At 42.2% G+C, this 144,179-nt stretch overlaps 3 protein-coding genes and 1 non-coding gene across 12 annotated transcripts in view; 3 read left to right on the top strand and 1 right to left on the bottom strand.

The window, feature by feature from the left end:
* TRIM9 (tripartite motif containing 9) overlaps positions 1-35,550 on the top strand; it is a 116,219-nt gene extending 80,669 nt beyond the window's left edge. The window contains exons 6-13 of one of the 9 annotated variants that reach the window (XM_043471656.1): positions 8,370-8,515; positions 10,079-10,217; positions 23,624-23,812; positions 26,333-26,374; positions 26,796-26,819; positions 27,629-27,932; positions 31,058-31,220; positions 33,490-35,550. In XM_043471656.1, coding sequence (XP_043327591.1) covers positions 8,370-8,515; positions 10,079-10,217; positions 23,624-23,812; positions 26,333-26,374; positions 26,796-26,819; positions 27,629-27,932; positions 31,058-31,220; positions 33,490-33,552 — 1,070 coding nt within the window. In that variant the 3' untranslated portion in view covers positions 33,553-35,550. Of the gene's footprint in view, positions 1-8,357; positions 8,516-10,078; positions 10,288-10,375; positions 12,139-23,623; positions 23,813-26,332; positions 26,375-26,795; positions 26,820-27,628; positions 27,933-31,057; positions 31,221-33,489 lie in introns of those variants that run through there. The other 8 variants (XM_043471658.1, XM_043471655.1, XM_043471657.1 and 5 more) reach the window with 8 other exon arrangements.
* Positions 35,551-61,510: 25,960 nt separating this feature from the next.
* PYGL (glycogen phosphorylase L) lies at positions 61,511-112,895 on the top strand. The gene is made up of 21 exons (XM_043471652.1): positions 61,511-62,012; positions 66,886-66,987; positions 70,162-70,240; positions 71,899-72,002; positions 79,615-79,746; positions 83,105-83,216; positions 83,738-83,820; positions 87,141-87,284; positions 87,845-87,937; positions 88,628-88,774; positions 89,119-89,282; positions 89,750-89,864; positions 90,657-90,758; positions 90,904-91,051; positions 91,156-91,214; positions 91,317-91,458; positions 94,122-94,329; positions 95,277-95,411; positions 95,851-95,917; positions 98,629-98,801; positions 111,361-112,895. Exons 1-21 carry the CDS (start codon positions 61,770-61,772, stop codon positions 111,362-111,364), a joined length of 2,556 nt encoding a protein of 851 aa, XP_043327587.1. The 5' UTR covers positions 61,511-61,769; the 3' UTR covers positions 111,365-112,895.
* On the bottom strand, positions 98,801-121,776 carry ABHD12B (abhydrolase domain containing 12B). The gene is made up of 13 exons (XM_043471653.1): positions 121,330-121,776; positions 116,138-116,265; positions 114,945-115,047; positions 113,153-113,272; positions 111,221-111,251; positions 107,776-107,821; positions 107,543-107,672; positions 107,091-107,128; positions 105,501-105,580; positions 101,468-101,550; positions 100,323-100,401; positions 99,604-99,722; positions 98,801-99,503 (listed from the first exon to the last, which is right to left on the bottom strand). The coding sequence occupies exons 1-13, from the start codon at positions 121,389-121,391 to the stop codon at positions 99,476-99,478; spliced, it is 1,047 nt and encodes a 348-aa protein (XP_043327588.1). The 5' UTR covers positions 121,392-121,776; the 3' UTR covers positions 98,801-99,475.
* Positions 121,777-124,581: 2,805 nt separating this feature from the next.
* Positions 124,582-124,688, top strand: LOC122444380. The gene has a single exon (XR_006270223.1). It is a non-coding gene; the product is annotated as a U6 spliceosomal RNA (small nuclear RNA).
* The last annotated feature ends 19,491 nt before the right edge of the window (positions 124,689-144,179 follow it).

Here is a 144,179-nt window from a genome sequence, read left to right as displayed (position 1 = left end):
CCCATCTTATTGTGTAACGGAAATGTGTATCCTTGTAGCTGGAATGTCAGATAAATCAGATGGACTCAATACTCGCCTTTTTGAGAGACTTAAGAGATTTCACATGCTCAGCATTAGAAGAAGAAAGAGAAAGAACATCACTGTACATAAATAACGTCTTGTTACAGATGGTAACCCCGATATATTGATATAAATCAAAGCAGTTCAGCATTGAAACTGCTTCTACAGGGATAGAGATAATGGCAGACAGTTGATTGTGGATTAGCAGGAATTTGAGAGGATCAGAATTGGCTTGCCTATACTGGTCAGGAAAATGAGAGCCTGGGTACAGAAGGAAAATGAAAGTATGTAATAAAAACTTTAACATTTTAAATTTTTTGGTCTCTGAAATTAAGGGGTGTGGCAAGATCTCTGAGATTTGTAGTATCTGCTGAGGGGACATACAAGTACTTAAAATTATCTTAAGGAATATAACTCTTTGGAGAAAAGGTAAAAACTCAAGCCAACCATGCAATAATATTTTTATGGCAGTGTAAGTAATATCCCATTTGAAAAATATTTCTGATTTTTGAAAACCTTTTTATGGTGAAATGACATACATTCACAGTAAGTTGCAAAAATAGTAAGGAGAGGTCCCCTATACCCTTCATCCAGTTTCCATTCATGGCTGCATCTGACATAACTGTCACACAACATCACAATTGACATCAGTACAGTGTGTGTATGTGTAGTTCCGTGCCGTCGCATCACATGTGTAACCACCTCTGCAGTCCAGATACAGAACTACTCCATCAAAGCTTTCCCTCATCTGCCCGGTTTAGTCCCCCATCCCCACTGATCTGGCTTCCATCTCCATAACTTTGTCATTTTCTGATCTTTTTTAAAACTAAAGTAATTGATTTGCTCTTTGCTTCTCCCAGTTTAGGAGAAGGAAATGGCAACCCACTCTAGGATTCTTGCCTGGAGAATCCCATGGACAGAGGAGCCTGGTGGGCTACAGTCCACGGGCTCACAAAGAGTCACACACAACTGATCGACTTCACTTTCACTTTTCACTTTCTCCCAGTTTAAGCATCCATGGAATAAATAACTTAGAATCCAATGCTTTAGAATTTTTGTGTCTTAAGAAAAATCTGCATATGTCCTTTTATTAGACAGAACCATATAACCCTGCAGGTGTCAGGGGTCTATACTACATCATGCAGTTACACACATTCCTGTCCCGGGTAATGTACAGTACTTCTCTCATCCTCTTAATGAGTTTTTGTCCTCTTTTATCTTCAGTTTCCTCACCTTTTTGTTTAATATGTATTGCTTTGGGATAATGCCTTTATTAATTTTCAAAGTAACTAGTGTATAGATTGTAAATAAAAATGCTTTGTTGTAGTAACAAAAACATTTAGCTTTTACTGGCTGTCTACCAAATCAGACATACTCTTTCCATGGATTACAAAATGCTTTCTATGGATTAACTCATTTTATTCTCCCAATCCTAGTAGGCAGCTGAGGACACTGAGGTGCAGGAAGACTGAGTCACTGGCCTGGGCTCACCCAGCTAGTGACTGGCAGGGCCAGAATTTAAACCCATGGAGCATGGTTCCAGAACCCACAACCACAACTTCCAGTTTGTGCTGTAAAGTTAGTGCCTTACTAAGCCACTTCTTCAAGAAGTAACTGAATTCATCTCTTAAACTTGAGAAATTTAAAATTTTTTTGTTGCAGCAATGCTTTCAGGCTTTAAAAAAATTTTAACACCTACATGGTAGCCTGTGGTGTGTCACCATCCGAATAATATGCAGAGCCCCCTTGATCAGCCTCTTCCTGTCCCCAGTTCCTTCAACAAGGTAGAATCATTGAAAGATTAGGTCACAAGTAGCCAGAGGAGAAAATGTGTCACAAAAGGGCAATGTAAGGGCTTTTGGTGAAACAGAGGGAAAAAAAAAGGAGTCAATCCAATTAGTTTTGGTGTTGGGGCAGGAGGAGGGGCAGGTAGAGCACAGAGGCCGAAGGGCTTTCAGATGCTTTAATCAGCTGAAAGCCCTCTCCTCCCCCATCCATTCTGAGTGATGTCCATCTGCCATGGTGGAGTCCAGGCCAGCTGACACAGTGGTAACAATTGTATTGGAGTGAAGGGGCCCTTCCTGGGAGGTAGCAATTACAGGTTCATGTGTTGTGCATCACAGATCACACTCCTAAAGCATTATCACGTGGCCACTTAGGGCTGCACACAGGCATAACTGTGGACATGACTGTACACACAGCAGAGAATGCCATGCACGTGAAAGGCCAAAGTGCAGAATACTCTTATAGCAAAAACTCACCTAGAACACAAAATTATCCAAAACAGTTATTTATGAAGTTAATATAGTAGGCCACTTGGTATGAGACTAGATTATTTCATTTTCCATTTCTTTTTAATACTTCATGTTATTTACTTCGGATAAGTATCCCTCTGAGGAGTTAATTCATATGTTTATGTGTGTGTGTGTTGTGTTCACTAAACTTAATTAATTCAGTAAGAGCCCAGTCCTCCTTAAAATCTGGATAATTTTTATCTGTCACACTTTCAAAGGAGAGAAAAAGCCGAAATGTCATGACCCAGAACTCAGTTACCTGCAGTTAAGACTTCTCTTGCTTGCCTCTTTGATGTCTGTTAGCATATACACAACTGTGCCTAGTGCGCTGTTGGTCTTTTTATTTTCTTAGGATATTCATAGTCAGTTTAGCAAACTGAGCTTCACAGTCAGGAAAAATATCTCAAGAAATTGCACCCTCATATCCATGTAGTAATAGCCAAATTTAAGTAGCACTTGAAATGGTGTTAATCTGACCATTGTAAGATTAACAATATGTTGGTTTCAATATATAATTTCTAATTATGCTAAGTGGATTAGTAGGAAGTTTAAAATATTTCCAAAGTTACTTGAAATAGGCATTTAAGTCTGTGACTCAAACTTACAACTAAAATATCTGTCTACTTCCTGACTCAAAATTTGAGAATCTCTCTGGTTTTGAAATTTTATCTCAGATGCCTTTTTTTTAACATCAGAGAAGATAGGTCTTTTGCTAAGTTTAAAATATTCTCACAGCATCTGCTACTCAACTAAAATGCATTGTCTAAAATTATTCTCTTATTAGCTAAGGATTTAACTGATCTGCTCTTTTGGATTCCATATCACCCTCAAGTAATTGAGATCTGAGTGAAGAATGTTGGTACCCTCTTTGTTCAAACATCACAAAATGTAAGGACATTTTTCCAGTTGCATTTTGATTAGAAAATCATCTTACCCTCTTTCCAGACTACTGGGAGTAGTGTTTGATCTCTCAGGCTTTTCTTTTGTAGAAAACAACCAATTAAACTTTGTTTTCTGTTTTTATTATAGAGTAATAGAAACATTTTTCCTTAATCCTAAATTGCTATTTTCAACTTTTACCTGGTCATGGGAAGGAAATTTTAATCTTTTTTGCCAGTCTATCAAGGGCTCTGTTGCTTGGCTCAGAATAGATTCCAGATACATACTCTCTCCCAGGAAAATATTATTACCCCAGAATTGTTTAAGGACACAAAGTATCCCAAGGTTCATGAGTTAGTGCTGAAATAAAACACCAGATGTCAGGGTGTTCATTCTGACCCAGGGTGAAACATTGACCTCACAGTTCATCAAGCCTTTTTAACCCATAGACCAACAGATATTAATCTCTTGAGTGCCTCTACTCACCTAAGGACACAGTAATCTCCATTAACTCATGTTGAATGTTAAAAAGCCCTGAATATGCACCAAGGTCATGGGCAAGGACAATGTGATCTAAACAGATTCTCCTATAGATCATGGAAAAAGAACACCCAGAGGTTTGGCAGAGATGGGGATGAGCATACATGGGGTGGTGGTGGTGGTTTAGTCGCTAAATCGTGTCCAACTCTTGCAATCCCATGGATTGTGACCTACTAGGCTCCTCTGTCCATGGGATTTCCCAGGCAAGAATACTGGAGTGGGTAGCCATTCCCTTCTCCAGGGGATCTTCCCAACTCAGGGACTGAACCTGCATCTCCTGAATTGCAGGCAGATTCTTTGCCACTGAACCACCAGGGAAGCCCCCATGTGTGGGAACTTGCATGAAATCTGTTCATGCTCTGGGAGCCTAGAATTCATGTCCTCCAAGCCTGTGTGCAAGTTTATGCTCAGCAAAGTACTAATGCCAGCTTTGCAGAAACAGCCTGGCCTTCTGCTAAAGTCTAAACTTTCCTCAGATGCTATTTGTATTGTTCAACCATCATAAAAAGGAATGACGGTCCACAGAGGAACCTTCAGAGATGATGACAGTAAAGTTGCTCTCCCAGCCACTACAGCTCTTAAGGTGAACTATTATAATCTATACCAGCAATTCTTGAGAAGCTTTGTCGTTCACATTATAGGAACTAAGAAGAAACATTGCTCCTGGAATTAGGCCTGCACTCTCCCTCTAATTCACTATTACTGAGCCCCAGACTGGAGAGGTAGTGGTGTAAACATCCAGCCCGGGGAGCCAACCTGCTGGGCGTCAAAACCCAGCTCTGCCACTGCCTCGCCCTGAATCCTTCCTGTGTTTCCGTTCCCTTGTCTACAAATAGAGATAACAGCAGTACCTACCTTGTGGGCTGGTGTTGAAAATTAAATGAGTGGACGCGTGTAAGCTCCTCCCCAGAGCCTGGCCCTCAGCAGTGTTCCCACCTCACAGGCCTCGCTGCTCCCTCACAGCTCCCTGTTCTCCCTTGTCCTCACCGCACCCTTGTGAACCCTCACAGAGGAATTCTGGATGGTGTGAGGGCTGTCAATCTGAAGGATGAGAGAGAAAAGTAAGTAAATGTGAAAATCATGAGAGATAATTTGAACTAGAATGACCTTAAAAAGGTAAGACTTTTGAAAACCTTGGTATAACAGGCCACAGTGGCAGAATTTAATTTTGAGATGAGGCTCCACCAGACCCCAAGGAAGTCAGTAAGAACAGCTACCATTCTGTGTCTAAGAGAATTTTTAGCTGGAAGCTTGATTTTACAGGCTAAGAGGATACTGAGTACTAGAATTCTCATCAGGTCAGAGGAAACTAGTTATCTAGGAAAAATAAAGATGTCCAGGAATGATCATGAATGTGTTAAGACAGTTATTATAGCTCCAATTATAGGAATTTCAATAAAACAAAACCTTTTCTCTCAGAGTTCAGCTCAGGAACTGTAATACTGTCCATTTCCAAAGCATAAGAGATAAATCCATTTGAAAATACTCTGGATTCTTGTAGACCATTTATTTTATACCTAATAAATTGAAAAGGGGTCATAAAGATACAACACCCAAAATAAAATCTGTTATTCTGAAATGCCAGCCTTAGTCTTTGTTAACAAGAGTGTAATTTTGTCACATTTCCTTTTATATTCAATGTCACTTTGGGGTAAATAAGGAAAAAGAAAAAATAATTCTCAGCACATTGAGAAATAGATTTAGACACATGCAAATGTTCCCAGGTTCCTTCCTTCTCTCTCTTCCTCTCTCTTTCTAATTTGCTTTTTTGTTGTTGTTCATTTGTTTAAATTTGGAATAGTGTTAAGATCTGAAGATTAGAGACTGGTTAGACTTTTTTCTAACTCCTTGGCCTTTTAAAGTATATCCCACTGAGTACTTACAAATGCAGTTCACATGTTTTAATTACACATGACACTATATATTTCAGTGAATCTTTTAATTATACCTATGTCTATATGGGAAATGTGAATTTCTTATCAGAGACATTGAAAGCATTTGTGTGATTCAAGTTGAAACCATTTTCAGAATCTTACTTGTTGACTTTAAAACTGGTGAAATGTAGACTTGCCTGAAACATGAAAAAAGGGAAAATGAAGACTGATAAGGCAGAAAATGAAATAAAGTCCAAGGAGTTGTTATTTTATGGAAGTCCCTAACCAATACCAACAGTTAAGAGAAATATTTCCCAGGGAGACTCACTGCCTGTCTCTAGAAGCCCTCTGAAGAACAGCTTGCTTAAACTCGTCAAATTTTGTTGTTGTTACTGTTCAGTTGCAAAGTTGTGTCTGACTCTTCATGACCCCATGGACTGCAGCATGCCGTGCTTCCCTGTCCCTCACCATCTCCCAGCATTTGCCCAAGTTCATGTCCATTGAATCAGTGATGCCATCTAACCATCTCATCCTCTCTCACCCTGTTCTTCTGCCTTCAATTTTTCCCAGGATCAGGTCTTTTCCACTGAGTCAGCTCTTCACATCAGGTGGTCAAAGGATGGGAGCTTCAGCTTCAGCATCAGTCCTTCCAAAGGGTATTCAGGGTCAGATTTTACTCCACTGTTAATATGTTAAGAGGTATTCTTTTACTATAGAAATAATTTAAATGACAAAGTAAGTTTCTAACTAAAATAGTGACCTTAAATTAACCTCCAGTTAAGTAACAGGTTCCTGTGATGTGCTTAGTCGCTCAGTCGTGTCCGACTCTTTGAGACCCATGGCCTGCAGCCCACCAGGCTCCTCTGTCCATGGGGATTCTCCAGGCAAGAATACCAGAGTAGGTCTCCATGCCCTCCTCCAGGGGAACAGGTTCCTAGATGATATCTATTATGCATAGAAAGTCATTAGAATCATTCAAAGGAGTTCTGTCTCCTGCCTCCTCTTTCTAGCCAGTCCTGTAGTCTATTTAGTGAATGAAAGTGAAAGTGTTAGTCAGTAGTGTCCAACTCTTTGCCACCGCATAACTGTAGCCTACCAGGCTCCTCTGTCCATGGAATTCTTCAGGCAAGAATACTGGAATGGGTAGCCATTCCCTTCTCCAGGGGATCTTCCCGACTCAGGGATTGAACCCAGGTGTCCTGTATTGCTGCAGGCAGATTCTTCACCGTCTGAGCCACCAGGGAAGCCTAAAGCAGTGCAGTTCCTCCATATCTAGATGTTCTGGGACTTCTGAGGCTGCAAAGCTATTGTTCTCTGATAAGATTCCATTTTTTGTGCCATTGAAACTCGAAACAGGATTTCCTTTCATAAACTGATGACCTCCAATTCACTGGTCATAATTTTGATATAATTATGTTTGATGTGTTAAGTTAGACATGGTTTTCTTGTAATGTATCAGCCTTCTTAAGTATAATAGACCTGCTTCGCCTTTACATCTCTTATATTCTAGTCCCTGCTTTTGTTTTCTAGGTTATCCACCACAAAACCTTTTTTCTAAGCCACTGTTAAAGTAACTCTCTTCTTAGTTTGGGTGACTGGCAAGGAGCAGATTTAATTTAGGGCATGACACTCTGAGTTCAGTTTTGGTACAGCATACCAGGCGTTCCACAATTAACATTTGTTCATCTGAACGTCCCTGGACGTGGTCCAAACCATTCTCTCCCATGTTAAAAGTGCTACAAAAATAAAATCATGTTTTGGTGCTGAAAACAATTTTTAAGCAGTTAGTAAAAACACTGCTCCCAGATTCATCAATTGAGTTCATACCTTAGAAACGAGGATTATTCATTCCCTGATATTTGTATGTCTGTATGATTGAAGGCTCTGTTAATCTGCAGTTTTCACACAAGACTCAGCACAGAAGTGGGAGAGGGTATTGTGTCTAGTAACACTGTGACAGATTTTCACAAGGTCAGGAGGACACTCTGACCCTCCCTGCCAGCCCCCATAGTATTCTCCGGCTCACAGTTGACTGCTAAACACCAGCACAAAAACAGACTTGGGCTAGTACCATTTTCAAGACATAGTTACCTGGAAAGAAGGCTGTCAAATTCCTCAGAAGTTTCAAAACTGAGAAATCACTTTTGTATCCCTTGGTACCAAATTTTCAAAAATCCACAGCTGTAGCTACTTACGTGCACAAAATCTTGAGTGGAATCACTAATAAAAAAATGAAAGAACTTTAGACAGGGTACGTAGTGGTTTCAGAGTTATTTCTCGGCATAGACAGTCCCCATTTTATTAAATGCAGTTTAAGGCTCAGAATAGCTTTACAATACATGTATCAACGATGTTATGGATGAACTAGGCTTTAGTGGGCAAGATGGGAAATCCGGACGCCACGGAAAACATTTCCCTGAGGGGTGAGGCCTTCCATGCTGAAGGGGATGAGAATACAGGAGTCGTCTTCCCTCTAGTTAGGTAGGAAGCAACACTGTGAACTTGGAAAGACACCAGTGAAGGAAAGGCACCAGAGAAGAAACGATTGCCATGCCTGGAGATTCTGTGAGGCAGATCCTATTCAGGTCCCCCCGCTCCCCAGGCTAGGAACTTAGTCCAGCCACTTGTTTACAAGTGGGTGTTGAGCATTCCGAGATGCTGAAGTGTTGACAGCTCCACAGAAGTCAGGGTTACACTAATTTCTGTTTAGCTTCCCCTCCAGTCCCAGCGACTCCCATCCTGCAGCTGGAGGACTGCTGCACCCACAACAACAGCGCCACGCTGTCTTGGAAACAGCCGCCTCTGTCCACGGTGCCCGCGGAAGGATACATTCTGGAGCTGGATGACGGCAATGGCGGTCAGTTCCGGGTAAGTGGAGAACCTACTGGTTGATGGTTTAATCGCAAAGTCCAACTCTTTGCCACCCCGTGGACTGCAGCCCACCAGGCTCCTCTGTCCATGGCATTTTCCAGGCAAGAATACTGGAGTGGGTTGCCAAACCTACTTCTTCTTAACCAAACTGGTAATGACCACAGAGGACCCACCTCAGAGCCTCAGACCCAACCCAGCAGGACCTGCACGCCCTTCATCTGAGGCCTTCATCCTTGTCCCATCGAAGAAGGATGAAGGAGTCCCGGAATAGAAATTGCCCCTCCCTTCTGAAGAAAAAGTACCTACAGTCCTGCAAGCTCTGAAGTCGGGCTGCCTGCCTTCCAGTCCCAACCGAGACCCTAAAGCTGTGGGACTGTGCCCATTTCTCACCTCTTTGAGCCTTCAGGTCCTCATTTGTAAAAAGGAGATGATAATGATAACATGTGCCTCATGCATTGTTGTTAAGAGCCACTTGAATCATTCGTGTAAAATTCTTAGCATACTGAAGACCCAGCCACCAGTCTTCCTAGCATCCCTCTAAGGAGTTGTCATTTTGAGGCTGCGCTTTGGACTCAAATTATGTTTACTCATTACATCAGCGTAATGTTGCAACATGTACAGCTAAAGAGGGAGGTAAATACCTAACCTCTGCTAACGATGCATTATGCTAGGATTTATTTTAAGCTTTTGAAATACCACTCTTCCTCCCTTCCCTGTTTCCTCCCTCTTCCCTCTGTACTATGAGGAAAAATCTGAAAAGTCATGATTTCCCTTCCTGCACTTAGAAACTCTTATGCTTTGAATGTCATCTTTGTGACAGTTCCTGAAGCTGTCAGTGGATTATAAACATACCAGAGAGACCACATTCATGTTTTCAAACCTATTTTTTAAATATAAATCATACTGGTGAATAAAGAGCTCAGTAGGTATAATATACTGAATAAATGCCAGCTTAATAAGGATAATGCTATCTATGGTAGTGGTGGTTTAGTCGCTCAGTCTTGTCTGACTGCTATGACCCCAAATACCCAGTTTTAATCTCTGAAGCTTCATCTGCTAATAACTAGCATTCAGTGAGGTGACAGACCCACGCTAAATACAAGACACTACACTAGTCAGTTTGCACATGACCTTGTATAATCTACACACCAACCTCATAAGATAGGTATTTTTGTCCCAGTTTTACAGAGAAGGAAACTGAAGCTAAAAGAGGTCAGCTCAGAGCCCAGTATCTCACAGGATGAGTCAGATCAGGCGGACCCCAAAGTACCTTCTCTTATCCATCCTGCAACACTTGCCTCCTGAGCAACTGAGAACAAAGTATTGTATTAGTCGCTCAGTCATGTCTGACTCTTTGTGACCCCATGGACTGTGGCCTGCTAGGCTCCTCTGTCCACAGAATTCTCCAGGCAAGAATACTGAAGTGGGTTGCCATTTCCTTCTCCAGGGAATCTTCCCAAACCCAGGATTGAACCCAGGTCTCCTGCATTGCAGGCAGATTCTTTACTATCTGAGCCAAGTTCAGAGTTAAATGGTGGCCCATTCTTTTCTGACCCTCAGGAAGTATATGTTGGAAAGGAGACCATGTGCACCGTGGATGGTCTTCACTTCAACAGCACGTACAATGCTCGCATCAAGGCCTTCAACAAAACGGGAGTCAGCCAGTACAGCAAGACGCTGGTCCTGCAGACGTCTGAGGGTAAGGCCCTTCAGCAGTATCCCTCAGAGCGAGAACTGCGAGGCATCTAGAATGGCTGGCAAGCCCGGAGGTAACCCCACCACTGCCCACATTCGCAAGTGTTTCCATGACTTGCCCTGCATTCTGGCACAGAGCCGCTGTTTCTCTCCTGCATTTAGAGAGCTCATGGTATGTGGACGGGATCAGACCAAAGCGTCCACAGCAGCAGTTCCAATGGCCTGGGCCGGCGGCTTCCTTTGATAACACTCTTAAATAAGCTACAGTGGAAGAAGCTGACAAGTGAATGCCTGAATGTGCCGCGGTGTGTGAGGCAAATGTTACCCAGGCTCTAGGGCGGGCTCCCATTCCCCACGACACACTAACTTTGCCCTGAGGATTCTAAATTGCTTTGTAGCACTTGCTTGTGTCTGAGGGTGGGGCCAAGGTCCTTTCCAGCTGTGGATTTATCCAACTGAATGTGTTTCCAAGGGGTATGGGGCCCAGAGTTGTGCCAAGAGGGCCTGTTGGCCACTCCTGGTTAACCTTCACGCACCAGGACAGGCTCCCTGTGGGCATCAGACGGGAAGAGACCAGCACCTCGGCATTACCTGGCCATTCTCACCTCTGCCAGTCCCTCTAGGCTTGGTTAGGCTGCCTGGGCCCTCTGCACAGGTCCATCTCTAGAGAACTTTTGCTTCTTGGCTATACTGTAAATATCTTGGTCATCAGAGGCAAGCCACCCATCTCAGGAGAGGGGCTTGGATTTGATGGCCAGGTATAACCTCTGAGCCACTTCACATTTTCACTCTAAAAGCAATTGTCATACATGAAATTAAACCTATGGTGAGGAATTTGTGGTTGGTGCCAAAGCATTTTCAGACCTTCTGGGTGTCATTTTAATCACAGGAGCCACCCCCGTCCCATGGCATTCTCCATAACCTCCCTCTGCAGAGCTAATTATGTTGATTTTGTTCACATTCAAAATGTTAGCTAAAAGAACTGTGGTGGCATTTTCTCCCACTTCCCACAAACCTCAGCATGTGCCGGTCACCCTCTAAAATGGTTCACATGGTTAAAAACAAGCACAACTTAAATCCCACAGCAAGGTTGCAAGGCCCTTAGCTGTGAAAACCACACTTAGGGAGCACTTGCGTGTCTGAGTGATGCTACTCAAAGAGAAGAATTCAATGAAAGGGACAAGCCCACGTGACCTACCCTGAATTGGGTTATAGGGGTGTGGTAGCTAAGCCTCCTCTGGGACTCTCATTTTGGCAGCTTCTCTCTGGGAAGAGAATTACCAGTTTGAGAGCAGTTGCCTTCCCAAAGCACCATGCTAAGTGCTAAAGCCCTCCAGGAGCCTTCCTAGGTGCCATGCAGAAGGGCCTCAAGGGGGATGGCCTGGTTTCCCATGTGTGTATACAGCAGTTTGATTAAAGAGTGAAGTGCATGCCATCAGAGCAGGCAGACAATTTGTAGCAATGTTGTTAATCTTTGTTTACCAGACCTACGGGAAAACTATTTCTATTCATAATGCATCATGGAAATCATACTATTCTGCTAAAATCAGTTATAGCATAGCAGCCTGAGCACTTACGTCTCTCTTTTCATCCTGCAGGAGGATGTAGTTTCTAAGTTTCGATTAATGTTCATAAGATTATGGTGTCTAATAAATTACAGGATTGGAACTGCGATCCTTGGTACCACAGTCACAGAACTGGGGGTCATTTTCTAAAAGAAACTAACGGAACAAGCCCTCTTCCAACAAAGAAACTGTACTGTAGAAATTAATTTTCTCCATGAATTTTATATATTGTGTACAAATATAAGGTATGTATCTAAATACAAAGAACACCCTATCATCGTGTAGATGTCAGTATTCTCTGTTACTGCACAGAAGTGATTTTCTCATGATGAAATAAAGTTCACACACATACTTTCTCCATAACTTTGGTTTGTTCTATTTGTTTCTCCCTCATTCTAATTCATTCCAACAGTAAGACAAGATTTAGAAAGCAAGAAAAAACATAGGAAATAGCTTGTTTAAAAAACAAGAGAGAGATTTGATCAGTGTGTAACCATTGAGAAAAATATAGACCTAAAGAATTATACCTCTTTTTTGTTTTTTAGAAATCAATGAGAAAATACTGTTAACAGAGCTTTGATACATTAACTGAATTTATACTTTATTAATCCTATTTCCTACCATTCCTGAAAAGGTTCACTTTGGAGATTTTTTTTCTTTGCTGCTATTGTGGGTGATGGGATGGTTGGTTTGCTTTCTACTTTAACAAAATCTTTTATGTTCTTTTTAGCAAGAGTTAACCCCTTTCCAAGGTTCAAAATAAAAAGTCTGTATCACAGAAGGGTACAATTTCATATGTGATAGCAAGTCTAACTTGTATTTTCATGCATTTAGTCCAAGGTTGAAATCACTTGTCACTTTACCCTTTGAACTATCACAAAACCTTCTGCTGACCTAAAGGTAAAACACATTGTTTGTTGTGAATTCTGACCTTTTCTTTTTCAAAAGCAAATATATTTGTTTATTTGTTGGGCATTATTTGATAAGTGTCTGCTGTATGCTATGATATGGGTATACAGTGTTGAGCAGAGGTCACCCCAGATGTCACGGGGTTCACAGTCTAGGAAGAGAGACAGGCCTTACAGAAATAGGCACACAAATATTGCATATTTACAAATTATGATAAACACTGTGAGAAAGGGAAAGGGGACCATAAGGAAGACATGATTTGTGTAAGGGAATCAGGAAAACAATGAAAAATAATTTAATGCAATGGAGATTATAAAGAATGTGTTACCAAAAGAGATAAGGAAAGGAAAACACTTAATGACATGAATTCAGCTTTGGTTAGTTCCCTGAAAGCAAAGCTCTTGAGAATGGACTTAAAACTGCCATGAGAATAAGGCCAGCTGAAGATCTAAACCAAAGTACCCTGACTCAAGAAGAAGCGTAACTGTAGGCAGTAAAGAATATTAGTGAAATTTTAAAATAAGACCCATAGCCTGGTTATATATATATTTCTAAATGATTCATTTAATATCCATGATGGCTGTGTCACAGTCTCTGAAACCATCTGCAGAAGAGTATTTGTTTAAAATATTATATAACAAGGCTCCGTTAATAAAGTCCTCAGGCTTATTCTGTGTCTTGAAGTCTGTTCTCCTGCCAAAAAAAATTTAGACATGGGTGAGAACAGGACAGAAAATTTTCGTTTATTTCCCCCTACTTTTCTCCTACCTATCTAAATACACTGTACTTTTTTCCCCTTTGTTTCAAATCTGGAGAAAAAAATAGATAGACCAAAGATAATATTCCTGGCACTCAAATAATTCACTGATGCTATTATCTGGCTGGTAAAAGATCTTTCCCTGACTCCGCTCAGCTCTCAGAGCCAGGGAACCACTTCATGCAGCCTTCTCAGCAGAAAAGAAGCTGCAGCTCACCAATCCTTCAGGAAATTAAAGCACAGAGAGTTGCACCTTCTGTGTAAAAAATAGAAACCTTTGCCTAAAAAGATCATTTTCCTTGGACACATTCTAAGAATTACTAAAGAATATGAACATTTTAAAGACTCTTGATCTATGTTTGCAAATTGCTTCCAGATTTTACACGAGAAACGTATGAGCCATTCCATTTTTAATATCACCTTAATACTAGTATTTAGAGTTCAATTTCAACTAACAAGCAGCCTCTTCTAAAAGTAAAAATGTTTCTAACAGAAGGTTTTTAATTCATATTTTCATAGAAAATATGATTGTCTTACATCTAATAGTGACATGAAATACAACATCCTGAAGGGAAAATGGATATGATATAAAGGGAAGGAAAGACTTCTCAGAAAGAGAGAGAGAAATCTAAACAGAAGGAATAACTGTACATAAAGCAAAGACTTCAAAATATGCCTTGAGCTGACTTTGCAAAGGAATCCTTATTCACTCAAAAACATTAACTGAGCATGTGGATTTCATGATCACAGAGATGCACATAGCATATCCCTGCCCTAGAGCTTATGGGCTTTATTCTTTCTCCTCCATGAATCTCATGGCACCTGGCTAAGAGTGGCGAAAAACTGCAGCACCCCCACATCTCTCCAGAACTAAGATATCCACCCTACAACATGGGTAGTCATCTTAGAATCAAGATGTAAGTAACAATGACCTATGATTGGCACACACACAAAAAAAAAGATACAGAAGCTTTTGTGATGTTCTCACAGTAGAGCCCTTGGTGTCACTTGGCTCTCCCTTACTCTTAGTTTACCCACAACTCCATTGAGTTCACTGACCCATTTTCAAAGAGCACAACAGATTGGAGGCATCACATTAGAAGAGAGAAGAAGAATTTGGTATAGAAGTGAATTGAGGCTGTTGGAAGCCTTGACCAAAGAAAGTAACTGGAAAAACTGAAAAATTCAAAAAATCAAGAGAATGTTCTTAGAGCATATGCTCAGATTAAGAAAGTCAGAAAGTATGTAATGTATTTTAGAATGATTTCCACATAATACATTTAAAAGTCAGTATATATTCTGGAACTCTTGGTTCAGTTCAGTTCAGTTCAGTCGCTCAGTCATGTCCGACTCTTTGTGACCCCATGAACCACAGCACTCCAGGCCTCCCTGTCCATCACCAACTCCCAGGGTCCACCCAAACCCATGTCCATCGAGTCGATGATGCCATCCAACCATCTCATCCTCTGTTGTCCCCTTCTCTTCCCGCCCTCAATCTTTCCCAGCATCAGGGTCTTTTCCATTGAGTCAGCTCTTCGCATCAGGTGGCCAAAGTATTGAAGTTTCAGCTTTAACATCAGTCCTTCCAATGAACACCCAGGACTGATTTCCCTTAGGATGGACTGGTTGGATCTCCTTGCAGTCCAAGGGACTCTCAAGAGTCTTCTCCAACACCACAGTTCAAAAGCATCAATTCTTCAGCCCTCAGCTTTCTTTATAGTCCCAACTCTCACATCCATACATGACCACTGGAAAAACCATAGCCTTGACTAGACAGACCTTTGTTGGCAAAGTAATGTCTCTGCTTTTTAATATGCTATCCAGGTTGGTCATAACTTTCCTTCCAAGGAGTAAGCGTCTTTTAATTTCATTGCTGCAATCACCATCTGCAGTGATTTTTGGAGCCCAGCCACTGTTTCCACTGTTTTCCCATCTATTTGCCATGAAGTGATGGGACCAGATGCCATGATCTTAGTTTTCTGAATGTTGAGCTTTAAGCCAACTTCTTCACTCTCCTCTTTCACTTTCATCAAGAGGCTCTTTAGTTCTTCTTTACTTTCTGCCATAAGGGTGGTGTCGTCTGCATATCTGAGGTTATTGATATTTCTCCTGGCAATCTTGATTCCAGCTTGTGCTTCCTCCAGCCCAGCATTTCTCATGATGTACTCTGCATATAAGTTAAATCAGCAGGGTGACAATATACAGCCTTGACGTACTCCATTTCCTATTTGGAACCAGTCTGTTGGTCCATGTCCAGTTCTAACTGTTGCTTCCTGACCAGCGTACAGGTTGCTCAAGAGGCAGGTCAGGTGGTCTGGTATTCCCATCTCTTTCAGAATTTTCCAGTTTATTGTGATCCACACAGTCAAAGGCTTTGGCATAGTCAATAAAGCAGAAATAGATGTCTTTCTGGAACTCTCTTGCTTTTTCGATGATCCAGCAGATGTTGGCAATTTGATCTCTGGTTCCTCTGCCTTTTCTAAAACCGGCTTGAACGTCTGGAAGTTCACGTATTGCTGAAGCCTGGCTTGGAGAATTTTAAGCATCACTTTACTAGCGTGTGAGATGAGTGCAATTGTGCGGTAGTTTGAGCATTCTTTGGCATTTCCTTTCTTTGGGATTGGGATGAAAACTGACCTTTTCCAGTCCTGTGGCCATTGCTGAGTTTTCCATGTTTGCTGGCACATTGAGTGCAGCACTTTCACAGCATCATCTTTCAGGATTTGAAATAGCTCAGCTGGAATTCCATCACCTCCACTAGCTTTGTTCATAGTGATGCTTCACAGGGTATTAAGTATATCTCAGAAGGCTTTATGGAATCACAATGTAAGTACTTCCCCCTCCCCTCACCAAATACTATGATAATAAGCCCTACTTCATTTTATGTAGAGCTTCTAAGAACTTTCTTCATTATCCTTTAAAAGATTCTGTAAAAATGATAGCAACGTGAAAGTCAGCAAATATTTTTAGGATACTGAAATTCAATGGAGGAATTGTATAAAAGCTATCCATTTTCTGTAAGGGCCTAAGGAAAACATAAGGATTCTTCTCCATTTATTCTAAGACCACTATATAGACTTTGTACCTCTGTACCCATCACTAGTGTCTAAACCTCTCTTCTGTTCTCTTGCTGTAGCATTCCAGATTTACTCTATGTTTTATTTTCTCATTGCTGCTTTAACAAATTACAACAAGGTTAGTAGCTTAAAACAACACAAATTTTTCACCTTACAATTCTAGAGGTCAGAATCTTAAATTAATTAGGTTTCACTGGGCTAGAAGTGAAGCATCAGCAGGACTGCATTCCTTGGAAGCAGTTCTAGGGAAGAATCTGTTCTGTTTCTTTTTCCAACTCCTAGAAACCACCTATATTCCTTGACTCATGGCCCCTTCCTCCATCTTCAAAGCCAGTAGCATAGCATCTTCCAGTCTCTTTCTGACTCTGATCCTCCCGTTTTCCTTTTATAAGAGATCCTTGTGATTAAATACCTTGGGCCCACCTTGGTAGTCCAGGATAATCTCCCATCTCAAGGTTCTTAATTTATTCAGATCTGTAAAGTTACCTTTGCTATATCAGGTGACATAGTCACAGATTCTTGGGGTTATGACATGGAAATTTTTTTGGCAAGTCATTATTCTTGCCTACCACACTCTGTGAGAAAAATATTATTCTTGTTATCCCACTTTACATATGGCAGAATGGAGCCCAGGAGAGGATAAATGATGTGTCAGGCCTGAGCCTTTCAGCTTCAATGCCCAGCACTGTGCATTTTGATGCTGACATGAGAACAGTGCTATTTGCACTCAACCAAAAGGAGGGAAAGAGAGAAAACTATCCTAAGTCTATTTGCTAGACGTCTGAAAACAGCTTGTAGAAGCAGTACTGTGTAGCTGCTTCACATATTCATCCAGAAACCCCAGGCAGAAATATGATTTTTAACACTTTCAAAGAGTCACATTAGAGTTTAATTCTAAAGAATAATATTCCTGCTTTAAGAAAAAGATGTGGGAATGGCTGTCATTCCTTAACACACACACACACATACACACACCTGCCCAAGCTGATATTTCTGCTTTAAGAAGGAGGCGTGGGAATGGCTGTCATTCCTTAATGCATACACACACACACACACACACACACACACTCTGAGGTTCTCCCCAGTGTAGACATTTTTCAGCTAGCAGTGACCAGTCGCTGCCTGAGAAGGAAAAGGATGTCAGAGCTGCATCTCTGAGGTCCTGGAAGGACCCCACCAAGTGAGATCTGGAACTGGGATACCTGCTCAGGTTGAAACCGAAAAGTTACTTATTCACAGAAGCTCTCAGCCCTCCAGATCTCGACTGTGCGGCCAAGTGGGAAGAATAATCAGTGATCGTGAGAGAATCAGGTTGTAGATAAGGCTGTAAATTCCAGCACTGCCCACACACAGGAGCTCAGAGCACAGAGAAAATGTGCTCTCAAGCATCCTCTTTCTTGAACATCCACAGGAGCCACCTGCCCAACACTTTCCAGGATTGTTTTATCTAATGACAGCTAAAGGGTTGGGATTCTTGAAATGATGTCTTAGAAATTGCTTTCTAAACGGGGGACATAGAAGAGGTTATTCATAAAGATTAAAATGCCCTTTTCTCCCCATTAGACTCTCAGCATCACAGTTCCCTTTCAAGTGTGATAGCACCTTCTCCCACACACCGTAGGAAATAACCCAGAGAATATTCAGTGATGCAGGCAGAATGTAGGCAGAGTGTAGGCCCAGCATGACCCCAGATGCCTTTGTTCACAATCTCTTTGCAGATATTTTATAGTAATTGGGGGCCGGGGTAGCTACTGCACTCTTAAACCTTGCTGCGCTAAGACATCCCCCATCCCACAGGAGAAGATGTAACCTTGTGGGAGAAAAAGAACCTCACCTGGTCTCAGCCCACCCATCCCATGTGGCCAGAATCCCAAAGGGTAGGGTGATGTGTTTGCCTTTCAATCTGTATCCACCACAGTCCCCAGAACTACTCTATATATAGATAAGAAAGATTCATCCTCAATATAATGCAGGGTTTGGAGAATGATAATTAGATCATCTACACAAAGCTGGGTCACCCCTGAGACCACCAATACATGCCCCATGGCCTATAGCATCAACCTTACATTTTATACATTTCCAAGGCACAAAACAGAGCAATGACCTTACCACCCCCAAAATTGTATCCACCAGGAATTGATCTGCCTGTGTCCTTATCCAGTCACATCACAGCTGGTAGTGTGACTTAAATGAGTTCCTTAATCTTTCTGGACTTCAGGGTTTTGTTTTTGTTTTGGGGGGCAGGGGGTTGGTTTTGTCTCCAACACTTTAAACTTAGATGATCCCTAAATTCTTTATAATGAATACACCCTGGTGTTCTTCAAAATTACTGCTGAAAGCTGTTAATTATTTCAGCAAATGCTATGAACAAGTGTAGCCACCTCCTGTATCCTCCAGGGGTGTAGTGGTTCTCAGAGGCTGCCTGTGATACTGAAAATGCAACACTAATAGGAATAGTTAATAAAGGATCAAATAAAGAACAGTGTATGGTCCACCGGAGATATTTCCTGTCTGCCTGTGCTTTACTCTTTCTGACTCTGAGCATCAGCCCACCACCTCCCCCCAAAATTGTGTTTATTTAGAAGAATATGCATTTCCAGGACAAATTCTTCAAGGTAGGTAAATCATACCTGAGCAAATTCGGGTAGAGTTTACAAAATCCAAAGTGAGAGGCATAATGATAGCTTTCAAAGCCCAGAGGAAAAAGAGATTTTGTTCCTTTTAATTTTGACAATATGTATGACATCCCAGGGAATTTCCTGATTTTTCATAGGACTGAATTGGATCCAAACCCTATTTTTGCTTCTGGGGAAAGCACTTTGTATCTGACCCTCTGGGGAGCAGTTTAGTCCTTCGGTATCTTTTGCATCCAATATTTTGTATTAATAGTTTCCTTGTAAATAATGACCTGATGTTCTAAACTGGAATGGAGGACTTGGTGACAGAGTGTGCAACTGTCCCAGGGTGGAAAGAGGGTGTTTCATTTCTTCTTTTAAAAGGAGCTTGTCAAAACAGATTTGCTTCTCACTTCTCAACTGCGATTAATGCTACACTTAAGAAAGATTAAAATACCACCTTTCATTATAAATTATGTACCAGTGGGACATAATTGTGACTTGGGGTGCTTATTAGATCATTTAAGGAAACTTCGCCTTCTTCATTCATTTCTTGGTCTCTTTAAAGTCCTCCCAACAAAAGCAAATTATTTTATAGCTTGTTTATAATTGAACTGGAACTCATCTTTAATGCCTCTTGTGCAACTCATAGTGACATATTTTGCCTTATTTTGCTCTGAAATACAACCATTTTGTTGAACTAGTGTCCAAAGGCTGCTTAAGTTATGAAGCTTTCCATACCAGACAGGACGATAACCAAGAATTCTACAAGAGCATAAAGGAAGCTGGGTTAATGTACATTGTCATAAGGAACCCCTGTCAATTTGCTTTTCCTCTTTGAATTCCAAAATTAACACCTCAAAGACTACACATTTCCAAAGAGTCTACAACAGCCATAGAAATCTCTAGTGCACTGTACATGTTGAAATCTGTCAAGAAATTCTGTCTTCAAAAGTGTAAAAATCAATAGTATAAGACAGATTTTCTCTAAATGTTTCCCATTTAGTTACTCAGTTCTAATACAGTGTCTGCTAATGAAAAAATAAAATAAATATTCAGTAAGTCAAAAAGAGGTACACCACTTAAATATCCTTTTTTTGCCTCATACCCAAAAGTCAGTAAATAATAAGTTTGGTCCCCAGTCAGTCTTTGCTTTGATAATCCTTGATTGTTTTTTTCAAGCAGAGGCCCCAACTCCAGAATCAACCAGTTCCAGGTGGAAAGGGAAAGTGGTCCAGGCAAAGACCAGAGGAGAATGACGGTCACTGACCGAGCTGAGGGAAAGCGTGTCCTGACACATTCCCATTATAAACATAGTCCCTCTCCCAGAGTTACTGATATGCCCAAAATTGCTACACCAGTATTCAGCTGGCATTGTTTTCCCTTGTTCTTTTGGCTAAACTGCTTTTGCTTACCAAAGCTCTTCAGCAGACAGGATCACTACATGTGATGAAACATAAGAAATTTAAAATATTTAAGGAGATATTTGTCTTTCTCTAGTGACCAATGTGTTAAAAATTAATAATAATTATCCTGAATATTAGCTATGACCTAAAACATAGCTTTATATCATGTATTCTGAAAAAAACTCTAACCCAATTCCTCTTTGTCATGACTAATAGAATTTTAATGGCTGAAAAGCCTTCTCCAGATCTCAGTAGTTATGCTTTGAGGGAAGGTAAGCAAGTGGGTTTACATCCTTTCTGCACCCCAGGGTATAAAACAGAATACACACCATAGCTGTGTGTGTACTCAGTGTGAGTTGTGTGATTTGGCTGAACATGGGTGTAGCATTACTGTTCCCAGTATTGTCTTATTGCCTTTGGTTCGTGTCTTTGAACATGTCCAGAGGGGCACGATGAGGAGAGTAAAGATTTGAGATCCATACCTTAGAATAAAGATTGGAAATCAATTCTATTTACCCCAGAAAAGTGATTATTTTTAAAGGAAACCGTGACTGCTCTTGAATATGGCCTCAGATAGTAATGCTACTCTTGAGAAGTAGGGCTCCCAAAGTGGTATATCCAGAACAGTGTAAGCAATAACTACAACAGAAGGGGGCTGCCCAGAGGCGATGAGATCCCTAACCTAGGGGACTTCAAGGGGAAGCTTATTATTGCTGCTCAGATGATATCAAGATAAGTGTCTTCCCTCTAAGACTCCTGCAACCTAAGGTATCATCAAGTGGTGTATATGACCTATAGGCGACTGACCTAACATTTGCACCCTGTGCCGAGGGAGAAAGGCACAGAGCATCTTGCTGGGATCAAGTGCTCTCTCTCTCTCATGCTCCATTTGGACAGTTTTCATAAAGCAGTAGGACATTTTTTTAAAAACTTCTTAGAGAAGATGGGGTAGGAGTACAAGGTAAGAGCCCAGCTGGTAGGGTATGGGAGACCACAGGAAAGAAAAACTCAGAGCAGAGATGGAATGATTGGGTAACATGGATATTAAGTAAGTTTGCCTGAATAGAGAACATGACTGAGAGAACTCAAGAAAACTGGGTCATCAGTAATGGTTCACATAAAAGGGTAGAAAAACTAACCATTTTAGTGTTCAGTTACTAACCCCATGAATGACCATAGCTGCCCTCAGCACCCATCCTGCAGAGTGGTCCCATCACCAACTCTAGGTGCTTCTTCCTGGTGCTGAGAATAGAAGAGGTGAGTATGATGGGGTTGGATTTGCTCCCCAAGTCTGGATATAGTACATGTCTCTTCACTGGTTTTCAGATGATTACTCAAGGGTTCAGTATATTCCAGAATTCATTTTATTATATATGTCCTTTTCCTTAATTATTGGAGCAACAAGCATTTTAAATATAATGAATTAATTGTTATCACCTGGTGAAAAATACATTTCTAAGAAAATTCTTGTTAAAAATATTTTACTGAGATAAATACAGTTGTAAACTCTCCCCCTAAAAGATGCCCATATTAGTTTGTGGTGTTGTGCAATTGTCTTTCAACTTTTTCTATTAAACTAAAAGACTAATTCTCTTTTGAGATAATTATAACTTAAATCATATCTTAACAAGAAATGGTCACACATACACATGCCAATTTACTCCAACCCTATGAAGTCTAGGTAGAAGAAAATTGGAATGTATTATTGGGAACACAATGCCTCAACTCCATAAACAGCAGTTCCTTTTCTCTGAAAAACTCATTTGTACTTATTAAGAAAAGAAAAAAAGATTCCCCAAAGCTAAAAAAAAGTAGCCTGAAAAGCTCATTTTAATGTTATAAGTTCAAAAATGAAAATGAGGCTGGGTTGGCAGTATTAAACTGAAACCTGCTAGTGCCCTGCTCTGAGCTTCTCAAATAGGATCCCATTCTGCACGCATATGCTACATTGAGCATGCATGGAATAGCATTTTGATAGAATAAGGATGTGTTCAATACAGAGGAACATGCTAATAAACTCAAACCAGAAAAATATTCCCAGGAACACTTTAGCCACCAAAACAAAATTATTGTTTCAGTGAGAAGAAATTTCCTTGGTGGTTTTGGAACTAGAATACTACCATCATGCTATCTGTATTTCCTGAGTTGTTACTATCAAATTGAGTTCTGAGAAGTCCCCAGTTGGTAAAACATGTGTGTCTGACCGGATCATTCTACAGCCTACAGCCACCTATTGTTTAACAAACGAGAAAGGAATGATTTCAGTAATTTAGAGGTGAGAAACTACCTCTAAATTACTTTAAATTCTAAAACTAGTTGAAGCAATTGATATGTCCTTACTAATATATATATATATATATATAGTATAATAGCCATCTTCATTCCAGACCTGACTATCTGAAAATAAAGACATTTTTGTCAATAAAGACCAATGTACCTCACCACTGCCCGTGATCGTTTATTCTTAGAGAACCAGAGATATTAAAGGGCACCCCTAAGAGCTGATCTTAATTCAGAAACAAAGATAAGGCTCCTTTCCTGGTTGCTTGTTCAGCCCACTGTCCTTCTCTGATTTAAAGAGCAAATCTTGAGTATGCTGCTATAGAAAAACCATCTTGTCCATTTAGAAACAGAAATTTATATATTTAGAGAGAAAAGGGAGCATATGGAACAGCATAGAGTTAGTAAAAACCGTCACCACCTAAATAGAAACCTTTTCAGAGACCACTGTTGTACAGATAGTAATACCCAATAGACGTGAAGAGGGTAAAGTGTTGATCTCTTGGTCATCAATGGGTAAATTTAAGGTTTCTAAGTTCAACTCTAAAAATATTTAATTAAAAGGAAACTTCCAATACTTTCTGTACCCATGAAAATCGAGGGAAAATGAAGACAATCGTTTGTTATGTTTGAAGTATCCTTTGGTTTGAGTTCTGTCCTGCCAAGAATTCCCTAAACCACATTGGCCTCTATGGGGTGGATGAGGCTTTGTGAAAATGCATTCGTGAGGCAGGTCTTGGGGAAGCGTGCACGGCAGGTGGCAGATTTCTGATCTCTAGTTTGCATTGATCTTACATTTAGACACAGACTCAGAAGAACAGACAGTCCCTTTTCCAGTGCCTTCGGAAAGATTGCCGCTCCGTAGAATGAGTCCTTTCTCCTCTACCCTTAATCTACAACCCAGCTTCCCCAGGAGAGCCTACTTTGATTTCCGATCCTCACCCCACCAGCTGAGCTTGCATTCCTCTTTACAGTCTCTCAATGCACCGGGTGAGCCGAGCTCGTCTGACCTTTCCTCTTGATCTCTGTGCCTTGAAGGCATCTCGGAAATACCTGTTTTGTTCTTGCTGTTCATGTGCGTGCGGAGGGCAGAGAGCTAATCTCTATGTCTGTGGCCTGCTTCCGGTATGAGGAGCATTTGGATGATGGGAGATTTGTGGCATTCTTGTTTGTGTGGCGTGAGGATTAACATCAAGCTGTGGTCAGTGTATATAATGGCATTGAAAAGTGATGAGTGAAGTTGTTCTTTTTGCACAAGCTGGTACCACCACCGTGGGAACCCTGCTCTGTCATCACATGCCATGGCGTAGCTCGCGCAGGTGCTGGCTGAGGGGAGGCTATGGCCTTAGTTTGGAGGTTTGCAACCCTGCTGTATCCAGGAAACCAGCTGTGTCTGGGAGACTGGATCAGTGCATCCAGCCTGGAGTGGTCTGATTAAACATAGACTCAAGAGATCTTTACTGGAAAAAGTAAAAAACTTGCCAACAGCAGAATGCATCATGCAAAGCAGGCAAACCAGAGAGTAGAAAGTGAAAGTCTTTTCTGCAAAAGCCTTGCTCACTGGTCAGACAGTCGTACTCAAGGCTGATTTTTTCTAAGCAGAGGGAAGGAACAATCACCAGCTAAATCAGAAAGCCGTAACTAGCCTCAGGCCCAAAGATGGGAGTCACGGAGAAGTCAGGCCTCCCGAAGTTTCCCACGGCAGAGAGGGTTGTGACAGGGTTTCAGGTTTCAAGTTGGACTAGTGATACTATTCCGTGAACTCTGTCTAGAAAATAGAATCTTAAAACGTCTAAGACGCAGACCCATTTGATCTCTTCAGGACTATATTGTAATCAGGGCTACACATGATGCACATTTTACATTTCCAGAGGCTTCTTTTGTTTGTTATTTTATTCTGTTTGCTCATCCCACATCCTGGAATGAAGAAGGCCACAGCATGACAGTGCAAAAAGGATGCAGGGACTTCAAGCTCTCTTAAAATGACTGTTTTTCTTTGTGCTTTTATGTTTCTTCTTGTTTCTCTGTGCACTATTGGCTTTTAAACATGCTTTGTTATGGAACTCTTCACTTGTGTCTAATGTACTGAAATATTGTTATAGTCTTTGTAGTGTATATTGTCTGAAAAATAAAATGAAATGTGGGTTTGGGGATATTTGATGGCTGTATTTGACACCATTGTTGTATCGTTGAACCTTAAATGTACGATGGTGTATTTAAAGTAGTGTAAAAAGATTTCAGAAAACTTGTTTTGAAAATGATTTGCACAAGGCATGATTCATTTAAAAAATTTAAAAGCCCTATTCACATTCTGCAGATTTATTTCCAGAGCTGGATGAGATACAGTTTTAAAATTCCATGTGTTCCATACTCACTAAGTTCTCACCTGTGAGTAGGAATTGAGATAATTGATAGAAACTAAACGACTTAGCAGTAGCAGTGGCAGCAAACATAAGTAATCAGCCATTTTTGCATAGGAATTCATCTCAGAGAAAAATAAAGTAACCAAAAGTAAAGTCATAGTCTTTACATTTTGTTTTTAATTCAATCATTAGTCCCTTCTAAGGTGTTTTCTTAATTCTTTTAAAATTCTTTCAATTCAGTGGATTATCCTTAATTTAGCACATACAGGCCTTACTGAGTTGAAAAAAAAATTAAATGATCCTTTCTAGGAGATGTCCTGGTGCTCATCAAAAACACATTTCAGCCACTAGCACCACTTTAAATTGTAGTTCACACGCCTTTGAACATTTAAGACTAGAATGCTTCATTCACCCTGATGAAGCCTCTCATGGAAGAGGTAAGAATATCCAAATATTAAGGAAGGGGGAGGTGGGTGCAAGAGTTCCACAGGTGATTCTAATGTATCTCTGAGGTCACTCCACCCCTGTCAGCCCCCATGCCGGCTCCCCTCCCTTAGGTGAAAAGGATGATGTAGTAAAACAATCTAAGAAAGAGAGGAGGTCATTTTTGTCTTTATTACATTTATTTCATGTCATTATTAATAATTACCAGATGTCTTTATTAACATATGGATTGCACCACATATTTAATTCTATAATTATCATTTGACTCGGGCCCAAGTCACAATAAAGGCCTTTTTGCACAACCAGAGTTAGAAGAACATGGAATAGTGATGTAGAATGGAGCTTTATCAAGATTCAGTGATTTCTCCACTTCAATTGGATGAATTTTTCTCATTTTCTTCTGAATATGAAAACTTTAATGGAAAAGGTTAAACTTAGAAGACAATAAAAATTTAAGCTCTACAGTTTAGAAACAATTGGAGGAGACTTTATTAAATTAAAAAAAAAAAAGATCTACTATTCATTTTGAAAGAGCAGAGAAGCAGTTTTTACTCCAGCAAGTAAACTAATATAAAAAGGGCTTTGGTTTTTCATGAATCAGGCCTCTGGTGACTATTCAGCCGGTGCTTTTTATGTGTATACAAATAATCTTTATTGACTTGGTTGTTGTTTCATAGCTTTGATGTGTAGTATCTCTTTATAGGATGCAATTTTGAGACACAATCTGCATCTTACTCTCAATTAGGCAAGTATACCTATTGTAATTGTTATCTTTTACTTATGTGCTTGGTATGCTCCATTCCCTTCACAAAATAAATGGTAGCACCTTATTCTATGTCAATAAAAATTGTTGAATTGTCATTCAAATCCCACTATAGCAATTTCTCTCATACTTAGAAAAAATTGAAAAGATGCCTGTATTTTTAAATTTTGTACCTCAAAGAAGATTACTTCCCCCCAGATTTCTTGTACAACAATGCAAGCACTCATTATAAGCAGAAAACTTGTGGGCAAAAGGTACTAATCAGACCAATGGTTATAGTGTATGCAGTTTTAAACTTAGCCCTTTTTTGGTGTTAGTCTATCAAAAGAGACGTGTATTCTTATCAGTGTCAATTTTGCCTCCTATTTCTCTCTCCCATGCCTTTCACTTGGAATGACAACAGTTGACATTAAAAAGCTGTTGGCAGGTATGGAATAACCTTATTCTGTTACCAATAGCAAAGACCAAAATGCATGTGAGGTGGTTCACAAGTTTGATAAATCAGCAATTCTGTCTGTCCGGAGGAGGTTCTTGGTAGGTGGCATTTAAAACCCAGGCACAGCACTGTATACAAAGACATCATTCCATCTGCACCTAATCACCGATACTTTTTACATGTTTTAGGAGTAACACGCACACTGTATTTGTGATGAAAGAAGCAACCAGGCTTACATCCAAGTCTCAATCACTCGTGAGAATTAGTTTCTGTTGCTGATAGCTCCAAAGTTTCTGAGTTTTCATTAACACTGAGGAAATTTTCAAAACAACTAAATTGAGCACTTCTGTGGAAGGAGTATTTCCGTATTTCACTGAGTGTGTTTTATCCCTCCTCCATCTAGGACTCTAGTTACTAGCCTTCCCGTCTCAGGGTTACACAGGCCTCTTAGTGCATCCCTCTTCCCTTATGTCTCTGGTGTACTGTTCTGCCAGTCACTGGGTGAAGGGACTTGATGCCACTTCACTCCCGGATCACCTGGTTGGGAGTGCAGTCTGAGCCAGGTAACCCCTGCTGAATCGGTCGTGTGTCATCCATCTGTTTCTGGGTGCAGAGAGCCCCAGCCCAGGACGTGCCCCCTGTCTGCTCACTCATGGCCCCTTCTGGCTCTGGACACTTCCTTCCCGCATGGAAGCATGAAAATGGGACAAAACACTCCTCTCCTGCCCAGGAGTAATTGACGGTGTGAACTCGTTGGGTCCATCTTAGTAACCAACCACCCTCCCCTCTGTTGTCCCCAGTGGCCTGGTTTGCTTTCGACCCTGGCTCGGCACACTCTGACATCATCTTCTCCAATGACAACCTGACTGTGACCTGCAGTAGCTACGATGACCGCGTGGTGCTGGGGAAGACCGGTTTCTCCAAGGGCGTCCACTACTGGGAGCTGACAGTGGATCGCTACGACAACCACCCCGACCCTGCCTTTGGCGTGGCTCGCATCGATGTGATGAAGGATGTGATGTTAGGAAAGGACGACAAAGCTTGGGCAATGTATGTGGACAATAACCGGAGCTGGTTCATGCACAACAACTCGCACACCAACAGGTACCCTGCAGCCCCTGCAAGCAAGCCTTCTTCAGGTTGGCTTCTGGTCCAGAACGATAGCCCAAGTTCAGAGACCTATTAAGTAGACAACATGAAGGAAGTCGGGCAGACCATCTTGATTAAGTAGACCTTCTACTGCTCTTAGCCAAGTCCATCCTGGTGTTTTGCTTTTTGCATAATGACAGGGACATGAGCACTTTCTTAGACCCCTCATTGCTGTATTCCACTTAGGGCTGCAAACTAAGAATCCTCATGAATATCCATTATAGAAAAACATTCCAGGATTCTAAAACACAGTCTTACAACTTACCAGAAAAGCACTTGCGTACAAGATACTCAGTTTTCTGAACATCAGCTTCCAAATCCACCAATTAGGAAAATCATATTTTTCCATGCAGAAATGCTCCCATGATTAAATGAGACATGCAAAAATGCTTCCCATCAAAGGCATCTGAAAATAGAAGCCACTGTCTTATCATTATTATCAGTACCACTGTTCAGTGGTATTGAGCACTTTAATTTAAACTAAATCTTATGGGTTTATTTAAATTTATGATATATTTAAATCTTATGGATGCCAGTTTGGATAGTTGAAGAACCCTCTTATTAATATATGGATTCAGAGCAGCCAGTTTGCTGGGGAAAGAGAACACAGGAATTGTTTTAGGTTTTCCTTTACCACCAAAATCTAGGCAAGTATAATTTAACTCATACTATAATATTTTCTCTAGACTTCCTTTTTCATTTAGTTTGTGTTTTCTTCCTCAAATGTATTTTTCACAAATTTCATAGGTAGAAAAGTGTCTTTTAGGAACCTGGTCCACCTTATTCTCAAATACATCCCCAGGCTACATTCTTATTGGTGTCTGGAATGGGGATGTGGGAGACTACAGCTGTATTCAGTCAGAAGGAAAGTGAGTCGGGCGGAGGTAGGCAGTGGGCTCCACTGTCTCAGCTTTCTCTCTGTGCTGGTCACTGCCTCTCTTCTAGCCTCCTAGGGCCTCCACTTCCTCTTCCCTTGGATGGTGCCTCTACATCTGCATTCAGTCATGCTTCGTTCACTGTCCCTTGACATGAGCTCTTGTTGCTGGCCAAAATCGTGGCCTTCTCTGCCCACCAAAGCCGGATGAAAAATACGGAGACAGAGTTTGGAGGAAATAGAAAGGTGGCTTCAAATTCTCAGCCACTGGAAAGGGGAACACAGTAGGCTCACGCCTCCCCCACCATAGGGAGTCTAGGGGCTTCTATACGATGAGGAACAAAGGTATTAGGATCTTGATTCTTCCTCTTGCATTGTTTCAAAGACAGTCATTCTGGCTGGTGTCAGTAACCCAGTAACTGAGTCTGGCAGTCCCATGGCTCTGTGGCCTTCTTTCTGATGTGTAACTACAACGGGAAGGGTGTTATAAGGGTAAACACCAGATAGGGGATGTATGCAGCACAGAGTCAAAGGAAAATAGGTGTGAAGTGTAGCTCCTGCAGAGTTAGGGGGCAAAAGAAGCAAACTTACAGACCTACAGAGTTAGGAGCAGTTGAAGTGAAAAAAAAAACTAGGACTGTTCAGGCCTGCTCACTGTTCTCTTTATCTTCCTGGTTCTCAGGAACAGGAAAGAAAAAGACTCACTCCTCATTTTTACCCTTTTCACTGCAACACACACATGCCATTCCAGCCTAGTCTCAAATCCTACTATGCGTAGATAAGCTGTTACCTTCAGCGATTCACATTTGAGGGACCCTCTGTCGCCAGATCCCTGATGCCATCACCTGTGTACCCCACTTACTTTTCCCTTTCAACTTCTTTATTTTGGAATGAAGGGGTAATAACGCAAGTGCCGTACTATGCAGAGAAATAGTTTTTTAAAGCAGAACATGTCTCCTTGCATGTAAACTGCATGTCACCAGGGCCGTCATTACTGAAACTGAGAAATTGCCAAGACGCAATTGATATTGTGTTTTTAACATATTTAATATATATTGTGTTTTTAAAAACTGTGCGCAGTCTGTGTTCTGCATCCCAAGGGGAAAAGAAAAACAATCTCACATGTCTGTGAAGCTAAAGTTCAGTACTGCTAGATCTCAGTGAGGAGGAAAAGGACAAATCTGATTATCCAGGCTTAACAGCTTTTATGAAACCATCAGTTAAAGCATAAGACACAATTTGTTTCCAATGACAATCACTCCAGCTCCTACAGTATAATTATTTCACCTTACAGAGAGGAGATTCCTCTTCTTCAATGTTGGCATTTTACAGAGAGCTTCTAGCTTCTCAATTAAATTTCAGTATGCCCCAAATTCCTATCTTTCTGGAATGAGTTTTTCTGGTTAATGGATAGCATGAGCCCCCAGATCCAATTTTTCAGGCCTGTGTTCTAGGTTCAGCTTAAGTGCCTCTTTACTTTGACTTTCAAATTAAGTCATTTTGGATTGAATGATGCTTAATTCACAACTTGAGACACAGCTCTAGGCAAAGTTCTGATAGCCTAAAGGCTACTTTTTGTTCCTGGCGCTTGATGCTTGTGACTCCATGTGGACACTGTGTGTGAAGGGGTTCACTCTTAGCAACAGCAGAGCAGCGCAGTGAACCTGTGCATTCTCAACGGAGGCGTGAGAATTGGTTCAGGGAGCAAGCAGATCTTACTTTTTTATATACATGGGCTTCCCAAGTGGCGTGAGTGTTAAAGAATCCGCCTGCCAGTGCAGGAGACTTTTCTATATAAAGCAGGAGACATAAGAGACGTGGGTTTGATCCTTGGGTGGGAAGATTCCCTGAAGGAGGGCCTGGCAACCAACTCCATTATTCTTGCCTGGAGAATCCCAGAATCCCATGGACCGAGGAGCCTGAAGGGCTGTGATCCATAGGGTCACAAAGAGTCAGACATGACTAAAGCGACCGAGGACAGCACAACACAGCTATACATACAGCACATGAGAAGATAAACAGTATATCTGTGGCATTAAAATTGTATGTGAGGCAGGGTCACTAAGAGGAAAAAATGTGTTAAAAGGTTCCGGGGGTAGGGAATGATAATTTTAAACAGGTTAAGAAATACTGGTTTAACCATGCAAACAGGGCGCTTCTAGAAGGAGGATGGGCAAGTGAAACCCCGTGTTTTCTTTTTCCACAGAACTGAGGGAGGGATCACAAAGGGGGCCACGATTGGGGTCCTCCTCGACTTCAATAGAAAAACCTTGACGTTTTTTATCAACGACGAACAGCAAGGTCCCATCGCGTTTGAGAACGTGGAGGGCCTGTTCTTCCCGGCCGTCAGCCTCAACAGGAACGTGCAGGTGAGCGGCTGCTCCATTTGTGAGGCTGCCCACGGGTCGGTGAGCTTAGGCCCCACCTTGGAGAGCCCAGACCAAGACGCGGAGGAGAGGGGGGTGCGGGGCAGGACGGACGTGACAAGGGAGATAATTCCAGACCAGCAGAAGCCTCTTCATTATATTTAGACACAGTTTGGTGAACAGCAGAGGGGGAAACTGGGATTCTCTGGTGGCAGGCTAATGACTGTCCTCCTGAGCCCTAGATTCCTCTCTGGTGGAAAGGAAACTCTTGAACCCGCTGGCCTGAAAGCAAATGAAATGACTGTCGCAAAGCCCCAGGAGTGCCTGAGAAGTGAAGGTGTGAGCCTGAAGTGCTAACAGGATGCTTAGAAATCTGGGGCATCTCCACTGCAGTCTTATCGCTTTTGTTAGGGAGAGAAAACATAGTCCCTGCCTGCAAGTTAGTAATGATTTTTTGTAAATAGAAACAACAGGGTTTTCTGATTTGCTCATTCAATAAATATCTACTGAGTACCTTTGATATGTCAGGCACTATTGAAGTATTTTAAGTATTGTTGCTTATCAGTGAAAACACAAAAATGAAAATCTTGCCCTCTTAGAGCTTGCATTCTAGTTACAAGAGACAGTAAATAATAAGCACAGTTATAAGCTGTGTTAATTATATAATATATTAGAAGGCAGTATTGGAAAAGACCCTGATGCAGGGAATGATTGAGGGCAAGAAGAGAAGGGGGTGACAGAGGATGAGATGGTTGGATGGCATCACTGACTCAATGGACATGAGTTCGAGCAAACTCAGGGAGATAGTGAAGGACAGGGAAGCCTGGCGTGCTGCAGTGCATGGGGTCGTAAAGAGGCAGACACGACTTAGCAAATAAACAACAGCAACAACAAGGCAATATGCAGTGGAGAGAAGACAAGGAAAGGCTAGGGGACCAACAGTGCCAGGGGAGGGAGGGCAGTGGCAGTCTTAAACAGGGTGGTCAGCATAGGTGGGCCTTATTGCAGTCACTGGTGAGCTGAGCCTTGAAGGAAGTGAGGGAGTGAGCTGGGTAAGGCTTTCCGGGCAGAGGGAACAGCCAGGACAAAGTTTCTAAGATGTGAAGGGCTTCACACAGGCAAAGAGGGGCCAGGAAACCACAGCTGGGGCAGATGGGGGGCGGTTGGAGAACAGATCAGGGCATGCGAGAGGAGGTGCCCTACCAGCCACTGCTGAGATGGGAGCGCTCACTTCCATCTTGAGCTGGAACTCGACACTGGCTGTGAACTTCACTCAGCAAATGGCTGCCAAAAGATAGGGCTTAAGCATCAACACAGTGCTCGTTATTTTTGTTGCATACAGAATTACCATCCTGGGAGCTATTTTAAAAAATGATTGTTATTTATCAGTATGTTCAGTAGAAGTGACTGCAACCCAGTGACTGCCCTTCTCTCTTGCTGCAACTTGATGGGTTTTTCTGGAAGGCTGAAATCTAATCCATCAAGAGTTTGGCTCTACATTAGACCAAAGAAAGCCACAGATTTCCCTAGAAGTGTGTTTTGGAAAACACTCATTCAAAGTTTTCCGCTTTTCTAGCTGTTTCCCTTGCAAAGACTATTATATTCAATGCTCTTTAGAGGTTTCTGGGATGTTCTGAGTATCTTCAGAGAAAGACTCTTAGACTGGGGAAGACAGGGACAAGGTAGAGAGAGATGACAGACAGCACTGCCTGAAATGGTTCTAGCCTGATTGGTACAGCCGTCCACTGAGGTCTGAGGTTAGACAGAAATCAGTGAAATAGTTTAAGTGCCCATGTCTCCTCATTCTTGGCAGTCATCTAGGCCATCCGAAAGTGAAAGGCTTATCCTAACTGAAATAACTAGGGGACAAATAATAGGGGAAGGGTTGTCTGCTCATCTGTTCTCTATCCATGGATATGGCAGTGACCATTGCAATGTGGCCAGCAGGCTTTGCTACCTGCAAATCAATGCCTCTGTCTTCAGTCATGAGGAACACAATCTCCCCAGAATTCTTTGAAGAGGCAGGTGAATTCAAATCATATTATCAAGTGTCTCCAGGATCAGGGAGCCCAGCATGGTGGCCAGGTTCTTAGTACAGGCTGAATTCTACTGGAGTTCTCTGTGATGTCTACTAGAATAGATGTTACAGGAAAGTGAACAGATCCCTTGCTGAGTTAGGAACAAGCCCACTGTGCCCTGGGGAGGGGGTGCAGTTGTGGAGGTGGGGGGGTGCTCCTAAAGTGCCTCCAGGACTCACAGTCTCTTCCCCTAGGTCACGCTTCACACGGGGCTCCAAGTCCCCGACTTCTACTCCAGCAGAGCATCAATAGCCTAAGAATGTGCCATGGAGGCGCCAGCTGCCTGTTCTTACCTCCCGCCTGAGAGTGACCGCAAGGAGCTCAGCCAGACCTGGAGGGAGAGAGAAGGAGAAACGCTGGTCCTCATACCCACAACGCCCCCACACACACCCTTCCCCTCCAGCCTCTCTACTGCTGTAAAGCCTGCTTTCTCTTCCATAGTCAGCAGTTCTAACCAACAGAGGACCTAGACAGCCCACCGTGTCACTTTGTTTCCAAACCCAGATTTTGCTTTTATTTACATTACTTTTTTGTGTAGGTGAGTTATCTTTTGTTTTTCTTCCGATCGTGTCATTGGTGACTTACAAACTGGCACTGCCAAGAGAAAATTCTCCTAATAACTTTTTTCTTAAGCTCTCTGTCAAAGAGGTAGGTGGTAGGGAGAGGTAGGGAAGAATGAGCTGAACTTGGAGCTTGCCATTTACAATGTTCTTGAGTGTTCTTGCCCTGTGACCTCTCATGCAGCGTTACCTCTGCATAGCTAGTCTTTTCAGCAATGAAAACTTTTACTATCCATTGAAGCACAAAAATGATAGCTACACAACTGCATAGAGGTTCATAGCAGTGTAGGCTCAAAGGACATCTGGGTCATTAGGACGGGTCAGAAACCCTGGTCACTGATTGAAACTGGAAAGTCTCTAAACATAGGCAGGCCAGGGGACTTCATGATTTGGTTCATTTATTTATCACAAGTTTTTAATTGAGAACCTATTATGGACCAGACACTGTTCTAGATGCTGGAGACACAATAGTGAGTACACAGGTGTGGTCTCTGCCCTCCTGGAGCTTATATTGTCCCAGGAGAACAAACCAAAAATAAAATTATTGCAAACTGTTGCTAGTACTAGAAAGGAAGTAAAAAGGGCCAAAGATGCTCATTGGCAAGATCTTTCAGATCCCCCAGAATGATGCTAAAAATCCATACAGTCTGGCCATAGCACCAGAAACATACCAACTCAATGCCTTTCTAACTGTGCTATTTTAATTATGGTACCTGCTGCCATTCATCACAAAGCCCTTCTTTAGTATGATGTCAGCATTCTTATTTGTTAATGCTGCAGTGATACTAAGCCTTAAAAACTTAATGTGAAAAAAAAAAGTAACAACCAGAAGGAGGAGCTCTCATTCTCTGTAATGGGGGATCTTAAATTGCAGCTCACAGCATTCCATTCTCAGGATTAATGCGCTTGTCTCCATTTAGACTCACTTTCTGTGCCTGTCACAGGTGAACTGTCCATCCGCTCAGCTGCCATCACAACCCACCTTTCTGGACTAGTTCAATTAATGTTTGGAAGGAAAATGAAATTGTAGGTCACTGCTCTGCTCTTAACAGAGATAATAGCAAAATAGCAGAATAATAAACTTATTACTTCCATGTAGAGATAGACCTATATAAGTAAGCTTCCTTTCAGACTCTTTTGTTTGACATGAAGTTTTAGAAAATGTTGGACCTTGAAAGAAGTTCTGGTTAGTTGTCTAAATATTTGCCAGGGAGTCAAGAAATTCACCAAGAAAAAAAGAAAAAAGTAACAAAAGAAAAGCAGTAGGATTGGAAAGCTAGCAAATTAAAGTTTGGGCAAAAAGTAATATGTGTAAATAGCTAATAGTTTACTTTTGTGCTTTATTTAGATTATTTCTATCTGCTATGGTGTTTTTCTAATTAAGTGTACCTAATTTATTGAATGGGTGCTATCCTGTTTGTGTCCACCTTGGTTTTTCTTGGCTACAGAACCACTCTGTTGCAGGCCAACACTCATTTGATATTTGATTTACTCTCCAATGAGACTTGATGGCTGGGCCGCTGTAGACTCATAGTTACTCTTGTTCTTTATTAAATTCATCCTGCTAATTAGATTTCTAGTGACTGGTAACACGTAGTTTACACAGAATTGCAATTATAGATACATAGAGCTCCTGTACTAGAAAAAAAAATGGATATTTCTGGTGTACCAATAAATGATTTTTATGAGAGAACATTTTATGTCTCTTTAGAATATCATAGTTTTTTTTGCCTATTTGGGATGACAGTTCGCCTTTGTCAGAGCAATATTTCTTCAGCAAAGTGTCATTGGAAGGTCCCCCAGGACTGGGGAAAGCACATGTACTTCATCCCATCTCCTCAGGAACCTGGCATTGTCTCCTGGTGGTACTGACCTCCTCAGTCTTAACTTCATATAAAATATTAATAGTTGATGCCGTTAAGGTTATGCCTCCAAACACTGGGGACTTACTTTAACAAACTTGCTCCTAGAAGAGCCACAAACTTGTCCTGCAAGATAGTGTCACTAACTTTTTCAAACTTGGTTCCTTCACCGTGTCTTAGAGTGGCTAAGCAATACGATTGTTTTTAAATAATTACAACATTGCTCATCTCCCTTGTTTTTTAGCCTTTTAAAATGAACTGCCTTGGGTTTATATTAAAAGAAAAACATCATCTAAAAAGATGTTGAAAGCATGGCTTAAATCCATTTCACCTGCCTTCACTAATCTAGATTGTTCGAAGACTTGCAAATCTTCCAAGCAGTAAGCAGCCTAAACTGCAAGATGTTTGTGGCAGTTGTTTTCCAGGAACTTGGCATCAGCTATGTCAAGTTGGAACTGAGCTTATTAACACCGGATGGGACCACCGACCGACCCCTCAACTGGGCATGTGCAGGCAGCTGTCCCCTTGGTGACCTTTTGACAACAGAGGGCTGTAATTAGTTACACCTGGGCAGAATGACTGTTATCACACCTTTTGGCAATCACCTTCCCCCCACACACCCCTCCATGTGCCCCATACCCCCCACATGCCCGTCCCCATGCCCTTCAAGCCCTATGCCTCAGTCCAAACTTCTTCCTTATCCCCTAAATACCCCAAGCCCCTTGCCTTTGGTTGGGAGATGGGTTTAAGATTTGTTCCCCTGTTTGCTTTGCTGGAAACCTCAGCATTTTGGTTCACTGTGCTTCAGGCAAGATGAACCTGGTTCCATAACAATTCGGTCCATCCAGATTCTAATCTCTGAATGTAACCTCTGACAGCAGGAGCTTCTGCTCTGTATCCATCTGGGTTTCTGCTCTCTTCTTTCCTCACTCTCTACCCTGTTACTTTGTTCTTGTTCCTCTATTGGCCCTATCTTCTGGTTTTCTGCCTTTCTCTCCTCTAACTACTAGGATGCTTTAGCCATGTTTTAATTTTTCCCTGGTGCTAAGGTTAATAGAACTTCTGATCCCCTGCCTATTTCCTCATAGGAGTGATTAAGTGATTTTCAAGAAATCACCCTATTTTCTGGAAATGAGATCCTCTTTTTATGCCTCTACTGTGTGCACTTATCTTTTGCCCATCTACTTAACTCACTGACAAGAAAGAAGGGCTTTCTACTGAGTCGGAATTTCTGATTATGAATCAAAGAAACTATAGTAATTAAAGAAGTGCTTGGGTCACACTACCTTATAATTTATATGAACATGCTGAAGATATCTGCATATATTCTTCAAATATATAAGCCAGCTACTTCCACTGAGACTGGTGTTTAGGGAACCTCGGTTCTGACATGATATATCACACATAATTGAGGCTACCTAAATCATGTCTTTCTGAAGAATCAGCTTTTTGGATACACACAGAATTTGGAGTATCAAAACAGAGTGAACACTGGAAGTTCCTAATTACACAAGCAGAAAACATCAGCCTGGTCCTTTGAACTAGTAGCTCCGTTCTGCTGCAGATGTGCTAAAAAAAAAAGCTGCAGGTACAGAATCAGATATCACAGAATTAGATAGTGGTGATGGTTGCATAGCCTTATAAACATATTAAAAATCACTGAGTTGTACACTCTAGAGGGGCGAGAGACCACGTTGGACATGACCGGGACTCTCCTTATAGCCTCCCTCATTACCTAACGGTCTGGGTTCCTATCTCCCCAAACCTGTCCTCTGAAATAAAGCCCAAGGCAGAAGCGGAGGGCCATTGAGGACTGAGAAACCAAACTCCTGGCCTGACTTTTTCTTCCTCTTCCCATATTCCCTTCCCCTTGCTATGTGGTGAAGATTGCCTGTACCTGTTGTTCTTGGACCTCCTACCATGGACTTTAACCAGCCCCCTTCCTGAGGACCACAGTGCTGGGGAGAGTAGAAAACCCGGCTGCCACTAAGGAAACAATTCAAAAGTAGCTCTCACATACCCCCAGTGGGTATGAATCTTGCCCACGTTTCTTTTTTCCTTCTCCCAGCAGGTAGAAATAAGCATTTATGGTGAAATCTAAAAGGGTTAATGTTTTGGTTGGTGTTCTTACCCTTCTACCCCCCCCCAATATTTTTTTTATAAAATTCTCTAAGTAATGAGGATAAATTAGGATTTCATTAGCAAGCATGGCTGAATAATGTTCAACTTCAATTACCTTTTAACAACTTACAAACTGCCTTTTGATGTATGGCCACAATTTTTAATGTGTATGATGAAGGAAACCATAAAGCTATAGAAACCACCTTGATGAGAGAAACTTCATGAAGATATAGACCAGTGAGTTGTTCTCCACCCTGGCTTAAATTCTCCAGGAAGAACAACATGTCCAGGGACTTCCCTGGTGGTCCAGTGGCTAAGATTCTGTAAGTGGGGAGTGTTCGATCTCTGGTCAGGGAACTAGATCCCACATGCCACAACTAAGAGTTTACATGCTGCAACTAAAGATCCTGCATGCCACAACTAAGACCAAGGACGGCCAAATAAATAAACAACATGTCCAACTATGCATCTATATATGTTCTGAACAAAGAAAGGAGCACAAATGAGGCAAACTATGTAAAAGTGCTATGTGCAATAGAGATGAAAGACATGTTAAAGATAAGTATAATTATTAAGTTACTTCTACCCTCCGCACCCTCAGACAGCCTGAGAGTGGTCAGGCATAGCGACTGAAAAGCACAGCACCTGGCAGTTACTGTCTGAATTCTGGCCCTTGGTCCTGGTACCAAGGTGTGCCAGCTGCGTGCCCTGGAGCAAACAGTGAAAACTCAGCCACAGTTTCCATGTCTCTAAAGTGGAAATAGAAACGTTGTTTTGAGAGTTAAAGCAAAAATTTAGTGTAAAACACTCCAAACTATATGTGTCCCCTGTTGAGTGTTGTGAAGATCTTTTCATGTTGAGTATTATGAAGAACACTTTTCTAAGCAAGTGTCACATATTCCGTGGTGATGTCAGTTCTGTACCTCTTGTAAGATTCTGAGTGTCAACAATGATTCTTAACATCATCTTCTTGGGAGACAGTGTGTACAAATTGTCTTCATCAAATTCTACTGCAAAAATTAATGGAAGTTATGTCAAATAGATGACCAGTGCAAATTCGATGCATGAAGCAGGGCACTCAAAGGCAGTGCTCTGGGACTACCCAGAGGGATGGACTGGGGTTCAGGATGGGGGGCGGGGCACATGCCCACTAGTGGCTGATTCATGTTGATGTATGGCAAAAACCACCACAATATTGTAAAGTAATTATCCTCCCATTAAAATAAATTAGTTAAGTAAAAAAAATTAATGGAAGAATATAAGCAAGGAAATTCTGAGAAAAAGTTCACTTATATGACACCATTAAAATCGATTTCAAACCACAATAATCAAAATGGTATATAGTTCAACTTAGTCAGCTACAGGATAACTCAGACTTCAATGAATGTTGAACAAAGAATTACAAATGAGGAAGTGAAAATTACTCCAAAAGGTTGAAAATATTATTTGAAAATAGGTTAGCCATTTGGAAACTTTATTTTAAATCATATCACAGCTCAGATGTTAAGGGGTTAAACATTAAATAGTTAAAACTTTAATAGACCAGAACAAAAAGCAAATATTCATCTGCTCTTTCTCAGGAAGGCTTGAGTCACTATAAATTAGTTTATGCAACATTGTTGTTGTTCAGTCATGACCAACTCTTTGTGACCCCATGAACTGCAGCATGGCAGGCTACCCTGTCCTTCACTGTCTCCCAGAGTTTGTTCAAATTCATATCCATTGAGTTGGTGATGCCATCCAACCATCTTATCCTCTGCTGCCCTTTTCTCCTTTTGCCTTCAATCTTTACCAGCGTCAGGGTCTTTTCCCATGAGTCAGCTCTTTGCATCAGGTGGCCAAAGTGTTAGAGTTTCAACTTCAGCATCAGTCCTTACAATGAATATTCAGAGTTGTTTTCCTTTAGCATTGACTGGTTTAACTTTCTTTCAGTCCAAGGGACTCTCGAGAGTCTTCCCCAGCACCATAATTTGAAGGCATCAATTCTTCGGTGCTCAACCGTCTTTATGGTCCAACTTTCACATCCATACATGACTACTGGAAAAACCATCGCTTTGACTATATGGACTTTTGACATCTTTACTTTTTAGTATGCTGTCTAGGTTTGTCATAGCTTTCCTTTCAAGGAGCAAGCAAGTTTATGCAATAGGTTTATCAATTTTCTAAATCTCCTCTCCAACCGGTATTTTACATTTTAAACCCTCCTGTGTTATCCCTGCCTATATACCGTAGCCATCTGTTTTCTTCTTTAATTAACTGGGCCCATTTTTATCCTGTCTAAACCCACTTCTAGTACTACAGATTTATTGAATGTATTGATTTATTGTCATGCTGCCATTTAACAAAATACTTTTAAGGAAAGATTGAGGTATTAAATATGAACTACTCTACTGTGGACTGTATTTTCAACCTAATAGTTGTTTCTAATGAGAAAATCATCTGAAGTAAATGAGGATCCTAAATGTTCTTTCTGTAAAGGCTGATTTCTACATGTGATCTGTGAGATGACCACTCCACTCAATATATTTTTGTAATTGCCTGTGGGAAAGTGTGACTGTCAGATGTTAAGAAATAAGCCTCCAATCTTATCATTTGCCAAGCTTAAAATGATAAGTAGGAGAAGGTTAATTGCAGCTTCTCAAGAGGTTGGTTTCATAGTTAACAATAAATGAGCTTTGCAGAATAGGCAAACTATCTGCTAAGCACTTAGACCTGCTATGCCTGCAGGGAAAAAAAAAAAAGTATCTATCAGAAAGAAATCAGTCAGTCTTACATAAAGAACAGAATCATGGCTGCCAAAGGGGAAGAAGGGAGGGGGAGAGGTGGACTGGGAGTTTGAGGTTAGTAAATGCAAACTAGTACATTTAGAATGGATAAACAACAAGGTCTTACTGTATAAAACAGGAAACTATATCCAATCTTCTGGGATAAACCATAATGGAAAAGATGTATACATGAGTATAACTGAGTCTCTTGGCTGTGTAGGAGAAATGAGCACAATGTTGTAAATCAATGATAATTCAATTTTTTTTTAACGGGACTTTTTTAAAACAAGGAAATTGGTTAATGTTAAGAACTTCTCAGGATCAGCCAAAACTCCACGCGGGACTATTAAATTACATGTCTTCAAGATTTCAACTAGGACCAAAAATCAAAACATTAGTATAGTTATGTTCACTGTGTGTAAGTTAGTTGTCCTTCATCCAAGTTGAGGGGACACTTTTCCTTGATGTTAAGAGAACCTGAGTATCTGCCCTTCATTGCTTGGGGAGACAGAATCCCAGTGGATCAGATGAAGCTCTGAGGGCTAGTTCAGGCGCAATCAGAATGCCACCTCAGGGGTCTAATGGGAGCAAGAGAGAACAGGATACAGGGCACACTCAGTGACAAGGAGAGTCAGATGCAATTCACAGGGACTTTTTTTTCTTTAGATGTCTCAGGTGTTAGGCTCCATCCTCAATCCCCTTCTCAAGTCTTTGGCAAAGGAAATTCAACCACTGGGGCACATTGCTAGTGGGAACGTTCAAAGATGCTATAAAGGACAACAAAAGAACATAGAATCTTCCAAGTGGGTCTGACTCAATATCATATTTTTCATGGTCTGAATATTCTCAGGGCTAAACTAATAATAACAATAATAATAATAATATTCTATTTTCTTATTTCTCAGATGCAAGGGTTGTTTTGTTTTCCACACATTAACATCTCTTCAGTGAAGATACAGCTTACATGTGTTAAAAGAGACTCACTAGCCGCTGGTAAAGTGGTGATTCTCAACCTTCACCTCACAGTGACATCATCCAGAGGACTTTAAAAATACTGATAACAGGCTACTAATTTACCTGGTTAGAGATGCAGCCTGAGTACGTGCATTCATGCTAAGTCATTTCAGTCATGTCTGACTCTTTGCGACCCCATGGACTGTAGCCCTCCAGGCTCCTCTGTCCATGGGATTCTCCAGGTAAGAATACTGGAGTGGATTGGCATGCCCTCCTCCAGGGGATCTTCCTGACCCAGGGATCAAATCTGCCTCTCTCCCATCTCCTGCATTGGCAGGTAGGTTCTTTACCACTAACGCCACCTGGGAAGCCCGCAGCCTGAGAATGTGGGCTTTTTTTTAAGTTCCCCAGGTGATTCTAACATGCAGCCAAGGTTGAGAATGCAGGAAAGGAAACAGTGGGTGGCATGTACTCAGAGACAGTTTTTATTGCCTGGACATATTCCCTGATAGCTCAGTTGGTAAAGAATCTGCCTGCAATGCAGGAGACCCCGGTTCGATTCCTGGGCTGGGAAGATTCCCCTGGAAAAGGGAAAGGCTACCCACTCCAGTATTCCAGCCTGGAGAATTCCATGGACTGTATAGTCTGTGGGGTCACAAAGAGTTGGACATGACTAAGCGACTTTCATTTTCACTTGGAAAATTAATAAGATGTGTGGGTGGGAGTCCATCAGCTCTTCAGTCTGTTACTTCTGTGGAGTTATTTGCATTGATAACTGGTAAATTTAAATTTCCAATATAATTGTCACTTAAAAGATCTTTTAAAAGATTCCACTACAATGTAACATAGAAAAGAAAATATATAATAATTGCACACTGGATAGTGTGATTTAAAATATTGCCAAAGTTCTGAGACCAAATCACAGATTTTCAATTGTTGTGACCAGTTGATGAGCTAAGAACTATCATTCAGATGTCCAAATATGTCACAAGCTTCCAGCTACTTTCCAAAAACTCTTTAGTTATGTGTAGTTCAATTACTGACAATACAAACAAAATAACCAAGAGGGAAATGAAAACAAACAAAATCCCACAGAACGCACAGTATTCTTTGATGTGTGTTTAAATAATTCTGCAGGACTTCCCTGGTGTTCAGTGGATGAGTCTGCCTGCCAATGCAGGGGACACGGAAGATCCCTCATGCCTCGGAACAGCTAAGTCCATGAGCCACAACTACTGAAGCCCACGTGCCTTAGAGCCTGTGCTCTGCAATAAGAGAGGCCACTGCCATGAGAAGCCTGCACGCCTCAACAAGGGTAGCTCCTGCTGGCAGCAGTTGGGGAATGCCTGCAAGCAGCAGCAAAGACCCAGCACAGTCAATAAATAAATAAATAATTGAAAAACAAACACATAATTCTGCAGCATCACAAAGATGCTGACAAGGTCTAGATCATCAGCAGTGGTGAGCTGACTCATACACATACACGTATGGCCAAGGGCCATACTTGAGAGAGAGTGAGAGCCGCTTTAGACCCCAACTGTGAATGTCATCCTAAAGAAGAAAGTATTCATGTATGTCTGAAGATAAATATGTGCTGTCATAAATTAGATATTTTAAATGTTGTATTTGGTTTTGGTTTTCTCCAAAAGAACTAATATTAAGTCAGTGGTGAATTTTACAATCTACAACAAAAGCTTCTTACAACTGAGAAATACTCTAATAATATCGTAGCTATGTACTGAATCTTATTATTTTCCATGCAGTGCCCAAAGGCTCTAAGTGAATCATCTTGCTTACTCTTCATTTTACTTACATATTTTTATTTTCGCCATTTTAGAAATGAGACATTGACGCACAAAGGGGTTAAGGAACTTGCCCAAGTCACCTAGCAGGCCAGGATTTGAAGCCAGATGGTCTAACTCCAAGTCTCATGCTCTTAACCACTTGATTATAGGCCACTGTGATTTCTGCACAGAGGGTGTACCCCATGCAACACAGTCAATAAGTATTTAATGAGCACCTACTAAGTGCTATAAGCACTGTTATAGTAACTGGAGATACTAGCAAATAAAATAGTCAAGGTCTCGACCTTCTTAGAACTGATATTCTAACAGAGAAAAGCAAATAACAAATAAATAAAGCTCAAGATAATTTTAAACAGTAAACACTATACCAAAAATTGAACAGGCTAGTGGAGATAGAAGGTTTGGGGTAGTCACCACTGACCTCTCTGAGGAAGTGATGTTTGAACAAGTAGAGCATGGGGGTGGGGGAGGGAGCCAGGGGTAAAAGCTTTGGGGCAGGACCTGATCAGCAATGGCCTCCAAGCCCCAAGACTGCACAAACACTCCTTCAACATTTCATGTTTTAGTCTCTGCTTGAGATTTGATTCCAGAAAGACAGTGTCTGATTTGACTTTGTTCCAGTGTCTGCCTCTTAACTGATGCCATGACTAGGACTCCAAGCACTAAATGTAATTCTGAGTGCTGTTTGCAGAAAAGTGGGGATGGGTGCAGCCAACAAGAAAAGCAGAAGGGTAGGTTATATTTATGTCATGTTTTGAATGAATGAATGCTGCTTATGTCTGTGCCTTTAATTTCTAGGATGTGGTGGGGGAAGGTAGTTGTTTTGGTGTGTGTGTGTTTATAAAAGCAAGTCTTTAAGAAATGGTAGAAAGCAAGGGAGCTTATTTCTAATCCCAGCAGAAAATAAACAGTGAAGGGGGATGTTATCTTCAGTATTGACTTTATAGCTCAAGATACTAAACACTCACAAATTTATTTAGCTCAGAAAACAACCGAACTTCCATAACTCAGTCGAAACTGGGGCCACAGCCAGTTTTACCTAATAAAAATTTCCAAGCAATGAACACAGAAATTGCTGCCTCTAAGCTATTCAAAACAGAGCTGGGAATTTTTTTTCTCATGGCATAAAGAGCCACACTGTTGATTTTTTTAAAAATTATTCTTTGGGCCTTGCTAATCTGAAAATCTGTCTCAACATGGACTATGGAGTCACAAAAACCAGTTTCTCAACCCAGAGCAACTACTTATTTGATATTAGCTCAGTTAAGCTAATTAGTCTCAATCAGCGTAAGTTTGTCATAAACTGAAAATAATAATGCCTATACCATAGGGTTATTGTAAGGACTGAGTTAGAAAATACGTTGTGTGCCTAATACAGCACCTCTTTAGGATTCTTCTTGATTAAACTCTGTTGATCTTTGCCATAGAGAATGCTCCACATACAGTTAGATTTCAGCTTTAAATAACTTTAAAAGATTTACATAACTTGAATATATTATAGTTCATGCCAACATTTCTTAAGACAAATAATAGTGATCATTGTTACTATGGTTTTAGTGCTCACAGTGTCCCAGGAACTATCCTAAGCACTTCCTATTTATTTACTTATTGTTGATAGCTCAGCTGGCAAAGAATCCGCCTGCAATGCAAGCGGCCCCAGTTCAATCCCTGGGCCAGGAAGATCCAGTGGAGAAGGGATAGGCTAATCGCTCCAGTATACTTGGGCTTCCCTGGTGGTTCAGCTGATAAAGAATCTGCCTGCAATGCGGGAGACCTGGGTTCGATCCCTGGGTTGGGAAGATCCCCTGGAGAAGGGGAAGGGCTATCCACTCCAGTGTTCTGGTCTGGAGAATTCCATGGACTATTATATTCCATGGGGTCCACACAGAGTCGGACATGACTGAGTGACTTTCACTTCACTTAATCTACACAGGACATCCCAGGTAGCCCTAGTGGTAAAGAACCTGCCAATGAAGGAAATGCAGGAGGCGCAGGTTCAATCCCTGGGTCGGGAAGATCCCTTGCAGGAGGGCATGCAACCCACTCTTGTAGTCATGCCTGGAGAAGCCCAGGGACAGAGGAGCCTGGCGGTCTACAGTCCATAAGGTCGCAAAGAGTCAGGCATGACTGAACCAACTTAGCATGCACACACAAGCATGCAAAGTAAGTAAGTGTTAGTTGCTCAGCAACGTCTGACTCTTTGCAACCCCATGGACTGTAGCCTGCCAGGCTCCTCTGTCCATGGGATTCTCCAGGCAAGAATACTGGAGTGGGTTGCCATTTCCTTCTCCAGGGGATCTTCCTGACAAAGTTTGTGTAATTTGCCCAAGTCACATAGCTGGTGGTGACAGAGCTGGGAGTTGAACCCCTGTGTGTTAGTTCTGGGGCCCTCACTCCTAACCATTCTGCTTTACTTAACAAATAACCAAGAAGCACTAATCCACACATTACCTCCTCCAGGGGCTGCTCAGCTTCCTCCCTGGCATGCAAGGTGTTCCACTGGAATTTGGAGTAACAAATTAAACCTTCCATTTCAAAGTTATGTGTGTTGCATGGATCCTCAAAAATAGATTTAAAGATCTAGGAAAATGGTACAGGTGCTCTTATTTGCAAAGCAGATATACAGACACAGGCGTGGGGAACAAACATTGATACCAAAGGGGAAAAGGGGTGGGGTGGGATAATTGGGAGATTGGGATTGACATATATACACTATTGATATTATGTATTAAATAGACCAGGCTTCCCGGGTGGCCCAATGGTAAAGAATCCACCTACTAAGGCAACAGACACAGGCTTGATCCCTGGGTTGGGAAGATCCCCTGGAGTAGGAAATGGCAACCCACCACAGTATTCTTGCCTGGAAAATTCCGTGGACAAGGAGCCTGGTGGGCTACAGTCCATAAGGTCGCCAAAGAGTCAGACACGACCTAACACACACACACACACACATAAAATAAATAGCTAGTGAGAACCTAATGTATTGCAAAAGAAACTCTACTCAATGTTCTATGGTGACCTAAGTGGGAAGCAAATCTAAAAAACAGGGGATATGTAAACATACAGCTGATTCACTCTCCTGTATAGCAAAAACTAACACAACATTGTAAAGCAACTATACACCAATAAAATTAATTAAAAATAGATTTAAAGAATTTTCAAGTCTCAAGTTTTGTTTAACACTGTAAACAACTGCTTTGGATGAAAACTGCTGTTTTTCTTCTTTTCTCCCCCATTTTTTGTTAAAATACTTTAAAGAGGGCTCTGATTATACGAAATGAAAGCCTCAGCCCAGCAAAGATGACTAAGAGAGTATGGAGCTAAATTGCTCTGTGCAGTAATGTGAGGGTTTCATCTTTGTGCAGGTAAGATTTGGGGGGTAGGGGGTTGTTTGTTTCATTTTAAAGGACTTCTTTTTTCTCCTGGCAGCCATGGGATTAAACTTGTGGTGGAGGGCGTCAGCAGAGAAAGAGGAGATGGGGGAAAAAAAACACTCTAATTGAAAAGGTTGATCTCCAGGAACTTAGAAGCAGAATAGGACCTAAGGAAAGAAAGAGTCAGTAAGGAATTCCCTCTGACAGTGTTTGTCCAATGGTCTCTGGCCTCAGTGATGTGTAATATCTGATTTCAAGATATTTCCTGTGTTGTTAGTTAATTCTCTTCTATTACCACCCTCCCTGCCAAGTCTTTAGAGAAGCTTCCCTAACTTCTACAAACTAGTGAGAACTTTAACTTAACCAACTTTAAGTGAGAAGTATCCCAATGCTTGAGAGAAGTGATCTGGAGATTGGAGAGTAAACTAAAATGCCCAGGGATGACCGAATAAAGCCAATGCCCAATTAACACATGCAGGGTTTCTCCCAATACATATAGTGCACCCAGTAAGGAGAACTCTATAAATAAAATTTTCTAAATTGTATTACATATTTGTACTTAATTTTAAGTTTTCTTCTGTTTCCTGTATTACTCTCTTCTAATTGTGTGTCATTGGAAAAGGGTGTTTGCTATGACCAGTGCATTCTCTTGGCAAAACTCTGCTAGCCTTTGCCCTGCTTCATTTTGTACTGCAAGACCAGACTTACCTGTTACTCCAGGTATCTCCTAACTTCCTACTTTTGCAAACCAGTCAATCCTAAAGGAAATCAACCCTGAATATTCACTGGAAGGACTGATGCTGAAGCTGAAACTCCAATACTTGGCCACCTGATGAGATGAGCTGACTCATTGGAAAAGACCTTGGTGCTGGGAAAGATAGAAGGCAGGAGGAGAAGGGGATGACAGAGGATGAGAAGGTTGGATGGCATCACCAACTCAATGGACATGAGTTTGAGCAAGCTCCAGGAGATAGTGAAGGACAGGCAAGCCTGGTGTGCTGCAGTCCATGGGGTCACAGAGTCAGACACAACTGAGCAACTGAACTGAACTGATTGTGTGTCCGTTCTGTCTATTGAATCCATACCTGTCAGGCTCTTGGCTTTCCTTAAGCGTTTGGCTGTATTTGTGTTGAGGGTATATTGAACTATATTGGTAGTTGTCATAGGGACAGAGTAAAGGGACAAAGTAGGTGATTAAATAGTTAATCCCACTAGGAGATAATAAGGAGAAAAAATATGGGAGACCCCTGTAAGTTAATGATTACTCAAAAAAGTAGGTTTGCTTAACCACTAAACTAAGCAGGGTTGCTTAGCAACAAAACCATACAACAGAAGCATGGGACGTGCCCCAAAACAATAAAACAATGGTGGCATGAGACCCACAACCTGCCCAGTGAAGTCAGTAAGTTAATGATCCCTAGGACATGCTCTCTTCACACATAAGACACAATAATTTGTGAACCTAGTTTGACTATGTAGGGACAAGAATACTTCCCTGCTCAACTTGGAGGAGGAGCTGATGATAAAAAACATGTCTACTCAAAAAAGACAAAGAAGTGGCATCCCCACTTTTCCTTTGATTATGAAACTGTAGCCAAGTAAGTTCTCGGGGCTCAGCTTTTCTCGCCCATCCACTTGTAAGCCTCATAAGCGTCCTATTCTAACAAATCACTTCTCATCACCACTTTGATCTCCATAAATTCTTCTCTGCACTGATACAGAAAGGACTATGGTATGGGAGCTCTTCAGAGGCCCCCAAAATTACACTAAATGGTCTCAGTTGCAATTTATTTCACACCAGTGAGACTGTCCCCCTGCAGTAGAATTGTTCGGGACAGGGGACAGTGTGGATTGAGTAGGTGGCTATTCCTCAGAAGCAGCCTCGTCAGCCCTCCTGGGACATTAATCCCTTTCCCTTGACCACATCTCCATTCTTGTAGCATCGCATTTGAGGAGACTCCCTCGAGGAGTTATATTCCCAGCTCTACCCTAAAGGCCAGCACAAAAGTAGAGGTGGTGGTTTAGTTGCTCAGTTGTGTCCAACTCTTTGTGACCCCATGGACTGTAGCCCACCAGGCTCCTCTGTTCATGGGATTTCCAGGCAAGAATACAGGAGCAGGTTGCTATTTCCTGCTCCAGAGGATCTTCCCGACCCAGGCATCAAACCCTGGTCTCCTGCACTGCAGGTGGATTCTTTACCATCCGAGCCACCAGGGAAGCCCCTAAAAGTAGAAGCAATTAAAAAAAAAAAAAGTAGAGGTAATGATTCACCTGGTAATTTAATCTCCCAAGAAGGGATCACCATATCAGGTGTCCCCCAAGACAGCTACATGTTCAGTAACTTGCTAGAAGGATTCTCAGGACTGAGAAGTAGTTAAACTCACAGGTTTATTGAAATGAAAGGACACAAAACAAAATCAGTAAAAGGAATAGGGTGCATGGGGCAAAGTCTGGCGGAAACCAGGAAGAAGTTTTCCAGAGTCCTCCCCAATGGAGTCACACAGGATGTACTTAATTCTTCCAACAATAACACCTGGCAATACGTGCAGTGTCTACCAGGGAAGCTCACTGGTCTCACCGTCCAAGGTTTTTAGTGAAGGCCGGTCATGTAGGAACTCTCTACCATTCACATGTCAAAATCCCAGACTCCCAGAAGGTAAGCAGGTCTTTGGCATGAACATGGCATTTGCACAGTCTAGATACAGTGAACCATCCTTATCATTAGGGAATGGTGGGAAAACTCCTGAAAGCCAAGTTCCCAGATGCTAGACAAGAGCCAATATTGTAAGCAGACCTTTCTAACAACAGGTATCTCAGGGCTGCTATGTCAACAGCTTTCTGCACTGTCTCCCAGAGGTCCCTCTCCCTGGCCTTCACCACCTCTGATCTTCCAGATTCTGTTGGGTAAGCTCAAGTCTTGGAAACCCTGTAAGAGATTGCTGGATCTCTGGTTGTATACAGTCTTGCTATCAGTACATAAGAAGCTCTCAAAAACATGTGTTAAATGAATGAGTTATGTGAAAAAATAATCTGGTAATTTAAAACCAGAAAGAAAATATTTTGAAATGTATTAACAAAGGATACTGCTATTACATGAGAGTTTTGTTATATTTTTATATGCTTTCCAAGTTTTCTAGAATAAGCACATACTTTTTTTGTAATTAAAAACCAACTAGAAATAAATGTTAGTTTCCAGCAAATCTGAGTGTTGGTCCTATAGATTAGATATAGAATCTACAGAGATGGGCCAAGATCCACTGGATAACTTTCACCCCGGGGATATTTTTGGCCATAGGATTCTGGGTGAGGCCCACATCACAAAGCATTTTTCTCTTGGGAACTAAACTTAATGTTATTCCCTTCCATTCAGTCTTCATAGGTAAATTCAGGAAACACAATGGTCAACACTTAAACCAAGATTTATCAACTGATAAACTAAAAATAAAAAATCTGAAAATCCACTGATGTTTCTCAGCTTCCAGTAGCAAATGCTACAAATTATAGTGCCGCAATTAACTTTTAGCCATCTCTACTGATGGATGGAAACAATTTTTGAAAATTACTTTCCAAGCATATCTTCCTAAGGTTAATATTAAAAATTACCTTCCAGGAGGAGGAATCTTAAACAATACTGTAAAGTAATTAGCTTCCAATTAAAATAAATAAATTTTTTAAAAAACATATTCTAAGTAACTATTAGAATAGTGGAAAACTATTCTGAATGTTTTTCAATTTGACATGAGCAATATAACAGTGTACACTCTTACCACTTATTACAGCTTATGATAACTAATAAGGATTCAACATTAAGTGTCCAATTTGTCAGTACCTGGCTACTCTAAGTAACGCCAACTTTTTCTAGTAATATTAATAGCTTCATAGTCAAATTCACTTTCTTCATCACTTCAATCCCTTTACAGTGAGAGAGCTGAACATGTATAGCTAAACCACATTTTCCACATTGGGAAGAATAACAGTCATTAAATCTATAGATCAGATTTAGCAATTATATTCCCAACAGAAATAGTAAGGAGGACATGTGTACATAAAACATGTACTAATATCTTTATGGCAGCTTTGTTCATAACAATCAAAACTGGATACAACTCAAATGTCCACCAACAGTGAATATATTTAAAAATGAGTAAATTTTAAAATGGATAAAATTGTGCTACTTCCACATAATGGAACACTATACAACAAAGAAAACCTACAAAGTTTGGTAAGAACATAAATAAGACTTACAGACATAATGTTGAGTTAAGAAAAAGATAGGCAAAATAAATGTATAATTAATTGCATTTATACAAAGTTTAAAACAGGCAAGAGTTATTTGCAATATTGGAAATCAGGTGATATTCTGCGTCTGTCTTAGCAGAATTTGCACACGTTATTAAACTTTTAAAATGCACTGTGGTAAATACTTAAGATATATACACCTGTGTGTAAATCTGTCTAACTGCTATAAAAATATGACCCAAATGGAGGGTTTTACAAAGAGCTTATACATCAAAAGACAGACATAGTTATTATGGTTCTTTTAGTAAATGTTCAATAACTCTAAGAACCTGGCCAACAGTATATATGTAATGTCTATTTCTCCAGATCTTACGAGCCTTTGAGTCAGAGGAGTCTCATTAACTGCAAAACAAATGTCACTGGTTCCTGCTCCCATTTTCAGTACCAAACCTCCACCCCTGCACACCAAGTCCTGTATTTCTGAGAGTCTCCAGAAGGTGTCTCCCTATGCTGTCAGTCCTGCTAGCAATGCCTCTCCCCTCTGCACAAAGCACTTCCTCCAGACCCTCCTCTCCTGGGTCTGGCAAGCTGGGCAAGCTGCTTTGCTTGCTCAGTCCCGTCCAACTCTTTGCGACTCCATGGACTGTAGCTCGCCAGGCTCCTCTCTCCAGGCAAGAATACTGGAGTGGGATGTCATTTCCTACTCCCGGGCATCTTCTCAACCCAGGGAGCGAACCCATCCATCCTGAATCTCCTGCATTGGCAGGCAGATTCTTTACTGCTGAGCCGCCTGAGAAGGCAAGCCATGCAGGAGTGAAGCACAAGAAATTGACTCATCTGTTTGGGTGAGAAGGTAAAATAGTATTTCTTAAATCTGAAAATTCTTTTTAAAAGCTGAGAAAATTACTTCAGTTTTTACCAACAGCCTTGTATGTACTCATGGAAATCATGCCTCTAAACTCTCAGACCAGGTTATCAAGAAACTACTACAATCCGCATCAGACTTGCTGCTCCCCTCTGACAACTAGGGCTCTTCTTGCTGGCTCAAGCTAATCAGCAGATTCCTTCTACCCTTAGGGTGAACTCTTGCCCAGGAAGCTTCTCAGCCTCCACGACTCCCACAGCTTGCTGGACATGCCCTTGCCCCAGCAACAGGCAGGGCATGACTTCTTCCCCTGATGATTCCAACTCCCCTAGGTGTATTGATTTTACTCAGGCCTGTCTCATCAGTTCACTGATGTGCTCAGACAGGCCTGAAAACCTGCGATAGACCTCAGATAAACCGGTGTAGAGATCCCTCTACTCTGATACCTGCAAACTCAGACGCTTGACTCACGTGGGAGCCCAAGGCACCACCCAACTCTGAATGTGTTCTCCATCTAGCATAAGATTGTTAAGGTCGTATGTTTGTTTAAAAAGAGTTCTCCAATGTTCTCTATGAAAATAAACTATTTCTTTTTGTGTGTGTGCTCAGTCAATTCAATCATGTCCGACTCTTTGCAACCCCACGGACTGTAGCCTGCCAGGCTCCTATGTCCATGTGATTCTCCAGGTAAGAATACTGGACTGGGTTGCCATGCCCTCTTCCAGGGGATCTTTCTGACCCAAGGATTGAAACTTCACCTCCTGCATTGCAGGCAGATTCTTTACCCACTGAGCCACCTGGGAAGTCAAAATTATTTCTTTAGTTGTCAATGTATATTTACATCTAAGACTTTGAAAAGGAGAAAGTGCCATCTACTTTATGCTCTGGATAGAGTGACGAAAATAACCAATTTTGATTCATCTTCTTCAGAGTACAAGTAATTTGGGTTTGATGTTTTTCCTTTATTTTATTCAAGTATAGTTGATTTACAATGTTGTGTTGATTTCTGCCGTAAAGTAATTTGTTATAAAAATACATACATTCTTTTTCATTAGAATATAGGTAATTTTTTCAGTGTTTTGGTGCATAAATATCTGAAACAAAGAAAGAGAAATAAAGCAATAATTTACATTGCAGTCACATCCTTTGCTGAACCACCTGGTGTCCTGAGATGAGTTCAAATAGCACATTCCTCCACCTGCTGGTATAAGTGCGTCTCTGCAGTTCTCACATTTAAATCTCAAAAATATAAAAGATGATGTGTCATGAAAATTATGGGTGGAGTGAAGTTTAATGTTTTCATCTTAAACTGGAAATGTACTGTGATTCAATGACTAATATACTATCATTCAAGGGTGTAGAAGAGGAAACAGCACTTCCAAGAAGAAAGAAAAACAGCTGTTGTCATGTAGCTTCAAGACAAATACAAGATGCTCTTTCCCCCCGGTAAACTTAGCACTTAAAATTAGGCTAACTATTTTTTCCTTTAGCATACTCTGCCTTGTTTTTCAGTGAGTGTGGTGCCTTAAAATAGTTTAAAAGTTCTTGGTAAGGCAGAGACTATGGCCTGTATTCTTCAGACCATTAACAGTGAACATAGTGTACTGTGGACCTATACAGTGAGTGTTCATTCAATATTTGATTTGTTGACTTTCCAAGTTGGTCCTTACTTCCGGTTCCTTCTTTCACCAAGAACATGACCAAAGGGGAGTCCTATAGTCACTGTTATAAAATGACCACTCCCACAATAAGTATATGAACTTCTACTTAAGTATAAATGGGAGAGGGGAGGCAGATGAAGAGAAGGAGTCAGCTCCCAGGAAACCAGGGAATGGAGAAACAATGTGTCTAGCTACTTTGTCACCTGTTTGGTTCACTGATGTTTACCAAATGCCCAGCACAAGGCTAGACACATAGTAAATGCTTAAATGTTTTTAAAATAAATCAATAAACTAAAATATTGAATTTGAAAAACAGAGATAGGGTATGCTATGCAAAATTGCATCAAATGAACTCAGTCCATCTAAGACAACAAAAAATGCAAAAAAGAAAAGCCCAGAACTTGTACATGGGATCAACTTTTAATACATCATCCAGACTCCTGGACTCCATCCTTGAAAAAATTAAATGAAAAGGAAGCTATTTTTTCACTATAATGTGTTTTAAGCTGATAAATGTCCATGCATACTATTGGTTAGAGTTTTAAAGGTGGATAATTAATAGCTCAGAGAAGTTAAAGTGTTTGCATTTGAGAACTTGGTGTTTGTGATTCCTTCAGTATACTCCTCAAGGAAACAAAATTCTTTAAAAAAAAAAAAAAACCACAGTAATATTTGTATAGCCTCTATACTTTTATAGGTAATCCCTGCAATAAATCTATTATGCATATATAAGTCAAAATGTGGACCCACGCAGGTCAGCAAGATGAAGGCCCTGAGACAAAGTGGCAGAGAGGCTTGCTCTAGTGCATGTTGCATGCTGATTATCTACTGAAACCCTAGGCTTAGCACACTTCTTACTTCCCTTCCTCGGTCAGGATTGGTTCATATCTCTTTGCAAAACTTTCCCAGAACTCATCTTCTCACTCATTCCCATAACAAGGTGAAAGCTTTTTCTGAAACATGAGTCTTGTTGCATTAGTAATAATACTAGATGAAAAAGCAAATACAAACAGTGCATAAACTCAGGTGTGTACGAGATGCAGCTTTATTTTTTACATATAATTTAAAGTTCTAATTTGAACTCTCCTTCTCCAGGAAAGGGAAACTGTGACTTCACTTTAACTACCCCATTCACTCCAAGCAACAGTGGCGGTGGGAGGTGGGAAGCCCAAGCTTTGACAAGTCTTGCCCTGGGTGTTTTCTGAGTCAGCCTTCTCATCCGGTCTTCACCCACAGGCTGCTCCATGCCTCCCTCGGGGTGGGGAGTCTGACCATGTCTGAGCCCTGACTGCCGAAAGCCTTCAAGCAGCTACTTCCTCCCCTGGATCTTCCAAAGAAGCAGAGAACATCCCAGGCTGCTCCCTGGCATTTCTGCTGCCTCCCCAAGGAAGCAGGCTCCCTCCAGCTCCGTGCTCCAAGACTGACATCTCTACTCCCCCCACACCCACTGTGCTATCTTCTCCCTCCTGTGAGTCTTCTCAGACTCTTGGCTCTCATTCAATGTGTCTCGCACATGTTAACCTAAGTGAAAGTGTTAGTCTCTCAGTCATGTCCAATTTTTTGTAACCCCACGGACTATATCCCGCCAGGCTCCTCTGTCCATGGAATTCTCCAAGCAAGAATACTGGAGTGGGTAGCCATTCCCTTCTCCCGGGGATCTTCCTGACCTGGGAATCGAACCCCGGTCTCCAGCATTGCAGGCAGATTCTTTACCGTCTGAGCCAATCCAAGCCAGCAACAAACCAGAGAGGTTACATCCTTCATCGGCAATGAGCGCAAGTTACAGTGGCTCCTCAAGGGAGGTGGGGAAAAGTAAAGCACCAGGAGAAAAGGGAAATGCTGGCTAAGATTTCAAAATATAATCCCAACCCCAAAGTTGATATCTTTTGCTTTTAACATTTCCTAACACTTCTCCACTCAGACCTTTTTTGAGTTTAGCTGCCTTGGGGAGTAAGAATAGAGAGCACTAACCTCACTTTGCAGAAGTTGAAATTGAGGCACTAAGCAATTCTCCAGCATATTCCATAACAGGCATACTAAAACCAGCCACTGAACGAGGCACAGTTGTTAAATATTTCCTGCTTTTCAGAAACTCCCACTGGACCACGCCTAACAAACCAAACTACCATATTAATGAGTAAATCAGATATAATAGGATCTGAAAGTGCCAGGAACACTCACTCGCTTCCAAAATAAGCCAAATATATTCAAGTAACAAGTGAATGGTCTCAGTTACAGCCAATTACAGAGATGCAATGTGTTCAGTGGCTGTCCCCAGATCTGAAGAGCACTCAATGGCATAATAAATCCAGGCTCTCAATCGTCTTACTAAATATTTAAAACAGCAGAGCCTAGACAGTAATCTTGGTTGACAGATTCACACATTAAATATACTGAGTGAAATGTACTTAAATTCATTCACTGGGTACAAAGCTCAGCTCATCTTCTACGCTGAGCATCTCTGTTGTGCCAATGCCCGTTTGTGGGCCACTTTGGACCTCTGGCATTTCCCTGGATTTCAGAACTCATTAGAAGTAGGTCAAAGGCCTGAGACCTGTACAAAACAACCTAAAGGGACAGGATAACTAAGTCAGCTAAGGTGCAGTGAGAATTCAGGTTTACTCAACCGATCCCAAACCCGTTTCAGAAGAAGGAAAACACAACACAAATATTTGAAAACCTCTTCAGCCTGTTAAGTGATCTTGAGCAAACTACTTAAACTTCTCTGAGCCATGGTTTCTTCATCTGTAAAATGAAAAGAAAAATAAAACTTGCCCACAGAGCTGGTAAGAGGTTTCAAGGAAGGAATGAGCATTAAGAGCCTAACCAGAGCTTTTGGAAAATGCTAGTTGTATATTTGATGAAAGTGAGATGCCAACACAATAAGCCCTACTTTGGAATACAGTGGCTGCTAACCTGTGTTTGTTATCTGATATCTTGCTAGTGGTCACCAGAATGGGCCTCCCAGACTTCCAACTGCAGGGAACACAACTGATCAAGGGCCACAGATATCCTTGCTGGGCTTGGGCAGGTGCCACGCCTCCCTGGGGAGCTCTCCCGACAAGAGAACATGGGGACTCCTGACAGTTGGCTTTGGCTCCAGAATTGCCAGTGGCCTTGCTGGATCTTCCTGGAACTGAGGGCAGCCTGGGATGCTCCCTCTTGTGGGTCCCTCCCTCTCTCCTTCACTGGGAGTCAGATTCGCATCACAGCCTGACACTCTCCCAGGGTGACTTGGTTCCTTCCCCATTTTCTTTCCCAGGAGCATTTGCCCTAACAGAATCCTTGCATGTTGAATCCTGTCTTAGCATCTTCTTCTCTGAAGATTCAGACACACTTGCCCATGTTCTTTTCTGACAGTGGGTATAACTTATACTTGTCTTATGATGTGTGCATGGATTGTTGAGCTATTCACAAGGGCCATTTCATCAGAGTAGCCATGGGGAAGCCGCAGCTGAGAAACAGGAATAACAGGGGTCATCATTGCCAAGAGAAGTATGAACAAATATGAGGACCTTAAGTCTGATACTTTTTCAGGGAACTACAGTTTTGGGTGTTTCTAGTCAGGAGAAACTGAAGGAAATGTTTTCAAAGATAGTGATCTTCTTGGTTAAGTAACTTCACCTCTCTGGGCCTCGGTGTGCTAGACCAGTACAAAATGAGCAGACGTTAGATTTCAAAGGGACCCAGGAGACCATAAGCTCTGTGTTTCCCAAACTTCAGTTACATATGTATACGTTTTGGCCAACCCGTGTGCCACCCAAATAATAATTTTTCTTTAAGTAAATTCACTTTAACTTAAAATTTAAAAAGCAAAGTTTATGTAAGAGTTAAATGATAAAGTATCACTACCATAAATGGAAGACAATGTTATTAAATTCCAGTTAGATGCTAAAACCTGAAGAAGGTGTAGAGTCTGGAGCTGCTTTCTGTTAAAAATTCAGATTAGCAAATGTTAAAGACATGCTAACACCAAATACTTTCTAGTAAGACTGGAAGAGAAGTGAAAAGACTATCTGACAATGTGACTTGTTGGTTTTGTTTGTTTGGCTGTGCCACAGGGCCTGCAGGATCTTAATTCCCTGGACAGAAATCTAACCCACACCACCTACAGTGGAAGCAAGGAGTCTCACCCACTAGACTGCCAGGGAAGTCCCAACAGTGTGACTCATTGTCACTCAAAACTGGATCTATGGTTCCTCCTAAATCACTAAGTCACTCCTTTCACATAGACTTGGAGGTTCCCCCCTTCCCGCTGCCATGCTATGGTTTGGACATCCCACTGTTAACAGTTTTTCCATTTTGAGGGATGTGCAACTCAGGGGTGCAGGTTTACTGACCAGCTACAGAAGTAACAGTGTGTTTATCAGTTTATCATTATCCTGGATTTTCAATAAGAATTTAGTCCATCTAAGTAGATGGGGGCCTAGGATCCACCTATTAGAAGTTGTCTTAAACAAAACTAAGAAATAGAAAGTCTGCCTTCAGTGTCTCCCATCTCTTCTTTTGTACACCCTAATTCCTCATTCCCTACCTAAGTAATCAGACAATTCTTTTCCCTTTCGCTGCTCAGACCTCCCTGGGAGGAAGATCTACTCAGACCCAGCTTTCCCTCATCCCACCACTCTACTCTTCTTTCCATCTCCTGTTGAACTGTTTCACACCAACCTGTGAATGACCCAAAACTGGCTTAACACTATGACCATCCTAGAGGTATTCAAAACTAATTTTTTTTTTACTTTTTATTTTAATTTGGAGAATAGCCAGTGAACAAGGTAGTGATAGTTTCAGTGGACAGCAAGGGGGCTCAATCACACAGATACATGAATGGACACATTCTCCATTCTCCCCTAAACTTTCCCCCCATCCAGGCTTCCCCATAACATTGAGTTCCCTGTGCTATTCGGTAGGTCCTTGTTGGTTATCCATTTTAAATATAGCAGTTTGAACATGTCAGTCCCATACTTCCCAACTACTAACTACCCCTTGCCCCCATCCTTCCCCCTACCCTGCAAACACAAATTCACTCTCTCAGTCTGTGAGTCTGTTTCTGTTTTGTAAAGAAGTTCATTTGTATCATTTCATTTTATATTCAGCACTAAGGGATGTCATATGATACTTCTCTTTCTCTGACTTACTTCACTCAGTATGACAATCTCTTTATCCATCCATGTTCCTGCAAATATCAGTATTTCATTCTTCTTAATGGCTGAGTAATAGTCCATTGTGTGTATATATATATATATATATATATACACAACATCTTCTTTATCCATTCATCTGTTGATGGACATTAAGGTTGCTTCCATGTCTTGGCTATTGTAAATGGTGCTGCAATGAACATTGGGATATATGTAGCCTTTTGGATAATTTCAAAACTGATTTTAAACACTTTTTTTTTTATAATCTAATTTGTCTAGAGATTTGCCTTTTCAGCCTCCCCTCAAACTTTACCACAGAGGCCGGGTTATTTTAAGGTCAACTTTTTTTTTTTTGCATTTATTTATTTTTAATTGAAGTATGATTGATATACAATATTAGTTTCAAGTATACAACATGATTCAATATTTTTATAGATTATACTCCATCTAAAGTATATGAAACTGAAAGCGTTGGTTGCTCAATCGTGTCTGACTCTGTCACCCCACCAACCATAGCCCACCAGGCTCACCTGTCCATGGGATTTCCCAGGCAAGAATATCAGAGTGAGGAGCCATTAGTTTCTCCAGAGGATCTTCCTGACTCAGGGATTGAACTTGGGTCCCCCACATTGCAGGTACATTCTTTACCATCTGAGCCACCAGGGAAGCCCTATACTCCATTTAAAGTTATTACAAAATAATGGCTATATTCCCTCTGCTGTACAATATATCCTTGTTGCTTATTTATTTTATACATAGCATTTGTATATCTTAAGCTCTCCCTCCTTCTTTCTCTCCACTTGTAACTACTAGTTTATTCTCTCTGTAAGATCAGCTATTTTGATGTTGCTCTCACTTTTAATTTAGGGCATTTCTGGCCTCATCCAGATGGCCAAACCATCATCCTTGTGTATTCTAAAATGCTTTCCTATTCCAGGTCATCAGTACTATAGGTATTGTATATTGTAACTCAGTCTTGGCTCTTCCCCCAAAGGTCTAGCATCTAAAGGGATCCAGGCCTAGGGACCTGGATATTTTGTCAGAGCTGTGAGATCTAAAGTTTTATTTTTATGGTGAGAGCTGCATTTAGCCTCCCACCCCACCACTACATCAACTCAAAATAATCAGCTCTGGCCTACTATTAACAGTGAAGTCTATTAATAAATTGTACTATGATTTGGGCGGGGGCGTGGAATTCAGTTCTGGAATGGACTGTCTCTAAAATAAATTAATACCATATCTTACTGAAAAAGAAAAAGATTCTGACATCCTAAAATATCATGTTTGCCTTTGCCAAGGTTTACACACACACACACACACACACACACACACACACATAAATACCACCAAAGCTGGAAAGTGAATGGTGCAAAGATCAGGCTGTACTGCCAGATTACACAGACTGCTTTGTTTCATGTAAACAAGGCAGCCAGCTCAGTGAGCTGTCCCTTCCTATTACAGGACACACCTTTCTCAGTTCCCTCCCTCCACCCTGCCTTCATCTGAAACATAGTTCAAACAAGGGGCCAAAATAAAAACCTCTACCACCTAATCTGTCTGAAGCTCCAACTCAGGACTTTCTTTGATTCTCACTAACCTGTCTCTACAGATGAACAGTTGAGTGCTTTGACAAGGCAGTTCAGTTCAGTTCAGTTGCTTAGTTGTGGGGTCTGACTCATTGAGATCCCATGGACTGCAGCATACCAGGCCTCCCTGTCCATCACCAACTCAAGTTTACTCAAATTCATGCCCATTGAGTCAGTGATGCCATCCAACCACCTCATCGTCTTGACAAGGCAAGCATGAGTCTAAGAATCAGGAACTCTGAATTCCTGGGTCCTCAAAAACTAAATTACAGCAAAGGGGGTGCCCTAGGATTCTTTTTCTGACCCAAGATGGGGGGTGGGGGATGCCAAGAACTAACAGGGATGTGTGACAACTGAGGTTAAGAGTGCCAACTCTCCATAAGCTTGTGATAGAACCCATTCCAGGTGAGAAATAACAGCAATAATAGTAACATAACAAATAAACCTCTGTAAAATAAAAGCCTGCCAACAACATGCTGGTACCTGAAAACTGTGTTCTCTTCTTGGTGGGAGCTGAGCCAAAGACACAGTCAAGCCAAAGATGCAGAGAAGGAAGAATTTATTATTTGCAGCAATTAAGGAGAACACAGGATCTTTCCCAAACCAGTGCCTCTCTGATTAGCAAAATTGGGGAAATTTTAAGCTAAAGGCACAGGTATACTCATGAAGGGGTTTGGGCTGAGAAATCAGCAAACATCTGGCCAAGGTCTAGCTTTAGTTACTTGAAGTCACAAGGGTCCATTCCATCCTTCCATCCTCCCCTTGAGTGGGGGCCTTAGCTCCCGCAGAACTCAAAGATGAGCATCAGATTGTTATGTCTGTCGCCTGAGGACAAACTAGGACTCTTTATCACCGAACTATTTTTTCTTGACTGCTTTCCCTTTGTTCCTGCTTTCCCTTACTTCCCTTAAGATCGTTAACTGCTGTGACCTGTTCAAGGACAAATATTATGGCCAAGCCTAGATCACAAAATGGCTTAGGCCAAAAATACCTCCTCGTAGGTCAAAAAAGCACCCCCCCCCCCCTTCTCTATCTCTGCTTACAACGCTTTCGCACCCAGACATTCTTCTTATACCCAACACTCCGGAGCGGGGAAACAGGACAGATTCCCTCCTCTCCCCACTCTCCCCACTTCCCCATTTCCACAGATCCTGAAGGGATCGTCAATCAGTTATCACAGATCCCTTTTCAACCGCCAAGAGGAATCACCCGAGGTCCCTCCAGCCTCCAGCGCCCAGCGGCGCCCCATCCAGGCATAGCGGGTGCGCAGACTCTCGCCCGCGGAGGTCCCCACCGGCTCGCACCGACCGCCGCTCCCGCCCCGTCGGCCCGGAGACGGGAGGTAGGGAGACGGGGAGCCGGGCCCTCCCTCCGCTACACAGGCAGGCGGGCCCGGACCCGGGGCGGCGCAGCCGCGCCCAGGGGCGGATCCCACACTTTCTTCCGACTCAAAAGCGGCGAGCGGCGCAGAGCTGCTCCGCCCCTGTCCCGCCGCCGGTCCGGAGCCGCACGTCCCGCTTGCCGCGCTGCCCGCCGCCGCCATGGCCAAGCCCCTGACCGACCAGGAGAAGCGGCGGCAGATCAGCATCCGCGGCATCGTGGGCGTGGAGAACGTGGCCGAGCTGAAGAAGGGCTTCAATCGGCACCTGCACTTCACTCTGGTCAAGGACCGCAACGTGGCCACCCCGCGCGACTACTTCTTCGCGCTGGCGCACACGGTGCGCGACCACCTGGTGGGGCGCTGGATCCGCACGCAGCAGTACTACTACGAGAAGTGCCCCAAGGTACTGCCCGCGCCGCGGGGCCGGCGGGCGCTCCCCGGCGCCCTGCGCGGCGCCCTGCCCTTCTGGGAGGGCGGCAGCCGAGCGTCGGGGCGACGGCCCCGGCTGGGTGGGTGGAGCCCTAAGGGGACTTCTCCTAACGCCGATCCTCCCCCTGCACACACACACACACACCCCGCGAAGTCCGGGGGAGAGTGGGTGGGCGGCGGGTGTGCAGCCGCGGTCAGATCTGGCATTCCGCCAACACCCCAGTCACGTCTCGGTTATCCGGGCGCCAGCCCCACCCTAACCACTGTGCTTCCCGTTCCCGGGGATCTCCTGGAGCGGAAGCCCAAGCCTCCCTCGCCTGTCCACTGGTTTCACAAACTTTCTTTGGAGCATCTACTCTCAGCATCTAATCTAGAGATAGCTGGCGGCTCCAGTCTGAATGCCAGGCACAGTTCTAGGCCCCAAACTGTCGATCCAGAACAAAGGGGATTAAAAACCCTGCCTAGGGGGCGCGGGATAGGGGGAGTGGGGAAGGGGAAGCTGAAGGTTTAGGGAGCCGAGACCTGCTGAGGTCGGCAAATGGTAATAAGATTTAAGGGGGCAGGTGGGGCAGGAGCCGGAGGAAGGCGCATCACAGCCCACAGGACCTTTTTAGAGGAGGAGATGAGATGGGGTTTGCGTGCAAGACCCGGGCTGGTCGAAAGCACCCCCCGAGTGTGACGAAGGGATGGGGAGAGTAGGAGGGGGCGAGGGTAGAGGTCCTGACCCACGCTCAGAGCTCTGTATCCCCCCTCCCCGCACCCCACTACCTGGAGTGGGGTGTGGAGCTCCTGGACTAACTTGGTTCCTGCTGGCTGGGGGCCGAGGGCCAGGCCACCCCCGGACTGCTGAGGAGCCGCTGTTCACAAACCACTCCTACCCACCGCACGCGGGCTGGAGGAGGACTTGGCATCGAGAAGGATTGTGCTGTGCCCAGTAAGGGTGAGAGAGTGTATTGGAAAGGGTGAAAAATGGGTAAATCCTGGAGACAGTGGCCCAAATATTTATTACAAATTGTTTTAACACAGAAAGCATGAAAAAGAATAGTCCATATTCCAAGTGCTCAAAGAAGCCCTGAGCAAAAAATTCCTGAGTGAGAAGTTGCAGTTCCAATGAAACTTTCAAATGGAAAGTAACTTCCTCACCCCTGACGCCTAGGCCTCTACCGGAAGGTAGCAACTGCTAAAATATTTTCTTCTGCTGCACTGCGGTCAGTGGTGTCAGACTCTTTTAGACCCGGCAGACCGCAGCCTGCCAGGCTCCTCTGTTCATGGGATTCTCCCCGCAAGAATACTGGAGTGGGTTGCCATTTCCTTCCTCATGCGATCTCCCTGACCCAGGGATTGAACCCTGCCACTCCTGCCATCTCCTGCGCTGGCAGGCAGATTCTTTACCACTAGTGCCATCTTGGAAGCCCCAAAATATACCCTTAAAAAACACTTTATGTATGCATATATTTACTGTATTTTTAATTTGCATAGAGAGGACTACACATTATATTAAAAATTATTCTTTAAGTTTTTAAGCTGGAGTGTGAGATGATGCGCCGTTAGAACTCCCGCCTCCCCTGACACACACATACATTTCCAAAGCATTTAGTACCATAGAACACACACTCACCTTGTATGTTTCTTTGCCAGTGACTTAACTGGTACTTCATAGTTTTCTCCTCTTGAGAGTTTCTGCACTGGGCAAGCATTTAAGCCAGGTATTCTGATAGTGATACAAGTGAACAAGATCCGTTCCAGTGTTAATAAAAGGTCCCAGCCCTCAGCACAAAGTGGAGCCTGTAGGTGTGTCCAATATATATCTATCCAGTATAATCTCTCCCACCTCCCCTTCTGCCTGGCAACTGCAAACGAATCCCACATCTGGATCTCTAGTCTCAATTCCTTTTCAGACTCCATTCCTACATTTATAAGTGCTTGGTGACCACAACTAGATCTCCCCTTATTCCCTCAAACTCAGCATGTTAAAAACTCAGAATCATCATCCCTCCCAATCCCGCCCGTCTTGTATTTCTAATGTTAATGGCATTGTCATCCTGACAGGTCATCCAGACACAAAACTCTACTTTCACCTTTGACTTCCTCGTGTATTCCCCACTCAGCAATTCACCAAATTCTGTTGATTTCTGCAGTTTGCCTTGAAATCACCCACTCTCCTCCATTCTCCCTTCTCTGCCTGATTGAGGCCCTGATCTCTGCTCTCCCAAGAAGTAGATTTCTAATGATTGCTTCCCAGAAGTGGTTAAACTTGGCGGCACGCAGCTGAATAAATGGTTAGCAGACTTATTTTGTTTGGTTTGTTAAACATCTTTAAGCAATTTTATTTTCCTTGCCTTTGGGCAGGACATGTCCAACCCAGCTCTTGGCCCACTACTCCTCATTGGTTTTTGTGATAGCCTTTATGCATGCATCTTCTCAGCCTGGCTCCTGAAGGCATTTGAGTTTTCAATCCCATCTCGTTCTTTGCATTATAATCTGATTAAACCTCCTAAAGTGACACACCTTGCCCTCTGCTCAGATCTATAGCACTGGCTCTGGTCGCCTGGCACAGTCGTCGCCTGGCACAGTCCTCTTTATCTGGCACTGAAGGCCCATCACAGCCCAGGTGAGATTATTTCCCATAACCCCCCTGGACTTACCATGTTCTCCCACCAACCCGACTTGCCATTCCCATCCATGCCCTGATCTCCTCACTTCCAGGCCTCTGCCAATACTGCACCCTTCCCTCGGAATGCCATTCATTCCCACCAGGTGTTTCTGCCCAGTTCTTGCCTGCCCTGCAAGGCTCAATTGTGTTGCTATCTTTTCTTTTTTGTTGTTGTTGCTATCTTTTCTATACACCTTCCCAGAACTACCAGGACCTCTAATTAATGCTAGGAAAAATTTAAATTATTTTTAAAATATTACATACTGTTTTGTTTTCTTTATTTTATCTTTACAAGCCTTTTGAAATTTTCTATTTTTTGTAAAATACACATAAGATATTAATAATAGTAGTGCATGTTTATAATCTATAGCATATATTGGCAATGCTCAAATATTTTACTACCAGAAGTATGTTTTAAATGTTTAGAGACTATAAAGTAATTAGCCTCCAACTGATAAAAATAAATGAAAAAATAAATAAATAAATGTTTAGAGACCACTAACTAAGAGGATGAGGGAGATCAATTTTTTTAAGGTCTTCTGTATCCCCAAATATAAGATGCAATCCCTCCCCCCAAAATTTATTTATGGGAAAATAGGAAATCATCTTAAATTCATGTCTTTGGAAAATCTGTCATGCAACAAGTTTCTCTAATTATTTTATTTTAAAATATTTTAAGCAGCAACTTTTTTTTTTTTTTAGGAAGAGCTTTAAATATCTGAAAAACTCTTAAATTCATGCTAATTTAGAATTCTTAAGAGGGAGAGAAAGAAAATTAACACAAATGTAGTCATTATTCCTGGGGCTATAACATCACAATTGCAAGTGCTTGATATATATATATACTGTGTTTATCAGCAAGCTTTTTCTAGATCACTAAAATGTAAAAACGCCATACATAGTGGTTTTATTATGGAGATCATGAAAATGCACACAGAGAAGCATGAAAATAATTGCCCTAATGTTACATAAATGAATGTTTGTGGCTTGAGAAGCTCTTCCTTTTTGTGACGTAGTGAGTGGTACGAGAGCACCAGTCATGGGGGTGAGTGGCAACTTGCACCTCTTTGACCCGCATCTGCCCCTTTTTCCTAACTCACAAAGGTGTCTAATAAACTAATGAGAGCTCTAATGATAGCGTTATGGATATTCAAACTTGGATAAAAGTAATAATGATGTGCTCTGGAAAATAGTATTAAATCACATATTGACTCTCCATGGGAGACTTCGAATTCAATTGTTTCATAAAATGAAAATAGGGAAAACTGAGATTTCTAAATTGACATTTTCTTATAATATTTTAAGTATATATGTGTAACTAATGAGTTAAATATTATAATAAGCATTCCTTATATTGAACTGTATTCTTATTTTTTTAGTATTTTCTGCTTGACCAAATCCTTTTTAAGAGGGTGATAAAGTTAATGATCCTTTTTTTAAATTAGTAAACTGTACTTAGATTTTAAAGGGTTTTAGTAATGTCTGAGCTTTGTACCCTTCACTTTCAACTCCGATCACCTGGCTTTTACCATGTCAAAGGCAAATAGTTTCTAAACTGATAGAGAAGTGTCCCATTTCACCAAGAACAAACACCAATAAACTTGTTATTCAGAAGAAACTATTGTCAATTCATAGACTTTCTAGAGTAATTTTAATTGTAAAATATTTAATTATACTATTACTTGCGCTAACAGTTAAGGAATATACTTTGTAGCCAGTGGGTGTGTCTGAAGGGAGTTAATAGGGTTTCCTGGATGACTTGAGGTACTCACAGCCAAACCCACCTGACCATCATCCTAGAAACATTTTACAGATGAATGATGAGCTATGTCATTCTGACCGCTGTTTACCCAAAACATACGCTTTATCATGAGGCTTGTGAATCAGAAGAAAAAAACCCACAAAACATTGAATCTATTTCGTTGAATGAGTTTGACGTCTTCCCCCCCGCCACCCCACCCCCCCCCGGGAGTAAAAGATATTTAAGTGTTACCAAAACCAGGATATAAAATGGTTTTTCCATTTTGTCAGTAGTGCTTTTCTTTAGCCCTTCATGCATCTATAGGAGTCTCGTTTGAACCTGAATTAAAGTAGTCCTGCCTATTTGTTTTTTATTGTTTACCTTGTGTTTTTATGTTGACAAGTAAGGCTGGCCTCGTAGCTGTTCACATGACATCATTTTTCTTTGTTTCAGAGGGTTTATTACCTCTCTTTGGAATTTTACATGGGCCGAACATTACAGAACACCATGATCAACCTGGGTCTGCAGAATGCCTGTGACGAGGCCATCTACCAGGTACATGATCTCTGTATTTCTCTCATTCTCTCCCTTTAAATTTCAAGTGCAACTCAGAAACCTTGGGGAGAGAGCATCCCCCCTAAAAAAAAGGAAAAAAAAGATGAAAAATTGTTTCTGTAGACATGGCTGTTACAGACTATTAGAAATGTACACTATAGTACTACTTATCTCTGGTTTAAGAGGAACACAGTTAGAGAACTAGCTTTGCCCCATGAGAATTTTGTTCTGCAATCAGTTTTTGACAGCATTCCACAACAAATTGCATTTTAGAAATTTGCATCTGAACAGCCTTTAAAAAGAACTTAAGTCCCTGCTGTCAGAATCACAGGCTTTTCTTTGGACTCCTATCTACTTTTAAAAAATGATAAAAATTTGACTGTTGCATGTGTATCAAGACATTATCTGAAATTAATAAGCTTTTAAAATTCTGTTGTCATACTTTCTCTATTGCTTCATGAGATGTAAAAATACACTTCCTCTTCAAATGAGAAGCTTGAGGTCTTGAACCTGATGTGCTAATTTGTTTGATATTTAACTGGTCCTCTCCTGACCTTTAAGCATATTCATACCAAAAATAGTCATTAACCTTTCTGATGTGGTTGATGGGAGGACTGTGTATTTGCAAAGACACACTCTAGATGAGAGACTGTTTAAATTGCTTTTGTCCTGGCATGGGGTTGTTGTCCCCTCATGTGGACAGCTGCTTGTCACTAGGGCTGGTTTCCTTCATGTGGGTTTAGCAGAGGATTCCGGGTCAAAGAACAATTGCAGCTCCTCTCTGCTTCCCTTTTCTTTGCTTCCCTTGATATCAGCTGAAAAAATATACTTCCTTTGGACCAGAATTGAACCAGGTGAGATGAAGTAACTCCTTGCTCAAGGAGTGCAGCCTACTCTAGACTCAGATGTTTAAGAATGTTACAAATCCTAAGCACTAGTATTAGCAGTTGGTGTCACAGGGACCCCAGTACTCTAGTAAATCAGGAGCAAATTTGAAAGCCCTTTTAACAATGAATAGAGGCAGATCCATTTTTGAACTCTTAGAAGATGCAGTTATCAAGACTTGTACCAGAAAGCAACTTTTGATATAAAGATAGGAATCCAAATTGGTAACCAGCCCCATGGCAACTGGGACATCCACGTTAAGCATGCATTTTTAAATGTGTATATTATGTTTCCATGTAAAACAATATCTAATTTCATGGATTGCATCACTTTCAGATAAGATTGCAATCATTTCAGAACAGACCATCATTAGCCAGGCATGGGCTAGATTATTATCTAGTCAGCAGAGGACAGGTCTTTTTCATCAGTTTCCTCATGGTAAGATGAGCTGTCCAAAGTGATCTCTGCTACTGCTGCTGCTAAGTCGCTTCAGTCGTGTCCGACTCTGTGCAACCCCATAGATGGCAGCCCACCAGGCTGCCCCGTCCCTGGGATTCTCCAGGCAAGAACACTGGAGTGGTTTGCCATTTCCTTCTCCAATGCATGAAAGTGAAAAGTGAAAGTGAAGTCACTCACTCATGACCGACTCTTAGCAACCCCATGGACTGCAGCCTACCAGGCTGCTCCATCCATGGGATTTTCCAGGCAAGAGTGAAAAGTGATCTCTAGGGCTACACAATTTTGATATGAGTCCATACTGCTGCTAGTGGCCTCTGGCTGTGTTGGTTCTAATGCTTGAGGGCAAAGAACTGACTGTCAACCAATTCCATCCATCCCCAAGGTTATAGATGCTCCTCAGCCTCTCACAGTCTCTCTCTTTCTTTTTTTAATTGAATATAGTTAATTTACAATGTTGTGTTAGTTCCAAGTGTACAATATATATATATTCAGTTCAGTTGCTCAGTCATGTCCAACTCTTTGAGAGCCCATGGACTGCAGCACATCAGGCCTCCCTGTCCATCACCAACTCCCAGAGCTTGCTCAAACTCATGTCCATCGAGTCGATGATGCCATCCAATCATATCATCCTCTGTCGCCCCCCTCTTTTTAGATTCTTTTCCATTATAGGCTATTACAAGATATTGAGTATAGTTCCCTGTGCTATGCAGTAGGTCCTTGTTGTTCACCTATTTTATATATAGCAGAGTGTGCCTATGTTAATCCCAAACTCCTAACTTATCTCCCCTGCGACTGTTCCCCTACAGCCTGTTATCTACCCCAGAGAGAAGTAGAGGATTTTAGGCCCATCCCAGCTGGCCCACAGGACTGAGATTTCCCTGACTGCTGTCTGGCCCCAGATCTTACAGGCAGTGACTCCCTAACTGGTTTTGGGTTGACAACCTTTGACCTCAGTGAGTAAATACATTGTGGTCATGAAACGATGAACTTTAGTCCATCCCAGAGAATCTGACCTCATATCTTTCGGTAATTTTCTAATTTAGTCCAGTTAGTGTGGACTTGGTACTAGACTATTTCTGAGGTTTTACCCTGACAACAAAAAAATAACTTTAAGAAATAGTAATAGCCAATATTTATTGAGGAATATCTACCCAGGAATCATTCTGAGTGCTTTGTTTGTATAATCTCATTTAATTCACAGTCCTAAATGAAATAGATACTATTGTCATTGTTTTATTTTAGTCACTAAGTTGTGTCCAACTCTTTGCAACCCCGTGGACTGCAGCCCGCCAGGCTCCTCTGTCCATGGAATTTCTCAGGCAAAAATACTAGAGTGGGTTGCTATTTCCTTCTCCAATAGATACTATTATCCTCATTTTATTTTAATTTCTTTTTAGTTTTATTATTTTTCTTTTGGTTGTATGGCACAGTTTGCAGGATCTTAGTTCCCCCACCAGAGATTGAACCTGGGCCCCTGGCAATAGAAGCATAGAGTCTTAACCACTGGACTGCTCCCATGTCATTTTTAAACAGGAGATAAAAGTCATAGTGAGATTTAGTACCTTGCCCAGGGTCATGTAACTAATAAATAACAGAGTCGCAATGGATATTTAGAGTCCAATCTGCTGCTGTGCCCTCACGGACAGTCTGCATCTTCAGTCATCAGCATCTGCAGGGGTTATCTGATGTCAGTTCTAGCACTGAGGGACCTGGAAGGATTGAGTTCACAGATGAACCTAGATGCCCAACCCAAAGCTTTAGGAAATGATTGCTCTCTCTGAAGTGTCCTGTTTGTATCCACGTTCAATGTTGTTTTCCTCTCATCCCCAGCTTGGACTGGATATGGAGGAGTTAGAAGAAATTGAAGAAGATGCTGGGCTTGGCAATGGTGGTCTTGGGAGGCTTGCTGGTAAGCGACATCGTGAATGTGCTGTGTTGTCTGGCTATTGACACCTTCTCAGATGCCACGCACAACTATTCCTATAGAACCAGCAGACTGTCTAGGAGAAGTGCAATGTGTGACCTAGTAGTAGATGTATTTGTTTTTGGCTCTGCACTGTGGTTTGACCAGTTCTAGACAGACAGTAGAGAAAGGAACTTGAACAAAAGAGACATTGCTTAAAAAGTTTGGAGACATTGCTTCAAACCCCAAAGCTAACCAGATGCTTCCTGTGCCCTGAAGGGTTTCCACAGTGGCCCCTTCACTTCACTGTTCACAACTGCTCAACTCACATACTTGTGTGGTAGGACCTAAGTTGTTTGGCCATTGTGTTATCATCTTGTGCGTTTGACAGTTTGCTCTTTGATTGACTAGTAGGCAGTGATACACTTGTTATACTGTGTTCGATTTAATTAATGAATATCCTTTTTTGTATGGATTCAGTTTGAGTTTTTAATCCAGAAATTATTTTTCAACAAATATAGAGGAAAATATTAAAAATATAATACCGATACCATTAAATTAAAAATATGCATCCTGGACTTCCCTGGTGGTCCAGTGGTTAGGAATTTGCCTGCCAATACAAGGGACACAGGTTTGATTCCTGGTCCGGGAAGATGCTATGCACCATGAGGCAACCAAGCCTGTGTACAACTACTGAGCCTGCTCTCTGGGACCCTTGTGCCACAAGAGAAGCCACTGCAATGAGAAGCCTTGTGCACTATAACTAGAGAGTAGCCCCTGCCTACCACAACTAGAGAAAGCCTGAGTGCAGCAACAGAACCAAAAATAAAATAAATTTTAAAAAAATTCAGCCAACAAGGCCGTGTACTATCACAGAACAACTCTAGAGGTTGGCTATTCCAAGGTTTATTTATTCAGCAGCACAGTTCAGTCAGGACTCTGCATCTCTGTGGTTCTTTTGACTTTTCATGGAAAAAAAACAGCAGCAGTAAGGAAAATCTTTAACTGTACCCAGCAGACCTCCTAGCAGCTCTCCCTGGATAGAATGATGCATCGTATGCTCAGGCCAAAACCAAAACTGGTGAAGGACATAGAATTACCATGATTAGCCTAGAAGTTTAGTCAAGCAACATTCACTTCCAGGACCAGCCTCCCTGAAGCATAACCTGGTATGTGAACAACACTGGAATTCTACTAGCCAGAAAGAGAGTCTGCCACAGATGTCCCAGTCGGTCAGATAGGTCACATGTAAATTATACATGTCTTTTCAAGCAAGGGGACATGGAGACAGATTTCCCTAGAAAGGGCAGTGCAAGGGACAGGCACAATAAAGGACATGTCTAACACAGACCAGTTTCCTTCTCTATTCTCAAATGGAATGCCAAGTACATAGTAGTAGTTTCTAGATAGTGAGATAATAAATGATGTTTTCTTCTTTATGCATTTTTGTATTTTCTAACTTTTCTATGGTATTTATTTTATTATAATCAGGGAAAATGTGACTTTAAAAAATTAATACTCACTGTGCAGCAGTCTCTGTGTTTTGAAATACAAATATGGTTTCTCATAAAAAAATGTTTTGTGGCTGCCATGTTTTTTAGAGAAAGACAAATTTTTACTTACCTTGATAACTCTGTCTTTTGCTTGTGCTCGGTTTAATTTAGCCTGCTTCCTGGATTCCATGGCAACTCTGGGGCTTGCAGCCTATGGATATGGCATCCGATATGAATATGGAATCTTCAATCAGAAGATTCGAGATGGATGGCAGGTATGTGACTCATATTTTTTAATTTTGTCATTTAAATTTTGCCCTGATGATGTTCTGGATGATTTATAATTTACAGAATTTAACAGAGGGCGTTACTAATTTCTGTGGCATTTGATTGACATCTGTGAATTCTGTCAGTCTTCCCACTTTGCGATGTAAGCTCCCTGAGAGCAGAGGGCCTGCCAGCATCACCAGTATCATTCACCAGCAGATCCAGAGCAGCTTTTACAGTGCCAGACTCATAAGGATGCCATGAAGAGACTTATCACTGAGTGCCTGAAGGCAGACCATCTGTAATGGGCAGTGTCCTATCTCTGCAGCATGCAAAATGGAGGAGCATGTCTTTTGACTCATGATCTTTCCCAATAGCCCTTCATGGTAGGAAGCATGTCACCATTTTTGTAGGTGAGAAAACTGAGGCCCTTAAGAGGTGAAGTCACCTCAGATCACAGTGTTGGTAAGTCTGCATCCCCAGTTTTCCCAGTCACAATCAGTACTCTTTTCTACAGAGTCTTGCTCTCCTTAATATGCCTTTGTTGTTCAGTTGCTCAGTTGTGTCAAACTCTTTGTGACACCATGGACTGCAGCATGCCAGGCTTTCCTGTCCTACACTATCTCCCGGAGGTTGCTCAAACTCACATCTTAATATGCCTATCTTATAAGATATATAAATTCAGTGTTCTGCTTTTTTTTTATATATAAGATAATAGCAGGCAGCCTTGTTAACTATTATACCAAATAAATCTGGCACATATTTAATATGTGTAATTATAGTGCTCCATAGAAATTTGCACAAATAGTAATTAATCCATATAAATGACTCTCATTTTATTTTCGTATAACCAAACCAGATTCTTAAGTATTTGTTTCTCTTTATCTTTGATAATCCTTTGAGCTACAGTCATGTAGCTGTCCATGCACGGACAGTTCTCTTTGATGTTAAATGTGATTTAGTCTTTCTCTTCTCCCTATCTTTGTCTCATACCCATACCCCAAAGATACTGGATTTTCAGAAAAGCCTGACCTCTCTGAGCCCTTGTCACACTTGTAAGAGTCAGTCCAAAGGCAGCACACTCAGGCACTGGGTTGGGGGACCTAGGCTAGAGCTAATCCCCGGGGAGGGGAAGGATGAGAAGCTGAGTGGCGTCACCATCTGCTTTCTCCTCCCTCAGTATTTGGACACTTTCTGGGCCAAGGAGAGTAGGTACTGAAAGATTTGATTTGATGAGAGGTTGCATCAAGGAAAGTCCCAGGAGGAGAATATTGAGAACCTATTGAAAGACAAGCTTCCAAATTTTGTTAAGGACCAGTGTAGCTTCAGGGTCTTCCCTGGTGGTTCAGTTGGTAAAGAATCTGCTTGCTATGCAAGAGACTGCCTGCAATGCAGAAGACCTGAGTTCGATCCCTGGAGAAGGAAGTGGCAAACCACTCCAATATCCGTACCTTGGAAACGCCATGGACAGAAGAGCCTGGTGGGCTATAGTCCCTGGGGTTGCAAGGGTCGGACACAACTTAACGGCTAAACCACCACCACCAATATATCTTCAGCTACTCCTAAACCAATTAAGAGGCAGTATTGGGTAGGAAAAACATTTGAGCTCTAATTTGAGGTCTCATTTCTAATTTGAGGCCTAACTGCAACTCATTACCCTTATGAGTTATGCTGCCTTGATTAGGTTACCTAACTTCTCTGAACCTGGGTTTTCTTGTCTGCAAAATGGAGATGCCACCTTCCCGAAATTATGATAAAAATATGTAAAATGTCTGGCACACAAGTAGGTACTCAAGAATGTTAATTTTTCCTAATAAAAGGAGGATACTTTAACAAATTGTGGCATTGTGTAATATATTAATTCCCTGATGGCTCAGACGGTAAAGCGTCTGTCTCCAGTGCTGGAGACCCAGGTTCAATCCCTGGGTCAGGAAGATCCCCTGGAGAAGGAAATGGCAACCCACTCCAGTACTCTTGCCTGGAAAATCCCACGGACAGAGGAGCCTGGTAGGCTACAGTCCATGGGGTTGCAAAGAGTTGGATATGACTGAGCGAATTTACTTACTTACTTATAATATATTAATATAGCCATTGATATCATGTTTTTGATTAATTATAGTAAAATGGGAAATTGTTTATGTTAGTTGAAAAAAAGGGATATAGGATCATGTGAATAGTATGACCTATACAAAGGAAGCAAAAAAGATAAAATGCTAGGGGAAAAAAAGTATGTATATATATCTATATCTCAAAGGTACAATAGTAATTAATTATCTCTGGGAGATAGGATTATGTGTGACTTTGACTATCTTTTTATTCTTCTACATTACTCATAGTCTGTAAGAAATGTGTATTTTATAATCGTAAAAAGTTATAAAAATAATTGGCTGCCTTCTACAATGAAGAAATCTAGGGTTACATGGTAAGAAGCCTAGCTTGGCAGGCATGTCCAGCAGGACCAAGATTTTAACACATCATAACCAAGCAATACATGGTATCCATTCTGTCTTTGTATCCTGTGTGATACTCATTATACCTCAAAATGTTTAAGGATTTTATTTTTTACTTTTCTTTTTAAATTGAAAGATTTAAAGATATCTTTTTAAATTCAGCTGCTCAATCTCAAGAAAATTCTTTCAAGTGCATTTTCCCCAAAGTCTTATGAAAGGCCACTCTGTTATTCACACCTTTGACATTTGCTGCCTTTAAATGTCCTTATTCCAGGAAACCATCTCTTCTCTCCTGTGAGAATCAAGAAGTATATATCTCCAGTGTTTTAAGGGAAAAAGAAAAGATGGCTTTGGCTAGTCTCCAAAGCGAGCTTCACTATCCTTCATCACTTCTTTTGTTATAACTTGAAATTGAGTGAGAAAGACACCTAATTTTATCTACCATAGCCATTGCTCACTGGGATGGGATTTTAAAGAGCACAGATAAAATAGATCATACCATAAAAAAGAAACTGTTTCCATTTAAATATATATATATATTTCAGGAAAGCAACATGCTTTTTCAGCGCATGGTCACTCCCCTACTCACATCAGCTACAGGGTTGCTCTTACCATAGAAAAGGCTGATGAAAATTGCACAGGCTAGGAAGATTTTTAAAGGGTGATGGACTTTCAGTTTTTGAAGGCTCTCTTCAAGGAAGATTTGGAGTAACAAAGTGTTCTTTGTGAACTCCACCCTGCCCTCAAGGAAAATAATTTTATTGCTAAAATGCTTGACCTACCTTGAACTCTACTGGGGATCATAGAAACCTTATCAGGAATAGTTCTCTGAAAATGACTGGACACTGGGAGGAAAAGAGGGAAAGACAGTTGGGACAGCCTCGCATTAAAGTTTAACAGTCAAATGCTAAAGTTCTGTGTGGAAAAATATGCTGGCAGGAGAAATCTCAGAGTTGAATCGAGCCATCTGCTGGAACCTTCTGTCTCTTGGAGCCTGTGCCCAGCCTGCTCTGACTAGCCATGCACAACTCACATTACCCAGCAAGCTGCTTGTGGCCATTGTTGAGTTCTTGGTGTTCCCCAGAATCGTTTTTCAATGATTGATATCATCAGACAGCAAAGTTTGTTGACACCACCTGATTTTTACTCACTGGTTCTTCATGTCCTGTGTAGCCACCAGTTGAGAGGAAAAGCATTTCTTAGTATTCAATCTCTGACTGAGACCCTGAGCTGACCTCTGCTTCCATGCTGGCTGGAATAGAGTCCATTGAGTAATTTCTGTAGGAAGATGCCAGATCCAGCTGCCACACACTCGCCACCCCTACCCAGAGGGGCACTTTGCTCCTCACTCCAAGTCTTCTGCTTGCTTTGTCTCAGCTCCTTTTCATCTGGGATGTTCAGATCCAAACAGCGCACTTGGATATAAATGAAAGCTCTCCTCCCATCTGGCCCCTGCTCTTCATATGGCTCCGCAAGCTGGGGCATTCAGGGATCACTGGCTACATGGAAATCTAAATTTACAGCCTAATTTGCTAGAAGGAAGCAGGATAGAGGGGAGGTTTATCACCACCCCACAGCCTCTGTGGATTGGGTGGGGGGCAGTTCTCTCTTTCTCCTCTGATCTGCTTAGACCAGCTGGTGTTTATGAAATATCTATGCTTCAATTTACCTTAAAAACAAGCTTTGTATAATCGAGGGAATTATTGACAGATTCCTTGCCAAAATCGAGAAGAGAATCAGTAAAGAAGAGCAAGCTAGGAGTTCTATTCTCCTACAGAATGTGTTAAGTAACCCAGTGGAATTAAAATCAGCCATTATTTGGTGCGGAAAAATCAGACCAACCCTGGATTGCATTGAGAGTGACTTGTTGACTAGTCAGTCCCTTATCAATTAACAGCGTGTCCTCAAAAGAGCAAATGTGGCCTCTGACTTGCACGGGAGGCTGGAAGGGCCCGGTGGTGGGAAGCCCGGAGTTCAGTTTCTCTTCTATGGGCATTTCATTCTGCTTGAGGGGAGAACAGTCTGATTGTGCTGCATTTATCAGCAGAAAATATGTTGTCCCCTTAACCTGTGCACATTTTTTGAGAGGAAAGCTCTTTCTGCCTCACTGTCCTCCTGGTTCATGTACAACCTGAAGCTGTATATTAACAACAGTCCTGCATGCTGAAATGAGGCATCTAGGCCCAAAGGTTCATTCCTGTTACAGAAAGCAGTATTCACATTGATCACTATTTGAAACCCAGAACCTGCCCCCTTGCCTAAGTGCAGCACGAAGTGTTTTGCAATTAAGGATGCTTGATGCTTTGTGGATATTCTCATTTATTTTTCATCAAGTTTCTCATTATTAATATGAGTTAGTGGGCTCTAACTTTACCAATTTCTTATCAACTGATAAAAATTCAGTCCTTTCCTTGTTAAATTTTCATTGTCTTTTTTGTTGTTCTCTCTGTGACGGGGATAGCGGAAGTCTCAGATCTGAATTATAGTTCCTGACTTTGTATCACCGTGCAGCTCCCGACTGCACCATGTACCCAGTGTCTTCATGTTAAGATGCAGATTTTTAAATGCAAATTTTGGGACCCCCTCCCCATACTGCCTGAGACTCTGCATTTGAACAGGATGCATTTTACTGATTAGCTCACATCTAGGTCCAGCGTTCCCTAGGCTTCCTCCTCCATCTGCTACATTCTCCTGTCTCCAGCAGCTCTCTAACTCCAGACTTTCTATCTAAAGATGTTGTTTCTGTGAGTCCCCTCTTCATTCATCATGTTGCTGGTAGTTCCTGTTAATGGGCAGCTTACTGGCATTCCCAATATAAAGTCGTGATCAGTGTTTGAATAAATGGATATGTGTTAGCTTGTCTCTCTGTTGACATTAATGTTTTGTCTAATATCTCAAAAGTTAGCTGTGTTTGTTCACTTCTCTCCACACTGCCTGGGGCAGACACTGAACTCATATGTAGGTGATCATGAAGCATCCAGCATTGTGTAATAATTCATAATTAATATCTCTTTAAACTAAAGCTGAGTTTTCTATGAGGGAAGGGTGAGGAAACAAATAGGTAAAATAACCATATTTGGGATAATCTCATTGACAAGAGAACTTTGTATTAAAAAACCTTAACCTTCCCTTCTTGCCAGAACACAATTCCATCTTTTAGTATACATATAATATTTTAAAGTTTTCACTAATAATAACTTTAAAAATGTACCCCCCTCCCACCGTGTGTTTTGTCCTTGTTTTGGTATTTTTATGTTTCTTTATAGAAAACAAAATTTATTTGATGTCCAGGATGCCCTAAATACAAATTCTGATTTTAAAAATTGTATAAGAAATATTTTATTATAAACTGATGTAACTGCATGGGGATACATTGAAATTATCAATAAAATAAATTCCTTACCTTGTTAGTATGTGTTATTTTCTAAATGAACTATAAGTAATAGTTCATTATCAGATCAAAATTACATGAGGATTAAATTAAACAGACTACAAAATGTAATGGTGTTCTGTTGGTGGGTATATAATTTGATGCAGCCACTATGGGACCCAATGGACAATCCTTAAAAAACTAATAATAGAACTACCATATGTTCTAGCAATTCCATTCATGGGCATATATCTGGAAAAAATGAAAACACTAATTCAAAAACATAGATGCACCCCAATGTTCATAGCAGCACTGTTTACGATTGTCAAGACATGGAAGCAACCCAAGTGCCCATCAACAGATGAACAGATAAAGATATGGTATATATGTGCCATGAAATATTACTCAGCCATAAAAAAGAAATGCTGCCACTTGCAGTATCATGGGTGGATGTGGAGAATATTATGCTTATTATGCTTAGTGAAATAGGCCACACAGAGAAAGACAAATACAATATGTTATCACTTATATGTGGAATCTAAAAAATAATACAAATGAATACATATGCAGAATAGAGTCACAGATATAGAAAACAAATTTGTTGTTACCAAATGGGAGAAGGAAGAGGGAAGCAACAAATTAGGGGTATGGGATTAACAAACTACTATGTATAAAACAGATAAGCAACAAGGATACACTGTATAGCACAGGAAATTATACCTCTTATCTTATAATAACCTATCATGGAATATAATCTGCAAAAGTATTGTCACTATGCTGAACACCTGGAACTGACACAATATTGTAAGTCAACTATACTTCAATTTTTAAAAATGGAAAAAATAGTTATCATGTTCTGTACCTATACTGAAATAAGCTTTACTAGGGGAGCTTTCTCCGAGTAGCTTTTCTCCACTGATGCTGTGCTTTCTAGGCACAAAGCTCTTGACAGAACATCATGATGTAGGACCCATCAGGTCCAGGTATCCAACAGTGAACACCACTGGAGGCCGCTCTTTCCCTCAAGCTAGACAGTTGGCTTCCCAGATGTTAAGGCACAGGCTTTAGAACCCACAGTTCAGTTCTGTCACTCAGTTGGGTCCAGCTCTTTGTGACCCCATGGACTGCAGCACCACAGGCTTCCCTGTCCATCACCAACTCCTGGAGCTTGTTCAGACTCGTGTCCATCGAGTCGGTGATGCCATCCAACCATCTCATCCTCTGTCATCTCCTCTTCTTGCCTTCAATCTTTCCCAGCATCAGGGTCTTTTCCAGTGGGTCGGTTCTTCACATCAGGTGGCCAAAGTATTGGAGCTTCAGCATCAGCCCTTCCAATGAATATTCAGGATTAATTTCCTTTAGGACTGACTGGTTTGATCTCCTTGAATTCCAAGGGACTCTCAAGAGTCTTCTCCAACACCACAGTTCAAAAGCATCAAATTCTTCAATTGATGAACCCACAGACCTACCATCAAATCTTATCTGCATCATTCACTGTCCATGCAACTTTGAGCAATTATAGTTCCCTTTAAAAAGGGAGAAGTTGTTAAGTTCCCTCCTACAGGATTGCTATGAGGATTAAACACAGTAATATATATGAAACATTTAGAGCAATATTACCAAGTATTGTTGATTTAGGCTGTATGATAATAAAGATGAATTGAGGTTGACAGAACCAACATCTTTCTTGCCAAAGCAGTACTGAGTTGATCCAGTCAAAAATATTTTTGATTTGATATAATTGAAGGGTTAGGTCCACATCTCCTGAAAAACAAATTATAAGCCATGTCCTTTTTGCAGATAGAAGAGGCAGATGATTGGCTGAGGCATGGAAACCCCTGGGAGAAGGCCCGCCCTGAGTTCATGCTGCCTGTTCACTTCTATGGAAGAGTAGAGAACACGGAGGCCGGGACCAAATGGATCGACACCCAGGTATTTCAAGTGCCCTCATACTGAGCATTGTATAGAGGACAACACAGTCTGATGTGTATATGGTATTCAGTATAGTGTATTGTATATTGAATACCAATGTATTTTTATAAATAAATGTGTTACTTCTCTGAGTGGAACCCACTCATTTTGGAGACCAGGGTGCTGCGGTCAAGAGAGAAGTGACTTCCCTAAGGTCAAGTGACTTACCAGGGTCATTTCGTCATCTACTTTATCAGAGGTTAATCAATTCTATAATCCCAGCATGCTTAGCTCTCTAGTTTTATATACCATTGTTGAAACCAAGAGTAAATAAAGTTAAATGTCATTCCTCACACCACTGCCATATGTACATTGACTTGTAAATTCTAAGGGGTAAATATTTTAAAATTGAAGTATTTATTCAACAGATTACCAAAATTCTTCATTACAAAGTCAAGAAAAACAACGCAAACTATTGCAAAATACATGCTGTTGTTATGTGCCGGATCACTGCTAGAGAAATAATGCTCGTGTCAACCCAAGTGTACTTAATTCCTGGACGTGTATTTATCCTGCCCCTGGCGCATGGGCAGGCAGGGGCAGATCCTGCCCCAGCCCCGGCATTCCCTGCATGCCAATTGCAGGAGACATAAGAGGCTCAGGTTTCTAGTGTGATCCCTGGGTCAAGAAGATCCCCTGGAGGAGGAAATGGCAACCTATTCCAATATTCTTGCCTGGAGAATCCCATGGACAGAGGAGCCTGGCAGGCTACGGTTCATAGAGTCACAAAGAGTCAAACACAGCTGAAGCAACTTAGCATGCACACACGCAGAGCAGAGTGTTACCCTGTTACTGAACAATTTATTTTTCAGCCCCTCCAGTGGGGGAGCTGTGCTTTGCTGTCCTCATACTTCCTGATAAAAAACCCCTAAGAACTGTTGGACTGCATTGTCCAGTCAGGAGGCTTCACTTGAGATACTTGTTTATTAAATACAGTCTTAAGCCAGAAAAGATGTCTCATTGGCCATTCTTTAAAAGCTTAAAGAAAGTGGTAAAGACCGGGAAAATGTTCTTTGTCATGTAGCAAAATCGGGGGCAAAATTCAGTCTTGTAATGCTACATTCACTTGGTTTGTGGACTAATCTTCATAAATAAATGCTTCATTTTATCTTAGAAGAATCAAGACCCATGTTATAGCAGACTTTTAAACTAATGCTTTATCCTGCTAATCCATGCATAGCTAGTCACAGTTCAGAAAAGTAAAACTTTTTTTAAAAAGTCTTTTTTTTTTGCAGTTTATGAAGTAATGGATTAGAAGCTAAAATAGGTCATTGTATATAATGATATAAGGAATAAATTAATACGGTGATTTCAAGACATTTCCTTATATCTCCTCCACTTCTATTTTGGTTAATAATAGACCACAGTCTGAGTTACAGTTGCTTACAAATATGATCAGGAAAACTGCAACAAATCAATTGCTAATATGCCCAAAGAATTCTCACATGTTTTGAGTATTAAACTAGCAAGTATTTGATGTCTAAAACTTCCAGAGGCTTCTGATCCATTTAAATGTATGCAGTTTACACATTCAATCCTGGAAGTATTCTGTTTACTCCATAGGTCCCACTGATAACCTTATGATGACCTGATGATGTATTTACAAAATACATCATCTAGACAGTTTCATGATATATCTAGAAATTCAACTGGGGAGAGTGTATTTTTCTGTGCCCACAAAGGCAAGGTTATGGGGCAGATGTAATAAAGAGTGAGCTCACCCTACCCATGCAGACCTTTATGGATTGATGCTATTGCCTGATCAGCCCCCAGATTTGTAACTGGGAGGTCAGAAAGCGTGAGGTCAGACCTGGTGTGTGCCTCTTGTGAGGGCTTCCGTAAATTGAATTGTCTGTGTCATTATTGTGTCAGTTCAGGTCCTCAGGGGAGCAGACGGCAGGGAGAATTAGAAGTGCAAGTAACCTATTGCGGAAATGCTATGAAAGCTTAGGGGGAAGGGGACAGGAGGAGGGGGGAAGTTGTTCAGACTGCAGCACAGGTGTGACACCTGTGAAGAGAGAGGGAAAGAAGGATTTCTCAGGAAGAGCCTCACGCTGCACCACAGCTCTGAGCAAGTGCCCAGGCTCGTGAGGGGAGTCCCGGCTCTCATGCTCCCACCACCGCGAGAGCATCCCAGAGAAGGTACAGCCTGGTGTCAGCTCCGAGGTGGTGATTTCTCCCCGAAGTTCTCTAAAGGGACTTGCGAGCCATGTGCTTCCCCAGCTGCCTCAGTTATGCTTCCAGGGTCAGAAAGATGAGTCATCTCAGTCCCACTCTGTAAATGACTTCCTGATTGATCACAACTTGCTTTAAGAATCTCCAGAGGCCTTAATTTCCTAGTGAAGATATTCAAGTCAGTGTGATTTGTTACTCTATGATTATGATGTTCATGAAAGCATGACTGAATGTATGTCATTGATATAGGCTATAGTCCTTCATTCGTTTATAATTCAGCAGACCAAATTAAAGAGATCTGTGGTTAGGTTTCAACACTACCACTTGTCTGTGACCTTGGGTAGGTTGCTTCTCAGCCTCATTCCCCTCATATCCGAAATGAGTAAGTTGCACTAAACGATCTCTAGCGTCCACCAATTCAACCAATCTGTCATTCCCCTTCCTTAGAGATTGACTGATGAGGCAGGGAATAGAAGTATCTTTTCTCACAAAAATTTTAAAGTCATGTAAAACACAGTTCATCTTCCTGTTCTCTGTTTCCATGACCATCAAAAATATTGAGCTAAATTTTCCAAAGCTCACCTCTTAGACCCATCTCAGCTTATTATCAGCTGATTTGTTAGATCACTAAAATAACTCTCTTCATGCAACTGTGAAAAACCTAGCATAGCATTTTAAACATCATATGTCATGTTTATCTTTGTACACTTCCTATTCCATTGATTTTTCACCATATTTGAAATCAGATCATTGAATAACCTACATGAAACTTATCCTGATTACTATTCTTAATGGGTACAGATTCACATTTGCTACTTTGCACATCATATTTTATTATTCTTAGAACAATGGCTTGATCTGAAATGTGAAAGATTTACGTCCAGATCAGGGCAAAGGACACAAAGGGAAGTCAACGTGAAACTGATATAGAGGTCCATCTGTCTGGGTCGTTCCAGCCATCCGAATTGTTCCAGTGAGAGAAGGACACTGCAGCCCTGGGAGCCTTGTCTTGGTTTAGGGATCATACGATCTGAGTTGGTGATGGAGCCAGGAAACAAATTCCCATTGCTGTCTCCCAGCTCTGTGCAACCTACATCCTCCTACGTGGGCAACAGTGAGCAGCTGCTTTGGTTTCACCCCACAGGTGGTCCTGGCTCTTCCATATGACACCCCAGTGCCTGGGTATCTGAACAACACCGTCAACACCATGCGCCTCTGGTCTGCTCGGGCGCCCAATGACTTTAACCTCAGAGACTGTGAGTACAGCATGGGCTCATGTGTCTTTAACCTTTTTCTTTACTAATTAGAACCAAAGTGAGCTGAGTTTCTGATATGAACTCTTTAATGACTAAGCATTTTATGGAGCAGGTATGGAGAACACGGTTAAAGCAGTCCTTCAGTCTGACCTTCATAGACCCTCCTGTAAATCAGAGCTTGAAGTTTTGCTGAAATCCTTTTGAATTTTTAGGAATTTTAGGAACCCCACATGGCAGAAGGCCCCCAGCCTCTGGGCCATGGACAAGTACCTTCTATCAGATCAGTAGTGGCATTAGATTAGAAATAAAATCCACACTAAATGTAATGTGCTTAAATCATCCCAAACCATCCCCCTCACCCTAAGTCCATGGAGAAATTGTCTCCCACAAAATCAGTCCCTGGTCCCAAAAAGGTTGGGGTATTCAGCCAGGGTATTCAGCAAGCATCAGGTGAGATCATGGGGGTTCTGAAGACAGTAGCTGGCCTGTCTGTGTATTGATTTTTCTAACATTTCCTTCAGTTAATGTTGGAGACTACATTCAGGCCGTGCTGGACCGGAATCTGGCTGAGAACATCTCCCGGGTCCTCTATCCCAATGATAATGTGAGTGGTCAAGCTGGCTTTCTCAGTGGAAACAGAAGCGACTTATTTCACAAGTGCCTATTCAGCAGCCATAAAGCACATACTTTATAATGGTTTTTTTTTTTCCCATCAATGAGGAATAATCTCCATATCTCATCCTGCATTGTCTAGATTTCCCCTCCTATCCCAGTAAGGAAAACAAATTTGTACAGTTCATGAAATCAGAACTGGTGTTTCACCCATCCCTATTTGGGAGACTCTGTCCGTGTATTTCAAAACAAAACCTGGATATAAAAGATGAGGTGCAGCTGGGATGAAGCACTTCTTCCTTTCCAAACAGGAGTTTCATCCGCAGCATCAGAAGTCCCTGGAGGGGTCCTGCCTATCCTCTACCCCCCATTCATGGGTCTCCTCTGCCCCTTTGCCCCCAGGAGGGGTGGGGGTCATGGACCTCAGAACAGACCCAGGAGCAGACACTTGTTTCTTATGCCAGTGATTTATCTTGTTAAACTTTTTCTTAAAGGTGGTCATTCCTGTTCCTGTTGTTCAGTCACCCTGTCATGTCCGACTCTTTGCAGCCCCGTGGACTGCAGCTCATTCCCAAATTTACACTAAAAATAACTTAGTTTAAAAAAAAAACACTTGGGACTGAATCTCAAATGACTACTATCAATTCTTAGTGGATTTAAATGTACTTAGCTCTAACTTCTCTATGAGTAAAAATAATTTTCTAGAAGCTATAATGATTTTTGTTAAGTAATAATCTCAGAAACAACCAAATTAGTAGTCTGCTCCACAAAGATGCCCCAAAATAAGGATTGTGGGGACTAGGACATAAATGGTCCTAAGACTAGATATCCACTTGCTGTTAAACCTGTCTCCAAGGAGGAGTAAGTGGATTTGCTGCAGCATTATCAGGAACTTAATGGTATATGTTATTTTTTCTTTGGGAGAAACAATGTAACTTCAGTACATTTCAGAGGAATCTGCCCTGGAGGAGGGCATGGCAACCCACTCCAGTATTCTTGCCTGGAGAATTCTCATGGACAGAGGAGCCTGGTGGACTCTGGGGTCACAAAGAGTCTGACATGACTGAGCGATTAAGCACAGCACACAGTCTCTCAACATAATTACATGGTAATTTTCACTAGCTCTTCAATTAGTGTTTACATTATTATGACCTGTCAACACTACAGACAGCTGATCTATCCCCTTCCACATCATCATGTCAGTATTTTTCCTTTCTGTAAAAAGTTTTTGTTTTTCCTGGAGCTGATGCTTGTTTTGTTTGCTTGGTTTTCTGAGTACTTTGCCCTAATCTATCCTATACTCTACCCCAGTTGTAGAAATTTCCTCTCAATATATTCAGACACCTTCAGTATTCTGTTGACTTGGTCTTTCTGAAGTCCCTTCTGGATCTCTCCTGGTTGGCTGCTCCACTGACATCTTTGGAGCGACTCTCCTACCGTACTCTACCCCAGTTGTAGAAATTTCCTCTCAATATATTCAGACACCTTCGGTATTCTGTTGACTTGGTCCTTCTGAAGTCCCTTCTGGATCTCTCCTGGTTGGCTGCTCCACTGGCATCTTTGGAGTGACTCTCCAACCGTTCTAAGGACCTCTGTGCTCTCCGCTCTCTGGGGTCATTTGTTTCCAGGATCCCACACTTTCTTTTTGCTTGTTTGCTCCCTTGTTTGGATAATACAAATGCTTGGGGCTTCCTGGGAAAGGGTGCATGTGAGGCCAATTTTTTTTGAGACCTGTCATGTTGAAAGAGGTCTTTATTTTGCCCTCACATTGGTAGTTTGCCTGGATATCAAAGACGCAAAGATTTTTTTTTTAATCTAGTTTTTGGTGTTGCTGAAAGATACAGTGCAATTTGAATTATTGATCTTTTGTTTGTATTCTGCTTTTTTCCCCTTTGAAAGCTTCTCGTCTCCCTCTTCCTCTCCTTCTATCCCCCTCTAAACGCCCTATCTCCAGCTGTACTAAAATGCACTGAAAGTCTTTTTAGAGGGGGAGGTGCTTTGCTGTGAGTCTATTTTCACTCCTCATGCCTGGGTACCCTTTCAGTCTGGGAACACAGGACTACAGCTCTCTGAGAAGTGATCTGGAATTATTAAACATCCTCAGCTGGTTCTTTAACTTTCTTACCTTTTGTCTTTTATTTATCATCTCTGTCTTCTTACTCACCTTATGGGCAATCACAAACTCTCTCAATGTGTTTCATTTTGGCTATCATGTTTTAATTTTTGAGTAGTCTTTTTTTGCTCTAGATATTTTCTTAAAGCATCTTATTCTTATTTCTTAAATACAATATCCAATCTATCTGAGGATATTATTGATCATATTCTTATAATCATTCTTTTCTCTAATCTCTGTTTCTTCTAAGTTAACCTTTGTTATTTCAACATCTTTTAGAAGTTTTTCTTAGATGGCTAAGGGCCCTTAAGTGCCCACTAAAATTAAAGAGAAAGGTACTGACAAGCTTTGGGGAGCTCTATACTTCTGGTTGGGATTTATCTATTTGGCTTCACTATCCTGTGACCTGTTGGGGCCATTTCCTGGTGGAGCTCTGCATATCCATGTCCTTTTTTTTTTTTTTTTTAATCCATGTCTTTAGTTTCTCTCTTCTGGGCAGGCCAAATTCCCTGGAGAAGATGCTAGCAGCTTTTTTCCTCGGTGGAATTAACACTAACTGCCTGCGTTCTCAAATTTGGTTGGGAGAAGAAGGCTGAAAGTATCAGCGTTCAGTACACACACTCTCACTGAACCCTCTTCCCCCGTTTTAGTTTGTGATGGTACCCCTGCCTCCATCTGCACCTGCGTAACCATCTCCCGGGAATAGACCTCCACCTTCTGCCTGAGTTGGCAAAGGAGATTGTTCATTTGAGGGAAATGGAGATGAGGTCTGAGGCCAGCTGCTTCTTAGACTCTCAACTAACTTTTTACCCCCTCTTCATCCCTATGTCTAAAGGCACACAATGCTGACAGTTCCTGGGCCTTTGGGGAGCTTGGATGTGTACACTGGGCTATTCCTTTGGCTTTTTCCCACTAGGTCAAGAGTCAGCTTTCCTGCATCTTCTGGTTCAATTACCATTTATCCATCTGTTTTTCAGCTTCTAAAAAGTTGTTGCTGTTGTCTTCTCTCCATTCCCTTCATCCTTTATCAGTATGCCTTTCTAAAATCCTTTACTGTCCAGGAGGCTAATGCTTGGCCTTCAACCTGCTGTCTTCCACCAGACATCCCATAGATGGTATAGGCCCCTGGGCAGGCGACACCAGTCATGTTTTGGCCACTCCTAGTGTGAACCCTCTCACTCAATCTCTCTGGCTTGAAGTTTTTTGAAGGGAAGGAGCTAAGATTGAAGCAGGAGTATTTTGTGGTGGCTGCTACCTTGCAAGATGTCATCCGACGTTTCAAAGCCTCCAAGTTTGACTCCAGCAAAAGCGCCGCAACTGCGTTTGATGCCTTCCCAGATCAGGCAAGTACTCAGTCTGAATGCAGGTGGGCACCACTGAGAGGATCAGGACTTCCCTCAGACTTACTCATCAGCTGTCTCAGTGCTAAAAACTCTGAGCATCTGTATATAAAACAGAACAGACTCACAGACATAGAAAACAAACTGGTGGTTACCAAAATGGGTGGGGGGAGACAAACTAGGACTATGGGATTAACGGATACTCACTACTATACATAAAACACACATAAAACAGATAAGCTACAAGGATTTACTGTATAGCATGGGGAAGTTACTTGATAGCTTGTAAGAACCTATAAAGGAAAATAATCTGAATACACACACACATACACACACGTGTATACATATATATATGTAACTGAATCACTATTCTGTACACTTGAAACTGACACAGTATTTTAAATCAACTTCAATTTTTAAAAAAGTTGCATAGCTACAGTGTACTTAAAGCGTTCCATGAAAGGTAGGTGTCTTGTTTGGTGCATGTGTGAGCGATGGACAAGGACAAGGAAGCCAGAGATGGGCCACTGGCCCCCTTCGTGTTGCTCTCCTCCCCCGTGTAGGTTGCCGTCCAGCTGAACGACACCCACCCTGCACTTGCCATCCCTGAGCTGATGAGGATTTTTGTGGATATTGAAAAACTGCCCTGGTCCAAGGTCTGGAGAGTTTGGCTTCTTTTTCTTTTGAGTGACCAGAACATCTGTGATTGAGAGATTTTGCCAAAAGCTCGTTTTCGCAGTTTTTTAAAATAAGTCACTGTTGATAACTTACAACAATGAAAGGTGAACTTTGCACTGGTGCTGACATTTCTCAGTTCTTGGAGTGAGTAAGACTAAGAAATAAACACCTTTCTAATGGGACACAGCTCAGTAGCTATATCAAGGCTTATATTGTGTTTCTCATTTCTGTGTTTAAAAGGATTCTAAATTACACTCTCTAGCCTCAGATTAGAGCTAATTGAAAGTGTCCCCATTGAATTTAATCATATTTTGTACTTACTCAGAACATTACTTAAGATTTATTTCTCAAATATTGTTTATTTAATAAACAAAAGACAAGTTAGGATTATAGAGAAGATTTATCAGTATGCTGTCTTAAGTTTTATTGGACAGTTTTGCTGCTTTTTTTTTTTTTCCACCCCCAAGAAAACATGTTCCCACTACCTATACCATTCAGGAACCTACGAATAGTATACGTGCAGATAGAATTGTCCTGTTGCAGACAGGCCAGAGTTGAGGAAATGTTTGGCCTGAGGGATGGGGTGCACCTACGGGCAGCCTCTCTGCAGAGGGAAGCAGCTGACACACACAACCCTTCCCCCTTAACCCCAACCCCCTGTCCCCCAGGCATGGGAGATCACCCAGAAGACCTTCGCCTACACCAACCACACCGTGCTCCCAGAAGCCCTGGAGCGATGGCCTGTAGCACTAGTGGAGAAGTTGCTTCCTCGACATTTGCAAATCATTTACGAGATAAATCAGAAGCACTTAGATGTAAGTCACTTTGACAGATTCATAACCCTTTGGAGAAGGAGGTCTAGATATGTTAAGGGTAGCTGTAGTCTTCCCTCTTACCAAGCTTGAGGCCCAAACATCTTTTGGACATTGATACATCAAAAGCATTCAAGTCTGGGTGGGGCTCTGTTAACAACACCTTTTTGAAAATATTGTGAAGTGGAGGGATGGCATCTCCCCAGGGTTAATAACTCAGTGCCTCTCTGTGGGGGTGAAGTTTTATGTTTACTCCATGGAAGGTTTTGGTTGGGAAGTGAATGATGTTACCCCAGGGTTGTCAGAAACCTGAGTGATCAGTGAGGCCTATCTCTTCCTTTGCCTAGAAAATTGCTGCCTTGTTTCCTAAAGATGTCGACCGTCTGAGAAGGATGTCTCTGATAGAAGAGGAAGGAGGCAAAAGGATCAACATGGCCCACCTCTGCATTGTGGGCTCCCACGCTGTGAACGGCGTGGCTAAAATCCACTCAGACATCGTGAAGACCCAAGTGTGAGCCTCTGTCCCTGTCGCAGTGGGTCTCACATTGCTCAGTAACAGAACAGTGCTAGTAAAGGCAGGGCTACTGCTGGAGATGAGGAAAGGCCCCATTAAATGTTTTAAAGTATTTTTTTTCTATACAAAGAACCGTTCTCTAAAAGGAAAAGACCTTCTTCTCTTAACCATCCTAATTCTAGATTTAGGAGCAAAAAAAAAAAACTTTCTGCTCAGAAGTCTGATATATATGTCAGTGCCAGGAAATCATATGGGCGTGATTTAGATTTTTTTCTTGTCATTATTTTGAATTGCAAATGGATTTCTTTTTAGAATGACAGCCATAGCTGCTGTCAGCCCCTCCCTACACTTTTTAATCTTTCTAAGCCTACACTCTGCTTCTTAAATGTAACTCTGAACTTCATCCAGCATGCAGGAACCTGCCTTTGCAGCGAAGTTCAGTGATGTGTCTCTTCCGTCTCCAGATTCAAGGACTTCAGTGAGCTAGAACCAGACAAGTTTCAGAATAAAACCAATGGGATCACTCCAAGGCGCTGGCTCTTACTCTGCAACCCGGGGCTGGCAGAGTTAATAGCAGAGGTAACCGGAAAGTGCTGAGGGGAAGCCGGGCAGGACTGGAATGTGGCAGGCGGGGAGCACACTCACAATTTACTAATCCGGGCTGCAGCAGGGCTGGCCTCAGGCGCAAGCCAGCAACTTGTGCAGCCCCACGTCCACTGGCTTGGTTTCATTTTCTGCTGTAGCCATCTTAAAATTCTCAATTCCAGAAAAGGAAGTCCCACACATTATGTAGCTAGTCCTGGTTAACAGTTCTCATACGACACACAGGTGGTACCCCTACTTAATAAAAGAGGATAACTAAGATCATATAAATGACTAGCAGAACCTGAGTTTTTGTCACCCCTTTTTGTAGATTTTCTGTTTTTAACACTTAGTACCACTGAAACTAATGGACTTTCCCGGTGGCTCAGTGGCAAAGAATCCACCTGCCAATGCAGGAGACGTAGTTTCCATCCCTGGGTCAGGAAGCTCCCCTGAAGGAGGAATAGCAACCCACTCTAGTTTTCTTGCCTGGGAAATCCCATGGACAGAGGAGCCTGGCAGACTACAGTCCATGGGGTTCACAAAGAGTCAGATGCAACTGAGTGACTAAACAACAACAAAAAAACCACTGAAACTACATGTGAGGTACTAGCCAGTGTTCTTCCCGCATATCATCTCTAGCATCTTCTGTGAGTGAAGCCTTCCTCTGTGTTGTGGGGTGTAGATGAGTTTTAGGAATATGGGCACCCACCACAGAAGGACAGAAACTGCTCATGTGGGTTTGACAGCCCTCTCTGATTAAAGTCACCTTTTGCCTTAAACCAAAAGAAAATTGGGGAGGACTACGTGAAGGACTTGAGCCAGCTGACGAAGCTGAACAGCTTCCTGGGCGACGACATCTTCCTCCGTGAGATCTCCAAAGTGAAGCAGGTGAGGCTTCCCCACACAGATTCTTTCCTGGCCGCTGGCTTGGAGGGTTTATGCTCCAGTGTTTAAAAACAGACCACCCCCACCACCCCCTGCACCAGTTCCTTCTGAGTCTCAAGGGCTCTGGCCCCATGCTCTGTCTCGACAGGAGAACAAGCTGAAGTTTTCTCAGTTCCTGGAGAAGGAGTACAAAGTGAAGATCAACCCGTCCTCCATGTTCGACGTGCAGGTGAAGCGTATCCATGAGTACAAGCGACAGCTCCTGAACTGCCTGCACGTGGTCACCATGTACAACCGTGAGTCGGCCTTGCGGCCCCCAGCCAGCCCCCCAGAGGTGCAGGTCTCAGCACCCCTGCTGTCCACCGTCATCGGTTCCATCCCCTGTCTCCATCTTTTTCAGGCATTAAGAAAGACCCAAAGAAGCTCTTCGTGCCCAGAACGGTTATAATCGGTGGCAAAGTAAGTTTGATTCTCTTCCCTGAGGACATGGGGGCTCTCCTCTTTCACCGTTTCTCCACTTCCTCATGCCTGCCTTCTCTCATGTCCACACTCTTCCCCAAGGCTGCCCCCGGATACCACATGGCCAAACTTATCATAAAGCTGATCACATCAGTGGCAGAGGTGGTAAACAATGACCCTGTGGTTGGAAGCAAGTTGAAACTCATCTTCCTGGAGAACTACAAAGTGTCTCTTGCGGAAAAAGGTAGTGCGGTCCTCACGGACCATGGGGGCCGGGCCACAGTCTAGGGATGGATTGCATACTACAGGGAAACGGAGCCGCTGGCCTCGGGAGCCAGTGACTCAGGATAGAAGGTGCCACTCTTAGGCAGAATAAGACCCTAGGCTAAGAATGTTTAAAGTGGCCCATTTGACACTGAGGTGAGTGTCCCCAGAGTCCACATCAGAGGTTACATTTGCAAGCACATTTTATTCCCTGCTGGTCAAAGCTGGGTGCTGGAGAAGGTGGCCCTGAAATTTTGATAAAGTACAGACTTTGCTCTACAAAAGAAAAAAGAGATCTTCGGTTCCCAGCACCCGTTTTGCAGTAGAACACCAATTCCCCAGTCCCCAGGTATTGTTCTGGTAACTTCTTGGAAAGAAGGGCTGTCATTTGTTCAGGTGGCAGCGGGGAATGAGGACACATGTCAGGCTGCCAAAGCCCTAGGTTTAGATGTGCCTCAGATAGGCACTCAGAGCAGGCGTGGCATCCCCACCTGGGGACAGCCCGACTGGCAGGAAGCCAGCATCCCTTTCTCTTCCACTGGGACCTTTACTAGTTTGCATCACGAAGCATCATCCACACGCATGTGCCAACTGTGTGTTTACCCTTTTCCCAAATTGAAAAGGGACCTTTCTCTTTTTGAGGTGTTTTTGGGTCCTCTGATGTTACAATTTAAGAACTGTCTGCATAAAGAACAAAGTGCCAGATTCTTATGGATGCAAATGAAGATATATCGAATCCACAAATAAACTCTCAGAGCCCTATGCTTTGTATTGGGTGGGGTGGGGAGGATGCTGCAGGCAGTATTCCTGTGTGAATCAAGCCACAGGTATGCCTCAATTGCCTGTGGCTTATTTCCCCGCAGTCAAAGTGGAAGGAAGGTGATAAGAAGTAGAAGACAGGACACAATCCAGTTTCCTTAGATGCTAAAGGAGAGATTCTGAATTTTAAGGATCAAGAAAGAGAAGTTTCAATATTCATTTTATAAAGTTATCAAATAGAAGAAATAAAACCATAACAGAAGCTGAATGGAAGAAGGGGGAGAAGAGAAGTGTAGGGTTGATGAAAAAATTAATCAGTCAATCAAAAGAAATGGAAAATTCCAATTCAAAACAAATGGAAAATTTTATTCAAGCCAAATTGAGGATAACCCAGGAACTGCAGATCAGAAAGCTCTGAGAACCCATTATTCCACCCATTAGAAGTCAAAGCAGTTCTATAAATTTTTTTTGAGACAGAGCTCTACACTAAATGCCATATTACTGACAGTTTACACCATCCAGATCTGCCAAGTACAAGGTCATCATGTCCTAACAAGATCAAGAAGGAATGTTATCTTTTAAGGAGCTGTCTTATTGGTGCTAGGAGCATGTTGCTCTTTATGAGGATATTTCTTTTTTTTTTTTAATTTATTTATTTTTTAATTGAAGGACATTTGCTTTACAAAATTTTGTGGTTTTCTGTCATATATCAACAAGAATCAGCCACAGGTACACCCATGTCCCTCCCTCATGAACCTCCCTCCCCTCTCCCTCCCCATCCCGCCCTTCTAGATTGTCACAGAGCCCCTGCTTGAGTTTCCCGAGACATACAGCAAATTCCCATTGGCTATCTATTTCACATGTGGTAATGTAAGTTTCCATGTTATTCTCTCCATACATCTCACCCTCTCCCTCCTCCCCTCTCCCCGTGTCCATAGGTCTGTTCTCTATGTCTGTTTCTCCATTGCTGCCCTGCAAATAAATTCATCAGAACCATCTTTCAAGATTCCATATATATGCATTAGTATATGATATTTATCTTTCTCTTTCTGACTTACTGCACTCTGTATAATAGGCTCTAGGTTCATCCACCTCATTAGAACTGACTCAAATGTGTTCCTTTTTATGGCTGAGTTATAGTCCATTGCGTATATGTACCACAACTTCTTTATCTATTCATCTGTCAGTGGACATCTGGGTTGCTTCCATGTTCTAGCTGTTGTAAATAGTGCTGCAATGAACACTGGGGTATGTGTGTCTTTTTCAGTTTTGGTTTCCTCAGGGTATATGCCTAGGAGTGGGATTGCTAGGTCACACGGTTGTTTTAGTCCTAGTTTGTTAAGGAATCTCCATACTGTCTTCCATAGTGGCTGTATCAATTTAAATTCTATGGGGATATTTCTGCTGATGGGGAGGTTTGGTCCATGCATAACTCAAGATACACAATGCACAGTAGAGGAGAGAGAGGAGACCAAAAGGCAGAAAAAAATTTTTCTTGTTTAAATTTTTCTTGTCCTGCCATAAAACAGAATTTTATTTCATAGTAGTGTCAACTTTTGTAGCAGAGAGACAATGTGAAAGTGTGTTAGTCACTCAGTCATGTCTGACTCTTTGTGACCCCATGGACTGGTAGTACAAAATAAGCATATACCTTTTTAGCACTGTGGCCATAACCACCAAGATAACACATCAGAAGTGGGCAAGAGTGGTTGCTAGAGTCAAGGGGAAGAATGGGATCCATCCTACACCATTTGAATATTTATCTTGATGTGCATGTACTACTTTAATGATCAAAACAGACCAGCCAGATGAATGCTTAGATACTATATAAGCAGATCCAGAGAGACAGAACCACTCATTCTATCACTAATGCCTTCCTTGCAGTCATTCCAGCCACAGATCTATCAGAGCAGATTTCCACCGCAGGCACCGAAGCCTCAGGGACAGGCAACATGAAGTTCATGCTGAATGGGGCCCTGACCATCGGGACCATGGATGGGGCCAACGTGGAAATGGCCGAGGAAGCCGGGGAAGAGAATCTGTTCATCTTCGGCATGAGAGTAGAGGACGTGGCTGCTTTGGACAAGAAAGGGTGAGACAGCAGTCCTGCTTGTTGAGCACGTGTCTCCCCAGGAGGCTGCCGCCCCCGCCCCCCCAGGTGTCCCATCAAGTTGGGTCACATGGGACATGGCAGCAGAATACATCCTATGAATCAGGGGACCCTCCTGACTGTTGATTAAGTCTTTGACCAGCATGTGAAAGCTAAAGGAGCTTGGGCACAGGTACATGGGTTCCTTGCTATTTGCTACCAGCTGTGGCAGAGCTGGCCTCATGAGCTATTTACTTCTCCCTCATTTGTGATTTTTACTTTGATCAAAAAACTGAACCAGTGTGTAGTTGAAGTTTTGCCTATAATTTAACCATCTAGTATTCCTTTAAGGTCTCTAAGAGATGGACTAACAGGCAGTAGAGAATAGGCCTGGTTGTATAGAAGCACCCAGAATACTTGTTCCACTAAGTATCTAGATAAGTTTATTAACCTGGATTCAGATGAGAAGTAAAGAAAGAGTGCCGCTCAAAGGAACCCGGGAATCACAAAATTTGGAGGAGGTCGAATATACTTCTCAGCCCTTGGAAGTAAACTTTTGCTCAGTAGCAACATATCTGGCCATCTGTGGGTCCAAAAAGCACCTGTATGATGCTTGTTTAGAGTCATAAAGTCTGTTTGAAATGAATCTTACTGTATTTACCAGATTAGACTATTGCTCTGTGACTAGGATTTTTATTATCTACTGTCCTTAGTGTCTTGGTTACAAGGAACTAATCAAATTTAGTGGGGGAAAAAATATCAGGATCTAGTTAAATATTATTTATACTTATACTCCTGTTGAACTCTATGATGACTATAAATGCCAGTATTTTTGAATGCCTTTTTCACAACTAATGTACCATCTAGTGTGCTATTAATCACAAACAGAACCTTAATCACAAACACTAACAGAACCTTTTCTTATTATTCCCCCACTCCCTACCCCACAGGTATGAGGCAAAAGAATATTATGAGGCACTTCCAGAGCTGAAGCTGGCCATTGATCAAATTGACAAGGGCTTTTTTTCTCCCAAGCAGCCTGACCTCTTCAAAGACTTAGTCAACATGCTATTTTATCATGACAGGTGAGTTCCCACAAGAAGATGGTGCTACTTGGGCCATGGAAAAAGGATGAGAACATCTTAAATCAACTATAACAGAAACATGTAGATTAGCATAGATCTGCGATCTGGTAAGCTAACTTGGGCTTAGAAAGAAAAAATAGGTATTCTCCACTAACAATGCTAGGAAGACTTAAGAATAAGATCCACAAATCTGGTATTCCTTTTCTCTTTCCTCTGGTGTACTCAGCTTTCAAATGCATCCATGTGATAACATTCTTACTTGTGGAAAGACCCATAGAAAGGTTGAGGGCTGGTTGAAACCCCTACAAATAGAAATATCAGACTGGTAAGCCAGCCATGCCTGTCATTAAGCAAAAGAGAATTTTAAATGGAATCTGAACACACATCTGTTAATGAAGATTTTTGATGCTTTGTTTTTTCCTTTTAATCACAAAAACAGGTTTAAAGTATTTGCAGACTATGAAGCCTACGTCAAATGTCAAGAAAAAGTCAGCCAGCTGTACATGGTGAGTTCATGGCTGAGACTTACAAATGATGCCAGTTTACTACCGTTCATCAAAATTTTGGTTTCTTTCTCTAAGTAACAGGGCCCCACTAACCAATCATAAAAGGGAAGTGAGGCAGCAATGTAGGTTTTTCAGATAAAAACTGGACTGTTCCCAAGTTTAGACAAAGGTTGGGATTTGACATTTCAGTAGCAGTTGTAAATTTTTTTAATATCCAAATAAGAAGTCACAAACTATTCAGTATTTATTGAGCACCCACCATGTAGCAAGCATGTCCTAGAAACTAAAGAGTATAAAGCCAAGTTAGATACTCACTTTACCCATTCATTTACTCAGCAGAGACACCAGTGCCTCCTCCAAGGCAGGCATCATGCTGAGCACTGAGACCCAGCAGGGACAAAGCCGTGGCCCCTCAAGGAGCCTGCTTGGTGCCAGGGCCCTGAAGCGGAAGCACATCAGAGTCACCAGGCAGTTTTCTCAAAGTACAGATGCCCACTGCCCTCTGAGGGATTCTGACCCAGCAGTGGGTAGAATCACCATCAGCATTTGAAAAATCTGCTAAAGGGATTCTAAGACTGAGCCTTAGAATACTAGAGGGTCTGAAAGTTGCAAAATAAGTACCTCTCCTGGACTATCCATGGAGTGGTGCTATATGAACAGAATATAAATGTATAGAAAGAGGGGGGGCTTCATATTTGAGTTTAAAAAAAAAAGGAATGAAACAAGAAAGACTATACTAAGGAAGAGAGCGAGATAGAGAGATGGAGGGAGGGAGGGAGAGAAAAGAGAAAAAGGCTAGAGGCATGTGAGGAACCCTCCATATGCAAAATCATGCATCTTTACCAAATAGCCCAACCCTCTAGGTACATTTGGTAAATATATGGAAAGGTGATCATCTCTGATAGGAAAGACTTTCAGTTAACTGCAGAAACCACAGAAGAATAGATACAGGAGGAAGCTGGCCCTGTGCCAAGACTCCAGCACTGGCTTCTTGCCCACACAGTCCCCATTTCTGCTCCCCAGCTAGAAAGCCATTATATAGCAGAACTATGGAAATTCATACAATCTCCACCTCCTGCCCTTTGGACATATCAGGAACTACTTACAACAGAAACCTACTTCACTGACATTTCTATTTCTTTTCCAAGGCCAAGTGACAGGGTGGTTCCTACAGTCATCCCAGATATCCCACTGGGGTGTTAAAATAGGATCATTCAAGACCCATACTGCTTTACAGCACATCCCAGTCCCCCTAGAGTGTATATAAGCCAATTTTACATGCTGCCCAAGCAGAGGCAGTGCTGGAGTTAAGCAGAGGAGCTCACTTCCTGTTCCCGGAACACTGGAGAAATCAGCCACACTCGGCCTCTGAGAACGCAGAGACGGAGGGAGGAAGATGGCCGCCTCCAGCTTCAGCCTCTCGCCCTCAACCCATGCTTGTGTGTGGAAAGAACGTAGAGGAAAAGAAGCAGAAGTAAAACAGAGCAGGAAAGGAAAATATACGTGAGCGCAAGCACAAGTGTCAATGTGGCTTTTACACAGTAGTCCTGTGATGGCCCTGAACCAAGGGATGCCCACCTGGAGTCCCAGCATTCCCCTCCACCTTTCTTCTTCATTAGTGCAAATTGCAGCTTTTACTCTTATTGTTGAGGCATAGAAAACAAGGCCCGTGTGGTTGGGAAGTCTAGTCATTATCCCCTTAAATAAAGAACATGAAAAAAGGAAGCTTCTATTCTCTTATTTTAGTAAGTTTCCAAAGTGTGAATAATTTCAGACTCACAGTTTTAGTTTTTGTCTTAAATGCTTTTCATGCCTTGCTGTCTTTTTCAAATGATATTCTAGTCATTGCCATCGAACTCCTTCTTAGAGTCCTTTACAAAATCATGAGGCTATAAAATAAATAGCTTATATTTTTTTACATAAAATTATGAAAGAGATGTATTTTATTTAGATATATAGTCATATATTTTTTATTTAAGATGAAACCTTAATTGGTCCTGTTTTCAAACCCCAGTGGAGTATCTGGGATTCAGTGTAAACCTATTGGAGTATCTACCTTCAGAAAAAAATAAGGAAAGAGAAGTCAGTGAATAAAGTCTACTATGGGATTGTTTGCCTGTGTGACAGCTAACATCCTGTAGTGTTTTCTGAGCTCTGACCATGAGCCACAGGGTAAATTTCTTATATGGCATCTAGCAGACAATGGAAGTTAGTCCCTTCCTTTCCCCTGTAGTTTAAAGGAAGCTGAGATATCTTCATTCAAAATGAAGATGGGAAATACAGCTTACATGCCAGAACATTGTAACTATGGCAGAAATTACCAATTAAGGTTTCTCTGAGAGTGAAAAATACTTTCTTTTTCATTTTTAGAGAAATATAATCTTAAATACCCTAGAGGGCATGGCAACCCACTCCAGTATTCTTGCCTGGAGAGCCCCATGGACAAAGGAGCCTGGCAGGCTGTGGTCCATAGGGTTGCAAAGAGTTGGACAAGACTAAAGCAACTCAGCACAGCACAACCATCTTAAATAGGAGAATAGCACAGGCTGCCTATCCAGCTCCCAACTGTGAAACAAACGTACGATGATTCATTACAGTTTACTCCTGTCACTTTCCCCCTGAATGATACTTGGATGTGCTTGGCCTGATGTCTGTCATACAGCCGGGTGTGCACTCAGGCCCTGGGCCTTAGATGCATGTGTCATTTACAGAATCCAAAGGCCTGGAACATCATGGTCCTTAAAAATATAGCCGCCTCGGGGAAATTCTCCAGTGACCGAACAATTAAGGAGTATGCCCGGGACATCTGGAACATGGAGCCTTCTGACATAAAGATTTCCCTGTCCAGTGAACCCAGCGGTGGAGTGAACAAAGCCAATGGAAAGTAAGTCGTAAAATGTCCTGAGAGAAAAATAGCTTCTTACTGGACTTGAACATTTTTACAACATTCTTTGATTTTGTTTCATCTTGTTAAATAATAATCTAGTTAAGTATCTCTGGGAATTGGGAGGGAAAGTGTATGACTCTGCTAGGGCTAATAAAGTGTCACTTCAAAGGCTATATGAGTGCCATATCTCTCTATTTTGTAGCAGATTGGGGAGCAGACTAGGACTTTCCCCAGTGCTATTCGGAAGGCTAGAAAACAGCTTGGAGCTTTTTAATGCCTTTTAAATTAACTAAACTGAAATACCAATTATTTAACTATTGGAGCATCTTTCTTATACTGCTGTCTAGGTCCAAATCAAAGACCACCTTATCCACAAATATCCTCAGAATGTAGGTAACTGTACATTTTTAGATGGGATCAAATTTTTACCAAATTCTCATCCTCCATGGTGATGTTCCTGCATGTTCCCCAAAGGAGACTATGATAAGATAAATGAGAACATCCCATAATACCCAACATCCATGCTTCCTTTCCCTTACTAAAATGGCAGGTGACTTATAAAAATGTCAGTAAGTTCAGCTCACTCAAGCAGCCCGATACAGTTTTACATAAAAAGTTCACATCACAGCTGGTGTCCAGACCAAGTCTTCGCTCTCTGCTGTTCTCAGACTTCACGCCCACTGCTGGCTCAGGAAATCTCTGCAGGAAAAAGACCTCGATGATCTTACATGCCTTCCCCACCACGTGGTCTTAAGTAAGCCAAAGCAGCCCTCACTGCATTTAGCAAAGCAACTCTTACCTCACGATATGTAACAGTGCAGAGCTTTTACAAAGGGAGTTGTGTCGGAAGCCAGGAGGAAAGATCACCATCTTCACCCTCTCTTTGTTCCTATATGCATTGTGGGCAATTTCATAGAGCTGCAAGGGGCAGAAAGACAAGGACTCAAAGGCTGATCCTTCAAGCTGTTGTTTTGTTTTTCTAATCTAATTTTCCTGAAAGGGTACAGAAACAACTGTCTTAGGGAGTTAGTTCCATTGAATTGGTGATGTGGCACCCTCCATATCTCAGGGTGGCTGCCTGTATAACCAAGGAAGGCAAGTTGCACAGCACACAGAACAGTGACAAGACCTCATCGTACCCCTGGCCATACCTCCCTGCAGGGGGACAAGGAACTGCAGTGGACCCCGACTATTTGTCTAAAAGAAAACGAACAGCATCCCTATTTTTAGAGCCACTGCAGGAAAGACTGCCTGGAAGTTCCCAGAACATTCTAGGATCTTCTCTACATTTGCTGATCCAGACCCCAGATGGGGAAGCAGGATCCCCCACAAACACTCCTTTGAGCTGAATAGCATAGCACGCTGATACTTATTGTATACACCAGCCAACACAGCAACTCAGGATGCACAGAATCCCTTATAATATCAGAGACCCTTCTTTCGGCACTAATCAAAGTTTGGCTGGCTGAGAAAATGGTGAAATTAGTATGTTTCCATCAGCCACTGAGCTTAGTATACCTTTTTTCCAAATTCCAAAGGTACCGTTTTGTCATCCTCACCATGTATGATGAGAAGGGGAGAAGACAGGAATTTGACACTAGGAACAAGTGGAAGAAAAGTATTCAGTTCAAGAAATACATTGAGATTTCTCCTCTTTTAAGTTCAGGCTTTAGCAAAACATGAAGTTCACCCAAAATAAAAGACACTCTTTATATCCCTCCCAGGAATAACAACTTCATATATAATAAGCTTCATATAGTGACATTTTTCTTCCAGCCAAGATTCTTCTATTTACTCATATAATTTAATCAGGTATTTAATTTATTCTTATGTGATTTTTTAAAATAACAAAAACTGAATTTGTACAGAATTAAAAGAACTTCACTTTTTCCTTATTCTACCTATTTCATAATATGTGGAATGTTTTAATTAAAATTTTTTTAAAAAATTAACAAAACCAGAAAATAATAAGAACTACCACAAGACCAAAGAGAACTCTTTGTAGCCATTTATTTACATTTCCCCGTAAATGTACAGGATGGACATGAGATGTTAACAGGTTTGACTAGCTTCCTGGTCAACTTCCTATTTGCTAATTCAAAAAGGCCATGACATGAAGAATGGCAAAAGCCCTTCCTTGGCCCCTCCCAAATTCTGATACCAGCCACCCCTGCCACAGTGACTCACCGCTACTCCTCAGGATGTCAGATTCCTCAAGTGTGTTGAAATAGGAAAACACTGATAACGACTGCCTGTTTACAAGCACTCTAGATTCTCCAACTGTGAGAAGCTAGCTTGCCACAGTCTAGTCATTGGACTTGCTGTTGGGTAGTCGGCTAGATGGTGTATGGATTTTGGTTACATGGGGAATAAGGCCCAGAAGTCGGAGATTCCTCCAAGGAATGCTAGGTTAGACCCTACAGGACCTTTAAAAGATCCTAAAACACCATAAACTACAAATCCCTTCATAACTTCAGAGAAAAGTACTGAATTGGTAAAGTTATTAAGTTAGACCTAAACATAATACCAAACACTAAAAATCTGTAGACACTTTACCCCAAATCCTACTGCCCATCTAACAATTCTCATCTACCTATTCAGTAAGTTACATGATAATTACCCCCCAGAATCTAATAAAGGACATCTTTACATGATTAACTTACTTTTCATCATTGGGGAAGACTAGTTTGTCTTTCCTCAGGGAATCCATAACTGACCTTAAAAATCCTGGAAGTTTCCGGTAAATCTATTTTTCAAAAAGAAAAAAAATTAAAATATGGCCTAAAGCTATGTCATTTGTTCGAGGTTCTCACTATGAACTATAGTAGTATAGAGTGTAGTGACTTTCTAAATATACTAAACTTTTTTGGAAAACATAACTTTTATGATTTTAAAAACAATTCACATTACTTTCACTTTCACACTTTGGAAAATACAAGAAGGAAGAAAAACAAAATCACACATGATAAAGTAGACAGTGCATGGGGCTTCCCAGGTGGCACAGTGGTAAAGAATCTGCCTGCCAAAGCAGGAGACTCAGGTTCTGTCCTTGGGTTGGGAAGATCCCTTGGAGAAGGAAATGGGTAACCCACTCCAGTATTCTTGCCTGGAAAATCCCATGGACAAAGGAGCCTGGCAGGCAACAGTCCATGGGATCACAAAGATTCAGACACAACTGAGAACTAATAGGTTCACATTTTCACATTTGGTAGAGAAATGGGTACAAAATATGCAGGTTGAGGCCAATAAAGACAGACTTCTGCTTCACAGTTTGGACGTGAGCCTGCTGCTTGCGCGAACCCACGTGGTTCCCCAGGGTCTGTCTGGCCTGTATTTCTGGCATGGCTGCAAAGCAAGGACCCACATTCAGGTGCGGTCTGGAGATCCTAACACTGCTTCCCTTTCCCTCCCCTCCTTTGCCCTTATCAGTGCTAAGGGCAAGATTTCTTGTCTTCTCTTTTCTTTGTCTTTAGTTCTTCTACCCCTGGAATCAGGACTCCTCTGATGAGAGCTCAATAAGAGAAGTCCTTTAGCAGTTCATCTCAGGTTCCGGAGGAGGGAGGAGAAAGTGGGTTTCTTTCTCAGTTCATCCACTCCCGTGATCCCTCACTCCACTCCAGCCAGGGGTGCCCCTCGGGACTTACAGGTCCAACTCCCCTCCAGCCCAGACCACAGTGAGGGGCTCCTAGTTGGTCTCCCTGCCTCCTCTCTATTCTGGAATTGCACCAGATAATTTTCTTTAAATCTGCTGTTACAGATTGTGGGGAGTGGAACTCTATCTATTTAGAAAAACAAACAGCTCCTATCTTGGCTGCAAGGCCATCCACATCTGGCCACAGTCTTTCATCCCAAAAGCTGTCTGCCAGGAGTTAGAAAAGATAGGACTGAGTCCTGTTTCCTCCTTACAGGGTGAGTGGCAATCGGGCAGGCCACTGAGCCTCCACCTCCCTCAGCTCTCCGTGGAGGCAATGGTGCCAGACTCAGGTGCTGTGAGGATTTAAAAGGAGTGCAAGCTCTTACATAGAGGTCCTCCACGCCTCTCGAGTATCTTATAAGACAGAATCGCCCCATTCTGGCCACATGCCTTGGCTCACCTTCTCCCCTCCTGTCTGTGTTTCCTAACTGCTCTCCCTCTCCCTCACCTCGCTAAGAAATGAGCTTAGATCCTGTCTCCTTGTAAGTCTTCACTGATCACACTTGTGCACAAGACCGTTCTCTTCCCTGAATTCTCCTGTCCCTGAGAATTACTGTCCCTGAAATTACTGTTCTGGGCCTCCCCCAACACAAGCTTAGTCTCCTGTGTACCTGAGTGGGAAAAAGAAACAGGCGTTTGTTGAGTACCCATGTTTTACATGATTATTTTACTTAATTCAAAAATACAAATACACAAAATCCCTATGCAGTATCAACCTCATTATAAAAACAGGAAAAATACAACAAAGGAAAGTGGTTTACCAAAGTCATAATTGGTTAATGGCAGAGACAAAATTTGAACCCAAACCTATCTAGCTTTATGAAGCCCAGAGTCTTTTTCCACTATGCCATGCTGCCTTCCTATTCCAACTAACTGATTCCAAAGTGATACATGGAAATCCATGTCATTACTTTATATCCCTATCTCCCCAATTGCAGAAAACTTCTTAAGGGTTAGGACCTATGCCTTTTATTGTATCTATGTCTCACACCACCTACACTTTCTTATTCAACAGTGCCTTACCAACGGCACTCCACTGCTAATAAAAACAACTAATGGCCACTGAGTGGTTACTCTCTGTCAGCACTCTTACACGTGCTTTTCATATGTGAATTTATTTATCCCAGTAATCTTGAATAGATTTAACAAAGCATTAAAAGCTTAATTAGCCCAAGGTTACATAGCTGTTAAGTGACACCGTGGAGAAAAACCCAGAAAGTCTGACACCAGAGCCATGGTTCTTAAAGAAAATATATTAAAACCTTTCTGTGAAGGTTTCAGAGATCTACCAAGGCAGTGAGGTCTTCAGTGGTCCAGACCCCAGAGAGAAGGGATGCCCAGAGAGGTGAGCCTCACACTCGACACCACTTTGCTCCTTGAGACAACTGCCAAGTCAGAAGAAAGCCAGAAAGTAGAGGCAAAAGAACACAGATGAGATGACACAAATAGAAAACACAGTAAGAGCCGAATATAATTACCATAAACTTCAGACTAAGGGTTACATCTGAGGTGAGGCTCACTGCTCTGAGAAGTAACATTACCGGAGACTTCCAGGGTGCCAGGGGTGCTAATTTCTTGACTTGAATGGTGGTTACATGGAGGTTCAGTTTATAACTATTAAATCATAGATGTCTCTATTATGTTCAATTTCAGAATTAACAAAATTTCAAAAAAAAAGTCAATGGAAAACTTGTATCTAAACTGTAACATGTCTACAGGCTAGTGAATTTATTAGTAATTATTCAGAGTAATAGTAACAGATGTTCAATTAACTGTCTTTAATATTTAATTGTCTGGAACCAATTTAAATGGTTTATTTATTGAATCTTAAATTACTTAGCATTCAGTATTTTGGATTGTAGAGGGGATTCCTGTAATGAGTTGAGCTTAGAGGGTACAGACATTTTAAGATTATGTGGTTCTGTGAATGAATGAGCTGTCCTGTAATGAGCTGAAATAGTTAAGCAGATTACAGAAACTTCTATGATGATTTACTGTATGAGAGATTCCAAGGGTAGACAGTTGGATTTAAGCACCCTTAAGATGCCTTCCAACAGTAATCAACAATTTGCAGATTTGGGCTACATGTCCCCTCTAAGAATCTCACCGCTTTCTCTCTCATTTACTAACATTTATATAGAGGTATTCATGGGGTCGCAAAGAGTCAGACACGACTGAGCGACTGAACTGACTGACTGATATAGAGGTATAACTGTAAGCAACTGAGCATGAGACATGGAATGAAATTATGAAATTAGCTAATAATGGTAACAGGTACAACAGATAAAAAAACCACATCTTGTCAGTCAATTTTTTCTAATTCATCTTCTTGGAAAGATGGTCTTCTCCACCTGGGATGCCATGCAAAACCTTTTGGCAGCTTCTTGAATTCTTTAGAGACTTTCTTATCATAAAATAATGAAAGATATGTGGTTGACATTTATAGGGCTAAATATGACATATGAAAGGTTTATTTTTCACTTTGAAAAGGGACAATAAATAAGTGAACCAAAGACAAGTCTATCTATTAAAAAAAATCATAAAAGAGAAGAGGTGTAATTTAGTTAATTGGACGAGGGGTGGTGAAAAAACCTTTAGCTCTTAATAAGCCACTGAAGGGCTTCCCAGCTGGTGGTAGTGGTAAAGAACCCGCCTGCCAATGCAGGAGACATAAGAGATGTGGGTTCATTTCCAAGGTTGGGAAAATCCCCTAGAGTAGGGCATGGAGAAACCCATGGACGGAGGAGCCTGGAGGCCTACAGTCCATAGTCCATAGACACGACTGAAGCGCCTTAGAACAGCACATACACAAGCCACTAAATCTACTAGAAGGAAATAAAAGAACAAAAATACAAAAGCCATTGTGCCCTCCTTTAATAGTAACTGGCTACTAACCTATCACAAGTTAGAATAACTTAGAAATATATAAGACTAGTTAAGAAAGGGAAAATGGTTAATAAACAGCCTGCCTTTGACATCTTGTAAAGATGTATGAGACTCACCTTTAACAAGGGATAATTGATACTTGCAACCCATATGTTGGTAAATGGAGCTTCCAGGATAATTGCATCAGCTGGGAATCCTTGAAAAATAATAAAAAAGAAAGAACTCCCCTACCATATTTAAATACTATCTCTCCTAAATAAGGGATCCTCATCTTGTACGTGAACTACCTGCATCAAAATCATTTGTGAATCATAATAAATTGTTAAATTTGTGAATGCAAAGTAATGACCCCACACCAGACTTCGGTGAGAAGTCAGGATCTTAGGGGTGGGAAATGTGAGAATGGGCATTTTTAACCAGCACCGCTAGAGATTTCATTTCTGTGCACGTGATAAAGAAAATCACTACCTTTAAAACAAGCAGATTTTCATGACTTGGATAATTTAAGAAAGCAAAGGATTATAGGAAGGGAGAGTGTTCTGCAGAAGCTGATTAGGTTGTTTTGGCCAACACTCTGAGAACAAAAGATCAAATACTGAAGTTACCATATGTGGGCTTTAAAATAACTTATTGACAGTAACAAATGGTAAAATAGTGAAATAGTTATCTTACTGCCACTCTAGAACTCTATGCCCAGTAAAAATATCCTTTAAAAGTGAAGATGAAATAAAAACATTTTCAGACCAAAGTTGAAAGAATTCCTCACCAACAGACAGGTGGAAGAAAAGTCCCAGATGGAAGCATAGACATGTTAGAAATAATAAAGAGTAAAAAAAAGGGGGGGTAAATCTAAATATTGACTTGATAACATAAGAATAATAATGTTTTATGGAGTATGTGATATAGAGAAAATTAAAATACATGGTAGCATAAGTTGGGCACTTAATGGATTTTAAATGTTCTAAGATAATTACATTATCCAGGAAGTGAAGTATTCATTTATGTGGGAATTTAGTTCAGGCAATACAGCACTGTCAACACTAAAGGAGCCAGGAGAGCTTAAAGGAGCAATGAAATGATGTTTGCTTTATTTCCATAAGTAATTAAGATTGTGTAGAGCAGGTGACACGCTTTAAAATGTTTATGTAACTCACCCTGACCTTAAAGTTTAAGATATAATGCAAGTGATTACAAGCTTTCAACGCATGTCAGAATCAAATCACCTAGTCCTATTCATAGAGTATCTAGTTCATGAAGACAGCCAGGATCCAAGATACCTGTGTTTATAACAAACACCCCCAGCAGATTCTGATAAAGGCAGTTCTCAGAACACTTTGAGAAACACTGACATATTACATAAGGAGGGCTGCAGAAAGCAAGTCCTGCCTACTGTTGCATAAAGTATAATTTCCCCCTTCTGTAGCAGATTACTCCATAACAATACTTATTTATCACTTCACATGATTGCTCTTTTAAGGTAGTTTTAACTCTTTCCTTAGTATTTACTTTTAATTTCATGCCTCTGAAAACCAGCTATTGCTTTATATTAAATACAAAAAAAGAAAGTTCATTACATTATCCAAAGCTGCCTAAAGTTGGGTGCTTGTAGGTATCTCTATGTTCAGATTGTATAGAATAGTCTCTTCACTGTTTTTATTTTCCCATCTCAAGCCGAGAAATTATATCATGTAAGCATTTTATCATACCCTTCTCTTCTAGAACTTTTGCAGCATTTGTTGCAACTCTGTAAAGAAATGAAAATTAGTACATGTGAAGCAGTGACTTAACAGTCAAGTAAACAGTACAAAATGCAACTTCCAATATGAGCATCTGATGAAAGCTCTTGACCCTCAAATGCACATAAACACAAAATCTTGCTCAGGATTTCAAGGGATTCCACTGGCCCTAAAGAAGAATCCTTTCACTTAAAACTCTCAAGGAGAGTTCTGGAATGGGCTTCAGTGTCATAGATAGCCATAGAGTTACACATCCCCTTGAATTACAAACAAGCACACTGAGGTATAAGGCCCCTAGCCACTTGTGGAACCTGAGAGAAACTGTCTCCTAGCTCAGGGGTCCTCCTGCTGCTCACTGCTGCCTATCATGTGACACTAACGCCCCAAGGGTCCACCACGACCCATCTTCAGACCCCACTTACCCTGTCCCCAGAGAGTGGCCCCAGAGGCACACAGGGGTGGGACCACTTCTCGCCTTGGTCCACTCATAGACACAAACTGCATCTGCAGTCAGTCCATCCTCCGTGGGTGTACCCGTCGAGTCCCCGAACCCTGCCCACGAGGAAAGGCAAACAATATTACTACCTCCAAAATGAGGGCCATCAAAAGGCCCCTGCTTATTGAAAAATTTTTGTACACTGTTCTTAACACATACCTCTGTAGTCAACAGACAAGACATGAAAGCCGCCATTACTCAGCACCTGGATGACAAAGGAGCTGTTATCACTTTAATTAGGAGATGCAAACAAAAAGGTGGTCTCACCTCCTCAACACTTCCATAAGCCTGGTGGTCATGGTTAATAGGTAGAGAAAAGATCCATTTCTGAAATCTGGTGTTTGACTTCAAACTTAAGATCAGACTCAACAGGAAAGAACAGCAGAGCAGGTCACACAGCCTGGGTCACACCCTAGCTCCGTCACTTACCAGCTATCTGACCTTGGTCAAGCCACTTAACATCTGTGTAATCTAGTCTAAGAAGTGAAAAACAATACTTTCAGGATGGTTGGAAGATTGCATGAGATGATGTATTAAAGTACCTTGGGGACTTCCCCAGTGGCCCAATGGTTAAGAATCTGCCTGCCAATGCAGGGGGCACTAGTTCAATTCCTGGTCCGGGAAGATTTCACATGCCACAGAGCGACTAAGCCCATGCACCACAGCTACTGAAATCCATGCAACTGGGAGCTTGTGCTCTGCAACAAAAGAAGCCATGAATATGAGAAGCTGGTGCACTGCAATGAAGAGTAGTGCCCCTGCTCGTTGCAACTAGAGAAAACCCACACACACAGCAAGGGAGACTCAACAAAGCCAAAAATATAAATTAATAAATGTAAAGCACCTTGAAAGTGTTAAGTCACTCAGGCATCTCCAACTCTTTGCGACCCCATGGACTATAGCCTATCCATGGAATTCTCCAGGCAAGAATACTGGAGTGGGTTGCCATTTCCTTCTCCAGGGGATCTTCTGACCCAGGGATTGAACCCAGGTCTCCTGCATTACAGGCAGGTTCTTTACTGTCTGAGTCACATAGTGAATATCTTTTGTAGGAACTTCCTGAAGGTAAGAATGCTACATAGAGTTGTAGTAGAAGCAGTCAATAATGGGAAGATATTCGTATTAAGTATGAACAGATAAAGAGTTAATATTGATCAAAAATAAATCACTTGATTACATGAAACCACTTTCAAGCCCTGAATAGATAAATGAGAAAAGAATATAAAAACATAATTTTAAATGAAGAAAATACAAATGACAGATGACGAGAAGGGAGATAAAGGGGGACAAAACTTTACTATGCAGGCACTTTTAAAGTTTTATTTAGTTCTCACAACAGTCTTAGAAGGTAGGTATTATCTGCATTTTACAGATAAAGAAACAGGGTCTTGGAGAACTTAAGTACCTTGTTCACACAGATCCAAATGGCCAGAACTTGAACCACAGCAACAGAACCAAGATCACACCTGGGCCTGCCTGGGTTCAAACACTGTGCTTCCCCCCCAGACATAGATGTGGGAGAAAAAAGAGAAAAGTGAAAGTGTTAGTCGCATCCAACTCTTTGCAATGCCATGGACTGTAGCCCGCCAGGCTCCTCTGTCCAGGGAATTCTCCAAGCAAGAATACTAGAGTGGGTTGCCATCTCCTTCTCCAGGGGATCTTCCTGGCCCGGGGATCTTCCTGGCCCAGTGATCAACCTCCGGTCTCCTACATTGCAGGCAGATTCTTCCCTGTATGAGCCGCCAAGGGAGCCTTTAGATGTGAGACCCTGAACTTCAAATACAACTGAACTAATGATGAAGAAGTAAATGAAACTTTTTAACATTTAAACTACATTCTTTCCAAATAAGTTATCTAAGACACAGGGCAGTTCAGCATCCAGGGAAGCTGGAACACCCATGTGTTGCTTGTGGTTCCATAAGTTGAAGAACCACTTGACAACTTAAACAACAGATCCTACTCCCAAGAATTTATCTCCAGGAAAAAATTCCAAAAGAAGAATAAACTACCTGCTTAAAGTTTTCTGTAGCAATACTATTCTAAAAGAATTTAGGAAAAAATATTGTATCAAAGAGCAGTAGAAATATTTAAGTAAATAAATAATTGTCTATAAATAATGGAGAATGAGCACCCTTTAAGTTGGTAACTATGACATCTATGGGAAAACATCAAATAATATTCTTAATAAGTAAAAGAGCACCACATAAAATTATATATATAAATAATCAGTAACATAAAAACTTTATAGAGATTAAAAACTAGGTGGGAACGGCACATAAATGAAAACATTTACGTGCTGTATGATTGAAGTGATGAATGAATGAATGAGAAAGGGGGAGAGAGAAGAACAATTTAACAATGACTTAATTATTAAAAGAAATTGCCTATCCAAAGGAAACAATGAAGAGCTAAGGAAGTTTGGCCAGGCTGGAAAATGATGACTATGGTCTGTGGAATCCAGAATCTGCCCGGAGGAAGAAGTCTTATCATAGCATCCCTACACATCCCACCCACCACCAGGAGGATCTGGCTACTCTTCACATCTACACCTACGACTCTGCTCCTTTCTATGCACATAGGAGACATACAGTTGAGCTTTGCCAAGAGTAGAAGGGGAAAAAAATACATATTCTCACAGTCATCAGCATCACACCCTCCCACTTGGAAAGTACAAAGAGTGGGGTGTAGAAAGCAAACCTAAAAATTAATAGGCATCATCACCCCCGGCAAAATGGTAATCCAGCCCACCCACCACACAGGGTGATAGAGAAGGGAGGAATAGACAGGAGAGGATGACCCTGTCTGAACAGGGGAAGGGGGGTGAAGATGGTACTAGAGTGCTGAGCCTGGCAGGATTCTGGACCCCATTCATGCTGTTAAATCAGGAAAGGGCTCTGGGGTGGGAACTGGCTTGTGGGAGGAGAGATCAGGTCCTGGGATCAATAACTAAACAAGCAGCCAGATCACCTGAGGGAGGGATTCCTAAAGACCTCATGAGAGTGTGGGAGGGCTAAACAGTAGCTCGCCAGCCAGCTCTGAGTCAGACATAGTGAGGCGGACAGCCTGCCATCTTCCTTACGCTGGGAAGTGCAGGGGCCGCCCCAACAAACCAGAGCAGGTACCAGGCTGGTGAGGACACCAAGTTGTGGCTGGCCACCTTCCCTCTGCTGAACTTTTTGTGGGGCCAAAGAAGAGCCTGAATGACGTAAGAGCAGACATTCTATGTCTTTATCCCATACCACAGAAAGGTTGCTCCTGGTAGAAGGAGTAGCTTTTGCACTTAATATATTTTCTCAACCAAGCCCTCAGAGAAAGCAAAGAAATGTGTCTTCAATTCCTTCTGGTGATGAAAGGAACAAATCCATGCAAGTGTTTGAGACTCAGAGACATTGACATCTGTTTCAATCCCCCAGGGTCAATTTAGGAAAAGCAGTGCATTCAAGGGACTGTAGGTCCCAGACACCACCACCCGCCCCCTTGCCCCCACACCAGGGAGCTCTCAGGAAATAACCTGGCTGTGGGCTAAGGAAGACCTTAGGGCTGTAGCCCAGAAGAGAATAAATGGAAATGTAAAATTGGTGCCTTGATGCCCCTTCAGACATACCTTTACTAGCTTGAGTCTATGAGAAGCTGCCCTGTAGAGAAGGTTTAAAAGAAAAGGTAAGAATTAGGAATTACGATGACACATTCAACAAAAATCACTATCATGCTGCTGGCATCTGATCTCACTACTTTCTTTTTCAGGTAAGACAAATAAATAACCAGGGGAGAGGGCACTACTTCTTGGTGCCGGAGCCCCCATGCCTGCATCAGGGTGAACTCCCTGCCTTCCCCACGGTGAGCACCGCCTGCCCAGACCACTAGCGCTTCACAACATAAGCATCTGATGAACTGCTGACCATCCATCTTCTTGCACCGCTGCACAGCAAAACCTATTTCTCAGAATACTTCTAGAAGCTAAAGGAACATAAGTCCCAGAAAGTGGCTTTTCAGGAAAAGGGATAACATAGCCAAGTTCACTAAAGTAAGATCTGCCTACATCCTGTCCGCTCTGCCATGAGGGACATGATGAAGTGAGGACAGAAACTCATAACCCTGGAGGTTCAAGAAACACTTTCTTCCAAATAACAATAGTCTGCTCTCTATGAACCACACAAAAGGGAGAAAAAGATGACTCAAAAGATAGAGGAGTCTTTAAAAACCATTTGAATTTTTAGAGCCACATTTCTTAAATATTAGTGAGTCATGAAACCCTTGGAACCTGTGATTAAAGCTATGGACCCACTGCCCTGAAAAATGTATCTGCTCTTCAAATTTCATGTACAATTCAAGGTTGGGAGTTCACAGACCCTCTGGGGCTTCTACAGATCCTAAGTCTAGAACCACTGTTTTCATCTAGGTTCCCTGTGACCTGTCATTTGGCCTCCTTCCAGCTCAGTACTGCTGGAAGCAAGCTGAGACTTCAGGACAGAGGAAGGTAGCTAGTCCCGAGCCAGAAAATCTGGGAGAACTGGGGGCAAGAGCCAATTCACTCAGAGGGCAGACGTTGATAGTGTGACCCACAGGACACGTTAAAGAAAAGTACATTGTAACACCGTACCCAAGTTTGCACAACGGGAATAATGTTAAACAATGTTGAAAAATGTTGGTTTCACAAGAAATCTCTGTAAACGTGACTCTGAGGCATAAACCTCAAGAAAGCCCCCTGAGCAAAGGCAAGGCTTGAGAAAGCCATTGTCTGACACAAAAGACAGTGAGTAAAAGAGACAGAGGCGAGGGAGCTGAGGGGCAGAGTCCAGAGCTTGTCACTGAGTTTGAAGTGTCCCCCCCCCACAGAGACTGGGCAAGGTCTGTGGGTCTCTGAGGAGCATCACCCCTCCCCCATGCTGAGAGCCACAGTCAGAGCCAATATTAGTCACCCACCGTAATGACACAGGCCCACAGAGGGGCTGGCAGCGCATCAAAGAAGAGTCAGGCTTCCAGGAGGCACTCTTTGTTATAAAGCAAGGTTGGGATGACAGGAGTGGGCTGCGGCATCAATATTCCAGGCTAGAATTAGTCAGGTGGCCCCCCAGAGCCTGGGATCAGAATTCTAGGGGATCTCTCCTGGAGATCATACATTTGATTAAATCTCCATGTGGTTCTGTGAGAAGACCATTGATGTGGAAACTCTTCTTTATCCTGCATACCGCATACATATTTCCTATCAAGTCATCCATGGCTTCAGTTCATCATCTCCAACACTCTTACAGAATAAAGCAACACTGCCTTCTTTGAAATCAGTATCCACATTTTGAAGTTTGTCTCCCTTTCAGGTAAGGATCCACATTATTCTACATATGGAATATATAGATTTTTTTTTTTTTTTTAAAGAGAAGCCTATTGCTAGAATACCCTCAAATTCCAACAAATGGAAACAAATGTGTGGAAGGATGCTCACAGAGTTAAAAACAGCTCTGCCTTTCATTCCCCCACAGGAATGAAACGCTCTTTTGCTCTCTTTGAGGGAAAAAAAAATACAAGCAAAGGCACTGACCTGTGTTGTGCACTGCCATGAAGATAAACAATAATTGGGTTGCCATCACAGAGGGCTGCTTCATACCAGCTCCGGCCCTTCCCCTTAGCATCCTCCCCCCGGCAACTGGGAACCGTGTGCCTGAAAAGTAAGGCAAGGTTTTAGCCAGCATGGACATAGAGGAGAATTCTCTATCCTCACCAAAAGTCTAAAACCTCCTTGTGTCAATCAGATACATATTTATGTATATGAAACATATTATATACAAAACCACCTGGGAAAGCCCATATTAATTATTAGAATATATAATAAGTTATAGTTTTATATGTAAATATTTAATCTATTTATATACAAAAATTTATCTGAGTAATATATGCATGGGCTTCCTAGGCAGCCCTACTGGTAAAGAACCCACCTGCCACTGCAGGAGACATAGGAGATGCAGGTTCGATCCCTGGGTCAGGAAGAGCCCCTGCAGGGGGGCATGGCAACCCACTCCAGTATTCTTGTCTGGAGAATCCCACGGACAGAGGAGCCTGGCGGGCTATAGTCCATGGGGTCACCAGGAGTCAAACACAACTGAAGCAACTTAGCACGCACACAGGCAATATATGCACATGGTACCAATTAAAATATAACACCACGAACATCTTATAATGAAAATTATTACTGCCCTGGCTCACCTCCCCCATGCCCAGGGATAACCCCTTTTAACCATTTACATTTTAGTTCTGATTCCTACACCAATTATGCTTCCAAAACTGCAATTCTTAGGTGTGGCTTACTGAAATGCAATCTATTGGGTGGAAACCCGTAAAAGATAATAGATATTTGCCACCTGCTATGGGTTTGGTTGAAGAAACAAGCTGGAAAAAAGTTAAAGGGAAACCAGTTTGGGTAGGAGAAAAGAACTTAAATATGAAATTAAGCTATTCTTCTCAAGAAACCGAGTGACCTTGTGATTTTAAACACCTGAGTGAGCTCTAGTCCCCCCGCCCCCAACTTGTTAAATCAATGAATGAACTCTGATAATACAAATACTACCATAGACACTGGCCACATGATGATGAATCTTCAATCCTCCAATCACTTAGAGGCAAAAAGTCTGACATCAAACCCCCAAGGCCTCCGTACCAAAAAGACAGGCATCACTGCCAGCTAGATAAGTGGTCATAAGGACAGTTGACTCACTCAGCCAAGGGCGGATGGGGCAAGAGCAAAGAATAAAAATATTTTCAAATTCCAGCACTGTCAGTGGGACTGCATCCTACAGATTAGAAAAAAGTTATGTGAACCCATTTTGGTTCCTAAATATTCCACGATCACATGTTCAAACTCAGGGAGGTGAAATATACAAGAAGGCAATGGGAAACTGGCAGCCAAGAACAAGCAGGTAGAACCAAACAGAAGAAAATGTTGAGATTAGCACAGCAAGACAGACAGTAGGATGTTCATGACCTTGTTGGACAAATATTTATGGGGTGCCTTTGCCAAGCACCATGCTGAGCAATGAAAACCCACTAACCATGCCCCCACCTATGAAGTTACTGTCTCGTAAAGAAGACACACATTAATCAGATAATCACACAAGGAATAAGGCAAGGAAGAGAACGACCCAAGGCACCTGAAAAGTGAGATTCTCGAAAAGCAAATTCAAGCAGGTCAAATGTCAATACAAAGGGAAAGTGTGTGGAACAGCTTCCTCCAAGGAACACCGACCTCGCCACAGCAAGTAACACAGCACTGCTCCGCTGTGCCCTGTAACATCATCACCCGCCCACTAAGCACCCCAGTGTCCGACCAGCGCACTCACCAGATTCCCAGAATTACCCCAGGTTCGACTTTGATGTAGAAGTTCACCGTGTGAGGAATCTTCAGCTCTGGTTTCTTTAAATCCACAAGAAATGGTGCTTTGACTAGAAAGTAGAATTCATTACCAACTCCCAGAATCGAAGTCCATGTCGTTTAATCACAATCCAAAAAAGTAATTAGCCTCATGTTTGACATGTTTCTAAGTTATAAGCACTACACTCAATTCTGAGCAAAGTATTTTATTTTATAAACTAGGACGAGCCCGCAAAAGAACTGACCCCACAAATACTCTAAAGCTAGACTTAAAAATAGCACCAGTGTGGCAGCCCCTAATAGAGTTTATTCCATTTTATCCCTGTTTCAAGTGAAAAGCAAAGGAGACCATTTACCTAAAAAATAAGAGGGTATTGAGTTTGGGTAATGAGTTTGGGGGCAGAGAGGTTTGTTTTATTTGGTTGGATGTTTTTCCTTTGGCTGCACCGGGTCTTAGGTGTGGCTCTCAGGATCTTCAGTCTTCCTTACAGCATATAGGATCTGTAGTTGCAGCATTTGAACTCTTAGTTGTGGCACGCGGGATCTAGTTCCCTGATCAGGGATCGAACCCGGGCCCCCTGCATTGGGAGCATGGAGTCTTAGCCACTAGTCCACCAGGGAAGTCCTAGTAATGAGCGTTCTGCTACTTACATCATGCATTACTTTTGCACTAAGTAAAACATAGTCACTAGCCATACACCATGAAATGTCCAAGATCAACATAACAGAGACACGCAGGTGACAGCACTGTCTGTGACTAGAAGAACTGTCTATCACGCTAACACAGCATTCAGTAGAAACAACACAGGAAAATAGATTTCTCACATCAACCTGTCTCTCTCTAGGGATACAAGCAAAAAGAGGAGGTGAGAAGGTACAGAATACAGAAAGCACTAAGGTATCCAGATTCACAGCTAATTTGAAGGCTGAGCTCCAGGATTGAAATCCCACCCACAAGGCCATGGTTTGCTGTCTATCCCAACAGTTCACCAGGATTCATCCTAGACCCCAAAAGCAATATAATTAGGTTTCAGACAATTTAAGTCTAGCCACAAAGATGCTGACATATCTTTCTTACTATGTCATAACTGTAAGGGCAGTGAGTTCTTTAATTGGGAAAATATATATATAAAGGCAGATTCACAAAAGGTACATACTTACAAAAGTTTACAAAAATCAGCATGTGCATCAGAGGAGGGCAAATGTGTTCTTTTAATGATTTACTTGTAAAGCTGTCACACAGAGTGGCAATTTTCCTTCCGAGTGTGGAACAGGAGTGTGGGAAAGATCTGTAAGATATTGTGAAACAAATAAGGTATTCAAAATCAGTCCAAGTTTTGTCTTGGTTTGTTTTTCCTTTTAACGTCCAAATCAAATTCCACAGACTGATACTGGGAATTACAGGCAAACTGGCATTTAAGCAAAATCCTTTACAGAACTGTGTGTAATTAGGGCAGATCCAGACCAGGCACTATGGGAGAACCAGGAGAGGAAAGGACAATCAAGCCCCCAGTCAGCTGCTCAAGCCCCGGTATGATGGGATAGGAGAGGTGAGGACACGGATGCACCCAAGTCAGACTTGCTTTCTCAGTGTACCCCATAGAAAGCCAAGATGGACCCCAAAGTCGGCAGGAAACAGGGTTCAGACTGTTCAACAGCTGCTGCAGTTTTTAATCACAATTCAGTGCTGTATGTGCTAGCTATTATTAGTATTAGCCTAAAGCTGTGAATGAATAATCGTCAGATTCCCCCCTCCTTCTGGCTGAGTCTTGGGGAAAAAATGAGCCAATGCGAGAAAAAAACCCACTTCTGAGGTGAGTGGGGTCGTGAGGAGCAGGGTGGAGTGCAGGGCAGGACCTGATCAGGTGATGGGACACGGGGTGAGTGGTGCAAGGGGAGCCACACACATCTTGTTTATTCTACTGTCCCATTGTCATGAACCATCCAGACTGGGAGCCACCAGCAGACAACTTATGATTTTTCCATGAGGGCTCACTCAGGCCACCTGTCTCTAGTCACATCTCCCATGAGAGTTGAGCATCTCCTGAACCTTTTAGAAATAAGGGATACAGGAAGTCACTGTCACCACCTTCCACTCCAGTTTTTGTTCACATCATTCCTTAAATGAATCCCTTTCCCTACTGTGAAAGGTCAATGGGAAGACCATCGATGTAATCAAATTATGAGGTTGTGGGGGGCTGGGAAGCATGTGTGATGCACTGTTTCCATGTCCTGATTTCTCTGCTAGACCAGAGGCATCTTAGAAGACGTTACATGTACAGGTTAATGTAGTTTGCAAATGAAGAGACTGAAAAGTCTGTGACCTCTTCCCAAGGTCACAGTGCCAATGAATGGCAGAGCCGCGTGAATCCAGAGTTGCATGATGATCTCCAGTGAGCTGTCACAATCCTGGTGAGTTCTCCTTGTCATCCTTGAAGCAAAAATGAGCCCCAAGAACGAGGCTGGGCTCTAGCCAAGTCCAGTTCTTACAGAAAGTTATATCAGGATCCTTTTCTCTTCTGCATCCTTGCCCCTCTCAGGGTCCCTCCTTCCTCCCACTCTCTTCTTCCATCCTGTTCCCATATTCTCAGAAGATACCAAAAGCATCAAAGAAAGACCTCTAAAAAAATTCTCCCTGTAGTGTAATAACTTAAAAATCAGTGCATTTATACATATTTGGAAAAGGCATGGAGGCAGAAGATAATGAATCTCTAATGAATTTCCAGCAATTCTGTGGGGAGCAGAAAAGATAAGCAGGCTAAGGGTGATGGACAGCTCTTCAAATACATCAGCCATAGGCAACTGCATACCCATAAAATCAGCAAAAAAGAAATGAAAATGATTGTTTCATACTTTAAAATAGCCTCTGTGAAGGTGGTTGGAAGGAGAGGACGTTGTTATTCCAATTTTAGAGATAAGATACTAAAACCCAAAGAAGCCACTTTGAGCCACAGATCAAGCCCAGACAGACAGGCAGAACTGAATTCTTATGCTCCCTTCCAGTTGGCTGGATCCGGTTTTCTTTCTCCTGACTCTCTGAACTCCCGCTACCCTGCATGTTAGTCTCCCACTAAGTTGCCTTTTGAAGGTAGCAGGGTGCTTGGGAAGCAGAGGCAATAGAGGGAAATATGCTTCTGTTTTTAAAGAATAATTCATACCGGACCCTTCTCTCAAATAGCTCAAGGCACTTCTCTGAGAAGCGCTGTGGGAAGAGAACACAGTGACCAGATCCCTCCGAGCATCAATAATGCACAGCCGCTCCTTTTAACTATGGGGCTGTCAGTTTGACTTCCCCTAGATCAATAGGGGATCAAAAGTCACCAGTGGCTAATAGACCTTATTTGAGCAGAGGATGCGGTTTCAGTCCAATCCTTGCTCACGGCCAGCACATCAAACAGCCACCTTGAAGCTTTGGTGTTCTTTTGCCTACCCTTTGATCAGCTGTGGCTGTAACTGCACAACCTCCCACAGGGGCCACAGAACCTAACTGGATGATTCTTACCGGCGCTGGAAACTGAGCTGCTACAGAGCCAATCATTCTTGCTTAATGCTCAGAAGTACCAGCTTTGGGAAGCCCAACTCTGACCACAGTTGGCAAGACAACAATTCCAAATGTTAAGACATGCTGCACAGGCATCCTGTGCCCATTCATCCTACCAACACATACTGATCACCAAACACCAAGTTACCTCTTTCTCCTCCCTCCTTTCCTCCCAACCAGATCCCCTCTTTCCTTCACATCCACTCAAGTGTCCCTTCTTTTTCAAATCTTCTCTAGACAGATCTTCCCATGGTGACTTATGCTCTCTTTTCACCCCTCCCACTAATTATAGTCAGGGCCAGAGTTTGACCCTTAATTCTTTGCTGATCTTTTTTCTCACTATTAGCCCTGTATCCCCAGTGACAAGAACCACGTCCCAGCTAATGCTGCTTTTACTTTCCACTCTGCCTGGCACAGGGCTGTTGCTCTTTGTTGTTTAGTTGTTCAGTCATGTCTGACTCTTTTGCGACCACATGGACTGTAGTCCACCAGGCTCCTCTGTCCATGGGATTTTCCAGGCAAGAATACTGGAGTGGGTTGCCATTTCCTTCTTCAGGGGATCTTCCCAACCCAAGGATCGAAACTGTGCCTCCTGCATTCCAGGCAGATTCTTTACCACTGAACCACCAGGGCAGCCTTGGGCTGAGTGCCATAAATATCCATTGAATGACAGGTTGAGAACAGAAAAGAGTGTATTTCTTTTGTAAAGGAGAAGTATGCAAGGCTTATTGGTAGCTTTGGGGGACAGGGAAGGGCTTCCTTCTCTTTTGAGTAGGAATGTGAGCTCCCCAAGAGCAGGGGTTTTGCCTGTTTTATTTATGGCTGTGTGCCCAGAGCCCAGGCAAGTATCTGATAGCGAGTGGATGACCAATACACTGGGGAGGATGGAAAAGTTTGTCAGCCTTCTCATGGGGATTTTCTAAGTACCATTTCTAGAAATGTAAAGGCTGGAAGTGAAATAGGGAGAAATAAAAGGGAAAATAGCCCTTTGAGTTCCCCCAACTTCTTTCCTGAGCATGGTTTCCATTTTTCTAACTCAAAGAAAATCAGCAGCAAGAGATTTACTCTGCTGGGCCCATCCATGTTAAGAAGTGACTACATCTGATGAGACTTTTGTAAGATAAATCCATCCCCAAGGCATTAAAAAATAATCACTGTAAATATCATGGTTAAATGTTCTCCTTGAATCTCATGACACATCACAATAGATCCAGGGCTACAGGCCATCCCAGGCACACACAGAACCCTCCAAGAATGTTTGCTGATCTAACCAGGCTCCATGAAACAAAAAGGATCTAAGATGCTGGATTTCAGTCTGCGCCTCAGTCTGACCTAAATTAGATCAGTAATTTTCAGCTCGGATGAAGAAATGCTCAAGTATTTTATTCTTTCAAGAAAACATCTCAAGACTTATTTTTAGTAATTAGTATTTAGAAATAATAGGGAATTCCCAAGTGGCACAGTGATAAACAATGCAGGAGAAACAAGAGTTTGATCCCTGGGTTGGGAAGATCCCCTAGAGGAGGAAATGGCAACCGCTCCAATATTCTTGCCTGGAAAATCACATGGACAGAGGAGCCTGGCAAACTAAAGCCCACAGGGTCCAAAGAGTCAGACATGACTGAGCCACTGAGCATGCACACATTTAGAAGTAACAGAAGATCCCACCTCCCCATCTCCACTCCTCTATCAACAAAATGGGCTGTTCTCTAAAAACGCAAAGCAGCTTTGATTCTCTGTCAAATAAGTGTTAAATAACCAGTCACCCACTCTATAAAGAACTCAAAAGTAAAAGGTGGTAAATGCCAGCTTTCCCAAAACAGCTGTTTCAGGGATGTAAGGCCCACGATTGTGAAGTTTGAAAAATGCAGCCAGTCAGGACATTGGGCCTGGTGTTCAGATCTGATACAAAAGGGGGCTCCAGCCTGCACTGGGGAGCCAGGGAGAGCTGCACTCTGCCCCCTGCCCTCAGCCACAGCAGGAAGAGAAGACAGGGAATCAGGGTTGTCTTAGCCACTCAGATGTTCCAAATTGAGGTCTTCTATGCCTGGATGTGATTCTTGAATATTTTGTAGTCAGCAAAAGTTAAGCAAAACAAAACAAAGGAATACAAAGAAGAAAAGTAAACTAAACTGCCAACACCTTCCCACACCAACAAAACAATAAAATACCCAGTCTCTTGGGTCTGGGTTCTCCAACCAATACCTAGATTCAGTGCAACAAGACTTGTGACAGGATTGCTTGCTGGTCGATTCAGGTAGTCTTAAGATTACTGCTCAAGCCAAGGATTCATGGAAGCAAGAAAATTTAAAACCTGCTGACCTAGACATTTCAGATTTAAAGGATGTAAGAACTTGGCACAGGCGATGCCAAGTTATGGTTTCGAAGTACTGTGCATCTCTAGCATCGTGGAGAGGTCTTCCTTTACTCCACGGCAGAGTTCACACTCAGGGAGGTGGTTTTCTGACCCTTCCTATCTATCCAGATAGGCCCTTGGTCTAACAGAATGCCATCCAAGACAACAACACAGATTATTATTGTCACTAATATTATCCCGCTGTGAGTAAAATGTCAAGGTAATTAAGAGATTGATATGGAAGCCTGAACCAGCTCTCTGGAACTCCATTTCGGAAGCACCAAAGGGATACACGTTCCTGAAAAATCGTAGGCTTGAGTCTCACTGGCGCTGGTAGGGGCTGAGGAAACAGCCGTCCAAGAGCCCTGGGGGCCTGCAGCCCCCCGGTCCGCGCCGGGTGGTACCTTCCCTGCCGCATCCCGGGCAGCGGGGCGTACAGCGCGCCCGCCCACTCACCGCAGGTTCCGCACGACCATGTGCCACCACGCGGCCACGGAGTCCCGCTCGTCCGGCTCCATCCCGCGTCGCGTCCCGAGCCGCCACCACAGGAGCTGTCGCAGGCAACCGGGAGCCGGGAGCCGTGCCCCGGCTTCCCTCCTCCCCCGCGAGGGCGGCGACTACCCGGGGGCCCTGCGGCGGGTGCGGCGGGGCGTCCTACTCAGCGCCGGGCGGGGCGCGGCCGAGCCGGGCTGCCTTCGCGCACCCTCGGCCGCACGCAGTGATTTGTGATAGGAACAAGTGACCTACTCTTCCAGCAGGCCACGCGCGAATTCATTTCTGTTTTATCCTATACGTCTCTGTGTGCGCGCCCTGCGTGGAGTGAAATACATTTCTTACTCTGACAGTAATAAAAGTCTGAGAGTCACAGCTTTAGAAGGCCCTCCTAAAGAATATACGCTTTCCTCCACTTTAACCCCCATTTTTTCTTTCTCCCTTTTGTTTTCCCCCTTTTCCGGAATCTTCCCTTCCCAACCCCCATCTCTTCCTTCTCCCTCCCTCTCTCTCCCTCTCTCTCTCTCTCCCTCTCTCTCCTCTCCCTCTCTCCTCTCCCTCTCTCTCTCCCTCTCTCTCCCTCTCTCTCCTCTCCCTCTCTCCCTCTCTCTCTCTCTCCCTCTCTCTCCCTCTCTCTCCTCTCCCTCTCTCTCTCTCTCCCTCTCTCTCCCTCTCTCTCTCTCCCTCTCTCCTCTCTCTCTCTCTCTCTCACACACACACACACCTGTCATCATTACTATACTAAAAGTATCTTTGGCTCCCTTCCATTGACTACTACTTTATCTGTCTGCAGGGTTATGAACTACACAATTCCTCCATGTGTCCAAATTCACCACCTTCTTGGTGTTTCGTTTACCTAGCAGCAGGTAGCAGAAACCACTCCCCACCCCTCCACTCACCCCTTTTGCAACAGAAGTTGAGGCTTTGAAAGATTTGGTGAGGAGGCGCTTATGCTTGCATAGCACACTGTCTCCTGGGAGCAGGAACTGTCCTCCGCTGGAGCTGTTCCAGGGAAGCCACCTGGCAAAGTGTGAGGATAAGGGGTTAAAAGGGAATAAAATTCCATTTGAAAGCAATTTGATGTCAGCACCAAGACTACATCTGGGAGGCAAGGGGCAGCCTCCTCAGAGGGAAAATGTGGTCTCTAGTGTGTCTGAGCTTTGGAGGCTTTGCCAGTTGAGCAGAAGGCACAAGGCGGGACTGCTCACCCACAGAAAGTGCAACTGGCCAGTCTGGAGGAAAGCACCAAAAGGCGGTTCCCTTGCCGGGCTGGACAATTTCAGATAAGTGGTCAGAGGAGGGGGAGCTTTCTTCACTGCTTCTTGGAATTGCTCTAGGAATGTCAACTTTTGGCTGCACATCAAGATAGAAGCCGAATCAGATCAGGAAGGACTAAAGGAATCTAAGCCTGATTGATGAGCCAGCTGCAGGTGGGTCACACCCTGCGTGGTGAGAAAGGTTATGCCAGCAGGAGACTCCATCCCTGGAGTCATTCATCAGTGGGTCTGGAATCTCCGAGGTCTTATTCTGGGGAGCTCCAGAGGATCCCCTGGGGCATGCCCTGTGGAGGTGGAAGGATCAGAGATGGGGGGCAGAAGGGGAGGGAGAGAGAGCAGATGCTGTTGGTCCCAGATTCTATGTCCATCTGTTTATTCAGGTTGAAAGCTCAGAGGCCTATGTGCTGATTGAGCAAAGTTGTAAGCCCCAAGTCTATGGAAATGTTTGAAATGCTCAGCAAAATCTCTGGAATTAGAAATCACTATGGCCCTTTTTTTTTTTACTTTTTTTTTTTTTTGGCCCATTTTTTTAAAAAGACTGTATAAATTAAAACCCTAAGAGAACACAGCCTGGTACTCTGTGATCTAGAGAGGTGGGATGGGGGAGGGGAGGAAGACTTAAGAGGGAGGAGATATATATTATAGTAAAATTATGGCTGATTTGCCTGTTTGTACAACAGAAACCAAAACAACACTATATAGCAATTTACCTCCAATCAAAAAATTTAAAAAAAATTTTGTTCTGGTAGAAAACTTTCCCCAGTGTTAATAGTCCCTTTTCAAAAGACACATACTGTAAGTCAGAGAGCAGAGTCTCTGCAATGATTTGGCAAAATATAAAAAGCAAGTGATTCATTTATTCATTAAGCACCTATTTCCTGTGTACATGTTAGGTGCCAGGCACCACATTTGGTGTTACAGGGACACAAAGCAGAATCCTGTCTGGCAGACAGACTTACCTGCAGATAAAAAGATAGCACAAAATAGGGATTGAAGAGTGCCCTCAGGACAGAAATCAATAAAGTTGTGGGGAGGGGTGTGCCAAGGCCTGGATATGGAGAAAGGGGTTGGCTGCAAAGGGACATGAGGGAACACTTTAGGCTGCTGGAAATAGCCTATCTCTCAAGTGTGATGGTGATTGCATGACTGTACACGTTCCCCAAAATTCACTGAATTGGAAACCTTCCAAGGTTGAATTTGACTAAACATAAATTATACCTTCAAAAGCCTGACTTATAGAAGAGTGACCTAAGAAATGCACAGATAAACTGCATAAGTGAACATTCCTTTCTGATGTCGTAGAAATGGCGAGACAAAGCTATGGTATGAAACCGATACTGAATGTTATTTGTGCTTCTAGTAGGAAAAAAGATCCCACTTAGAGATAGATTAATTTTACCACCTCAGATTATTCTAGAGGAAAAGAATGTCCCAAACAGCTGTCCCATACAGCTGTGGCGGTAAACCACTGGTGAGACAGCGTTTGAGGAACGAAGACCTGGCAAGCAACAAATCACCGATTTTTCCATTACTTGGAGAATGTTTTTTCTTGAAAGGAAAATATTTAATCACTTTGAATTTTCTTCTTTTTTGTGCTTTGTGCTTAGTCACTCAGTTGTGTCCGACTCTTTGTGACCCCATGGATTGCAATCCATCAGTCTCCTCTGTCCATGGGGATGCTCCAAGCAAGAATATGAGTGGGTTGCCGTGTCCTCCTCCAGGGGATCTTCCCAACCGAGAGATTAAGCCCACATTTTTGCATCTTCTTTTATTGAGATATAATTAACATATAACATTAAATCAGTCTCAGGTGTACAATATAATGATTCCATATTTTTATATATTTTGAAATGATCACCACATTAAATCTCATTAACATCCATCACCATAGTTATAATTTTTTTTTCCTGTGATGAGAACCCTTTTAAAATCTACTCTCATGCTCACTTCGACAGCACATATACTAAAATTGGAACAATACAGAGAAGATTAGCATGGCCCCTGCGCAAGGATGACACGCAAATTCATGAAGCGTTCCATATTTTGTTTCCCCCCCTCCATATCTATCCCCCATAGCCACATCCATAATCTATTCATGTCTATCAGTTCAGTTCAGTTCAGTTCAGTCGCTCAGTCGTGTCCAACTCTTTGCGACCCCATGAATCGCAGCACACCAGGCCTCCCTGTCCATCACCAACTCCGGGAGTTTACTCAAACTCATGCCCATCGAGTCGGTGATGCCATCCAGCCATCTCATCCTCTGTCGTCCCCTTCTCCTCCTGCCCCCAATCCCTCCCAGCATCAGGGTCTTTTCCAATGAGTCAACTCTTCACATGAGGTGGTCAAAGTATTGGAGTTTCAGCTTCAGCATCAGTCCTTCCAATGAACACCCAGGAGTAATCTCCTTTAGGATGGACTGGTTGGATCTCCTTGCAGTCCAAGGGACTCTCAAGAGTCTTCTCCAACACCACAGTTCAAAAGCATCAATTTTTCGGTGCTCAGCTTTCTTCACAGTCCAACTCTCACATCCATACACGACCACTGGAAAAACCATAGCCTTGACCAGACGTACCGGTGCTGTAACTCACTCATAAGCAAGGTAACTTAACCCATCGAGGGCCCCAGGATTCAGTCTGCAATTCCTCCTCCAAAAAATAAAAGATAAAAAAAATAAAATCTACTCTCTTAACAATTTTAAAATATACAATACAATATAATTAACTGTAGCCACTAAGCTGTATATTACATCCACAGGATTTATTTTATAACTGGAAGGTTGTTTTGTATCTTTTGACCCCTTTACCCATTCATCCATCCTCATTCCCACCTCTGGCAGAAGCAACCAGTCTGTTCTCTGTATGCATGAATTTAGCTTTTGTTTATTTTTAGATTCCACATATAAGTGAGACCTTTGTCTTTTGTCTTTCTCTGACATATTTCACTTAGCATAATACTTTCAGTGTCCATCAATGTTGTCACATATGTGGCAAGATTTCCTTCTTTTAATGACTGAATAATATTCTACTGTGTATATATATACATATATATATATATATATATCACATATTCTTCATCCATTCATCCATTGATGATCACAGCTTGTTTCTATGTCTTGACTACTGTAAAGCTACAATGGACACTGGACACATATCTTTTTGAGTTAATATTTTTAATTTCTTCAGATAAATACCTATAAGTGGAATTGTTGGATCATGTGGTAGTTTCATTTTCAACACCAATTTACATTCCCAGCTGGGCATAAGGTTTCCCTTTTCCCCACATTTTCACTAACACTTCGTATTTCTTGTCTTTTTGGTAACAGCCATTCTAACAGCTATGAGATGATATCTCATTGTAGTTTTGATTTGCTTTTTTCTGATGATTAGTGATGTTGAGTACCTTTTTGTGTATCTGTTAGCCATCTGCATGTCTTCTTTGGAAAAATGTCTGTTCAGATCCTCTGCCCATTCTTTTTTTTAAATAAACAGCTTAATTGAGATATAATTCACATACCATAAAGTTCACCCTTTTAAAGTATACAATTCAGTGGTTTTAGTATATTCACAGAGTTGTGCATTTATCACCACTAATTTTAGAATACTTTAATTCACCCCAAGAAGAACCCCCATACCCCTTGCTGGCTCATATGGTAATTTTATGTTTAATTTTTTAAGGAACTATTAAATTGCTTTCCAAAGTGGTTACATTGTACAATCCCACTAGCATGAGCCCTGTATAAAGAACTGCCTTGCATTTTCCCATTCTCGTCCTTTTCACCCTTTCTCAATTCCATATATAGATAGCAGGGTATTAAAAAAAACACTCATGCTGTTGAGATCAAAATGAAACGTTAAAGGGAAGTTTGAGGATAGTCCTAGAAGACAGGAAGTGAGTTAGATAACTAACTAATTCAGATCGTTTATTTTTCTATGTTGTTTAGGTTTTGCATTGTCTTTACCTGTGGTGATGGTAGTGGTTTAGCCACTAAGTTGTGTCCAACTCTTGTGACTCCACGGAGTGTAGCACACCAGGCTCCTCTGTCCATGGGATTTTCCAGGCAAGACTACTGGGGCGGGGGGGGGGGGGGGGGGGGGCGGTAGTTGCCATTTCCTTCTCCAGGGGATCTTCCCGACCCAGGGAATGAACCTGTGTCTCCTGCTTGGCAGTCAGAGTCTTTACCACTGAGCCACCAGGGAAGCCCTGTCTTTGCCTATATCAGATCTAATTTTAGATGATTTGTTATAGTTACAAGAGTGAATATGGAGCTATTCTCATGGGCTTGGATTTGAGTGTGTTAATACAGGCTTCCTTTTAACAAAGGGGGTGAGTTCTTTGAATAGAGAGAGTTATGAGAGTTGGACTGGAAGTACTTGAGTGCCTACTTTCTCCCAGAGAACTCAGCACCTTCCAAGACATAGCCTAAGGGCTCTCCTGTTCCTTGGCAAGATGGAACTCAGCTTTTCCTAGTATCTGTAAAAGGATTGGGCCAGGATTAAAAGCCAGGGGTGGAAAGCCCCTCCTACTTCTTGGGATTCTCATTTTCAAATTCCTCCTGACTTTCCTTAGAAGTTAGTTGTTCTGCAGGCTTCTTTCCTAGCCCTGCTTCTCTTCTTATATCAGTGTGTCCGAAGTCATGTCCAATTATTTTGGAAACTCTAGGCTACACGCAGTAAAATACATTCCTTTGGCCAGGATCTCATCTCAAATAACGATTTGGATAATGTTCTTCAAAAATCTCCAAGAAGGAGGTATAGAATGCAGCTTGTCACTAAACTTACCACCTCCATACCCTCCTCCAAACCTACTCCTCTTGAGAGATTCTCTCTCTTGAAGAACAGCATCATCACACACAAGTTCCCCAGACTACAAGCTTTGGAATTCACCCTTGATTATTCTGCTTCCCTTAAGCCCAGAATTTCCTCTGGATAAAATTAAGATGATTTCTCGATGTGGTATCTATTTATTTGACAAACATTTACAGAGCACATTTTATAAAATGTCTGGCTTGGGAAGCTTACACTCTAATGTAAGAAAAGGACAGGATCTACACAGATGAACAGCTCAATACCAATCTGAGATGTGTCACCAGATAAAAAGTATGTATTACGATAATGTAGTGCAGCAGGCTCAGTGATAAACATCTCTGTAGGCTGAAGAGGTCAAACAAGGAGTTCAGGGAAGTACTATTCTGTTGCTTAGAAACAGCTTTGGAGATGAGAGATAATTCTATATGGCTGTCCTAAAGGGCCCTTAGAACGTTCAGACTGGAAGATATATAAGCAATCATTTGCTGATATTCTCATTTTACAGAGAGGAAATGAGACTCAGCAACACCAAATGATAGATGATACTCTGCATTCATTCCATGTGTATTGAGCACCCACTGCATGCAAACACACAGCATGCGCTACACTTACTCAGAAGAGTAGGGCAAGGTGAGGCTAATTCTCCAAGGGCACCTGGATCTAGTAGGACACTAAACCTGTGTCAGAGCATCCCCAGGGGCAGGGCTGTGAAGGCAAAGTTGTAAGTAGAGTTACTGGTCCTTCCACTAACCCTTGAAAAGAAAAGAATTAAAATAATTAATCACAGGCTAGTCATTACTGCTTTGTGAGCAGTCAGCGTGAATGAATTTACCACCACCTACAGTGTCCTGTTGTCTCATTAGATAACCAGGTAGGAGATTCTGAAGCTATCTTTACCCTGTGACACAGCTGAATTCTTGGGAAGTGGAAACACTAAGGTTGATTTCAGGACAAGATACACTGGGAGGTGAGGAGAGATTCATCATGGAGGATTTTTTTTTCTTCTACTTGAGTTATTCTTTAAATGCCCCTCAAACAAGTTCAGAGTTAGAGCACTTTCCTGGTCCACATTCCAGTCATCGGGAAAACAGAGACATGGGGCTTTTACCCCAGAGGAAGTCTTACAGGAAAAGCTAAACGATCAGGCAAGAATATGTAAAAATATCTTCTTGAAAATGAAGGCCCATGCATGGAGAAATTATTGAAGACAGGAAATAAGTCACAGCTGTAGAAAAAATAAACAGGAACTGACTTTTCAGTCCCAAGAGACTAAAGGTTTCCAATTCTGGGCTTTCTGGATGCCTAATATTAATTTGACGTCATCTGTGACTGAGTTTGTATGTGTCTCTGTTTGTCTCCAAAGACGATCCTGAAAGCAGCCTCCTTAGCTGCTTAGCTTTCCTTAGCTTCCTTAGCTTTCCTTAGCTTCCCTGTTCATGCCCCACGTGTGTGCTCTCAGCACATCTTGAAATTAGTATATTTTTTCATCTTTGCCTTCATTTTTTTAACAATCAGGGAGAGACCCAAGGGGACCCAGACGGGAGTGCTCGCTACCTTGTGGTGCAGAGTCAAGTCGGGTAGCCTGAGGCAGGTCTTCATTATCCTCACCCGGGCCGTGCATGGGTGGAACAACCCACCCCTAGAGAAGAGTTTTAAAATAATCATATGTAGTGTGAAATGAGATCATAGATACAAGAACTCTTCTTTTGAAGTTAAAATTTTTAACCCACAAATGCACAGTATTGATCTTATTTATTAATGAATGTATTTGATAGTATCTTTGCCTGGTTCCTAGCCATATCCAAATGAATTAATTTAAAAAGATGCAACTAATAGAAATAAACAAAAAAAAAAAACATAAAAAAAGATGATTATCAGCATTATGGCTTACAGACTAACACTGAAATTTACTTCCTAATAAATGCTAGTATATAAACAAGTATACACAGAGAGGAGGCCGTGCCGAAACTCTCTTCTACTTCACCATCTACTGAAAGGAATTAAAAATTGATGTCATCAGGGGATTCCCTCCCTTCCTTACTGTGTGTGAGACAAAGGAGCATGAGAGGCTCAGGGTGGGGGGTGCTCTTCCCTCTCCAACCTGCTGAGAATCAAAGAGGGTAGGAACTCACAAAGGAGCCCGCCCAACCCAGCAATCACAGAAGACTTAGCGAACACGGGTTCCTTAATCCAGTCATGAGTGCAAGTAGTATTGGGAGGTGACCCACTGAACAATTTTTAAGCAGAAAGGCTGTGGTGTTTAACCCCCCTTATAGTCTTGCACCATAGGAATTAAGAATCCTTGTGTTTGACATTACTTTGTCCAGTGTGGAGCAAAATGTCATGCACACAGGCTGTATGTGTCCCCAGCACGTAGCATAACACCTGGCACAAAGCAGGTGCTTATAAGTAAATGAATGAGTAATTGAATAATTGCAAAACTTGAATCTATCTGTATTGCAATCAGTCCAGTGCCACACAATTACAATCTTTCCATCTCATGCATTCTCTGTAACCCCCTCTGGCATCCTCTGATTCACGTGTATAAAATTCTGAGCTGCATGATGATAGAAAGGAAGAATCCAGGGCTGGAAGCTCTACTGTGAAAGCCATCACAGGGTCCACTGCTTGTTCTCACCTTCCCCAGCCAGAGCCAACATCCTGGCTTTGTGTAGCCATCATGCCCTACTCTACCTTTGACCCATCTGAGGAACTGACAGGTATTCCTTCTCTTGTGAGACCCCACTCAACATTCATCAAATGCCAACTGTACATATCACACCCTGCCAAGTACTGTGGGGGAGAGTATAAACATAAGATAAGGCCTGTGATCTCAAAACTAATATTATAGTTAGGGAGACTCGGCATCGTTCTTCATTTATTCTACAGACATTTGAGCATATGTTCTTTTTTTTTTTTAATTGGAGTATAATCCCTTTACAATGTTGTGTTTCTGTTGTATAACAAAGTGAACCAACCATATGTATATATATATATATATATCCCCTCCCTTTTGGACCTCATTCTTACCACCCCACCCGAAAACCCATACATCTAGGTCATCATAGAGCACTGAGCGGAGCTCCCTGTGGGGAGCTACACCGCAGGCCCCCATTAGGTATCTGTTTTATCCTTGGTAGTGTATTTATGTCAAATCTAATCACCCAATTCATCCCACCCTCCCCTTCCCCGACCTGTGTCTATGCATCCATTCTCTGCATCTGTGTCTCTATTCTTGCCCTGGAACTAGGTTCATCTGTACTATTTCCCTAGATATGTTCTTAGTGCTGTTGAAAGTGCCTGGGATTCAGTGTTGAGAAGACAGGTATCTTCCCTTCTCCCATGATGCTGACATTCTAGAGGGGGAAGACAAAAAATCCCTATCATATGAACAGATAAATACATGATAAAAAAATTCAGATTAAGTGCTATCAAATTGAAATTGGGTCATAGAGAAACTATTTTAACTGAGATCTTAATGACAAGCCTTGTGAGCAGAGTTCCAACCAGAAGGAAGCACGGGGACGATGGGGAGAGAGGGGAGACAAGGTGGGGCCGGCAGGGGCCAGCTCGTGCAGGTCCGTGTCCCTTGCTACTCAAAATGCAGTCTGTGTGGACCGGTAGCATCAGCATCACCGGGGAGTCTGTTTAAAATGACCCCCAATCTCAATTTCCCTTCTTATACAACCAAAGGACTATCAAATTTCAGATGGCACACATCTGCCTCCAATAGAGATCACTTCTCCAAATCTCCCTTGCAGATAGTTGTGGCTATGTGACATAAAGGGACTGATCGATGTGACTTCTGGAAGTGTCCCTAAAGGACCTGCTTTTCCTGCTCTCTGGAATACAAATTCAAAGGCTCCTTCTCCAGCAGCTATTTTGGACCATGAGATACCTTTGAGGATGGAAGCTTCTCAAGGCCAAACAGCAACAGAGAGCCCACATCCCTGCCCTGCAGAAGGCCTTACCAGCTCTGAGCTGACTACCTGTCAAACTTCTGAATATAAGAAAAAAAGAAACGTCCACTTTCTTTTTTTTTTTTTTTTGCTTTTCTCACTCATTTTATTTTTTTTTCATTTATTTTTATTAGCTGGGGGCTAATTACTTTACAATATTGTAGTGGTTTTTACCATACATTGACATGAATCAGCCATGGATTTAAATGTGTTCCCCATCCTGAACCACCCTCCCACCTCCCTCCTCATCCCATCCCTCTGAAATGTCCATTTTCTTTAAGCAACTGACACTTTGGATTTTTCTGCTGCTTCCAGCTGAATTCAGTCCTAACTAATTCAGACTCTGTATCATTATTTCTCTTATAGAGCTATAACATTTCCCCAACCTCTAAATAAAAATCAGTAATCCAAGGAGACATTACTATATTCATCCTGTAGCTTAAAAAAAAACTTGTACTAAGCCTGACCCACCCCTGCCGCTCTATGGTCACACATACAGTAATACAAGCAGCATGCTGCCAGCTGGCAGGGAGGGTGGACCCAGCAGAGGTCAGTGACAAAGCCTAGGGCACAAAGCTAAAGGTCAGTTTGAGCTCCAGATCCTCCTCTGCTTCCCTCCGGAGGGCAATTAGGGAAACGGACCCCTCCAGGCTGAGCTGCTAAGTCTCAAGTCTTGGTGGCATTGCACCCCCCCCCCCCCCGAAATGTCTAAAATTGTCAAACCATCAACAGATAGCTTGCTCTGTTGAAGGCGTCAACCTAGACTGATTAAACACTTCACACCAGGTCTCTGTACATAGAAAGAGCCTTTTCTTTGAAAAACTGGAGGACTGACCAGCTGGTTCTTTTTCAATGCAGTTCAGTAAGCAGCTCCGTCAACAGCCCCCAAAGCCGCCTCTGATAAAGACACAGTTGAAACCTTGTGTTTAAATGTACATGCAACCTCCGGACATTCCCTCCGGCTCCCACATTCAGTCAGATGATTACCTCAGAGCTCCCTCCTTGTAGAGATTCTGGAGCCCCTGCTGCCTGGTTCTCAGCTGCCTTTGCAGACATTGCTTGGCACCTTGGCTCTTAGAGTTCAATATCTCCACATGCACCATACAGGGTAGACTTTGGTCAGAGTCATTTAAAAGGTGCAGAAACACTGTACTTGCATCTCAGTTTGTATCCCATAGTTTCAGCCTTCCCCTCCAGGGCGGTAAAGCTGATCTTGACCTTAGTCCACAGGACCAGTGACTGGCAGAATTACAAAACATGAGGAACATTCCATCAAGAGCTCTTTTTCAGTAATCCTGGCTGCCCGTTCAGACCACACCCCTCACAACTTTCCTTTGGGATTAGACATGGGGTTGGGCCTAAGAGAATCTGCCCCAATGGGTCCTATGTGGGCACTGAATTTGACCAAACTTGTTTGTTTTGAAGGAAGTAAAACCTGAGCGTTCTCCCTCAGAGCTATTCCTGGACTGAACAGTGAACAATCAATACGATCCATAAGTAAGCACTCAGGAACCACAGAAGGCTGCTTCAGCAGGTGACTTTGAGAAGTGACACCAAGGCTACCATTGCAGTAAAGGACGGTTCTGGAAGGAGTATTGGGAACAAGTAGCTATCCCTTCCATGCACACTGAGGAGGAGACTATTGCAACCTTTCTGCATAAGGGAGCAGCCTCTTTATCTATTCAGGATGGAAGGCATTTTCCAAATTCCACCCATGACAACGTGATATTCTTTGTGACCCTAGTTTCTATGGAGCAAGAAGCCACTCAGATAAACTACATAGATAAGCCAGAAACAGGAAGAATTGGTGCTTAATACACACCCACAGAAGCAGCCTAGTCCACATCAAAATGGGGATCCAATCTCCCCACTGAAGACAAAGGTACCAGGTGAGCACAAGGAGGTTACATTTTGTTGTATGTTTTGTTTGAGCCATATATCAGAAATTATCTCACATCAGAGACTCTTGATGCAAACCTTCAATCATGCTGAATATAAGATTTCTGTTGAAGGCTGTAAAATAAATCTAATGCACATCAGTGAATAAGTCATGTGGTTTTTCTGGAAGGGGTATCATTAGTAGGACTAACATCATTCATATAATCATAACCACTCCCTCTAAGGATTAAATTTATCACTTCATCAAAGGCACAATGAATTGAAAACCAGAGAGAGACAGAGAGAAACACTATATAATGACGTCTTCCAAAATTAAAGACTTGTTGAAAATTCACCTGGGTTATACAGCTGTTACTCACAAGCGTTAATTCTGTACTGTTTATTGTCATGGGAGCAAAACAGACTGGTGGAGGGTTTCCACCATTTATTTGCAGAGCAGAAAATTGTGTTGTGGTGTTTAGATAAGACACGCGGGGGCAGCAGTGAGCTTATGAGGAGGCCTAACAATGGTGACACTTCTGAACCAGAAAGTTTGACTCTAGACATCGAGATGCTGGCCAAGCTCTGTTTTAAATCATTTAAACCAAACAGAAACATTTTTTTTAACTTTAAAATTAAATATTAGAAAAATTTACTCTTCCTGGTGTATATTTTCTGCTCCCCACGAGTGCTTAATGTCCTTCTCAGACATTTTTGTGTTTTCAATTGACTATGATCTTTTTCAATCCATTTAGGAGTCTGATGATCTTTTAAAGCTGAGAAACTTCCTCCTGACCAGTCCAAGTTGAAGGGTGCTGAACAAGATATCCCAATGCCAGGGGAAGGAAAGCAAGCTCTGGGTGGTGTGGTGTGGAAGGTCAGGAGGCCCACCATGCCCGGTGCTGACATCACAGAGCAAGCCAGTGGCGAGGGCTCCTTTTTAAAGAGGGGGATGCAGTGGCACACCCTCTTCCTCGCCAAAGATGGGCTCAGCTCATCCCCGCCTCTCTGAAAACTGAAGAACACAGACCAGTACTGGTACCTGGTTGGCTTTCATTGCTGGAAGATGTTGTAAATAAAGGTACTACAGCCAGCCCACCTCCACATCCCAGGATGGGGTGGCAGTGAGACAAGCCTAGAAGCAAAGCTGCAGATTGCAGGGGTGTTTACTGAGGGCAGGCTGGTCCTCCGAAGCGGGTGTTGGGGAGGCGGAGAGGGAGGGAGAGGGTGGGAGTCTGGGCTCTTCCCCACGGTGGCCCCAGAACAGCCTGGCAAGGAGTCACCAGGTCAGCCCCTCTCGCTGCAGCCGACAGAAGGCCTTTGTCAGGCTGTCAGGCCAGGTTTTACTTTTAGGCTCAGCCGGGCTGCCCTCCCGCTCCCGGCTTCCCCCTAGCACAGCTGTTGCTTCTGCTTTCCAAAGCCCAAGCCTACAGCTGTTGCGTTTCCTGTTGCCTTTGTTTGGCCCTGCCAAGTTGGAAGCGTGATGGTGGCTTTAAAGAGAGGGGGTGGGGAAGGTTGCAGGGACAGAGATTCCTGCTCCCAGCGGGCCCTGCGCTGGCCGGCCCTCCATCCTCCCCTCTTGGACCTCCAATCCAGGCGTTTCTCAACCACATGATCTCAGGCCCAGGTGAGACGGCCTCTTTTTTGAGCATCCTGAGATGCCAGGCCCTCCTCACCACTCTGAATGTGGGGCGTTCCACCTACTTTTCACCTGCTGAGAAGCCATCAGGAAGAACAGAGCCTGGACTTGACCTCTGAAGCCTGCTCTCCCCTCTGGTCCCACACCACAGGCCCTCTCGGATAAAAAGGTTTCCTCGTATGTGTTCTATTTCAAATAGTTTCTTTCTTCCACGATTAGCAGGGAAAGATGTGTGTTTATTGCCCTATTTCCATCCAGTGTCTCTCTCTGAACAAATCTGGACCTGCGATTCTTCTTCTTTGAACATGACTTCAGCCATAAAGACATGTGACTGCCTGTGTCCCTGTGTATATTTTTAAATCTGCCCAGAAGCAGAGGTTACCTATGCAGGGTAGGACTGGGGGTAGGTGGGTAAGGCTGTTTTGCTTTCTTACTTTATACCCTTCTGTATTGTCTATAATCTTTTCCCAAGAAATGAATTCTCTCGTAAGGCTTAAAAAGAAAGGAATGAGGACAGCTCTAACTAGTCAGGGCCATTGCCATGTTGGTCATGCCCTCAGGCAGGACTCGACACAGCAGGGTGTTCTCTTCTGTTCTTAAAAATATACTTTAGCTCCTGCTTCTCCTTCTGAAGTCCTCTTTGTTAAGCCTCTGGTGTCCCTAGATACCCATTTCCTGAGAGCAGGCTGAGGGCTTCCTTCCTGCCCCCTCCGCACACCCACACACCCACAGTTTTTCCCTTTCTTTCTCAGAAACTCGACGCTATCAGGCCGAAGAATTGGCCAGGAAAGGGCTCCACGCAGACAGGACCACTCAGAAAAGTAGTAAGATAAACCTGTGTATTGTTCGATACTTTGAAAAGCAAACTGTCAGGAGAGTGGAAGAGAGCTGGCTCTTCTTGAACACTTTGTTCTTTGATTTGTATTCGCTCTTTAATCCATTCAGTCTCCAAATCCTTGCTGAACAGCCACCCTACGCCTGGTTCTGACCAGTTCCTGGGTTAGAAGGGAAGGAGCCGCAGTCCTTTCAGGGAGGCCCAGGCGTTGTCCCGCAGGACGCAGCCAAGTGGTGATTTTGGTGAGATGAGCAGGCGGGGGCGCCCTAGGGCCCAGGGCCCAGCCCCACCCAGCCCAGAGGGTGGAAGGTTCCTGGACGGGGAGATGCCCAAGCTGAGTGTTAAAGGACCGGTCGGCAGAGCAGAGAGCAGGAGAAAGGCCATTCCTCATGAAGGGAACATGCAATAAGAAAGAGGCTGTTGAACTTTTCGGGACACTGTGGCCCTGCCCTGAACATTCCACGTGTATATCACCTAGCTCGCACACCCCTGTGGGCGAGTGCTCTTGCGGCTCCATTTTAAAGCTGGGGTCTCTGAGACACAGAGGGCAGAGGGATTTTTCAAAGACCTTGACTTGTGGCGCAGGGAGAGCAAGGGTTTGAGCTGAGGCGTTAGAGGCCCCGCTCTAAACCTCGGTAACTCAAGAATTGAGGGGGCGGGACTTCCCTGGCAGTCCAGTGGTTAAGATTGCACTTTCAATGCAAGGGGTGAGGGTTGGCCCACCGGAAAATAAGATCCCACATGCTGCCCAGCGGGGCAGCCGAAAGGAAAAAGAAGTGACGAGAAACCGGAACACGGGGTTGCAGGAGCTTGCTAGCAAGATGGGCAGAAGTTTCACAATGCGGAGGACCAGACTTAGGTTCTAGATGGATCCATCTGCGCCCCTGGAAGAAGGATGGGTGAGGCCAGTCTAGGTTAGCAGTGAGGTGGCAGTTGCAGTCATCTGAAGGAGAAAGCAGAAGGTGGAGATGGGTGGAGAGGGCGGCCAAGCTGAGCTCCACCGCCGAGTTGGGCCAGGTCCACGACGGAGTGTGGAAGGGGGAGGTGTGATGTGGGGCACCCGGCTTAGGTGACTGAGTGGAGGCTGGCTCTTTCTTAAGTAGGCGGGCACGCTAGAGGAAGGGCAGGCTTAGAAGGGGAGGAGTTAGTTAAGGTGTGGGTGGGGATTCCTTGTGGACACAATTAGGTCAGTGGCGGGAGGAAGGGAAAAAAGGACACTAGTGCCAGACATCATTTTAAAGCAGATGTACCTAACTGGGATGGAACTCAAAGGGTCTGTAAATTTTTATGGGAGAAACGTTTCATCTTCATTTTTTCTGTTATTTCACCTTTTTACATCACGTTTTATTTCACCATTTCACTTTTCTGTTACTAAAATCATAGTCTTCGATTACTAATGTGAGAAAATTGCTATAGTAGTATTAGCATTATCTATGGCTTTGTCCCCAGTAGAAATTACTGGTTTTCTGCGTCACATTTCAGTTATTGCAGGTTTCTCCAAGTATCATTAAATCTATAACTACTTTAAAACCATGGTAGTTAGACCTGAGTAGTTAGGCACTGAGTCTGAGTAATTAATGAGATATTAGTGCATTATTACATGCATTAATATATCAAAATTTTTTATATGTTTGGAAGCTATGCTTCCAAAAATGTCCTTTGCATGAAAACACATTTTTAGATTATTTTTTATATATTATGACAATATATTGAATATAATTCCCTGTTATACAGTAAATCCTTGTTTATCTATTTTATGTATAGTAGTTTAAATCTGTAGTCCCATACTCTTATTAATTTATCCCTCCCCCCAATCCTTCCCCTTTGGTTACCATAAGTTTGTTTTCCAAATCTGTGAGTATATTTTGGCTTTGTATTTAGATTCATTTTTAATGTTTTTCAGATTCCACAAATAAGTAATATCATATAATAATTGTCTTTGATATATTTCACTAAGTTTAATATTCTCTAGGTCTGTCCATGTTGCTGCAAAGGTAAAATTTCATTCTCCTATGGCTGAAGGATATTCCATATATTCTTAAACCAATTGTCTTGATGAGCACTTGGTGTTTCTATGTCTTGGCTATTGTAAATAGTGGTGCTGTGAACATCAGGGTGCAACTGTCTTCTTGAATTAGAGTTTTCATCTTTTCTGGATATATACCCAGGAGTGGGATTGCTGGGTCATATGGTAGTTATAGTTTTAATTTTTTTAAAGAACCTCCATAATGTTTTCCATAGTAGCTGCACCAATTTTCTTTCCCACCTTAGTGAAGGAGAGTTCCATTTTCTCCACCCCCTCTCCAACATTTATTATTTGTAGCCTTTTTGATGATAGCCATTCTGAACAGTGTGAAGTGATACCTCATTATGGTTTTGATTTGCATTTCTCTAATATTTAACACTGTTAAACATCTTTTCATATCCCTGTTGGCCATATGTATGTCTTCAGGGAAATGTCTGTTTGGGTTTTCTGCCCATTTTTTGATTGGGTTGTTTGTTTTTCAACATTAAGTTGTATGTGCTGTTTGTATATTTTGGATGTTAACTCCCTGTCAGTCACATCATTTAAATTTAAAATAAGATCATTAGGGCATCCCTGGTGGTCTGGTGATCAAGACCGCAGGCTTAATGCAGGGTGTGCAGGTTCAATTCCTGCTCAAGGAACTAAGATCCCACATGCCGTGTGGCCAAAAAAAGAAAAAAACAAAACCTCAGTAAAATCATTGACAGTTATGTAGTGCTTGCCAGGGGAAATGTTATGTGCGTATTAAGTCCTTTAATCCTCATAAAAACTCCATGATGTTTGCATTATGAAACTCTTCATTTTACAGGCAGGGAAACTGAGTCATGGAGAGGTTAGGTAACTTGCCCAGGGTCACATATGTAGTAAGTACCAGCCCTGGGATTTGAACCCAGGCAGTCTGCACAGAGCAGCCTCTCCACAACGGGCCTCCCAACAGGCACCACCAATCCAGGACTCTGCAGTCCCACCTGCCACTTTCTGACATAGTATAACTTTACTGATTTCCTATTTTCTGTCCCTTTCTACGAAAATATAGACTCTATGAGGACAGAGTTGTTTATTTTACTCACCGCTGTATCCCCAGTGCCTAAAACAGTGATGGGCACCTAGTAGGTCTATAGTAAATATCCTGTGATCATCTTAAACTCTTTAATATTCCTCTAAACTTTTAATCACTCCAAGAAGTGATCTATTTGTAAAACTGTGAAAGAAAATGAAAGTAAGAGGAAACACAAAAATGGGGATAATTTGGCTCACATAAAATCCAGGAGGAGAAAATAAGCTTTATATGTTTTGAGTAAGAAATTAGCATTATTTTAAGTGTTTGTAATTCATGTTATCCAGTCCTACATGTCTCAGATCTGGTAGATTATACTGGGAACCATCTAGGAATGATCAAAGAACTCCAGATGGTGTTGTGTACCCAATTGAGATTTGAAATAAAATTTGTGTTAGCACCTGACTACATAATTATGTGTTATGTGATCTTCTCCTGTAATGCTCAAGGGCCAAAGAAAACAGATAGAGGGGTGGGTGCAAGAGTGAGGATTTGTTGATTGGCTGTGCCAGCATGTCAAAGGAATAGGGGGGTTGTGTCTAATGAGAAGAGTGTCTTAAATCCAAGAAGACTGGGGGCTACTATACAGGAAGATTGAAGACCAATGCTTTGGTAGGACTGAAGATGGGTGGGATGAAGGTGAATGGGGAGGAAGAGTATAGTACTGAGGTCACAGTGGAATTTCCAAGTTCAGGATTTCAGAGGTGAAGCAGTTCTAAGTGAAGACAAGGTCTTGTAACAGGATAGGAGATATTGATAGCAAGTGATCAGAGCTCCCAGATGAGTCACAGGACATGGGAAAACTTAATATTATGTGGGTTAGGCACTGATGGATACGTTTATCATCTTGGGCAATGATTTGGAGACTGCAAAGCCAGCTTTAAATATCACATGATGTTTAAGTATCACCTTCTCCAACAGTTGCCTTTTGCTCAAAAATACTTTACTTACAATAATTCTAAAATAACAATCTTCCCCAAATTAACAAGCTAATTCTAGCATCATTTCAATTTAGTAGGTTCATAATGAGTTTGTGAATTTTGCTTGCTGAAGGTTTGATTCTGTTCAAAAAATTATTTGCAGATAAATGCACACCAAAGGAGTGTCACTTTATAGCTTCAGATTAAAGTCCCTTTTGAGAAGATACTGAAGAATCCATATTTTATTTGATGCTACACACATCATAAAAGATGCTTAGTCTCCAGAAGTCCACGTTCTAAGCCTACAAGACTCTCAGTAAACATGTAAATATCATGCTAAACAATAGTAGGATGGAAAAAAGCACTTAGATCTCCTAGACACCCAACCCATGAAGTACTCCAGTTACAAATATAATAGGCCAATTTTCAGAGAAACAAAATCTTTACTAAGTATTCTCTAATGGCTTTTGATAAAGATAATAGAAGCTTGAAATTTGATGTATTGTCCAGTGAAGAGTGAGATTTCAGCCTCTTTCACTGGCAGGTGCAGCTGGGGATAGGCTAAGCAATGCTTTATTTTTCAAGTTTTTTATCCAATACTAAGCCTGAAACATTAAAGAAAGATATCAGAATTCCTAGGTCACCTGTACCCAGCAAGTAAATAGATTATATTCTTATTTAGGGATATTCATAGTAAGAGGCAATTCATGTGTTTCATTAAAGTCACCTAAAATGATAAGAGATTTTACTGAAGTTGTGCAAAATAGAGATTGTGCAAGAGGCATTCAACCTTGCAAACTTTCTAACCAGGGAATAACTAAACAATTTTTCCTTTCCCCACTTAAGAAGGCGCAGTGCCAGGCACCTGGGTAGTGTGGGGAAGTTTGAAGTGGAGGAATCCATACTCTAGTTTTTACATGTGAAGTCATTTTTAGACATTTTGTAAAGCTAGGGAAGCAGTTTTGCCCTTCCATTTTTCTCCTCCTGAATTTTCCATATCTCCAAGACAGATGGAGCACATGCAACAAAACTAACTCAATGCAGAGGATGCAATCTGGGATATTAAAAATAAAATCTTTTCCAAATCTTCACAACCTCCTTTAAAAACACTTCCATCCAAGTGTTAAAGAAGCTAACAGAGGTGTCTAAAAATGCAAAAAAGAAGAGGTGCTCCAAAGGGTTCTTTTTTCAAAACCAGTCAGCTTTAATATTTACTTCTCAGGAAGAGCTCTTTGCACAATCAGCAGATATGACCAAATTTAGTCATATGTGGATTGAAAATGATTATATCCCAGAGGGCTCTCCATTAACAATCTTTAAAAATGTTGTACCAAATCCAGAAATAAGACAAGTAGTCAAATGTGATTAATAAAGTATAATGTTAATATTTTAACAGACCTCAAATAAACATTCATTTCCATTGCATTATTCAAAAAAATCAGTAAAGAAAATATGGTTAGGTAGATTTTGACATTTTATTCTTTGCCCTTACTAACTTTAAAGTCTTTATTATAGAAACACTGTAGCTTATATTTTACATTTTCATAATATTTAAGTTTTATATTTTCATAATATTTAAAAGTAGGAACCTATCAGTTGTGGCTCCTGGGTTTTTTAATTTTCTATGTAAAACTAATTTATTCTGAGCCATATGTAATTTCAAATTTTCTACTAGTAGATCATCCCCACAAAATTGTGTTCAGATATGGCTATCCCATTGCCATCATCTGAAGAATGCATCAATATTCAATTAAATGTAAATAAAATTAATTTTTCTTCTTTTCCCCACTGGGACATATAAATAAATTGTTTGAAATGTATTACTAATGGAAATTAAATGTAAATTACTTATTTCTTAATTTATGGAGCCTCAGTGCACTGGGAATTGATCTAGCTGCTGGGGATACAGCCACGATGGAGTCAGACAAAGCCCATTCAGGCTAATAGGGGAGACTGCTAACAGCCCCAGCAGCCCTATAAACAAGCAAATAATCAAACAAGACCATTTCACATAGTGATGAGTGCTGTGGGTGAGAGGGAAGCTGCCAATGGCATGGAGGGTGACTGAGAGAGTGTGAGGGCCAGGGTGGTCAGGAAATCAGAGAAGATGATGTATGGATCAAGAACAGGGTAACCAAAGGAGCCAGCTATGCAAAGAACAGAGGGGAAAGCACTGCAGGCGAAGAGAGCAGCTAGTGCAGGAAGGAGCTTGGTGTGTTTGTATGTCAAAAATGTGGCCCCGGCCGGGGTGGGGGGGGGTGTGTGGCCTGGGTGTGGGGGTGCTGGTGAGAGATGAGTTCCAGGTGTTAGGCAGGTTGATTATGGAGTCAAGATTAGGAGTTTATTCTAAGAATGGAAAGAAACCACAGGAATTGACTGCATTTTTTAAAAGATAACTTTGTTTTCTGTGAGGCACATGGAAGGGACCAGAATGGAGGCAGGGAGATCAGGTAGATTGCCAGGAGTCTTGCAGAGACACCCCTAGGTGGCCCTTAGTAGGTGCTAGCAGTGACCACAGTGGGGATGGTAAGAAGTGTTCAAATTTGAAGTATAATTTAGAGATATAGCCTAAGGGGCTTTCTGACAATTTATTGCAGCTCCCCAAACTAAGTTCTCTTTCCCGAGCTACATTTCCAAAGTTTTTCTGAAACAATTTTAGATCCCAGCACCTTATTCTCCCCTCCCTAGTCCTCTGCACATTTGTGTGCCCCTTTCAGTGCTCAGGAAAATGCCCCCTCAGCTCTCTTAAATCACAGTTGATCCCAATGGCTTATCCAGTCATCCGTCCCAGGGCATTGGGTGCACCTCAGCTGCTATTGTGCCTGCAGGCCTCAGGAGTGACTCTCCAGACAGCCTTCCCCTAGTCCTGTCACCTTACAATTCATACCCTCCAATCGACTCCTAGAGAAATCCCCAGATGTCATTTCATACCTTTACATAACTCTCCACATACTCAAGACTTCTGCACCCTCTGGGGATCTGTCCGTAGAATGCGACAGCAGCCCCAACCACACTCAGCTGGTGGTTTTGCAGGCAAGCTCAGTACCAGGATCTCTGCATGCCTCAGTTACCTTGCAGAGGACAGAGCTACCAGCAGCACGATCATGTTGCTGAGGAAATCAGGATGTAGATGTGCTTTCGCAAATTGCAAAACAACACCCTGGAATTCTCTGGCAGTCCAGTGGTTAGGGCTCCATGTTTCATTGATGAGGGCATGGTTGGGATCAATCCCTGGTCAGAGAAGTCAGGTGAAACTCAACTGGTCTCTTAACCTTGTGCTTCTCCATGAACTGCTGCCCCTAAAAGAGTACTCCTCCCCACCCACTCTTGGTAAAGCATTATTTTTAGAACGGGACTCTGGAGCCAGACTGCCTACAATAGAACTCAAGTATCATTACATTTTAGTTTACATGACCTTGGACAAGACATTTAACCTCTCTGTGCCTCTGTTTCCTCCTCTATAGAGGAGAGATAATGATAATACCTGCTTCATAAGATGAGGATCATGTGAGTTACTATGTATAAAGTGCTTTGAATGACATCTGATGTAGAACAAGTGCTACACAAATATGAACTAGTAATATCATGGTCATCATTTTCCTGTCTCCCACTGACACATCACCTTCACGTCTTATTTGTTCTGCAAAACTCCAGCTATATGATCATTGACCTATTACCAAAAGCCCCTGGGCAGATGTCTAGGTAGGGGAGGTTGTTAGGGGAGTGCATAGTGAGGTCATTATAAAAAAAAAAGTTGATGGGCAAAGTGATGAGGCAAGTGTCAGGGATGCTAAAGAGACACTTAATACATTGTGATTAATTTACTCTGAATAATGCATTGAAGTGAAGACATTTTTAAAGCGGTATTTAGATTAAATTACTTACCATTCTGAGGCTCATCTCACTAACCAGGAAGTGTGCGGAGCAGGCAGAGGGGAGCCCATTCTTTCTGGTTACTGTTGGTTTACCTGGGGTTAAAGGTCTGTATCTCAAGCTCTTGCTTTAACGTCATTGTTTTTAGTCACTGCAGTATTTAGGATGCTTACCAGTTTAATTAGGCTGGGTTTATCTGTGGTAACAACAGTAACACTATGTTTCAGCAGCTCAGTGACAAGGTTTATTTCATATATATATATATACTCTTTTAGTTGCTTTAAAAAATATGTATTTTCATTTATTTGGCTGCACTGGGTCTTGGTTGCAGCACATGGAGTCTTTGATCCTTAGTTGCTGCCTGCAGAATCTTTAGTTTCAACATGCAAACTCTTAGTTACAGCAAGTGGGATCTAGTTCTCCACCAGGAGTTGAACCTGGGCCCACTGCATTGGGAGCCCAGAGTCTTAGCCACTGCACAACCAGGGAAGTCTGATAAGGTTTATTTCTTGTTCATGCCACAACTTGTCACAGAAGACTTACTT

The sequence above is a fragment of the Cervus canadensis genome, chromosome 6 (genome assembly GCF_019320065.1).
Source record: "Cervus canadensis isolate Bull #8, Minnesota chromosome 6, ASM1932006v1, whole genome shotgun sequence".
In the NCBI taxonomy this organism is placed as follows: domain Eukaryota; kingdom Metazoa; phylum Chordata; class Mammalia; order Artiodactyla; family Cervidae; genus Cervus; species Cervus canadensis.
Note: the sequence above shows the minus strand (reverse complement) of the source record. Positions and strands in the feature narration are given on the sequence as shown.

Coding starts and splice junctions, on each gene's coding strand:
- PYGL (XM_043471652.1), top strand. CDS start 61,770: ATGGCCAAGCCCCTGACCGACCAGGAGAAGCGGCGGCAGATCAGCATC. Junction 90,759..90,903: donor AGATCTCCAAAGTGAAGCAG/GTGAGGCTTCCC, acceptor CTGTCTCGACAG/GAGAACAAGCTGAAGTTTTC. Junction 91,052..91,155: donor CGTGGTCACCATGTACAACC/GTGAGTCGGCCT, acceptor CATCTTTTTCAG/GCATTAAGAAAGACCCAAAG.
- ABHD12B (XM_043471653.1), bottom strand. CDS start 121,391: ATGGAGCCGGACGAGCGGGACTCCGTGGCCGCGTGGTGGCACATGGTC. Junction 116,266..121,329: donor ATGGTCGTGCGGAACCTGCG/GTGAGTGGGCGG, acceptor AATATCTTACAG/ATCTTTCCCACACTCCTGTT. Junction 111,252..113,152: donor CATGGCAGTGCACAACACAG/GTCAGTGCCTTT, acceptor CCTTCTCTACAG/GGCAGCTTCTCATAGACTCA.